This window comes from Bufo bufo, chromosome 1 (genome assembly GCF_905171765.1).
Source record: "Bufo bufo chromosome 1, aBufBuf1.1, whole genome shotgun sequence".
NCBI lineage: Eukaryota > Metazoa > Chordata > Amphibia > Anura > Bufonidae > Bufo > Bufo bufo.
In genome coordinates this window covers 784,799,619-784,921,514 of record NC_053389.1, presented here as the reverse complement: position 1 = coordinate 784,921,514, position 121,896 = coordinate 784,799,619, and the positions used below count along the sequence as shown (strand labels likewise).

At 47.4% G+C, this 121,896-nt stretch overlaps 2 protein-coding genes and 4 non-coding genes across 10 annotated transcripts; 3 read left to right on the top strand and 3 right to left on the bottom strand.

The window, feature by feature from the left end:
• The first annotated feature begins 4,931 nt into the window (after positions 1-4,931).
• Positions 4,932-5,004, top strand: TRNAK-CUU. The gene has a single exon. It is a non-coding gene; the product is annotated as a tRNA-Lys (tRNA).
• Positions 5,005-13,110: 8,106 nt separating this feature from the next.
• On the top strand, positions 13,111-13,183 carry TRNAK-CUU. The gene has a single exon. It is a non-coding gene; the product is annotated as a tRNA-Lys (tRNA).
• Positions 13,184-15,630: 2,447 nt separating this feature from the next.
• On the bottom strand, positions 15,631-58,456 carry ATP13A1 (ATPase 13A1). Its single transcript, XM_040414898.1, has 26 exons — positions 58,114-58,456; positions 57,593-57,682; positions 57,184-57,374; positions 57,035-57,107; positions 55,308-55,463; positions 55,091-55,160; positions 54,878-54,984; positions 51,617-51,746; positions 50,188-50,243; positions 47,704-47,830; positions 45,479-45,616; positions 45,275-45,395; positions 44,096-44,253; positions 43,832-44,007; positions 42,612-42,722; positions 39,861-39,986; positions 38,313-38,424; positions 37,881-38,080; positions 35,778-35,874; positions 28,918-29,099; positions 25,981-26,095; positions 24,766-24,962; positions 24,535-24,677; positions 19,234-19,345; positions 18,475-18,618; positions 15,631-16,004 (listed from the first exon to the last, which is right to left on the bottom strand). Exons 1-26 carry the CDS (start codon positions 58,390-58,392, stop codon positions 15,894-15,896), a joined length of 3,522 nt encoding a protein of 1,173 aa, XP_040270832.1. The 5' UTR covers positions 58,393-58,456; the 3' UTR covers positions 15,631-15,893.
• Positions 47,013-47,085, bottom strand: TRNAK-CUU. The gene has a single exon. It is a non-coding gene; the product is annotated as a tRNA-Lys (tRNA).
• On the bottom strand, positions 47,546-47,618 carry TRNAK-CUU. The gene has a single exon. It is a non-coding gene; the product is annotated as a tRNA-Lys (tRNA).
• Positions 58,457-58,477: 21 nt separating the features above from the next.
• CHCHD5 (coiled-coil-helix-coiled-coil-helix domain containing 5) lies at positions 58,478-74,055 on the top strand. Of its 5 annotated transcripts, XM_040414900.1 has the most exons (5): positions 58,486-58,581; positions 62,317-62,463; positions 64,018-64,158; positions 73,575-73,725; positions 73,805-74,055. In XM_040414900.1, coding segments are annotated over exons 2-5 (306 nt in total). In that variant the 5' UTR covers positions 58,486-58,581; positions 62,317-62,461; the 3' UTR covers positions 73,817-74,055. The 5 variants fall into 5 exon arrangements, with proteins under 5 accessions (XP_040270836.1, XP_040270834.1, XP_040270833.1 ...); XM_040414902.1 differs by lacking the exon at positions 62,317-62,463 and having other exon boundaries at positions 58,478-58,581; XM_040414899.1 differs by lacking the exons at positions 58,486-58,581; positions 62,317-62,463 and adding an exon at positions 58,605-58,621.
• Positions 74,056-121,896: the final 47,841 nt, after the last annotated feature.

The following is a 121,896-nucleotide window of genomic DNA, read 5'->3' as shown; positions in this document are numbered from 1 at the left end:
GTGATATTTTTATAGAGCCGGTCGATACGGACGCGGCGATACCCAATATGTATACTTTTTTATTTATTTATGTAAGTTTTACACAATTACAAAAACAAAATGGCTGCACACCATTATATATACCAGGGATCAGCAACCTTCGGCACTCCAGCTGTGGTGAAACTACAATTCCCAGCATGCGCCATTCATTTCTATGTGAGTTCTTAGAAAAGCAGAGCAAGTATGCATGCTGGGAGTTGTAGTTTTACAACAGCTGGAGTGCCGGAGGTTGCCTACCCCTGATATATACAGGGCCGGTGCAAGGATTTTTGCCGCCCTAGGCAAGATAAAAATTGCTGCCCCCCCCCCCCCCCTTATCAGATGATCTGCCCATATAATGACATCACATATGTTCCACCCCTTTCTCAGCTTTTAAATTAAAAGAACTGCTATGTTTCCCTTAGGTTTAATCCAGCTTCTTGTAGCTGTCTCTTTTTGCGGAACGGAATTGCGGACCCATACATTTCTATGGGATCCGCAATTCCGATCCTGAAAAAAAATAGAACATGTCCTATTCTTGTCCGCAATAGCGGACAAGAATAGGCATATTCTCTTAGTGCCCGCAAAATGCGGAACGCACATTGCTGCTGTCCGTGTTTTGTGGATCCGCAAAACACACATGGATGTGTGAATGGACCCTAAATGTGAGGTAAATTAGTCTCCAATGTAGTATTAATAACTAAACAATTACATAATAAACATATTGCATTGTCTACTTACCACCAGGACAATAAGATGATCTGGTCTCTGGCTGCAGTATGGCTCTTGGTCTGGCTCTGGGGACTCCCTTGTCACTCTCTTCTCCCCCCTCCCTTGTCACACTCATTTTACCCCCCCCTCCCTTGTCACTCTCATTTTACCCACCCCCCTCCCTTGTCACTCTCATTTTACCCTCCCCTCCCTTGTCACACTCATTCCAGCCCCCCTCCCTTGTCACACTCATTGCAGCCCCCCCTCCCTTGTCACTCTCAATGCAGCCCCCCCCCTCCCTTGTCACTCTCATTGCAGCCCCCCCCTTGTCACTCTCATTGCAGCCCACCCCTTGTCACTCTCATTGCAGCCCCCCCCTTGTCACTCTCATTGCAGCCCCCCCTTGTCACTCTCATTGCAGCCCCCCCCCTTGTCACTCTCATTGCAGCCCCCCCTTGTCACTCTCATTGCAGCAGCCCCCCCCCTTGTCACTCTCATTGCAGCCCCCCCCTTTCACTCTCATTGCAGCCCCCCCCTTGTCACTCTCATTGCAGCCCCCCCCTTGTCACTCTCATTGCAGCCAGCCCCCCCCCTTGTCACTCTCATTGCAGCCAGCCCCCCCCCTTGTCACTCTCATTGCAGCCAGACCCCCCTTGTCACTCTCATTGCAGCCAGCCCCCCCCCCTTTGTCACTCTCATTGCAGCCAGCCCCCCCCTTGTCACTCTCATTGCAGCCAGCCACCCCCTTGTCACTCTCATTGCAGCCAGCCCCCCCCTCGTCACTCTCATTGCAGCCAGCCCCCCCCCCTTGTCACTCTCATTGCAGCCAGCCCCCCCCCTTGTCACTCTCATTGCAGCCAGCCCCCCCTTGTCACTCTCATTGCAGCCAGCCCCCCCCCCCTTGTCACTCTCATTGCAGCCAGCCCCCCCTTGTCACTCTCATTGCAGCCAGCCCCCCCCCCTTGTCACTCTCATTGCAGCCAGCCCCCCCCCTTGTCACTCTCATTGCAGCCAGCCCCCCCCCCTTGTCACTCTCATTGCAGCCAGCCCCCCCTTGTCACTCTCATTGCAGCCAGCCCCCCCCCACCTTGTCACTCTCATTGCAGCCAGCCCCCCCCACCTTGTCACTCTCATTGCAGCCAGCCCCCCCCTTGTCACTCTCATTGCAGCCAGCCCCCCCCCCCCCCTTGTCACTCTCATTGCAGCCAGCCAGCCCCCCTCCCCCCGTCACCTCTAGTGTAGCGTGGCCGAGCTCTGTTCGGTCCACGGTACAGGAGCATTTGTTTCCTGTACCCGGCCGGACTAACAGGAAGTGCACACTAAGTGAGCACTTCCTGTCAGTCCGGCCGGGTACAGGAAACAAAAGCTCCTGTACCGCGGACCCAACAGAGCTCGGCCACGCCCACGGCACAGACACAGCACAGAGCAGACACAGAATGACAGCAGGCGCAGGCTGGCTGTGCAGCACTGAGCCGGCGGCCGGAGATTCTTTAGAGCGGCAAGCGCTCAGCCGCTCAGGAGGCGCAGCATGAGGGGCGCCGCCGGCCAAACTTATATAACCAACTTTTTTTTTTTTTTTTTACACTGCAACGGGCGCCCCCTGCTAAATGGCGCCCTAGGCGACTGCCTAAGTCGCCTTACTGGTGGCGCCGGCCCTGAATATATACAAACAATACACTGCGTGCAGAATTATTAGGCAAATGAGTATTTTGACCACATCATCCTCTTTATGCATGTTGTCTTACTCCAAGCTGTATAGGCTCGAAAGCCTACTACCAATTAAGCATATTAGGTGATGTGCATCTCTGTAATGAGAAGGGATGTGGTCTAATGACATCAACACCCTATATCAGGTGTGCATAATTAGTAGGCAACTTCCTTTGCTTTGGCAAAATGGGTCAAAAGAAGGACTTGACAGGCTCAGAAAAGTCAAAAATAGTGAGATATCTTGCAGAGGGATGCAGCACTCTTAAAATTGCAAAGCTTCTGAAGCGTTATCATCGAACAATCAAGCGTTTCATTCAAAATAGTCAACAGGGTCGCAAGAAGCGTGTAGAAAAACCAAGGCGCAAAATAACTGCCCATGAACTGAGAAAAGTCAAGCGTGCAGCTGCCAAGATGCCACTTGCCACCAGTTTGGCCATATTTCAGAGCTGCAACATCACTGGAGTGCCCAAAAGCACAAGGTGTGCAATACTCAGAGACATGGCCAAGGTAAGAAAGGCTGAAAGACGACCACCACTGAACAAGACACACAAGCTGAAACGTCAAGACTGGGCCAAGAAATATCTCAAGACTGATTTTTCTAAGGTTTTATGGACTGATGAAATGAGAGTGAGTCTTGATGGGCCAGATGGATGGGCCCGTGGCTGGATTGGTAAAGGGCAGAGAGCTCCAGTCTGACTCAGACGCCAGCAAGGTGGAGGTGGAGTACTGGTTTGGGCTGGTATCATCAAAGATGAGCTTGTGGGGCCTTTTCGGGTTGAGGATGGAGTCAAGCTCAACTCCCAGTCCTACTGCCAGTTTCTGGAAGACACCTTCTTCAAGCAGTGGTACAGGAAGAAGTCTGCATCCTTCAAGAAAAACATGATTTTCATGCAGGACAATGCTCCATCACACGCGTCCAAGTACTCCACAGCGTGGCTGGCAAGAAAGGGTATAAAAGAAGAAAATCTAATGACATGGCCTCCTTGTTCACCTGATCTGAACCCCATTGAGAACCTGTGGTCCATCATCAAATGTGAGATTTACAAGGAGGGAAAACAGTACACCTCTCTGAACAGTGTCTGGGAGGCTGTGGTTGCTGCTGCACGCAATGTTGATGGTGAACAGATCAAAACACTGACAGAATCCATGGATGGCAGGCTTTTGAGTGTCCTTGCAAAGAAAGGTGACTATATTGGTCACTGATTTGTTTTTGTTTTGTTTTTGAATGTCAGAAATGTATATTTGTGAATGTTGAGATGTTATATTGGTTTCACTGGTAAAAATAAATAATTGAAATGGGTATATATTTGTTTTTTGTTAATTTGCCTAATAATTATGCACAGTAATAGTCACCTGCACACACAGATATCCCCCTAAAATAGCTAAAACTAAAAACAAACTAAAAACTACTTCCAAAAATATTCAGCTTTGATATTAATGAGTTTTTTGGGTTCATTGAGAACATGGTTGTTGTTCAATAATAAAATTAATCCTCAAAAATACAACTTGCCTAATAATTCTGCACTCCCTGTAGAGCTAGGAAATAGGGGTCATTCTAGATAAAAGTGGTACAATACCGACTATAAATGAGTATACCAATATTGTACCACTTTTATCTAGAATGACCCCCATTTCCTAGCTCTATTGTTTGTATATATAATGGTGTGCAGCCGTTTTACACAATAATATTTTTGAAACCAAAAAAATCATGTTTTAGTCTCCATATTCTGAGCCATATATATATATTTTTTTGGGCGATTGTCTCAGGTAGGGGCTCATCTTTTGCGGGATGCGGTGACGGTTAGATTGGTACTATTTTGGTGGGCAAACGCCTTTTTGATCGCTTGCTGTTGTACTTTTTGTGATGTAAGGTGACCAAAAAATGGTTTATTTAGCACAGTTTTTATTTTTTACGGTGTTCATCTGAGGGGTTAGGTCCTGTGATATGTTTATAGATACCTAATATGTATACTTCCCCCCCCCCCCCCCCCTATTTTTTTTTACTTTTTTTTTCCCCATTTTTTTCCCACTTTGGGACTTGAACTTTGGGGGGTATATTCCTTTACAATGCATTCCAATACTTCTGTATTGGAATGCATTGGCTGTATGAGTAATACTGTGTGTATTACTCATACAGCTTCAGGCTCCTCACCGGACGGCAGCGCAATGCCTTCCTTAGACATCGCGCTGCCTTTCATGCCATCGGGTCCCCCCTACAGCTGTATGGGGACTCGATGGCACCGCCACACGCCACCACCGCAATAGGTAAAAGCCGCAAACCGCAGGTCTGAATTGACCTGCGGTTTGCGGCGATCACCGACACGGGGGAAGGGGGGGGGGGGTCACGGAACCCCCCCCCGGCGTTGTGACAGGATGCCCGCTGAATGATTTCAGCAGACATCATGTTGCGATTAACCCTCACCGGGCGGCAATCGCGATTTAGACTTAGGAAGTACCGGTACGCCCTAAGTCCTTAAGGGGTTAAAGGAACAGCAGCCCGGCTAGCTCAGTCGGTAGAGCATGAGACTCTTAATCTCAGGGTCGTGGGTTCGAGCCCCACGTTGGGCGACTCATTTTTTCCCCCCCTCCATCTGCTATAGGATGAGGATGGTAAAACAGGATTACAGAAATGATAACAGGGTCTAGATTATTTTTTTTTTTTGGGGGTGGATGTTCTCTATAGGCAAAAACACATTTGTTCCAACTGGTTTTATTTCCCACACTTGCAGATGACACCTCTATTGCATTGAACAGAATGCCTGACCTCTGTTGGCAGAACTAGGTATTGCATTATTTTTTACTTGCTGTACACTGCTGTATATGCGACATGTGGTAGTAGTTGAAGCAGCCGTGCAGTGTGGATGTGGGAAGGGTAGGTGGGAGTAGTAGTAGTAGCAGTGCAGTGTAGATAGGGTGCAGATATAGTGGTAGCAGCAGTATAGCATGGAAAATACATGGCTGTCTATGGGAAGTAGGAGTAATAGTAGAAGTAGTGAAGTAGTGGTGGTAGTAGTAGTGGTGGTGGTATTAGTAGTAGTAATAGTAGTAATGGTGGTAGTTGCAGTGGTAGTAGTTGTAGTGGTGGTAGTTGTAGTGGTGGCAGTAGTAGTGGTGGCAGTTGCAGTAGTGGTAGTAGTAGTGGTGGCAGTAGTGGTGGTGGTGGTGGTAGTTGTAGTGGTGGTAGTTGTAGTGGTGGCAGTTGTAGTAGTGGTAGTAGTAGTGGTGGTGGTAGTAGTGGAGGTAATTGTAGTAGTGGTAGTAGTTGTAGTAGTGGTAGTAGTATTAGTGGTGGTAGTAGTAGTAGTGGTGGTAGTTGTAGTAGTGGTGGTGGTAGTTGTAGTAGTGGTATTAGTAGTGGTGGTAGCAGTAGTGGTGGTAGCAGTAGTGGTGGTAGTTGTAGTGGTGGTAGTAGTAGTAGTGCTGGTGGTAGTAGTGGTGGCAGTTGTAGTAGTGGTAGTAGTAGTGGTGGTAGCAGTAGTGGTAGTAGTGGTGGTAGTTGTAGTAGTCGTATTAGTAGTGGTGGTAGTTGTAGTAGTGGTGGTAGTGGTAGTAGTTGTAGTAGTAGCAGTAGTGGTGGTAGCAGTAGTGGTGGTGGTAGTAGTGGTGGTGGTAGCAGTAGTGGTGGTGGTGGTAGTATTAATGGTAGTAGTAGTGGTGGTAGTTGTAGTAGTGGTGGTAGTTGTAGTAGTAGTATTAATGGTGGTGGTAGTAGTAGCCGCAGGTGTTTTGTGTTAATGATGGTGGCAGTAGGGGATTAGCAGTGAGGAGGAGCAGCAGCCGCTTTATGGTGCATGTTGGTAAAAAGGCAGCAGCATGATGGAGGCAGCAGCGGCCTTACGGAAGATGATGGTCGGCAGGGTGAAGCAGTGACATGATGATGGATGTGTGGAAGCAGCAGCTGCACAGAATGTGATGGGAGTTAGGCAGACAGACACCAACTGTGGCAAGATGGGGCACCAGCAGCAAGGCAACGTGTATTCATCGGAATCAGCCTGACGAGTGAGAAAATGTCGGGAGTAATCATGTACATTTATGCTGCCTCATGGTGACATTTAACCCCCACCAAAAACTTTTGTTAATTTCAGTGTGGAAACTGAATACATATAAACTGATGATTGTGGCATGATGGAGGCCACAGCAGCCGTACAGAACGTGATGGTAGGCAGACAGACAGCAACAGTAGTAAGACGGGCACCACGATGTGTATTCATCAAAATCAGCCTGAGCTGTGAGAAAATGGCGGTATTGCTGCAGTAATCACATGTACCGTATATATATATATATATATATATACACACTGCTTAATTAAATGGAACTCCCCCCCAAATTTTTAATTGCGACCGTGTGGAAACTGAATACATGTAAATGGACGATTGAGGCATGACGCTCCATTCCACCTTAATATACACAGGTCGACTGCAGCCACGCCATGTGCATTAGTGCAGTAATCATCAGTAATTGAACCCCACAAAAAAAAAGGATTTCTATGAATCCTTTTGGAAAATACATGGCTGTCTATGGGAAGTAGGAGTAATAGTAGAAGTAGTGAAGTACCACCTGGTCAAGTTAAAGAACTAGATCTACTAGTTGAAGAAATAGCTAAAATGACAATGAAAGGAGAAGTTATCATTATGGGAGATTTCAATCTTCCCGATATAAACTGGAAAACCAAAATAGCAAGTTCTACCAGGAGTACAGATATTCTAAATTCCCTACTGGGGTTATCTCTACAACAAGTGGTTGAGGAGCCAACCCGGAGGGAGGCCATTTTGGATTTGGTATTCACAAATGGGGATTCGGTATATGATGTCATTGTAGGCGAAACCTTGGGATCTAGTGATCACCAGTCAGTGTGGTTTAATATAAGAACTGTGAAAGAGTCCCACCACACAAAAACAAAAGTTTTAGATTTTAGAAAAACAGACTTTTCAAAAATGAAATTAGTCCTAAATGAGTCCTTATCAGACTGGAACGGATTACATGGAGTCCAGGAGAAATGGGACTACTTAAAAGGTGCATTATTGAAGGCAACAGAAAATTGCATTAGGCTTGTCAGTAAAAGCAAAAAAAGGAAGAGACCACTGTGGTACTCAGCAGAAGTGGCCCAAATCATTAAAAATAAAAAGCTAGCATTTTGTAATTATAAAAAAAACCAGAGCAATGAAGATAAGGAAATCTACAAGATTAGGCAGAGAGAGGCCAAGCAAGTTATAAGAACTTCTAAAGCGCAGGCAGAAGAAAAACTAGCTCAGTCTATGAAAAAAGGGGATAAGACATTCTTCAGATATATAAATGAAAAAAGGAAATTAAAACAAGGAATAACTAAATTAAAAACAAAGGACGGAAGGTATGTAGAAGAGAATAAAGGGCTAGCCGACTGCCTTAATGAATACTTCTGTTCAGTTTTTACAAAAGAAAAAGGAGAAGGACCTCCACTAGAAAGGATGACTAATTAATCGTTTGATGCATGTATCTTTACAGAGGAAGATGTTCTACAGTCTTGTGAAAAAATTAGGACACCCTTTGAAAGCATGTGGTTTTTTGTAACATTTTTAATAAATGGTTATTTCATCTCCGTTTCAACAATACAGAGAGATTAAAGTAATCCGACTAAACAAAGAAAACTGAAGAAAAGTCTTTTCAAGATCTTCTGTAAATGTCATTCTACAAAAATGCCTATTCTAACTGAGGAAAAAGATAGGACACGCTTGCCCCTAATAGCGAGTGTTACCTCCTTTGGCTGAAATAACTGCAGTGAGACGGTTCTTGTAGCCATCTACCAGTCTTCGACATCGGTCTGAGGAAATTTTACCCCACTCCTCAATGCAGAACTTTTTCAGCTGTGAGATGTTTGAGGGGTTTCTTGCACGTACAGCCCTTTTCAAGTCACCCCACAGCATCTCAATGGGATTCAAATCTGGACTTTGACTTGGCCATTCCAGGACTCTCCATTTCTTCTTTTTCAGCCAATCTTTGGTTGATTTACTAGTATGTTTTGGGTCATTGTCATGTTGCATGGTCCAGTTCCGCTTCAGCTTTAATTTTCTAACTGATGGTCTCACATGTTCTTCAAGCACCTTCTGATACACAGTAGAATTCATCGTGGATTCTATGATGGTGAGCTGACCAGGTCCTGCTGCAGCAAAGCAGCCCCAAACCATGACACTTCCACCTCCATGCTTCACAGTTGGTATGAGGTTCTTTTCTTGGAATGCTGTGTTTGGTTTACGCCAAACATGTCCTCTGCTGTTGTGTCCAAATAATTCAATTTTGGACTCATCTGTCCAAAGAACATTATTCCAGAAGTCCTGGTCTTTGTCAACTTTATCGCTGGCAAATGTCAGTCTGGCCTCGATGTTTCTCTTGGAAAGCAAAGGTTTCCTCCTTGCACACCTCCCATGCAAGTTAAACTTGTACAGTCTCTTTCTGATTGTAGAGGCATGTACTTCTACATCAACAGTAGCCAGAGCCTGCTGTAGTTCTCGAGATGACACTTTAGGGTTTTTGGATACCTCTTTTAGCATCTTGCGGTCTGCTCTTGGGGTGAACTTGCTGGGGCGACCAGTCCTGGGCATGTTGGCAGTTGTTTTGAAAGCCCTCCACTTGTAGACTATCTTCCGGACAGTGGAATGGCTGATTTCAAAATCTTTTGAGATCTTTTTAAATCCCTTCCCAGACTCATAGGCTGCTACAATCTTTTTTCTGAAGTCCTCTGACAGCTCTTTTGCTCTCACCATGGTGCTCACTCTCACTTCAACAGTCAGGAGCACACCAAACTAAATGTCTGAGGTTTAAATAGGGCAAGCCTCATTCAACATGCAGAGTAACGATCTACTAATTATGTGCACCTGGTGTGATATACCTGTGTGAGATCTGAGCCAATTTAAGAGGGAATACATGTGAGGGTGTCCTATCTTTTTCCTCAGTTAGAATAGGCATTTTTGTAGAATGACATTTACAGAAGATCTTGAAAAGACTTTTCTTCAGTTTTCTTTGTTTAGTTGGATTACTTTAATCTCTCTGTATTGTTGAAACGGAGATGAAATAACCATTTATTAAAAATGTTACAAAAAACCACATGCTTTCAAAGGGTGTCCTAATTTTTTCACATGACTGTAAGTTTGCTGTCTAAAGTGAAGACAAATAAGTCACAGGGGCCTGATGAGATACACCCAAAATTATTAAAAGAGCTTAGTGGTGAGCTGGCAAAACCGTTAACAGATTTATTTAACCAATCATTAGTAACAGGAGTCGTCCCGGAAGATTGGAAATTGGCAAATGTCGTGCCCATTCACAAGAAAGGTAGTAGGGAGGAATCGAGCAACTATAGACCAGTGAGTCTGACATCAATAGTAGGCAAATTAATGGAAACCCTATTAAAGGATAGGATTGTGGAACATCTAAAATCCCATGGATTGCAAGATGAAAAACAACATGGGTTTACTTCAGGGAGATCATGTCAAACAAATCTTATAGATTTTTTTGACTGGGTGACTAAAATAATAGACGGTTGAGGTGCAGTAGACATCGCATATCTAGATTTTAGTAAGGCTTTTGACACTGTCCCACATAGAAGACTTATCAATAAACTGCAGTCATTGAGCATGGACTCCCATATTGTTGAGTGGATTAGGCAGTGGCTGAGTGACAGACAGCAGAGGGTTGTAGTCAATGGAGAACATTCAAAACAAGGTCATGTTACCAGTGGGGTTCCACAGGGATCTGTACTGGGACCAATTTTGTTTAATATCTTCATAAGTGATATTGCAAAAGGCCTCGATGGTAAGGTTTGTCTTTTTGCTGATGACACGAAGATATGTAACAGGGTTGATGTTCCTGGAGGGAAACGCCAAATGGAAAAGGATTTAGGAAAACTAGAAGAATGGTCAGAACTCTGGAAACTGAAATTTAATGTGGATAAGTGCAAGATAATGCACCTGGGGCGTAAAAACCCAAGGGCAGAATATAGAATATTTGACACAGTCCTGACCTCAGTATCTGAGGAAAGGGATTTAGGAGTAATTATTTCAGAAGACTTAACGGTGGGAAGACAATGTAATAGAGCAGCACGAAATGCCAGCAGAATGCTTGGATGTATAGGGAGAGGTATAAGCAGTAGAAAGAGTGAAGTGCTTATGCCGCTGTACAGAACACTGGTGAGACCTCACTTGGAGTATTGTGCGCAGTACTGGAGGCCATATCTCCAGAAGGATATAGATACTCTAGAGAGAGTTCAGAGAAGAGCTACTAAACTAGTACATGGATTGCAGGATAAAACTTACCAGGAAAGGTTAAAGGACCTTAACATGTATAGCTTGGAAGAAAGAAGAGACAGAGGGGATATGATAGAAACTTTTAAATACATAAAGGGAATCAACTCGGTAAAGGAGGAGAGCATATTTAAAAGAAGAAAAACTACCACAAGAGGACACAGTTTTAAATTTGAGGGGCAAAGGTTTAAAAGTAATATAAGGAAGTATTACTTTACTGAGAGAGTAGTGGATGCATGGAATAGCCTTCCTGCAGAAGTGGTAGCTGCAAATACAGTGAAGGGGTTTAAGCATGCATGGGATAGGCATAAGGCTATCCTTCATATAAGATAGGGCCAGGGACTATTCATAGGATTCAGATATATTGGGCAGACTAGATGGGCCAAATGGTTCTTATCTGCCGACACATTCTATGTTTCTATGTAAAATGGGGGGGCAAATGAAAGGATTTCCCTGCAGGTCGCTGCTTTTGAGGTTCTGCAGCAGCTGCAGTTCTGCTAGGAGACACAGTGATCTCAGCGCCTCACTTCTCATTCCCTGGCTGACAGCTTTTCCTGCCTCCCTATTCTACACACACACACACACACACACACACACTTCTTCTTTGAAATCCTAGCTTTTCCCTTCACTCTCCCTGGCAAAAAGATTGATTGATTCCTGACTCTATTTGGTTGATTCCTGACTCTCCCTGATTGATTCCTGACTAGAGTTGAGCGAACACCTGGATGTTCGGGTTCGAGAAGTTCGGCCGAACTTCCCGGAAATGTTCGGGTTCGGGATCCGAACCCGACCCGAACTTCGTCCCGAACCCGAACCCCATTGAAGTCAATGGGGATCCGAACTTTTTGGCACTAAAAAGGCTGTAAAACAGCCCAGGAAAGAGCTAGAGGGCTGCAAAAGGCAGCAACATGTAGGTAAATCCCCTGCAAACAAATGTGGATAGGGAAATGAATTTAAATAAAAATAAAATATATAAAAATAAACCAATATCAATTGGAGAGAGGTGGTATTATTTAACCATACAAAAAATGCATGATAAAACCTGTATTTGCTTTACAAGCTTGTGTTTAATAGGAACCGCTATGGGCCAAACCTGCCCCCACTGACAACACAGGAACCTATATTAGTGATATTTTTTAAATGGCTGTCAAGATAACATTCAAAGTTAAATTTTTCCTTCTATGGAACTAGAATTATTATTTCAAACGAATTTGAGGAACAATAAAACCTACAATAAAAGATCACATTACTTATCCCGTACTAAGGATATCGTAAAAAATGCAAAAAAACAAAAAAAAAAAAACACAAAATATTCACTAAAATGGAACCAAGGAAAAACTACAACTCATCCTACAATAAAAGAAAAACAAGCAATTATACAGATCTGTTGATAAAGAAATATTTTTTTTTTATGTGTTACAGAATTTATTTGCAAAAATTTAATTTTTATTTGGCAAAAATAGAAAAATGTAAAAAAAAGTGATATCAATTTGGAATCACAGATATAATACTGACCCACAGAATAACATTAGCCCCCTCATAAATTAAGAAGATATACTATACATTACATTTAGCCCAAAATAGAAAAATAAAAAGTTACGGCTTTTCAAAAGTGGAGATTGTTATGAGTGCCGATGCCACCTCCTCACGGATGAGAACTTTTTATATACAGGATGTTGTAGACTGGATTGGCAATTAAAAAAAGGCCAACTGTACTGCTTGCGAGTTACCACAGAGGCGCCAATGGAATTAATGCAGGCCACAGATGGAATATCTCCTGTCCATCCAATGTTGGAACTAGGGCTGTATGTACACATAAGCCAAAAGCATAGAAACATAGAATGTGTCGGCCGATAAGAACCATTTGGCCCATCTAGTCTGCCCAATATACTGAGTACTATGGATAGCCCCTGGCCCTATCTTATATGAAGGATGGCCTTATGCCTATCTCATGCATGCTTAAACTCCTTCACTGTATTTGCAGCTACCACTTCTGCAGGAAGGCTATTCCATGCATCCACTACTCTCTCAGTAAAGTAATACTTCCTGATATTACTTTTAAACCTTTGCCCCTCAAATTTAAAACTGTGTCCTCTTGTGGTAGTTTTTCTTCTTTTAAATATTCTCTCCTCTTTTACCTTGTTGATTCCCTTTATGTATTTAAAAGTTTCTATCATATCCCCTCTGTCTCGTCTTTCTTCCAAGCCATACATGTTAAGGTCCTTTAATCTTAACACTTCAAAAGCAGCCTTGTCATAATTTGTGTTCCTATGACTTGGGAGCTTCTTTAGTTTCAAGCTCAAGGATTTTCCCCAAAACACTGGCACTGGGGGGGGGGGGGGGGGGGGGAACTGAATGAAACATCCCAAAACCACAGGGTATCTTAAGTGTTCAAACTACAACAGCCCGGCTAGCTCAGTCGGTAGAGCATGAGACTCTTAATCTCAGGGTCGTGGGTTCGAGCCCCACGTTGGGCGACTATGTTTTTTTGTATTTGATACTTATAGGAATTAAAGGGGAACAAAAAAGCGATACAGGGAATAGGATTACAGCAATTATAAAAGTTTTTTTTTTGGAGGGGGTGGGCGGCTTGGGGGTTAGGCTGCATTTAAAAAAATAAAAATAAAATTGTAAAGAACACTTATTCCAACTGGTTTTATTTCCCACACTTGAAGATGACACCTCTTTTCCATTGAACAGAACGCCTCTGTTGGCAGCACTAGGTATTGCATTATTTTTTTTACTTACTATTCTCTGCTGTATATGTAACATGTTCTCTATAATGTGTGCATTTAAAAAAAATAAAAAACACATGCAAAATGCAGATTTCAGGCTGTCAGTGGTAACACCTTCATGACAGAGCCTGTATTCACTTTATAAGTTTGTCTAGTCATTGTCTAAAAAAAATAAAAATAGTAATGGGAACCGCGATGGGCCTACCCTGCCCCCATGATGACACAAAAACCTATATTAGTGATGTTATTAGTTTGTAAATGGCCATCAACATAACATTCAGTGTCATTGTCTTTTTTATGGAACTAAAATGATTATGTCCAACTAATTCGAGCCTCATTTGGATCTCAAACAAATCTGCATAGCGAAGGCAAAGGGGGTTTACTACCAACTCCTTCCTAATGACTAGATCCTGCAAAAGGCAGTCAATATGCACTGTGTAGACAATACAGTAAGCTGCGCCAACGCATGAGACGTGGGGGTCGTGACAAATCATAAATTCATCTGGTTATAGCTCAGATCCTTATAAGACCCTGTTCAGCTCTACATTGTAAAGAAACGGGACTGAAGATTCCCACATGAATGGGACCGCTATGCTAGCAACACGTGAATGGGAGCAGCGCTGTAGTAACCAGGCACGGCCACTGCCACGAGGATGGCGCAATGGTGTTCTGCGGCATGATTCCACCGCACAGCAGCGGGGGTGGCGAGAGCCAGACTCCCACCAATCTGATAGGTCATCAATATTAAACTCCTGTTGTCCGTGGAAATTAATTAATTAGCATAAGGGCCACGATGGGTTACTCACCTCATCAATCCCCCACGGTAAAGTCAGATCACCGAGGCGGCCAGTGACTGGAAGGGGTTACTGCATTTTATTTTACCGTATTCACAGTGTGATACAAGCAACATTTTAAACAAATTATTAAAGCTTGAGCGAATGGACATTCGGATCGTAGATACAAAGTCGATTCGTTCAAATACTTAGATTTTAATGCTGTTTCCGTACAGCATTAAAATGTATTGGCTCCGTGGAGCCGAAGTTCCTTCTTGGCCGAAGTCATGCAAGACTTCATTGGATTACTACTGTATTCCTATCTGCGTATTTAAAATAGCAATGTGAAGTGGGCTTTGGTACGAAGGTACCAGCCAGTATCTAAGCCCACTTTGGATTGTCATTTTTAAATTCAGTAGGAATTCACTGAAGTCTTGCATGACTTCGTCCGAGACAAATTTCAGATCCACGGAGCCAATACATTTTAATGCTGCACGGAAGCAGCTTTAACATCTATAATCCGACGGTTGATTTGCTCAAGCCTACTTATTATACATGTTATGATTGAAGTAATACTAAATATATGCATTTTTAAAGGGGTTTTCCAAGATTTTGATATTGAGGGCCTATCCTCAGGATAGGTCATCAATATCTGATTGGTGGGGGTCCAGCTCCCAGCACCCCCAACAATCAGCTGTTTGAAGAGACCACGACGCTCTTCAAACAGGTGGTCGGCGGCGGTGCTGGGAGTCGACCCCCCTCACTGATCTGATATTGATGACCTATCCAGAGGTTGTGTACTCCTTATGATATGAGGTGCAGTTGAAATAGGGGTGCTAGATTCTCACAATGTATTGGTACAGAAGATTCCACTCAAAATTTCATCCTGAGGATAGGTCATCAATATGGAATGCCACTTTAATGGAAAAAATATATTAAAAAAATTATATATATATATATTGAGTTGAAAATGCCTCTGTCAATCCCCTTATATGCCATGATCAGAGTCATCTCCGATCCTAGCCATTGCTGCAGTGCGTCAGCAGTATGTGCCATGGACTCAGCACCTAAGCCGAGTGGCTGTATGAGAAGTCACTACAAACCATGACGTACAGTTATGTCAGTGTGAAAACGGTTAGTTACACTGGTTTGGATTACAGGGCTTCTGCATTGCATGCCCTTTTGCCTTCTTAGGTTGCCAAGGAGAGAAATACTACGTATAAAAAATACCCTATAAAAAGAGACCCCACCTTTTCGGGGATGCACCAGTGTCCAGCCACCGGCTTCCCGTATGTATAGAGCCTTGGCACTAGACATGTCCATATCCCTGTCTAAGAGACGCATTGACAGTTCAGCATTTAAGGTGGAGCATGGAAATTTGGCAGCATGAGTGATAGATCCAAAAGAGAAACCTGGTAAAATTCATCAATGATGTTTATTTTACAAATCGTTTGCGCTTTCCAAAAGCGATTTCGAGTAGAAAAACAAAAAAAGATCAGTTTGTCACGTCCCGAGCATGTGGTGACTTCTTCAAGTGTTGAGTTTTCTTCATCTTGTCACAGAATGCAGTTTCCAGAAATTCCTCTTGTCGAGGGGCCGCCGTACGTGCTTTGGGAAATGAAGACTGACCTATGGATGGAGCCATGTTGTGGGCAGTGTTAACTCCTTGCTGTCTGGGTTCATGAAGGCACTTTGAGGTTACAGCTCCCCAAGAAATACTGGAGGATTCGGTCCACCATCCAGGCCAAGCAGAAATCCACAGACAGAACTGTGGCAATAACCAGCTTGAACTGCAAGAAATAAAAAGTAAAATAAAACCGCCTGTAAGATGTACATTCCTGCAAAGTAAAGACTCTCAGACTTACATATTGAGAGCAGCACAAGCCCAGCGGCAAAACAGAAGATCATGCAATCTGAACACCAAGACCAAACCCTGCATCCCCCTACAGAGGTCCCACTGACATGCTCATATCAGGACCGTAAAGAGTTCGCAATCAGGCACCCTGGAAACACGGACACCAATATGGCACCTCTTGACAACACTCCCTGCATGAGCGCAGGTCCACTGACAGTGGCAAGCAACCACTCCTTGCATGGTCCCTAAATCTCCAAGACCACCCAGGCAGATGGCTAGGACCCCACCAGTGAATCAAAAATACAGTTTAGCCAGGTGGCACAACGTAGAACTGCCATGCCCATTGGTAAGTATGCTTCATGCTAAACCCATGCACAGGACTCCTAGAAGGGCTAGCGGAAAGCCTTCTGTATACAAGGAGAGCTGCTGGTCACAATGTGTGAGCAGGGTTACCAGGACTCTCACTGTACCTCCAAGGAGTCCTGTCAGGATTTACCCTGCTCCATACACTGTAAACCTGGCTATCAGAGCTTGGCTTCTCTCGCTTTAACAAATCATCTAAAGGGCTATTCCCATCTTGGACATTTGGAGCATATTGCTAGGGTATACTCCTAATGTCTAATAGGTGCGAGTCCCACCTGTGGGACTTGCACCTATACTTAAAACAGAGCCTGTAAAGTGACGGAGGGGGCTCAGCGCATTTGCGGCTGCCCTCTATTAAAATCTATGGAAGCCCGATAGAAGTGAAGGGAGCGGTGGCTCTTCCCATTCATTTTACCTAAGCCACGTGACCTCCCCCCTCCTCTCAGATCTGATGTGGGGAGGGGGGGGGGGTGTCTGATCTGAGGTATGCTGAAGATCAGGGGTCTGATCTGAGGTGGGGGGGGGGGGGGGTGTCTGATCTGAGGTATGCTGAAGATCAGGGGTCTGATCTGAGGGGGGGGGTGTCTGATCTGAGGTATGCTGAAGATCAGGGGTCTGATCTGAGGGGGGGGGTGTCTGATCTGAGGTATGCTGCAGATCAGGGGTCTGATCTGAGGGGGGGGGTGTCTGATCTGAGGTATGCTGAAGATCAGGGGTCTGATCTGAGGGGGGGGGGGGGTGTCTGATCTGAGGTATGCTGCAGATCAGGGGTCTGATCTGAGGGGGGGGGGGGGGGGGTGTCTGATCTGAGGTATGCTGAAGATCAGGGGTCTGATCTGAGGGGGGGGGGGGGTGTCTGATCTGAGGTATGCTGAAGATCAGGGGTCTGATCTGAGGGGGGGGGGGGTGTCTGATCTGAGGGGGGGGGGGGGTGTCTGATCTGAGGTATGCTGAAGATCAGGGATCTGATCTGAGGGGGGGGGGGTGTCTGATCTGAGGTATGCTGAAGATCAGGGGTCTGATCTGAGGGGGGGGGGGTGTCTGATCTGAGAGGGGGGGGGGTGTCTGATCTGAGGTATGCTGAAGATCAGGGGTCTGATCTGAGGGGGGGGTGTCTGATCTGAGGTATGCTGAAGATCAGGGGTCTGATCTGAGGGGGGGGGGGGTGTCTGATCTGAGGTATGCTGAAGATCAGGGGTCTGATCTGAGGGGGGGGTGTCTGATCTGAGGGGGGGGGGGTATCTGATCTGAGGTATGCTGAAGATCAGGGGTCTGATCTGAGGGGGGGGGTGTGTCTGATCTGAGGTATGCTGAAGATCAGGGGTCTGATCTGAGGGGGGGGGCAATCTGAGGTATGCTGAAGATCAGGGGTCTGATCTGAGGGGGGGGGGTGTCTGATCTGAGGGGGGTGGTGTCTGATCAGAGGTATGCTGAAGAACAGGGGTCTGATCTGAGGGGGGGGGGGGGTGTCTGATCTGAGGGGGGTGGTGTCTGATCAGAGGTATGCTGAAGAACAGGGGTCTGATCTGAGGGGGGGGGGTGTCTGATCTGAGGGGGGTGGTGTCTGATCAGAGGTATGCTGAAGAACAGGGGTCTGATCTGAGGTATGCTGAAGATCGGGGGTCTGATGAAAAATATTTTTTCTTATTTTCCTCCTCTAAAACCTCGGTGCATCTTATTAAGTGGAAAATACAGTATATTATGAAAAGCAACCAGATTCATTTTTTTTTATTGCATATAATAGCCACACATTGCTTGTTAATAGGCGGAAAAAACAGACTAATGACCAACATCACGATGGGTTTACACAGCCATAATACAGCCACGTTCAAAGTGAGTCTGTCACTAATATATGGGGTGTAACCAATATTCACTATAGTCACTTCAGAACGGTGACAATTGAAGTTACTGGATGAAAATCCCAGCCACATACAGCAGAATAGAATATAGGATCTGGTAAGGACTGTTCCACAGGCATAGCAAAGCCGCATTATGAATAACTATGTACGACACAGACAGCAAATCTCATTGCAGGTTGTTACCTCCACAGGGATGTCCACCAGGCCAAACTGATCATTGAACTCTGGAGATGTTCCAGACAGGAGGCAGACAATAGCCATCCCGGACAGCACAATGCTCCACAGCAACGGCTTGTTCTCTCTTAGGCTTTCCATGAAAGGATGACCCTAAAAAACAAACAAACAAAAAAAAAAAAAATAGAAAATTCTGTGATTTTTACAAGCTTGTAGGAGAACGCTAGTTGTGTGAACCCTCGCCCTGCCAGCCACCTACTTCTGGTGTATTCCCCCTATATTCCAGCAGATAGAAGCATTTACCATCTAAAAAATTGCTTCCTGCTAAGAAGCATCAGGTTCTTAGGGATTGGAGAGTCCAGAACCAGGCATGGACATAAATGGTGGCCGTACATGTTAGATGAATGTCAGCCAAAGCTGCTGGAGACACTTGAGGACCATCTCAAAAAGGTATAGTGGCATCCAAAAGGGGGGTTGAAATCCAACATGCACAATCCTCTGGCCTACAAGTGTTGCACAGTGAGGCTTTAGCGAGCACATAAGCAGATTTGTCAGCAGGTGATTACATTATGATCGTACATACGGTCACCCAGGGTCCTATTCATTATACGTGGCCCAAGTATCTCTGATACGCAGTATGGGGGCAATAAATGAATGAATAATCTACTAGTTCATTAGTCATCTAGAACACATAGAGAGCTGGTCGTACAGACGTCACAGAGGGGTCCTGTCTACCAGGAGTCCCTCGCAAGTGCTGATCTCACATACCTTATAGTTGATGGCAAATGTGGCCATCTGCATGGCCATGGACATTATGTACACGGTGCTGTTCACCAGGCTCGGCTCAAACTCCTTATACAAGTCCACAAACTCGCCCTTCCTGAATGAGAGAAGATCAAAAATTAAACACAGATCACAAGGCTCCTCAAGAACGCCTTCATACAGTCCTTGTCATTTGTCACCGGGACCTTATATGTGATGGATTAATCAAATATTCCAGAATTTGGAGCAGACATAGAAGCAAAGAAAGACATTTAGCCTGAAAGCGCACAGGAAGCCCAAAAAAGTATGATCCGGACCCTCAATCACTGACATAAGTCACTGAGTAACGATCATGAATTAAGGGGGTTGCGAGGGATTAGTAAAAGCAGGGGCGAACACAGACAGCAGAGGGCCCCTGTGCAAAGAATGTGCCCCCCTTCCCTCCCAAAATCAGACATACAGACGTAAACGTATACAATACATGCATAACCCTGGAAGACCAAGCAGCATATAAGATATATACAGTGACCCATAGATACAGTGACCCATATAATGCTGCACAGTGCTTTTGCACAGCAGCACCACGCTGCGATGCAAACGAAATGGGGTCGCATTGTGACCTTGAGGTTTTTTTAAAATCACAATTGAAAAGTTGCAAGAAATTCAGCAGGTTGGATTTTTTGTGACCGTCAGATCTCGACCCCATTTAGACGGCTGTACTTTACAGTCCGCAAATTGCGGATCCACAAAACACGGAGACTGGCCTTGTGCGTCCTAGGATAGAAAATGCCTATTCTTGTCTGCAATTGCGGACAAAAATAGGACATGTTCTATAGTTTTTGCGGGGCTGCGGAAAGGACATGGATGTGGACAACACACGATGTGCTGCCCGCATCTTCTGCGTACCTGTTGAAAGGAATGGATCCACACCCATTGTGCAAAATTGCAGAACAGATGCGGACTCCTTAATACGGCCGTCTGAATGAGCCCCAACACACATACTGGACTGTCATACATGCAAATGCTCTTTTTCATACATCCTCACACGTGCAGTCACTATTTTACACTACATTATATACAGATCCCTTCCTCACCTCCTGGCTCTGTATTGCTGGTTCTTGTGTCCTCAGCAGCAGGCTTCCCCCCCCCCCCCCCTCTCAGCAGCAGCAGGCTTCCCCCCCCCCATTTCAGCAGCAACAGGCTTCCCCCCCCCTCTCAGCAGCAGCAGCAGCAGGCTTCCCCCCCTCAGCAGCAGCAGCAGGCTTTCCCCCCCCGCAGCAGCAGCAGGCTTCCCCCCCCCCCCCTCAGCAGCAGCAGGCCTCCCCCCCCTCTCAGCAGCAGCAGGCCTCCCCCCCCCCTCTCAGCAGCAGCAGGCCTCCCCCCCCCCTCTCAGCAGCAGCAGGCCTCCCCCCCCCCTCTCAGCAGCAGCAGGCCTCCCCCCCCCTCTCAGCAGCAGCAGGCCTCCCCCCCCCCCCCTCAGCAGCAGCAGGCCCCCCCCCCCCCCCTCCGCAGCAGCAGGCCCCCCCCCCCCCCTCTCAGCAGCAGCAGGCCTCCCCCCCCCCCCTCTCAGCAGCAGGCTCTTCCTTTCTTCCTCACTGATTAGCAGTGCTGGCCCATTGGAGGAGAGCCTGCCAGGGCTTTTGAGTGACTTTTTTTTTTGGACCAATCAGCTCTCCTGGTCAGTAACATTGGGTCAACCAGGTCCTATTTGCAAGAAAATCGCAGCCAAATGTGGTGTTTTTGGCTGCGATTTTGTAAAGATCAGACCCTGTGGACACAGCCTTACTGACCAGGAGTGCCGATTACACTAAAACCTGTCAGCCTCCTATGAATCAGCCCCTGAGCAGCACTTTATCTTTCAGTCCAGTTCAGGAAGGGGGCCCCACTCACCAGTGGACTAGTCCAAGTGTATGGGCCCCCTCGTATGCTGGGCCCCTGTGCAGCTGCACAGGCGGTATGTCCGTCCCTGAGGAGAACATGGCTGCTTCTTTCCAGAATCAGCACCATGCTACTATTCCTGTACATTATGGATTACTGGGAAGTGGATTTCTGGATTGCTGCATGACTGCAGAAAAGTTAAACCGACAGTACAATAATAAAGCAGACACTAGTGCTTGTCAACTGAGGGTTTGCCGTCTAGTGGTCATAAATGTACAAGCTAAATGATGACATCACAGTAGAGCGAGATGATGTCATTACGAGGTCATGAGAACTCAGAGCTGCAGTCACACTTACTGGCCAAATATCCAGTATATACACTGCACAAAAAAATAAATGGAACACAAATATAACACATCCTAGATCCGAGTTAATTAAATATTCTTCTGAAATACTTTGTTCTTTACATAGTTGAATGTGCTGACAACAAAATCACACAAAAATAAAAAAATGGAAATAAAATTTTTCAACCCATGGAGGTCTGGATTTGGAGTCACACTCAAAATTAAAGTAAAAAAATCACACTACAGGCTGATCCAACTTTGATGTAATGTCCTTAAAACAAGTCAAAATGAGGCTCAGTAGTGTGTGTGGCCTCCACGTGCCTGTATGACCTCCCTACAACGCCTGTGCATGCTCCCGATGAGGTGGCGGACGGTCTCCTGAGGGATCTCCTCCCAGACCTGGACTAAAGCATCTGCCAACTGTATTGTGAGAAGTGGGTCAACTGTATTGTGAGAAGTGTTTTGGCTGAGGTGTAGGACATCAGACCATCCTACCATATTTTCACCGGTGTCTTTATTTCCTGCAGTCTGCCACGTTATCAAGCAGGGCCACCCAATGCAAAATCGGTCATGCTGGAGGATGTTGCAGGCAGCAGAACGTTCTCCACGGCGTCTCAAGACTCTGTCACGTCTGTCACATGTGCTCAGTGTGAACCTGCTTTCATCTGTGAAGAGCACAGGGCGCCAGTGGCGAATTTGCCAATCTTGGTGTTCTCTGGCAAATGGTGTTGGGCTGTAAGCACAACCCCCACCTGTGGACGTCGGGCCCTCATATCACCCTCATGGAGTCTGTTTCTGACCGTTTGAGCAGACACATGCACATTTGTGGCCTGCTGGAGGTCATTTTGCAGGGCTCTGGCAGTGCTCCTCCTGTTCCTCCTTGCACAAAGGCGGAGGTAGCGGTCCTGCTGCTGGGTTGTTGCCCTCCTACAGCCTCCTCCACGTCTCCTGATGTACTGGCCTGTCTCCTGGTAGCGCCTCCATGCTCTGGACACTATGCTGACAGACACAGCAAACCTTCTTGCCACAGCTCGCATTGATGTGCCATCCTGGATAAGCTGCACTACCTGAGCCACTTGTGTGGGTTGTAGACTCCGTCTCATGCTACCACTAGAGTGAAAGCACCGCCAGCATTCAAAAGTGACCAAAACATCAGCCAGGAAGCATAGGAACTGAGAAGTGGTCTGTGGTGACCACCTGCAGAAACACTCCTTTATTGGGGGTGTCTTGCTAATTGCCTATAATTTCCACCTGTTGTCTATCCCATTTGCACAACAGCATGTGAAATTGATTGTCACTCAGTGTTGCTTCCTAAGTGGACAGTTTGATTTCACAGAAGTGTGATTGACTTGGAGTTACATTGTGTTGTTTAAGTGTTCCCTTTATTTTTTTGAGCAGTGTATATAGCTTAGCGGTGCACAAGGGACAGTTCCGTGACAAATCCTACAACTTAGGCCTCTTTCACACGAGCCTGACGGATTAGGTCTGGATGCGTTCAGTGAAACTCGCACCAATTTGCAAGCCAGTTCAGTCAAGATTTGTCTTTGATTGTGTTCAGTTTTTATCACGCGGGTGCAATGCGTTTTGATAAAAAACTGAAGGTTTACAAACAACATCTCTTAGCAACCATCAGTGAAAAACGCATCGGATCCGCACTTGCTTGCGTTTTTCACTGAAGCCCCATTCACTTCTATGCAGCCAGGGCTGCGTGAAAAACGCAGAATATAGAACATGCTGCGTTTTTCACACAACGCAGAACTGATGCGTGAAAAACATCGCTCATGTACACAGACCCATTGATATAAATGGGTCAGGATTCAGGGCGGGTGCTGTGCGTTTACGTCACGCATTGCACCCGCTCGGAAAACTGGCTCGTGTGAAAGGGGCCTTACTGATAGCAATTTTCCAGATCTTTCCTTGAAGTCAGGGAATGGAACATTTTCTTGCTTACGCTTAGGGCTTATGCGCACGAACGTATTTTTTTTTCCATTTCCGTTCTGTTTATTTACAGGTCCATATACGGAACCATTCACTTCAATGGGTCTGCAAAAAAAAAAAACGGAAATGACTCTCTGTGCATTCCGTTTCAGTATGTCCGCTTCGGACAAGGACAGGTATTGTTACAATTGATCCACCCAAAAAAAAAACCCGGATGCAATACAGATGTCGTGTTATTTTAGTGGATCTGTCTTTTGCGGAAAGCAAAATACATACGGCCGTGTGCATGAGCCCTTAAAGGGAACCTGTCACCGGGATTTTGTGTATAGAGCTGAGGACATAGGTTGCTAGATGGCCTCTAGCACATCCACAATATCCAGTCCCCATAGCTCTGTGTGCTTTTATTGTGTAAAAAAACGATTTAATCCATATGCAAATAAACCTGAGATGAGTCCTGTCCCTGACTCATCTCACATACAGGACTCATCTCAGGTTAATTTGCATATGTATCAAATTTTTTTTTTTTTTTACACAATAAAAGCACACAGAGCTATGGGGACTGGGTATTGCGGATGTGCTAGCGGCCATCTAGCAGCCCATGTCCTCAGCTCTATACACAAAATCCCGGTGGACAGGTTCCCTTTAAGAGGCTGAAAACCTGTGCAGACCTGATATTTTGTTACAGTTGAGGGTTTCTTCTAAATACGTCTGATACCTTTAGGGTGGAGTCACACAGGCGGGCTCGGTCAGGGAAACACGGTCCATGTTTTGGCTGCATCTCCTGACCCGAACTCACTGGTGATCTATGACACCGTCAGTTCCCATCTGATCACGGCTCCATTGTACTCCTAACTAACTGTCTATGGGACTACCGAGAATCACTTGGCTATGTCTAGAAGTGAATGGAGCAGTGTTCACAACTAGTGTTCCATTCTGTTCTCAGAGATCATACATTTATCGCCAACCTTGCGGATAGGCAATAAACGGCGCCTATGGGCCAACCCCTTTAATTAGTTGTGCAGCCAGTACTTATTGATGACCTAGCCTAAGGATAGGTCATCAGTATCTGATCGGTGGGGGTCACCTGAAGCACAATCCCTTTAAGCTCCTAACAAGTCAGTGAGAGGTTGCGAGGTCTGCATCTTACCTGGGTTCAGTTCTATCGAGTGCCTCTCGGTATAAATATATAAGACTGCCAAAATGGACAAGGAACTGCAAAATCACCGTCAGGATGGTGTACAAGTTGAAGATGTTAGGCAAAGGACGCTCACTGGAGAGGTATTTGAGAGGCTGAAAAAAATGGAGGAAGAGAGTCAAACACGGGAAAAGAAACATTGCCACCTCTAGCGGTGCCGTGTATACAAATCAGAAAACCCACCTTAGATCGGGAGATGAAGAGGAAGCAGCCGGCCAGAAGTAGCCCTTGTAATGTAGCTTGGAAGTCGCTAAACTTTACCCCCTCCAGATACAAAACGCTCTGTCCGTAGGCCAGGATGAGAGCGTTCAGGGCCAGTATTTTAAACATCTGCAGCGTTGTAACCAGAGTACAGCGGCCCTGCTTGATAACGTGGCAGACTGCAGGAAATAAAGACACCGGTGACAATATGGTAGGAGGGTCTGATGTCCTACACCTCAGCCAAAACACTTCACACAATACAGTTCGTCCCTAAAAGGTAAACCTGCCTCCGAGGAGTACCTCAGATCACCCTTCCCCACAATGAAACACCCCACAGAAAATGACCCCAGCGCCTACACCACAGTATGTTAAGGGCCTGAGGTAGTCACTGTGCCAATGTGGGCATAGTGCCTCTAAAGCTGGATTTATTTGGTAAGATAATCGGGCAGATTATACAAATGCTTGTTCCCGACAATCTGCCAGTGTAAAAATGCAGCCGATCACCCAATGAATTAGCGATCTGCTCGTTCATCGGGTGAAATGATAAGTTAGTGAAGGCACATAAATTATGCAGATATATGAGGATGAGCGTTCATAATAGCCACAGCTCGTCCTCATATTGTGGAGATGATCGCTTCACCTCCACTTAACGAGCAGCCAGTTGGTCCCTTTGGATCAGGGATGCCCAACCTGCGGCCCTCCAGCTGGTGCAAAACTACAACTGCCAGCATGCCTGGCCACCCTACAACTATTAGGGCATGCTAGGAGTTGTAGTTTTGCAACAGCTGGAGGGCCGCAGGTTGAGCATCCCTGCTTTAGATTGTCGGGAAGGAAGCGCTCCTTCCCAACAAGTGCCTGCTCATCTATGGAGGTGACCGCTCCAAGGTACGGGGAGCAGCGATCGCTAATGCCATTACTCGTCCCCATACAGATGAGGTTTTTTTTGCCAGCAGCAGATCCATGTTTACACAGAAAAATCTGCTGCCGACAAGAGACGATTTTTGTGTCCGCACAAATGATTTAATATACGATGAACAAGCATTTCCCTCGTTCATCGGCGGCACCTTTAAACCGCCTATGAGCGTTCATATGAATGCACATCCCTTTACGAGATTATGGGGATTCCGGATTATCGAAGCTGCCATAGTGAGGAACCTTGTAAAATAACGTGCTCCTATATACAGTGTATAGACTCACTGCATTGTATGGACGACAGCTTAGAAGTAAATGGAGCAGCAATACTGGCATCTCCCAGCTTCACCACCTGCGCCTGATCCTCCTCCAACTCCTTCAGGACCTGGCTGATCCGCTCCTGCAAAATAAGCACAGCGCTAATGACAAGAACATCCAGTACAATGGAGGTGACAAAGGACGCCGCTTTTCTGTACAACTACTCTTAGCAGCACTTTCTATGCAAAGACGTCTCTCTCAAGGTAAGAGAACCATCTCGCTAGCACCACCTTGTGGAAGTGGCTCCCCTATGAGTCGAAATCCAAGCCTTGGAATACGACAATGGAAAATGCCAAGCCAGAAATCCATCCGTAGTATACACACATCTGGCTTGGCATTTCCCCCTGTCCTATCCCAACCCTTCTTAAAAAGTCAGATTTTGACTCATAGGGAGCCACATCCACAAGGTGGCGCTAGAGAGATGGTTCTCTTTCCTTGGGAGGTGCCTCGGCTAGTAAATTCCCCTGCAGCACTTCCACTAAGTCTCCATACAGGGCTGGTCTCTTTAAGGAGAGCCAGTACTCTGCCTGAGCAGCACTTTTTATATAATACAACAAAGAAAAGGCAAAGGACTCTAAACATAGGGGACAACTTAAAGGGGTATTCCCATCTCAACCACTGATGGCTAAGAGTGGACTACCATCTATATAGAATCCACATATGGTGGGGCTCAGCCCACTTGCATAAGGATATTATGTACAACCACGACAGGAACGAGCCTCCCTAGCGTCACCCACGATACTGGTCACTATCGCAGCCTGCTATTGGCTGCCCCCCCCCCCCCCGAGCTGCCGTTACCTGTCTCCTAGCGCTTGTTCCGTGACTGCTCTCTCCTGTGGGCTGTAGTTTGAAGTGGTACTGGGTACTTGGTTGGGGTTGTTTGTTTTACGGTCCGCGCTCCAGGCCGGAGGCGCGACGCCGTTTCTACAAATAGTACTTAGCGTTCTCACGAGTGAATAGTGACGTCACTGTTCCAGCTACGGATCGTACAGGAATTTGTTTTATGAGATTAATAAAAATGAGGTTGTTTTTTTTTTTAGAATTTACACCGACTTTTAGTAAGAGAGAGATTAATTTTCTAGACCTGACAGTTTTCATTGAGGGGAACAAGATACATACAAAGACCTTCAATAAACCTACTGACGCCAACAGCTTTATCTCCAAGGAGAGTTGCCACCTGCCGCGGTGGTTAGAAAACATACCAAGAAGTCAGTTTCTACGTATCAAAAGAAATTGTACGGAACTAGTAGAATACGAAAGGGAAGCTGAAGCCCTGCAGAGAAAATTTGAAAACAAAAAAGGATACAACGTGGCCAAACTGATAACTCAAAAGAAAGAAGTAGGACAGCTAGATAGACAAGCTTTAGGCTAGGTCTATACGACGACATTTGTCACGCGACATTTTGTTGCAACATGCGACGCAACAGTCGCAGAAAATCCATTTGAGATGAATTTTGCAGTATGTTGCGGTGCGACACCATAGACTGCCATCATAAAAATTGTCGCGCGACATTGGTGCAACCAAATGTTGCAGTGTAGTCGTGCCCTCTCTGTCGCGCGACAAATGTCGTCGTGTAGACCTAGCCTTACTGGAGAGAAGAGAGAAGTCCAAAATGAAGGAGGAAGAGGACATAATAATCCCACCTCTTATTTTACCGTACAATGGCCAAGTGAGTCTCTTTAAAAAAAAAATTGTGAGCAAACATTGGGACGCTCTGAGGGAAGACAAAATAGTGGGGGAATTGATCCCCAAGGAGCCGAGATTTAACTATCGGAAAGCTAAAAACCTATTCAATAGGTTACCAAACAAGAGAAAAATAAAAATAGAAATAAAAAACAAAAATAAAAATGATGATAATAAAGCTCACTATAAAAAGGCATAATGGATGCTTCCAGAGTAAGAAATGTGTAGGGAGCAGAACGTCCGGCAACAGCAAAACACAGATGAACATAAAAAACATCAATAGCACCAATGAAGAAGACATTAATGGGTTCATTACATGCAATAGTTGGGGGGTAATATGTGCCATCACATGCCCCTGCAACAAGATGTATATTGGCCGTACCAAAAGACAATTAAGAAAAAGGGTGGGAGAACAGAGAGATAGAGAGATTATTATATATCTATATCTATCTCATCAATAGAAAGTTTGAAGGACATCCACTGTCTAGACATTACAAGGAAAAGCATGAAGGGAAATTTAACGGGTCCACTTTTGCGGAATAGAATTAGTGAGATTACCAAAAAGAGGGGGAGATCTGATAAAAAGTATGTCTCGAGTGGAAACTAAATGGATTTTTAATATGGATACCTTGGCACCCGGAGATAGAGCCGTTTGCATTTGAATGAGAAAAGCATCATTGCGGGCGGTAGATAAATACACTTAAGCAGTAGATGTCACTGCCGGCAAATCGGAACATAAGACAGGATAGAAACAGTTAAGGTGGGTCCGCTAGAGGGTATAAGTACTGAGCACTCAGGAGCATCACCATATTCCTCTTTACCCGATGAAGGACAGCGTACTGTCCGAAACGCGTTGTTAGGAATTTTGGTACTAGCTACGATCCGTAGCTGGAACAGTGACATCACTATCCACTTGTGAGAAAGCCAAGTAATATTTGTAGAAACTGCGTCGCGCCACCAGGACCATAAAACAAACAACCCCAACCAAGTACCCAGTACTACTTCAAACTACAGCCCACAGGGGATAGTCACGGAAGTCACAGAACAAGCGCTAGGAGACAGGTCACGGCAGCTCCAGCGCCAAGTTAAATAGTCTGTGACAATCCTATTGCGTAGTAGTGTACTGTAGAAGGTTGAGGCAAGCGCGGTGTCATTGATACTGATGTATGTATACTCCACAGAGTCTGCTGGGCTGACACTGCCTTCATGATTAATCTTACCCTCTGCTGAGCCTGTTGTTCCTCTCGCTGGATCATGATCCGGTTCCTTGCCGCCCTGGAAGTGGGCTTGATGGAGTTGCTCGAGAATGGTCCAGCAGGTCTGCCCTCTGTCACGGTTTCCCGGGGCTTCTTCTTCCTCTCCTCAGGTAGGCGTTCTGGAGCATTGGCGAGTAGGGCTACCCCTGAGAGAATAGAGGTGACCAGCGCCACAAGCCTGACATTTACTAGAGGTCTGCAGAACTAATCAGCAAAATCTTAGATGAACTGACACATAACATTTCAACTGAATTTTTTTTTTTGAAAAACAAAACTCCTCTTGGTGCTGCTTGCCAAATCGAAGGAAATACACCCAAAGCAATGTACGAATTGAAGATAAGGAGACTTTTGTATTACTTACCAGTAAAGTCTCTTTCTCGCTCTTCCTTGGGGGACACAGGAAACCATGGGTATAGCTCTGCTCCCTAGGAGGCGTGACACTAAGTGAAAGCTGTAAGCCCCTCCTCCATCAGCTATACCCTTCAGCCTGGAGAAGAGACTGCCAGTTGCGTGTCCAAGTAGTGAAAGATAACCACCAACCGGAAAAAAGAACCGTCAAGCCCCAACGGGGGCAACCAAGCCGGAACCACAACTGTAAACCCAAATGAAGGGCGGGTGCTGTGTCCCCCAAGGAAGAGCGAGAAAGAGACTTTACTGGTAAGTAATACAAAAGTCTCCTTTTCTCGCCCATATTCCTTGGGGGACACAGGAAACCATGGGACGTTCCAGAGCAGTCCCAGAAGGGAGGGACCAGAACAAACTAGACCAACACCGGAGGCATCAATCAACTGCCGCCTGCAACACCAGACGGCCTAAAGCAGCGTCAGCCGACGCATGAGTATGCACCCTGTAGAACTTGGTGAAGGTGTGCAAGGAGGACCAAGTGGCCGCCTTGCAAATCTGCTCCGTAGAAGCCCGATTTCTCTGAGCCCAGGAAGCCCCGACCGCTCTAGTGGAATGAGCGGTAACACCGAGGGGCGGAACCTTGCCCTTGGCGAGATAAGCCTCAGTAACAGCCATCTTGACAAAACGGGCGATAGCAACCTTGGATGCCGCCAACCCTCTGCGCGACCCCTCCGGAACCACAAAGAGCGAGTCAGTACGCCTGAAAGAGCTGGTTACCTCCAGGTAAACCTTGAGCGCCCTGACAACGTCCAGGCGATGAAGTTCCCTCTCCCTAGGGTGGGAAGGGGAAGGACACAAAGAGGGGAGAACGATGTCCTCGTTCAGATGAAAAGCGGAGACCACCTTAGGAAGGAAGGAAGGGACCGAACGAAGAACTACCTTGTCCTGGTGGAACACTAGGAAAGGTTCCAGACAGGAGAGTGCAGCCAATTCGGACACCCTCCGAAGAGAGGTGACGGCTACAAGGAAAATAACCTTGCAGGACAGAAGTCGCAAGGAAACCGTCCGCAGAGGCTCGAAAGGAGAAGCCTGGAGCGCTGAGAGAACCAGGTTCAGGTCCCAGGGCGGTACCGGAGGCCGGTACGGGGGAACCGCGTGAGCCACGCCCTGAAGGAAGGTCTTGACAGGACCAAGGGGGGCCAGTGGGCGCTGAAACAAAATGGACAGCGCAGACACCTGACCCTTCAAAGAACTAAGACCCAGACCTTGGGCAAGTCCGCTCTGCAGGAAGGACAAAACGGTGGGGAGAGAAAAGCGGAGCGGAGGAATCCCCAGATCGGCACAGAACCCCAAATAGGTCCTCCAGGTCCTATAATAGATCCTAGAAGAGGACGGCTTACGGGCGCGGATCATGGTGCGGACGACGTCCGCAGAAAAACCCCTACGTGTCAGGACGGTGGTCTCAACAACCACGCCGTCAAACGTAGGGACCTTAAACGCGGGTGGAAGATCGGTCCCTGAGAGAGAAGATCTTCCCTGGCGGGCAGCGGCCAGGGCGCGTCTGCCAGGAGCAGCATGAGGTCGGCATACCAAGACCGGCGGGGCCAGTCCGGAGCGACCAGAATTACCGAGACGCCTTCCGCCGCGATCTTCCGAAGGACCTTGGGCAGGAGTGGGATGGGAGGGAATATGTATGGACGCGCGAAGCCTCGCCAAGGAAGAACGAGGGCGTCGGCTCCGCAAGCTCCCGGATCCCTGGCCCTGGACAGATAGGCGGGGACCTTGTGATTGAACTTGGAGGCCATGAGGTCCACGTCCGGTATGCCCCAACGAAGGCAAATGGCCTCGAATACCTCCGGGTGAAGAGACCACTCGCCGGGGTCGACAGTGGTGCGACTGAGGAAGTCCGCCGCCCAATTGTCCACCCCTGGAATAAAAATTGCCGATAGGGCCGGGACGTGGGCTTCCGCCCAACGGAGAATGCTGGAGACCTCCCTCATTGCAGCAGCGCTGCGAGTGCCCCCCTGGTGGTTTATGTACGCCACAGCCGTGGCGTTGTCCGACTGTACACGAACTGGATGACCTTTCAACAGATGAGTCCAGTGTCGTAGAGACAAAAAGGCCGCTCTCAGCTCCAGGACATTGATCGAGAGTTTGGACTCCAACGGAGACCAAATGCCCTGGACGGATCGGGGAGGAAACACGCCTCCCCAGGCAAAGAGACTGGCATCGGTTGTAACCACCAACCAGTTGAGTGGCAGAAAAGACCTGCCCAGAAGAGGGGACTGTAACCACCAGCGGAGAGATGACCTCACCGGAGGCGATAGATGGAAGGGATGATCCAGAGACTGCGGCGATTTGTCCCAGGAGGAGAGGATCGCCCGTTGGAGAGGGCGGGAGTGAAACTGCGCAAACGGGATCGCCTCGAAGCAGGCAACCATCTGCCCCAAGACCCGCATGCAGAAGCGGAAGGACGGTCGACGGTGGAGAAGGAGACCCCGAACCGCCCCACGGAGGATCAGACGTTTTCCCGAGGGAAGACGTACTTCCGCCGCTCCCGTGTCTAAAAGCATTCCCAGGAAGACCAGTTGTCTGGAGGGGGGAAGGGAGGACTTGGGGAAGTTGATGACCCAACCGAACCTCGTCAGAGTCTCTAGAGTGAGATCCACGCTGGCAACCGCTTGAGAAAGGGACGGAGCCTTGATGAGGATATCGTCCAAGTACGGTAGCAGAAAAACACCCCTGGAACGGAGTAAGGCCAAAACCGGGGCCAGGACCTTGGTGAACACCCGGGGGGCTGTTGCCAGCCCAAAGGGAAGGGCGACAAACTGGAAGTGGAGGTCCCCCACGGCGAATCGGAGGAAGCGATGGTGACACCGGGCTACCGGAACATGGAGGTAGGCATCCTGTATATCGATGGAAGACATGAAATCTCCCTGCTCCAGGGAAGCTACCGCGGAACGGAGGGACTCCATCCGAAACCGTCGAAGGAGGAGAAAACGGTTGAGCTTTTTGAGGTCCAAAATGGGCCGCATGGAACCTCCCTTCTTGGGAACTACAAAGAGGTTCGAGTAGAACCCTTGGAACCTTTCCTCTAGAGGAACGGGGGTAATCACCCCCCTGTCCAGTAAGGCTTGAACGGCCGCGGAGAACGCAACCGCGCGTTTCGGGTCCCGTGGCGGGCGGGAGCGAAAGAACCGATCTGGAGGGAAGGATGCAAATTCGATTTTGTATCCGGAGCACACAATTTCGAGGGCCCAGGCGTCGGAGACGTGAGCCAACCAGACGTCCCTGAAAAGGAGGAGCCGGCCCCCCACCCGGGTGGGTGGGGGCGCGCCTTCAGGCAGAGGATTGCTTTGCTGCGGGTGTGCGGGCAGCCTGCGGCTTGCGCCAGGAGGGCTGCGCCCGAAAAAACGGCTTCCTATGTTTGTCCTGGGGAGGAGCCGAAGCGGCAGCTGTGGTGGGAGCCCCAGAGGCCCTGCGGGAGGACCGAAAACGAGACGCACCAGGGCGTCCGCGGGGGGCGCCCCTGGCTTGGGGTTGAGGAAGATGGGTGCTTTTACCACCCGTGGCCTCCGAAATAAGTTCGTCTAGGCGGACCCCGAAAAGGCGGGAACCCGCAAACGGTAGCCCCGCCAAGGAACGTTTGGAGGCAGCGTCCGCTTTCCAAACCTTCAGCCAGAGCTCCCTCCTGACGGAAACTGCCAGGGCGGAGGAGCGTGCAATAAGGGCTCCCGCATCAAGGGAGGCCTCACAAACAAAATTCCCGGCCCGAACAATAAGCTGGGCCAAGGAACGCAGGTCCTGGATAGGGACGTCCGAGTCCAACTCCTGTTCCAGCTGCGCACCCCAAGCGGAAATTGCTTTCCCTGCCCAAGCAGAGGCAAAAACCGGTCTGAGAGCAGAACCGGAGGCAGCAAAAATGCCCTTAGAAAGGGTCTCCATGCGACGGTCCTCCGCTGACTGAAGAGAGGACCCGTCGGGAACAGGGATGGCCGTGTTCTTTGACAGCCGGGCCACAGGGGGGTCCACCTTGGGTGGGGAAGACCATGTGGCCACGACATCTGCTGGAAAAGGATAGCAAATGTCCAGCTTCTTGGGGTTGACAAAACGGGCGTCCGGGCGAGCCCAAGCCTTAGACACCACAGAGGAGAAATCAGAGTGGATTGGAAAGACTTTTGAGACCTGCCTGGGTCTGATAAATGAGACGCTAGCTGCGTCCGAGCTAGGGGGATCATCCTGCACCTTAAAGGTGTCACGAATATCAGAGATGAGTTGACCCATCGCTGAGGCTAGCTTGGACGGCAGGGCCGAGTCCATTTCCAAATCTGAAACCGCCAATTCACCTTCAGAGAGCGAATCCTTTGGAGAGGAGAGGCTCGTCTGGGTGCGCACGCGTGGCGGGGAGAGGGAGGCATCCGAGGAGGAGGCTCGCTCTACTCTAATACGCTTCTGAGAGTGCCTAGCTCGGGAGGGGTCACTAAAAGAGAGTGAACCCGCTGCAGCGGCAGAAGCGGTGGACCCGGAGGGCGCGACAGTAAGAGTGGCGTCCTGCGGGGTAGGCGGCCTGTCTATTAGGCGGCCCACGACATGAGTGAGGCTTTCCACGGCCTGGGACAGGGATCTAGCCCAGTCAGGCGGGTCAGAGGCAGCAGGGAGCGACACAGCGGGCGACTGAGGCTGCGGTGGAGCCCGGCATGCAGTACAGTGCGGATCAGACTGCCCCCGGGGAAAGGGTTCCCTACAAGCAGTACAGGCATGGTACCAAGGCTTGGCGGCTGCAGAAGGGTCTGACATGGTGGAACAAAGATGTTGCACTTAAAGTGGGAGACCCCAAGGAAAGAAACGGGGATAACACCCAAGCGACAGTACTGTGGCACGGAGGGGGTTAAAAGTCCTACCAGACCCGGATGATGCAAGCGGCAGCGGTAAGGGGAACAGACTGAGGAGGCTGTGGAGGAGAGGCAGCAGCACCGGCTTCGGATCGCACTGCAGAGAGGATTCCACGCAGCACTGTGCGATGAACCCGGAAGTAGCGGAGCGCATGTAGGAAGCTCCGCCCCCTCTCTGCCGCTCTGAAGCAGAGCCGCGCGCGCGCGGCAAAATGATTTTAACCCCCAAGGATCATGAAGTGCCGGCCTGAAATGGCGCCGTTCACGCCAAGAAAGCGGCCCCCTCCGCGCCTGGATGTGGCAGACGGCTTGCTTTTTTTTTTTTCCTGCAGCCGTCCCCTGAAGGTAGCGTCCCTGCCAAGGACCTGCCCAGATAAACTCCCCTGCCCGATAACGGTCCCGATATATGCCCGGGGGGGGGGGGGGGGGGGTGGCGCACGATGTAGCAGTGGCCATGTAGTAACAGTGGCCATGGGAGCCCAGGAGGCCTGTAGCAGCGGTGGGAGAGGAAGGGGAGGCTGGAGCAGCCTGTCTCACCATACGCTGTCTTCACCCTCAAATCCATCCAGCGGGGTCGCCCCTTCAGCTCCTGGCACCGCAGTGGCAGGAAGCCGGGGGAGGGACTTGGCGTGCGGGCGACCCTGAGCTGGCGGGACGCAGGGGAGCGAGGCTGCCCTGGTCCACCTTGTCTTCTGTGGGGGAGGCGGCAGTGCGGAATTACCGGCACTGGCGCAACTCAACCCCGGGAGAAACAGAGGGGTCTAATGCGCCTCTGTTGTCCCTGTAAGTAGAAAAAAACCGAATTAAAAACAACAAATAACGCAAAAATAAAAAATCATAGGAAAAACAACCCTGCATAAGCAGGGGGTGTCTTGCCTCCTTGGACACTAAGCAAAAACTGGCAGTCTCTTCTCCAGGCTGAAGGGTATAGCTGATGGAGGAGGGGCTTACAGCTTTCACTTAGTGTCACGCCTCCTAGGGAGCAGAGCTATACCCATGGTTTCCTGTGTCCCCCAAGGAATATGGGCGAGAAACTTTATTTGGTGTGCAGTGCAACAAGGCTGGCCCAGAAAAAGGGTCTTCATCAAGTGTTGTGCCTGTGTCACTGACATTGTACTGGGTGAAGACCCTTGTTCAGGGTCAAAATGCGTCATACTGAACGTCCCAAAAATATATACACACATGCAGCTTTACTCTGGATATATTTCTACTGATTTGGGAGGTCACCAAGCAGCGGCAAGAGGTGCTTCTACGAGGCAAATCAGGCAAAGCATCGACTGTTTTCCTGTTGCCTACAATGTGACTTCTGGCTTGATGACCCTTTCCGCTGGTCCTAGGACAGAGCTGTACCGACTGCTTGCACAACTCACCGAGGTGAGAAGACATCCAACCAGCATCATCAGGTATGGATTACCGACTCCCGATAGGTCCTGACAGGCTCTGGCTTTTCATAGCCTTGAAGGGGACAAAATACTTCTCTACATTCACGCTTGGGATACCATGTCTTCAGGAACACTGCTGGCCTTCACATTTCAGAGATCACATTTGTAAAGCTGTATTTTCTTTGTGTACTGCCTTTTTACTTACCCACATTAGCATGTTTTAACGCCCCAACGTCATTAGTCCCATCTCCGCACATCAATGTGATGTAGCCCAGCTCTTTCAGACTCGTAATCACAAATTCCTGTTGACAGAGATCATCTGATCATGAACCAGAACTCGGAAATGTGACCAGTGTATAGAGTTTCCGGTCATCACATGATCTTTTACCATGGTAATGGATCATGTGACGGACCATGTGATGACCGGAGTGACGTCACCACAGGTCCTTTTCCTGCACACAGCAAAAAAGAAGACAGAAGGAGATGCCGGCTGCGCGATCAAGTGGATTAAGGTGAGTTAAATATATATATTTGTTTTTAACCCCTCCAGCGCTATTGTACTATGCATTCTGTATTCAGAATGCTATTATTTTCCCTTATAACCATGTTATAAGGGAAAATAATAGCAATCTACAGAACACCGATCCCAAGCCCGAACTTCTGGTTTGGGTACCAAACATGCGATTTTTCTCACGCGAGTGCAAAACGTATTACAATGTTTTGCACTCGCGCGAAAAAAATCGCGCATGTTCCCACAACGCACCCGCACCTTTCCCCGCAACGCCCGTGTGAAAGAGGCCTTAAGGGGTTGTCTCATTTTGCCATTACAAAGCAGAGATGGGAGCAAGCCCCCACACCGCCAGGTGGCCGGGAAACAGAAGAGCGGGCCAACGCTCCACTGCTTCAGTAGCTCCTATTGCAGTGCAAAACAGAGGAGCAAATCAAGTTGTGCAGTTTCCATAATTCCTTAGTAACGGCGAGATGAGACAACCCCTTTAAATAAAACCATCAGGCAGCAGCAGTTAATGGAATGGAAGAGATACTTTTCTCCCCTGCCGCTACCACCAGCGTCATGCTTCGGTCCTCCCTGGCTGAAGTGGTTCCATACACTCCTCGTCACCGTTGCAACCAATCACATCCCATATACTGCTAATAAGGCTACTTTAACACTAGCGGCACGGACATCCGGCAGGCTGTTCCGTCGGGTGAACAGCCTTTCGGATCCGTCCTGCCGCTAGTGAACGTGTGCCTCCGGACTGCCGCTCAGTCCCCATTGACTATAATGGGGGTGGGGCGGAGTTCCGGCGGAGGCGCGGCGAGAGGCTTCTGGAATAAATGTCGGACATGTCGTAGTTTTATTCTGGCAGCCTCTCGCCGTGCCTCCGCCCCCACCACCATTATACTCAATAGGGACGGAGCGGCAGTCCGGGGGCACACGTTCACTAGCTGCAGAACAAATACGACAGGATGTTCACACGATGGAAGCGCCTGCCGCAGGACCGTGCCGCTAGTGTGAAAGTAGCCTAAGGCCACCGATTGGCTGCAGGGTGACCTGTGTGAATGGTATGCCATTGCCAAAGCCAGGAAGATGACCTGAGTGGTGCAGGACTGGAAGCTGAAGGGGAGAAAAGGGGCGAGGATCATTTCTTATTATTTTAGACCTTTTACAGGGGCTGCCCGAGTTTTTCTATAACTCTGACAATCCCAAACAAAGGTACTATTAAATGCTTTCACCAGCATGTTCTAAAGGCTTTGGACTCCTTTGGGGCATGTTTTAATAATTGCATTTTACTTATTTTGGGGCTAAAAATCTTTTTTTTCAGTTGGTCTGGTATTTTCAACCATTTTTGAGACACGGGGGTTATAAACACCAGTCTATTTGCAGAGGATCACTTCTAAGTCCTGTCAGCTGAGTGCTTATGTGAAGCCTTATCTCTGATCTCCTGACCTCAAACATTCATTATAGCTCTTTTCAAACTGAAAAGAACATGGCCTAAATGAGTGTTTATGGGATAAGGCTTCACATGAGCCTTCAGCTGACAGGACTGAGAAGTGATACTTTGCAAACAGACTGATTTTTAAACCCTGTATCTCAAAAACAGGTAAAAGTTTTTTTTTTAAATAAACAACAACTGAAAGGTGTCCATAGCCTTTAATTCCGGGATCTGCTGGGGTCGTCAGTTCAAGTATCCCAAATACTGAATTTAGGCAGCATTTTCCTTTAATCTGAACATGAGCAAAAATAAAACCTCACTTGGCCCATGCATTGTAAATGGCAGGATTTACTTCTGTGCTACTTGTTTCCTACCTTTTGTTTGGGGGACACTCGTGCAAACACCTGAGTGTGTGGGATGAGAGCAGACAACATGTCCGCTCTGGTGGCCTGCAAGTAGGACAGGCCCTCCCCCGTCAGGCATAGGTAGTACTTATCGGTGAAGGCTTGCACAGAGTCTGGGAAAGCAGGCAGAGATACTGTGCCATCAATGGACTGCCATATCCAACGGGCACCTTTACAGAAGGAAAAAGAAAGAAATTAGGATAAATAACCTAGGTCAGTAGAGAAGTAAATCTACCGCGTATGGAATGCCCTTGCAATTATTATGGCTGCCAGTAGGCATTCTGAGAATATACAAAGACATTTCTACACTAAGCCTACATGCACACAGAGACTAAGAGTGCAATCTAAGGAGCAGTCACATCTGAAACATGATAGACAGTGTCCTCATACCATCGTACTGACCTTTCGCATTGTTAGTAGGTTGGAGGATTAATGTGTCCTCCTTTTCAATGAAGCTGAGCTCCTGCGCTACATGGCAGGCAGTGAGAGGGTTGTCTCCGGTGATCATCACAACCTGCAAAACAGAAGAGTCCCGAGTTATAGCATTTACTAATCCAGAGAATCTGATCATCAGCATCCTAATCTGTCTGAATTCTTCTATGGGGCATTCACTGTCTATCTGTGTAGTCCCACCTAATACCTCTTTCTTGCGGAGGTCTCTGGAGTGCCCACTGATCCGGAGAATGAAGTGGCTGCAGCGCTGATTTAGCTCTGCCTCCCCTCCCACTTTACCCCGTACAGCAGCCCACCCAATTGTGCAGGGAACTGCAGCACAACTCCATACAAGTGAATGGAGCCTCAGACGGGGACGCAGCACTAAATCATCTCTAGGACCCCTCTATTCACAGAATTGGTTGGGCAGGCAGCACTGATCATAAAGTGATGGTGCATCCTAATGATAGGACATCACTTTACAAGACGGGATACCGCTTTTGATGGTATTTGAATTGAAAGGTTTTTCCCAGAAAAAGGCACTTATATATGATCTATGGATCGTGAGGATGGAGCCTCCATAGAACAGGGGTGCAGAGTCTCCAATTCCTCCTCACATGACTGCGGTGAGGAGAGACTGGATTGGCGCTGCCGTCTTGACCTCTGCTCCACTCAAATCCCTCCTCACCGCAGTCAAGTGGTGAGGAGGAACGGGAGACTTAAGACCCCCTCTGTGCAGAAGTGATGAATGTATTTTCTGGAAAAACCTTTAAAGTGTATCTGTCAGCAGATTTGTACCAATGACACTGGCTGACCTGCACACTTGGCAGCTGAAGACATCGGTGTTGGTCGCATGTACATAATTTGCCTGCACTGCTGAGAAAAATGAAGTTTTAATATATGCAAATGAGCCTCTGGAGCAATAGGGGCGTTGCCATTACACCTAGAGGCTCTGCTCCTTCTGCAGCTGCCTCGCCCTCTCCAGTTTGATTGACAGGGCCAAGTGTGATCACATTTACACTGACTGGCCCGGTCAGAGTGCAGTGGGTGCGGCAGAGGGAGCAGGGCCTCTAGGAGTAACGGCAACGCCCCTGTTGCTCCTAGAGGCTCATTTCCATATATCAAAACATTTTTCTCAGCATTGAGGGCACATATGAACATGGGACCAACAGGTCAGCCAGTTTCACAGGTACAAACCTGCTTACAGATGCCCTTTAAGAGCACCAGGACAAATTCCCTTTAACCTGGCCATGTACATAACTAAGCTGTACATTGAATAAATGTTTGGCAGATATTCCTTTAAACAGACGCTGGTTCACACTGCCAAAACGGGCATTGTGTTCCAATAGTGGAGAGAAATAAGCAGCTGCCGGAGCCTATTAGCTTCCACAAGAAACAAAAGACCCCCACACGAGACAATGTGAATAGTAAGGGAGACCCCATACAAACAACATCTCTCGTTTGCATGGTCGGCACTTGTGAGGTTTCCTCTTAACCCCCCCCCAGACGGTAACTTACATGGTGCGATGCTTTTTGTATCTCTTTGATGACGGCTTTGGAGTCTGCTTTCAGGGGGCAGGAAACCACAATGAAGCCTGCAAACTTTAGATCACACTCCAGGGTCTCCCTCTTGATTTCACGGATCTAAATGAAGCAATAGATAAAGCAGTTGTACAGGATTTGTCATATTCATCAAGGATTCGGTCATGATGTCAGTAGCACAAACCAGTAAAAGAAAATATTGTAATTCTTCATTGAGCAATTGCCAATGGATTACATGGACAGCAGCCGCCTGAATGTGTGCGGACATGAGTGTTGGGCGACAAGACTGGATTCTCAACGCGTCCGGCTTTTCCCTGGAGACGGAAGAGGACATGTTGCACAGAACGATGGATAGTGCATTACAGGCAATGGTCATGGAGGGTCATTTATTCCCCTGCCTTTTTTTTTTTTTTTTTTTTTTTAAAAGCTATAATTTTTTCCCGTTCAGTTCTGCATCTTTTTCTGGTGATACTTGGGCCTTTATTTTTGGCACTTTTTTGGTAGCATTTTAGTTTTTTTTACACAGGAAAACATTTTTTTTATGGTATAATGAGCAACTTCTTTCTGTAACAGTCATTTTGATATAGGGGAGGCATGGGTTATGTTTGCCAAAGACGGGGCTAGAGGTTGTAGTGTGGCATGTAAATGCTTTTATTTTTTTATTATTTTACTTTGTCGTAATATAAATAAATAAATTATTTTACACTTTATGTACCTCATAAGGTCATACAAGACCTGTGTGGGGTGCTGATTTCTCCTGTAACTGGGGTTGAAATATTAGCCCCAATTACAAGGCAACCACATACCCCAGGGAGGTTGGACAGGGTTGTACTGTTTCACTGCAGTGATGATCTTGGTCTGCTAAGACCCAGCATCTCCCACAGACTCCCAGTGATCAGATGATTGCTCGCACCAGAGCTGGGAGCAGCCGCATTGCAGCTTCTTGATCGGTATATGTACAACACTCATTGAGAGCTGGTCATACAGTGAGGGGAAAGACAAGGACGGTGAAAAAACAAAACACCCCTATCTTCTCTATAGAAACATAGAATGTGTCGGCAGATGAGAACCATTTGGCCCATCTAGTAGGGAGGTCCTACTGTCACTCACTGCTGTCTAACCACTCCCCCAGCGAAATCTGCAAGGACATTTCTAAGATAAGTGCCAACTGCCCAAATGTATATAGTCCACTGGAAGACGGCAAGCGGTTAGGCTAGTTTCACACTTGCGGCAGTGTGATCTGGCAAGCAGTTCCGTTGTCGGAACTGCCCGCCGGATCCGCCGATCTGGATGTAACTGAAAGCATTTGTGAGACGCATCCGGATGCGGATCCATCTCACAAATGCATTGCAAGAACGGATCAGTCTCTCCGCTTGTCATGCGGACAGACGGATCCGTCTTGTATAGTTTTTCACAGACCGCAAGGACGGATCCGGCACTAATACATTCCTATGGGGAAAAATGCCGGATCTGGCATTCAGCCAAGTCTTCCGTTTTTTCGCCGGAGATAAAACCGTAGCATGCTACGGTTTTCTCTTTTGCCTGAACAGTCAAAATGACTGAACTGAAGACGTCCTGAACGGATTACTCTCCATTCAGAATGCATGGGGATATATCTGATCAGTTCTTTTCCGGTATAGAGCCCCTAGGATGGAACTCCGTGCCGGAAAAGAAAAATGCTAGTGTGAAAGTACCCTTAGGCTGGTTTCACACGGGCATTGCGGGAAAATGTGCAGGTGCGTTGCAGGAACACACACAATTTTTCAGCGCGAGTGCAAAACATTGTAATGCGTTTTGCACTCGCGTGAGAAAAATCGCGCATGTTTGGTACCCAAACCCGAACTTCTTCACAGAAGTTCGGGCTTGGGATTGGTGTTCTGTAGATTGTATTATTTTCCCTTATAACATGGTTCTAGTCATCACATGATCGATGGATCATGTGATGGATCATGTGATGGATCATGTGATGGATCATGTGATGGATCATGTGATGGATCATGTGATGGATCATGTGATGGATCATGTGATGGATCATGTGATGGATCATGTGATGGATCATGTGATGGATCATGTGATGGATCATGTGATGGATCATGTGATGGATCATGTGATGGATCATGTGATGGATCATGTGATGGATCATGTGATGGATCATGTGATGGCCGGAGTGACGGATCATGTGATGGATCATGTGATGGATCATGTGATGGCCGGAGTGACATCACCACAGGTCCTGTTCCTACAATCAGCAAAGAAGAAGACAGAAGGAGTTGCCGGCTGCGCCATCAAGTGGATTAAGGAGAGTTAAATTATTATTATTATTTTTTTTAACCCCTCCAGCGCTATTTTGTATTCAGAATGCTATTATTTTCCCTTATAACCATGTTATAAGGGGAAATAATAATGATCGGGTCCCCATCCTGATGGTCTAGCAACCGCGCGTGAAAATCGCACCGCATCCGCACTTGCTTGCGATTTTCACGCAACCCCATTCACTTCTATGGGGCCTGCGTTGCGTGAAAAACGCAGAATATAGAGCATGCTGCGATTTTCACGCAACGCACAAGTGATGTGTGAAAATCACCGCTCGTGTGCACAGAATTCTCGCTCGTGTGAAAGGGGCCTTAAATATACATTTAATTTGCTATGTCTGGGTATGTAATAAATTGTCTGGTTAGATTCATATGCAGATTGTGGAACTCTGTCTCAGCGAGTCAGTCCTGTTACCTGCTGATGAGAGAGGTGCCCAAGTTCTTTGTATCCCAGGGCAAGAACCCGAGCCCCTTCTCTGGAGATTTCAGTGTGCACTTGGTTATAAAACTCTGGACAATGAGAGAACTGAAAGACACAGTAATAAAGTCAAATTTACATGGCATCAAGTGACTGCAACCAATATAAAAGGAAAAACAAGCTGCATCCCACAAGGACCCTTCTATTAGATTTCATGTCCTAAAATACGGCAATCTAATGGCGACTCGCCAGCTGCCCCCCTGAATGCTCCCGGCCTGCCGTAAAAGTGTCCTAGCTATTCTCTAGGTCTACTGGCAGGACCACTGGTAATACAATTTAGTACAGGGTATAAAGGAATGTGTCACCAGGATCGGTTCCCTTTTGATTAGAAGTCAGCGCAACTTTCCCAACTGTGTTCACACTTGAAGGGTCCCTGAGTTTTAGTAAAACTTTTGATATGTCGTAGACATATATCAAAGGTTTTGATTGGTGTAGGTCTGAGTGCAGAGACCCCCCACGATCACTAGAACGAGGAGACAGAAAAGAGCGCATATCGTGCTCTCACTCCCCTGCAGGAGACAGGCTCGTAGACTTCTACTGAGCCAGTCTCGATTCCGCCCTCTGCAGTAAGGAGAGAGAGAGCTTCTCTCTCTTCATTCTAGTGATCGTGGAGGTCTCAGCACTCAGACCCCCACCAAAAGTTTTGATATGTCTCTATGCCATATCAAAAGTCTTACCAAAACCTTGTGACCCTTTAAAGTAGATCCATAAGCCGCCCTTCCACCCAATGGCAGTCAAAAGAGTGCAAATTTGGCCTCCGCCGGGGAAGTATGTGTCGGTATACCTTTTTTTCTTACTGGATAGAATACCGCAGTAGACGAGGCTATCCTATCCAGAGAGATTCTGCAAATATATAATGTGCAGCATGTGGTTTTTAACATGGGACACAATGGGAGGGATGTCTTCTGGCATCTGTAGGACGCACATGTCGGGAAATCCTCCCAATGTAAATGGTACCACAGACGTACACTACAAACCCTAAAATGTCGAATGGGAAATGGAAAAGGTTTTGGCTCTGACCCTGCACAAACTCAAACAGTTGCTCAAGTTTAGGCAGGAGAAGGGACAGATTCAAAGTCTGAGTGATGGTGACCTACAACTGAAAGCCATAATAATATCTAGTCACTAGGAGCGCTATGATTGTGCTCATCACTCACCATCTTGTGTAGCGTCTCCGGCGCTCCTTTAACCGTGGCCACGCAACACAGATCAGTGGAGCCGGGCCGCTCGTACGAGGCCAGGACAGACATCCGCTTGAGGGAGCTGGCAAAATGGAATCTCTGGTGGATTTTCAGGCCCTGGGTTTTAATGCTTCGAGGAAACACTTTCTCATCTGTTAACGAATGGAGCAATGAAAGCTAGTAATGTACAGGATAGTGACGCAGTCCCATAGCTCTAGTGATGTAAGGGATGGCTCTTACCTTTGGTGAGGGCCCAGTCCACAGCAGTGAGCATGGCTTTCTCTAGGGGATCTCCTACCAATGTGCCATCATCCAGCTGCACAAGAGAGTGACAGGTGGCCACTACTCGGTGAGTGTCGATGGGGATGTCAGAGGTAGGTGTTATATCCTTTCCATCTCTAGAGGAAGAGAAGACTGTCTGAAATTCCCATAGCTTAGTGTCCACTAATAAGGAGGCAATAAGTCCCTTGCTGGTCTCCCTCCTACTGAGGAACTTAATAATGGGAAACTATATTAGCAGGGATTTTCTTGAAATCGGGTTGTTCCTCCCTGAGGATGTTTTCTACAGACCCCCCCCTTCCCCAGCATGGCCAGACCCATGGTGGTAATCATGCGTTCCTGATCCTTGCCACTAGGTTCTGCCCTGCCAACTCTGCAGGTCCTGGGTCTCACCACACCAACATCTAATTTGGTCTGAGTCAAGTGACTGCTGCAGCTAATGACTGGCCACAACGGTCCCGTGCCACCCATGCGTCATGTGACCTGATGCATGGGTGACATATCACCGCTGTAACCAGACATTGGATGGAGCAGTCGCATCACCAGCGGACATGTGGGACCTGCAGAGCCAGCGACAATCTCTAACAGCAGGCATCAGACATTTAGCTGGCCAGCTGCAGCTCTGAACCCGGACATACCTCCATTTTCACCCAGGCAGCCCCCCTGACTTGAGCATAGGAGCAGTTCATGCTCAGATGCTCTTGTTTACAATCACACACACTGCCGGCTGGAAGCTTCCGCCCGGCAGTGTGTTTAGTGACGTCACCGGCTCTGATGGGCAAGCTTTAGCGCTGCCCTAGCTGTTTTAATAGCTAGGGCAGCGCTAAAGCCCGCCCATCAGTGCCGATGACGTCACCGGGCTTCCTGGCAGCCCCGTGGAGAGCCCAGTACATCACCAGATCTCCAAAAAAATTATGAGGTTGGGGGGGCTGCCTGGAGGTATGTCCGGGTTCAGCTCTGAACCTGGACAACCCCTTTAAATCTGAGCCATGCATACGGTGAGCAGGTATCAAACAATTAATGTCAAGATGGTGGTGCTACTAGAATCAAGATGCAACCACCACACAAACATAAAATCCAAACCTTAAATACTTTGATTAGCTTCCTTGATATCTCACAGACCACACACTGAGAACTTACTTTAGCCCGGCCACACCGCGGACAACAAGGCTGTCGCTGGTTAACGTCCCGGTCTTGTCAAAGCAGCAGATGTCCACCTTGCCAGCAAAGGGGATTCGGAATGGCTCAGTACAGTACACGTCTGAAAAAAAACTTGTGGTTACGTCAATCAATGGGAGGATTAACTATGAGTATTAATATGGCATGCCTGCGCCGTGCACTTACAGAGCTTGGCCAGAGCGATCAGCGAGGTGTTCACTGCCAGGGAGAGCTCAATCGGAAGCTCTGGCGGGACAACGGAGGTCAGGATTAGCGTGCACTCCAAAAATAGCTTGTAGCGGTTCCTACTGAGATCTTTAGTGCCTGGAGACAGAAATCCATCACAGCGGTCAACATCCAGATTCCCAAGCGACTCAAGCACAAAACACACATTCAAAGACCACAAATGAGTCTATCGAGCACAAGCACATTTCTGAAAAAACTTTGAGACCTTTTCCCCATTTTGTGCTTTTCTCATCACAAGTTTGGGTAACATCTGGGGAGGGCGGGAGGAGAGGAGCTTGTACAAGTGAAGGCTGGCCATACACATGGGCTACCTGTGGGATGATCCCTCCCGTACACGTGCATGCTCGGCAGCAATGAAATCCAACAGACCGATGCTCCTATTTCCGGACATCTACCGCTGGGATAGATCTTATACATTAGATTGATGGATTTCTCAGATGGACATCTAATGTGTTTGGTTCGATTAAGTTGCACCTGGTTTTCATCTTCTCCTCCTTATAAAAAGGTTACACGTTTACCTCGCCACAATGCAAACTACTCCCAAGTTTCTTACGGTTTTAACAAAAGAAAAAAGGAATATATAAAAACGGACTGTTCCTTGCATGTTGCTCTTCTTTATGTGAGAAGTAGCTCCCCCCTTGTCCACGGGCAGTGTCTGGTATTGCAGCTCAGCCCCATTCAAGTGAGATCCTATTGTTTTCTGACCTCCTAACTCCTAATTTGTCGTTTTTTACCTAGCTTCAAATATAACACAAAAAACTTCCAATTTCCAATCATTCAGTAATATAAGGCTCAATATTAATCCTCATCTTGCCCACTGCCAACTTCATCCTATCTAGTTCTCCATTTTAACATTTGTAAATGTAACCCACTCCAGAAGCCCCCCGCCCCAAACAAAACCTAGTAACCCAACAACAAAATGGTTACAAGGTGGTAGGGCAGCTGCCCCCCCAAAAAATCATTACTGCAATGTTAGCCCACCAATCTCTGTTTTACCACTTATTAGCCCTGCTTGGAGAAGAAAAAAAAAATATATATTTATAATATATATATATATATATATATATATTATATATATATATATATATATATATATAATTTTTTTTTTATTCCAATTAGGCTACTTTCACACTTGCGGCAGAGTGATCCGGCATTTGTAAGACTGATCAGGACCCTTATCAGTCAGAAAAATGCATTGAAATGCTGGTATTTTGAATGCCATTCCTACGGAAAAAAATAATGCTGTATCCGGCATTCAGGCAAGTCTTCATTTTTTTTGGCCGGAGATAAAACCGTAGCAACTGAAGACGTCCTGATGCATCCTGAACGGATTTCTCTGCATTCAGAACGCATGGGGATAAAACTGATCAGTTCTTTTCCAGAATAGAGCCCCTAGGACGGAACGCTATGCCGGAAAAGAACATCGCAAGTGTGAAAGTAGCCTTACAACTGAAGAAAAAGAAAGAAAAGAATTCGCCCAACGTGGGGCTCGAACCCACGACCCTGAGATTAAGAGTCTCATGCTCTACCGACTGAGCTAGCCGGGCAGGTGACAAGTGCTGCGTCAGAAGGCTTCTTCCTAACACCCGTCCTGTAACTCATTCTCTTAGTGCACAAAAGGGATTTGCATAATAAAGTAGCGATAAGCAAAGCCGCAGGACAGTAACCTTTTTTTACACGTCATTATTCAGTAGCAATACATAAAAAGTCACCCTTTTTAAAATCAATTTTTTCAGTTATTTATGTAGCCACCTAAAGAAAAAAAATCCACTTTGGTGAAACCAATATAGGACAGCACGTGCGGGTGGTCAGAGGAGGAGGAGGAGGAAGAAGAAAAATAACCCTGCTTTACAGCCTGCAGTAAAACGTATCACCAACGTCATACTGAAAGTCGTAAATGGAAGAGCTCAAGTGGAGTGGGGGGAATAAGAATTGCATTAGGCTCAAATCACAACAAAATAAAAACCTATATAATAATAATCTGCATGATATCCTTAAAAACATAGTCGCCCAACGTGGGGCTCGAACCCACGACCCTGAGATTAAGAGTCTCATGCTCTACCGACTGAGCTAGCCGGGCTGCTGATCAATACCACCAACAGCGCCCTACTCCAAACACAGGAGGAGGGAAAGACATGCTGGTCAGATAATTGTGCAATCGTCACCTTCTATCCATACGTAAGCTGCAGCAGCAATGGCAAACACCAAGAGGAAGAGGATAAAGATGAAGGTCTCCAGATTGTTGGCGGTGACACGTTTCACTCCAAACAGGATAGTGCGCAGGAGCTTCCCCTGTTAATGAATTGGAAACGCAATGGTTAAATTATGCCATCAACTGAATAAAACCATCAACCACAGTGGAGAGAAATCTCGCAGGGAGATCGGAGGCCCCCTGTGAAGGGATTTTCCCCATCGCCTGATGAACAGGATCCTCTACGGTATATATATATTTACATAAAGCGTTTAATTCCAGCGAAACACTGAAAGGGTTAAACTTCCTAAACAGTTTTGAAGATGGAGGGGTGTAGTTTTTAAAATGGGGTAAATATAAGGCTACTTTCACACTGGCGTTTTGGCTTTCCATTTGCGAGATCCATTCAGGGCTCTCACAAGCGGCCCAAAACGGATCAGTTTTGGCCTTAATGCATTCTGAATGGAAAAGGATCCGCTCAGAATACATCAGTTTGCCTCCGTTCCGCTTGCAGCGTTTTGGTGTCCGTTTGACGAAACTGAGCCAAACGGCACACAATGCAAGTCAATTGTCCTGGCACACAATGCAAGTCAATTGTCCTGGCACACAATGCAAGTCAATTGTCCTGGCACACAATGCAAGTCAATTGTCCTGGCACACAATGCAAGTCAATTGTCCTGGCACACAATGCAAGTCAATGGGGATGGATCCGTTTTCTCTGACACAATAGAAAACGGATCCGTCCTCCACTGACTTTCAATGGTGTTCAGGACGGATCCGTCTTGGCTATGTTACAGATAATACAAACGGATCCGCTCTGAACGGATGCATGCGGTTGTATTATCTGAACGGATCCGTCTGTGCAGGTAAATGACGGATCCGCACCAAACTCGAGTGTGAAAGTAGCCTAATATACTGGCCCCTGCAAAGCCGCTTCAGAATAAAATGGGTCCCTTGGGAAAAAAACATATGGGGTTATTTATCTAATTGGTGTAAAGTAGAACCGGCCTAGTTGCCCACATCAACCAGATTCCACCTTTCATTTTCCAAAGGAGCTGTCAAAAATGAAAGGAGGAATCTTTGGAAATTTTCTTGAGAATTTTAACAAAATGACCGCTAAACTTCTAAGCTTTCTGAAGACCTAAAAAAAATAAAAAATATTCAGTGTGATTTGACCGTTTGTCTAAAAGAGGTTGTTTCATCTCACCATTACCAAGCGAAATGAGACACAGTTCCAAACACCTCCCGGAAGGGAAACGGCGCACCGCTCCGGCACCTTGCTGTTTCCGTAGTTCTCATTGTCCGTGGCACAACACGCTCGGCTGTTTCCCTAACTCAGATACAGCAGAGTTTGTTGTGCTACACTGTTTCCGTAACTCTAATGAGAACTACAGCAAGGTGCCGGAGCCGTGCGCCGTCTCCTCACGGCTTAGAAACGGCGAGATGAGACAACTCCTTTAAAACAGCAGAGAAATTATAATTTGGAATACTGCTAATTTTTCCAAATTTTCTGTAATTCTTCATTTAGAAATAAACAGCTCGACGTCAAGTCCAACGTGTCCCCAACAAACCCCAGAATTCACTGGATAAGTACATGCTTTTCAGAGATTGATGGCAATTTAAGAGGTTCCAAATTTGAGAAATGGGGCGGCATCCTGAAGCTAAATCATACACACAGACTTTGTATATCTGCTAAAGTATAAGGGCTGTTCCACACGAGCGAGTCCACAGCGGGAATCGCGCTCCGTGTATGAGCGCGTGTTCCTCCGCTCCGGACTTGCAGGAGCGCACGGCATTATCATGATTTAGAATGCAGTGCGTTTCTGCCTGACCTTACCGATACAGGATCATAGCCACATAAAGCTGTCAGTGGGATCCTGTAGAAGTAAGGTCATGCAGAGACGCACAGTATTATAAATCATAATGCCGTGCGCTCCTGCAAGTCCAGAACGGACGATCACGCTCACACGCGGAGCGCGACTCCTGCAATGGACTCGCTAGTGTGAAACAGCCCTAACACTTAGATTTCGGGGCCTGCTGGACTATTGGACAACGGAGTCCCCGGTGCCTGTCCTAGCAAATACTTGTATTCCCTGTAATAATTCTGGAGTATCTCTTCTTAGGACTATGTTATACTCTTCCACTATTATTCCTGCTGTAAGTTTAGGAATGAATTGCCAGGAGTCTGCAGTCCTTGCACGGTCACCGAAAGCTCTGACTGGTTAATGTCAGACTGCACAGGGGAACACCCAAAACTGGTGCCACCCCAACGGACCATTATTGCAGGCTGCTGGCAACTCATAAGTAAACTTCTAGCAGGAATAATAGAGGAATAGATTCATTAGAACAGATGCCCCAGATTACTAGAATTTTACTGTAGTTCAGGACTGAGAAATATAGAACGCTGTTCCAGTAAATGGAGGCAGCCAGTTAGAATGTGCGAGGGGATCTAACTCACCTGTGAAGTATTGAATCCCGTCCTTAGGACATAGGCCACACATCCGTTATCCAGTGCTGAGGACAAAGTACAGGAAGGGGTAAGTAACGTCATTCATAGAGGCTTTATAGACAGTCTCACAAAAATAGCCCCCAACAGATCAAAATAGGAGAATGCCCCATAGAGAGACCCTGTGGCACTTGATACCTCCCCAGTGATTCCTCTACACTTTTGTAGGTGGCGAGTGGTGCAATTTTGTGATTTGGATGAATCAGCCCTCCACCAGATAGACATTGCTGAACAGTGCCTTAGCCACGGTGTCCAGAAAAGTCAGGGTAGCCTATCAATTCTGAGGTCCTGACAAGATAAAATGGCTGCCAAACGGTCTATGCGGGCAACAACGCTGACAGTTTACCAAAACCCCAAGTGAAAGAAAATCCCTAGTACAGGGCGGCGGAGGAGGGCCCCTAGCAGTACAGGGGCGGCGGAGGAGGGCCCCTAGCAGTACGGGGGCGGCGGAGGGGGGGCCCTAGCAGTACAGGGCGGCGGAGGAGGGCCCCTAGTGGTACAGGGCGGTGGAGGAGAACCCCTAGTGGTACAGAGCAGTGTATTTATCCAGTACATTGGCAGGCCATGCCTGTCAGGGTGGAAGACACTTTTAGTTAGCATCTCCCTGCTCTGGTTCAAACTTGGTCCCAGGCAGAGAATTCACCTTGACGTCCTAATGCAACATCTTATAAAAATATATATATATATATATATATATATATATATATATATATATATAATAAATATTATAATAATAATAAAAAATCTATGATGGCCTAGGGTGGCTGATGGGTGAATACCTGCTAATCAGTGGTTTAGGCTCTGTTCCAATCTTATAACAGAAAACATAGCACTGCACAATAGAGTCTAAGACGGGGGCTCCTGAAAAAGCCACTGAGGCAGATGTGAAGAGAGTTATGTGCCCCCTGTGATCCGTGCAGGCCAGCCTACAGCGAGGGCTGATCAGTTGCATAGTCCTCTATGATCACACCAAAATTGCTCTGCTGATCACTAAGTAAACCTGAGCAGGCACAGATATTCCTCAAGCGAGAGCTATGCAGCTTAGCAAGAACAGAAACCCCATACATATGGGGACCAGGGGATTATAGCTGGTGGACCTGTTGTTTCCGTTATAAACGGGGTTAAACGTCACAATATTAAAGGGGTTGCCCCTGTCGCTGTTTCAACAGTGCGAGATGGGACTAGGAACCAGCCCATAGTGGGGTGGGCACTCCACTGTTTCCGTAACTGCCCTTGTAGTGAATGGGAGCTATGTAAAGAGCTCCCGGAGCCCTCCTCGGCTGTCCGGGGGCTTCTCATCCAATCTACCCCTACATCGCATCATTTTCTGACTTAGATCAAGTTCGATGTGTGTATATCCTTCATTCTATCCGGTACTCACACTTGAGGCCACTGGTCGCCTTTTGAGGAGGGGTGTGCTGCACAACCTTCGTGCCCCCAAATATGACATGTAGTCTAGAGTCAGCGTTCAGATCTAGAACATGTTCCGGGTCCAAATCTTCTATAGGCTCCTGCAAAACAAACAAACCGTGTGATATCATTTCTGTATACAAGTAAGACAAGGTAACACTTAGAGGTCTTCTTCTATCAAGAGCTTAAACCCCTATTCAGCCGTTTCTCATATATATCCGTCACTGGCGGCGATGAGGTCTTCAGCTGTGATGCAACCCACCAACAATCTATGGAGCTCCACAGTTTTTCAGAGATGAGTGGTTCTACAAACAATATGGCTGCCTGCTGTTCCACTGAATCAGGCCAGTTTGCTAGAGGTTCACTTGCATCTTATAAGCTTAAGAGGAGAACCTCCATCCATATGCTCCCTTAGGAGGAGGAAGTTCTTGCTATGGCAGATTTTAGTGGACCACCATAGGTCATGCATGGGTCTCATTTTTGTATGTCGGTCTGCAGCTTACCTCTGTAAAACCGGCAACTTCTCTAGTGAGCCGCTCATGTTGATTTCAAATGTCTAAAGGATTTGTAGGAGACTACAGTCTGCTTTTTACCTGGAAACGGCGCCACTCTTGCCCATGGCTGGTATTGCAGATGAGCCCCCAAGTCTTAGACAACCCATGCAATTTCCCACAGTGAATGTGAGGCTCCTTGCAACTTTACAGCTAATGCAATGGCGATACACATATGAGCGAGTTCAAAGTGATAAAGCTGCAGCGTCTACACTGACATAATGCGGTCATTGTAATACAATAGATTCCAGGACCCTAAGAGTTACACAGCATTATAAATCAGCATAAATGCTGGGCGATCCTGTCAGAGGAGCAGAGGTTAAAACAGGACCTCTAAGGCCCCTTTCACACGGGCAAGATTTCCGCGCGGATGCGTGAGGTGAACGCATTGCACCCGCACTGAATCCGGACCCATTCATTTCTATGGGGCTGTTCACATGAGCGGTTATTTTCACACATCACTTGTGCGTTGCGTGAAAAATGGCAGCATCCTCTATATTGTGTGTTTTTCATGCAACGCAGGCCCCATAGAAGTGAATGGGGCTGCGCGAAAATCGCAAGCAAGTGCGGATGCGGTGCGAGTTTCACGCATGGTTGCTAGGTGACGATCGGGATGGGGACCCGATCTTTATTATTTTCCCTTATAACATGGTTATAAGGGAAAATAATAGCATTCCATTATTGGTGAGGGACCATGTGATGAGCGCAGTGATGTCACCAAAGCTCCTTTTCCTTCCAGGTCCTCAAAGAAGAAGAGAAGAGAAGCCTAGCTGCGCGAACAAGTGGATAAGGTGAGTTTAATTAATGGTTTGTTTTTTTTAACCCCTCCAGCCCTATTGTACTAGGCATTCTGTATTCAGAATACTATTATTTTCCCTTGTAACCATGTTATAAGGGGAAATAATAAAATCTACACAACACCGAACCCAAACCTGAACTTCTGTGAAGAACTCCGGGTTCAGGTGTGGGTACCAAACATGTTGATTTTTCTCACGTGCATGCAAAACGCAATAAAACGCTTTGCACTCGCGCGGAAAAAAAATCACGCATTTTCCTGCAACGCACCCGCGTCTTGTCCGTTCCTCACACGCGACGCCCATGTGAAAGAGGCCTAAGAGTTTATCACACTGAACTTGCTTATTTGTGTCATGTCTTCAAAAGGTTGAAACACCCCTGGGGCCCTTTTCTAGATGCGCCCCCCCCCCCGCAAACCCCCTCGCCCCAGCGTGGCGAGACCGACAATGGAAATCATACGTGATCCCCGCCGCTGCATTCTGGTTTCATCATTCCCCAACTGGCTCTGCAGGTCCCAGGTCTCCCTACCACGACCTGTGCAGCTGGAGAAGGAGCCTGAACGCAGCGACAAGGTCAGCTAAATCTGATTCCCACTGAGGGTCCAGCCACAATGAGGCGGTCTGCATAATAATAATAATAATAATAATAATAATAATAATAATAAAAAAAAAAAAAAGTCCCTCCAGGGGTGAACAACCCCTTTAAAGTGCAACTGTCATATATATATATATATATTTTTTATTTGCTAGTTTATTAGAGCTAGGCATGTATACCGGAGTTAGTCTGTCAATGATTGCCAAAAGATCTGTAATTACCTTATAATAACAGCTTTCATTAAAGGGAACCTGTCACCTCCAAAAACCATCCCAAGCCGCCAGCAGTGCGTTTCCAACGATAATTTTCTTCCTGAAGGCCGATGCGGCTAAAGCTCATAAAACGTTCTTTAATCCCCTGCCCGGCACACTTCTCTAGTCATACTTGAAGTCAATGGGGCAGCGGCCTCCTTGCTTCAAGCCACGGTAACCACGCCTCCTTCCCTCCCCCTTCGCTGTGACTGACAGCGCTTATGCAGAGAGTTCGGCAAAGCCAGCTGAACTGCCGGCTGTCAGTCACCGCGAAGGGGGAGGGAAGGAGGCGTGGTTACCGTGGCTTGAAGCAAGGAGGCCGCTGCCCCATTGACTTCAAGTATGACTAGAGAAGCGTGCCGGGCAGGGGATTAAAGAACGTTTTATGAGCTTTAGCCGCATCGGCCTTCAGGAAGAAAACTATCGTCGGAAACACGCTGCTGGCTACTGTCACAGGTACTGCTGGGCAGCCTGGGATGGTTTTTGGAGGTGACAGGTTCCCTTTAATGTCTCCTGCCCCTGTCCACTGGTCCCTTAAAAGACCATTGCTAGGGCTTGTCTGTCTTCCCTTAAGTGTAAACAGAAGACAAAGGGGCGGTCCTCCAGATTGCATGCCTGCATTAGGCTTCAGAGTGAGGAGGCGTGTCTCTCAGTAATCCAATCTGATTGGCTACAGCAAGTGTGTATGTGAAGTGAGGGGAAAGCAGTTTTGGCCTCAGAGAACTGGCAGAGGAGCCATCTTGAGAAGATGCTCTTATTGTAGGGTCCAAAACAGCTGAAACTAAAGGAAAACCTCAAGGAAAACAGTGGTAAGTGAATAAACTAAAGATTGCTTTATGCATAATGCTGCTGCAGCAGGAACATATGCTAAAATTTATTTTTGATGAAAACATGACAGTTAAACTTTAATAGGGTTGTCCAATCTAGACAAAACTTATTTTTTTCAGGGGGGGCACTCCATTCACAAGCGCATCACTGCTGGGACACCCCCCTGGAGAGAGCCACAGCTGTGCACGGTGCATACAGCAATAATCTCCTCACCTTCATCTGAGGCACAGACTCCCCGGTCAGCATCGCTTCATCCACAATACATCGCCCCCGCAGAAGCAGCACATCACAGGGAACCAAGTTCTCATTGGCCGATCTGCCTGGTGTGTAAGAAGAACATGGCTGTCTATGGAGACTGATTGAGCAACATACCCGCATCCACCTACAGCCCCATCACTATGGCAATTTTCTGGAGAGTGACCTTACCTATGGACACAATGTCTCCCGAAATAATCTCATCGCTGGAGATCGGCCTCCACTTCCGATTTCTGTAGACCTTAAAAAGAGCAGATGCGCTCGTTGAAAAGTCAGCTCTGTATAGTAGGGCTCCATCGTCCTTGTGGTAGAGGAGGAGAGTGGGCGCAGTAGATAGGGACACCCCCTCTCCAAAATAGCAGTCGCTGTGATGAGGCCCTCTGCTCACCTGAATCATATAAGGCTTGTTCCCCATCTTCCTGATCTCCGACAGGTTCCTCATCTGCTGCTGGACCAGCGAGGCCTCGAACGCCACCAACATAAAGAGGGTGAAGACACTGTAATACCAGTACTCATCCAAACACCAGAGCCCCACACAGAACACCTGTCATAGTAAGAACATAAAGTCACTGATCCGCCAGGTAACCGGCGCCTGGGCGCTGACCATACTGTCCAGGGGTATGTATACATGCACTCCTGGCCAATCCATCAGAACGTAAATGCTTATGGTCATTTTAGCTGGATCTGCTGACAACTCACGTAGCCTTTAAGGGGTTGTCCAGCTTTTTTCACAGTTGCTAGCAATCGGACTGTTGAAGAAAACTCCCACGCTGCTGCTCGAAGCTGCTCCAGTCCATCTGCCTTCAGGTCCCCTCCCAATAAACTTCAGCGTCATGGCTAGTCTCAGCAGTGACCCCCCCCCCCCCCCAAGCTGCACGTCACATGCTGCTTTGGGGGACACGTGACCGATGAGGCCGGCCATTGGCTGCATCGTCAGACTTGACTCAAGATGGAGGACCAGAAGACAGCTGGAGGGAGGTGGGGAACTGCCACAGACCCAAAGGGAGCAGGTGAGTGAGGCCGCTAGACGGTGAGAGTCAAGAAAGCCGGACAACCCATTTAAAGGAGTTGTGCCAAGTTTTTAACTTATCCCCCCAAAGCACAAAATATGGGAAAAGTATTGGATCCAACCCAACGATTCCCAGAACAGGGGTCCCGTCCCTCCACATGAGTGGACAGACAAAAAAATAATAATATGAAGCAACTCGGGTACTTTCACACTAGTGTTTTTCTTTTCCGGCATTGAGTTCCGTCCTAGGGGCTCAATACCAGAAAAGAACTGATCACTTTTATCCCCATGCATTCTGAATGGAGAGCAATCCGTTCAGGAGGTCTTCAGTTCAGCCCCTCTTATGTTTTTTTTTTGGCCGGAGAAAATACTGCAGCATGCTGCAGTTTTCTCTCCGGCCAAAAATACAGATCACTTGCCGGAATGCCGAATCCGGCATTAATTTACATTGAAGTGTATTAGTGCCGGATCCGGCATTAAGTGTTCCGGCAAAACGGATGTGGCTTTCCGGTCTACGCAGACCTTTAAAAATGCAAAAAAAATTAATACTGGATCAGTTTTTCCGGTGAGACGGATCCAGTATTTCAAATGCATCCGGGTCCGTCTGACAAATGCCATCAGCTTGCGTCCGGATTGCCGGATCCTCTGCCGCCAGTGTGAAGGTACCCTTAGCAAATAGTCCTCATTACGGAGGTTGTATGTCTACCGCCCCATGGTTACCGACTATAAACCTCCCCTCTTACAGTCTAGAGCAGTGATGGCTAACCTCCGGCACTCCCAGCATACTCCATTCATTTTTATAGAATTCTGAGAACGGTCAAGCAAGAGGGCATCTTGGGAGCCGTCGTTTTCCCACAGCTGGAGTGCCGAAGGCTAGCCATCACAGGTCTAGAGGTAGCTCCTGGTGCACAGACATCTCCATGAAGGACGACGGATGCCTACAGAGGAGACATCCATTGGGAAGTCCTCTCTCTATATACCTCCACGGTAAATAGGGAGGGCAGGAGGGACAGGCAGTAAAACACTAGCGCAAAAATCAGACTACACACAGGGTTTGTTTGTAGTCTGTAACCATGGAGACGTGCGTGGAAATGCAGCGGTTTTACCTGAAAGACAAAGAAGGGGGCAATGGCTCTCTCCTTGAACAGGTGTAAGAAATCGGGCACCACCATCTCAGCCCTGAGAAAAGAAACAAGACGTTCTATAGAAATCCTCCAGAGCATCGGCCTCGTTATCGCGCACGCCCCGCACTTACTTGTTAGCGCCATAGGTTTTCTCGGCAACTTTGATGTCGGCCTCTTCCATGTAACCCTTTGCACTCTGATAGTAGGACAGAGGGCGTTCCACACAAAATACAACCGGGAAGAACTCCTTTCTCTCCCCCGAGTCATAAGAATACTTGATTTTTTGGAATTCAAAGCTAAGCGTCTCCTGCCCATCTTCACTCTAGTCAAAGAAGAGGCGAACCGTTAAAGGGGGACTCCAGCCCGGTGACCGGACACAGGGAATCCTCCGCCTCTCATCCCTTCCCATCAACAAGCGTGCCCGGGCAGCCTCCCTAGGCTGTGTATGGCCCGGCGGTATAACTGGTAGGACAGGTTCAGGGCGCCACATGTTTACCCCTAAATAATTCCGCCCCCTCCACCCGGTCCAGGCCTCCTCACCTTTTCTCTAATGAGTGGCACTAGTTCGGCGGATCCGTTGTTGGGCGTGGGTACCACTTTAGCCAAGGTGGCAGTTTTTGTGTTTGGTTCCTGTGGGAGGTAAAAATAACGCAATGAGTAATACAAATAACTCGTGGTCATACAGCCGCAGGAGCCCCTGAGGGGCCCCTCCAGGAAGCAGACATTACTAGTTGCTTGTCATCGGACTACGTTTACAAGGTCCACGTCATCTGCCATATGTTATGCCACCGGCTGCGTAGTCATCAGGACTGGCACACCCTCGGGGAGGAGGTCCTGTCCGTCCATGCGGATGTCCTCTATACACAAGGACATGTTCTGCAGACAGGTCCAGAGGCATGAAACATATGGCTGGGTGCAGAACGAGGAGGACATGACGTCAGATTTGAGATACAGTGACGTCAGTAATTAGGAGCGCCCCCCCCCAGAAGCTGTGATGTCAGGAGACCACCGCACCTGTCACACTCGCCGGTGACGTCACCCGCCCCCTCCCATCCACTGACCTTTGTGCAGGACAGAGCACAGTGGGCGTGCACCGACCACAGCCCCGACAACATGGTGAGGACATGGATGACCCCCAGCGCCGCCAGACAGATGAGCCCGGCCTCCGGGTACTCGGCCACCCCGTACACCGCCACCCACAGGTACAGCCAGGCCGGGTACAGCACGGAGAACGGCAGCACCGTGCCCCTGAGCAGCCGGGGCCGGCGGCGGTACAGGGTGACCGAGCGGACCAGCTCGTCTTGTGCCGGTACACCGCTCACACCAGCCGCCGCCGCCATTCCCTTTTTTCCCCTGACGCTTCCGCCTGCGTCAGCGCTGGCCCTGGCAACACCGACTTCCGCTTCCGCCGGCAAACACAACTTCCGGTGTGTACGTGACGTCACTGCGCAGGCAGGGTCTGGAAATGTGGTGTAAATCGCTTGTTTGCCTTGTCATAGGGGGTTGTGTGGTACTACAAGTCCCATCATGTAAATATATACTGCTGTGTGGTACTACAAGTCCCATCATGTAAATATATACTGCTGTGTGGTACTACAAGTCCCATCATGTAAATATATACTGCTGTGTGGTACTACAAGTCCCATCATGTAAATATATACTGCTGTGTGGTACTACAAGGCTCATCATGTAAATATATACTGCTGTGTGGTACTACAAGTCTCACCGTGTAAATATATACTGCTGTGTGGTACTACAAGTCCCATCATGTAAATATATACTGCTGTGTGGTACTACAAGTCTCATCATGTAAATATATACTGCTGTGTGGTACTACAAGTCTCATCATGTAAACATATACTGCTGTGTGGTACTACAAGTCTCATCATGTAAATATATACTGCTGTGTGGTACTACAAGGCTCATCGTGTAAATATATACTGCTGTGTGGTACTACAAGTCTCATCATGTAAACATATACTGCTGTGTGGTACTACAAGTCTCATCATGTAAATATATACTGCTGTGTGGTACTACAAGTCTCATCGTGTAAATATATACTGCTGTGTGGTACTACAAGTCTCATCGTGTAAATATATACTGCTGTGTGGTACTACAAGTCTCATCGTGTAAATATATACTGCTGTGTGGTACTACAAGTCTCATTGTGTAAATATATACTGCTGTGTGGTACTACAAGTCTCATCATGTAAACATATACTGCTGTGTGGTACTACAAGTCTCATCATGTAAACATATACTGCTGTGTGGTACTACAAGTCTCATCATGTAAACATATACTGCTGTGTGGTACTACAAGTCTCATCGTGTAAATATATACTGCTGTGTGGTACTACAAGTCTCATCATGTAAACATATACTGCTGTGTGGTACTACAAGTCCCATCGTGTAAATATATACTGCTGTGTGGTACTACAAGGCTCATCATGTAAATATATACTGCTGTGTGGTACTACAAGGCTCATCATGTAAATATATACTGCTGTGTGGTACTACAAGTCTCATCATGTAAATATATACTGCTGTGTGGTACTACAAGTCTCATCGTGTAAACATATACTGCTGTGTGGTACTACAAGTCTCATCGTGTAAATATATACTGCTGTGTGGTACTACAAGTCTCATCGTGTAAATATATACTGCTGTGTGGTACTACAAGTCTCATCGTGTAAATATATACTGCTGTGTGGTACTACAAGGCTCATCGTGTAAATATATACTGCTGTGTGGTACTACAAGTCTCATCATGTAAATATATAAGTGTGTACACGTAGCTTGCTCTGTAGTACTACAAGTCCCAGCATGTACACGTAGCTTGCTCTGTAGTACTACAAGTCCCAGCGTGTACACGTAGCTTGCTCTGTAGTACTACAAGTCCCAGCGTGTACACGTAGCTTTCTGTGTAGTACTACAAGTCCCAGCATGTACACGTAGCTTTCTCTGTAGTACTACAAGTCCCAGCATGTACACGTAGCTTTCTCTGTAGTACTACAAGTCCCAGCATGTACACGTAGCTTTCTGTGTAGTACTACAAGTCCCAGCATGTACATGTAGCTTGCTCTGTAGTACTACCAGTCCCAGCATGTACACGTAGCTTTCTGTGTAGTACTACAAGTCCCAGCGTGTACACGTAGCTTTCTGTGTAGTACTACAAGTCCCAGCATTTACACGTAGCTTTCTCTGTAGTACTACAAGTCCCAGCATGTACACGTAGCTTTCTGTGTAGTACTACAAGTCCCAGCGTGTACACGTAGCTTTCTGTGTAGTACTACAAGTCCCAGCATTTACACGTAGCTTTCTCTGTAGTACTACAAGTCCCAGCATGTACACGTAGCTTGCTCTGTAGTACTACAAGTCCCAGCGTGTACACGTAGCTTGCTCTGTAGTACTACAAGTCCCAGCGTGTACACGTAGCTTGCTCTGTAGTACTACAAGTCCCAGCGTGTACACGTAGCTTGCTCTGTAGTACTACAAGTCCCAGGATGTACACGTAGCTTTCTGTGTAGTACTACAAGTCCCAGCGTGTACACGTAGCTTGCTCTGTAGTACTACAAGTCCCAGCGTGTACACGTAGCTTGCTCTGTAGTACTACAAGTCCCAGCGTGTACACGTAGCTTGCTCTGTAGTACTACAAGTCCCAGCGTGTACACGTAGCTTGCTCTGTAGTACTACAAGTCCCAGCGTGTACACGTAGCTTGCTCTGTAGTACTACAAGTCCCAGCATGTACACGTAGCTTGCTCTGTAGTACTACAAGTCCCAGGATGTACACGTAGCTTTCTGTGTAGTACTACAAGTCCCAGCATGTACATGTAGCTTGCTCTGTAGTACTACAAGTCCCAGCATGTACACGTAGCTTTCTGTGTAGTACTACAAGTCCCAGCGTGTACACGTAGCTTTCTGTGTAGTACTACAAGTCCCAGCGTGTACACGTAGCTTGCTCTGTAGTACTACAAGTCCCAGCGTGTACACGTAGCTTTCTGTGTAGTACTACAAGTCCCAGCGTGTACACGTAGCTTTCTGTGTAGTACTACAAGTCCCAGCGTGTACACGTAGCTTGCTCTGTAGTACTACAAGTCCCAGCGTGTACACGTAGCTTGCTCTGTAGTACTACAAGTCCCAGCGTGTACACGTAGCTTGCTCTGTAGTACTACAATTCCCAGCGTGTACACGTAGCTTTCTGTGTAGTACTACAAGTCCCAGCGTGTACACGTAGCTTTCTGTGTAGTACTACAAGTCCCAGCATGTACACGTAGCTTTCTCTGTAGTACTACAAGTCCCAGCATGTACACGTAGCTTTCTGTGTAGTACTACAAGTCCCAGCATGTACATGTAGCTTGCTCTGTAGTACTACCAGTCCCAGCATGTACACGTAGCTTTCTGTGTAGTACTACAAGTCCCAGCGTGTACACGTAGCTTTCTGTGTAGTACTACAAGTCCCAGCGTGTACACGTAGCTTGCTCTGTAGTACTACAAGTCCCAGCGTGTACACGTAGCTTTCTGTGTAGTACTACAAGTCCCAGCGTGTACACGTAGCTTGCTCTGTAGTACTACAAGTCCCAGCGTGTACACGTAGCTTTCTGTGTAGTACTACAAGTCCCAGCGTGTACACGTAGCTTGCTCTGTAGTACTACAAGTCCCAGCGTGTACACGTAGCTTTCTGTGTAGTACTACAAGTCCCAGCATGTACACGTAGCTTTCTGTGTAGTACTACAAGTCCCAGCGTGTACACGTAGATTGCTCTGTAGTACTACAAGTCCCAGCGTGTACACGTAGCTTTCTGTGTAGTACTACAAGTCCCAGCATGTACATGTAGCTTGCTCTGTAGTACTACAAGTCCCAGCATGTACACGTAGCTTGCTCTGTAGTACTACAAGTCCCAGCGTGTACACGTAGCTTGCTCTGTAGTACTACAAGTCCCAGCGTGTACACGTAGCTTGCTCTGTAGTACTACAAGTCCCAGCGTGTACACGTAGCTTTCTCTGCAGTACTACAAGTCCCAGCATGTACACGTAGCTTTCTGTGTAGTACTACAAGTCCCAGCGTGTACACGTAGATTGCTCTGTAGTACTACAAGTCCCAGCATGTACACGTAGCTTTCTGTGTAGTACTACAAGTCCCAGCATGTACATGTAGCTTGCTCTGTAGTACTACAAGTCCCAGCATGTACACGTAGCTTTCTGGGGCAGGTCTCTGTGCAGACGGTGACTGAGGACTCCTCTATTTCCTTCTCTCTGTGTTACAGCAGTGTAATGGTTAACAGACACAACAGTCCAACCAATCAGACGGCCCTCTGCTCCAGATCAGCCAATCGCAGGCTTCCCCTCCCCCAGCCTGGAAGTGGAGTAAGACCATGTGCACTTGAAGGGTGACCCGGTGTCAGGCTGAAGATGTAAGTGCTGTCCTCCTGAGGCTTTCTATTACAGACCGGGCACTGCCAGCTCCAGGGCGCGGTGGTAACAGTCGCAGCCAGGACCCGCGGCAGGTTGTGCCCAAAAGCTTCTCTGCAACATAGGAAGACTCCAGTGTAGAGATGGGGGAGGGGTCTGATTAAAGCCCAGGAGCTTCATGTTAGGCTACTTTCACACTGGAGTTTTGGGCGGATCCGTCATGGATCTGCAAAAACGCTTCCGTTACAATAATACAACCGCACGCGTCCGTCATGAACGGATCCGGTTGTATTATGTCTTCTATAGCCGTGACAGATCCGTCATGAACACCATTGAAAGTCAATGAAGGACGGATCCGTTTTCTATTGTGCCAGATTGTGTCAGAGAAAACGGATCCGTCCCCATTGACTTACATTGTCCGCCAGGACGGATCCGCTTGACTCCGCTTCGTCAGGCGGACAGAAAAATACTGCAAGCAGCGTTTTGGTGTCTGCATCCAGAGCGGAATGGTGACTGATCGGAGGCAAACTGATGCATTCTGAGCGGATCCTTATCCATTCAGAATGCATTAGGGCAAAACTGATCCGTTGTGGACCGCGTGTGAGAGCCCTGAACGGACCTCAGAAACGGAAACCAAAACGCCAGTGTGAACGAGCCCTTAGGATGCGGTCTGTGGCTGGGAGACTGTTATGGGACAGCCATACTAGCCTGAGAGGCGCCTGGCATACTGTTCTCATGATAGCACCTAGGAAATTATAGGGGGGATGTGGTTATGGAGACTCCTACAGAAGGCACGTGGTTATGGAGGCACCTGTGGCTGGCACGCTGTTTTGTAGATACCTACTGAGGGCACACTGTTATGGAGGAACCTGTAGCAGGTACGCTTTTATGAAAACACCTGTTGCTGGAACTCTATTATGGAGATACCTACAGGGGAACACTGTTATGGAGGCACCTGAGGTGGGAACACTGTTATGGAGGCACCTGAGGCGGGAACACTGTTATGGAGGCACCTGAGGCGGGAACACTGTTATGGAGGCACCTGAGGCGGGAACACTGTTATGGAGGCACCTGAGGCGGGAACACTGTTATGGAGGCACCTGAGGCAGGAACACTGTTATGGAGGCACCTGAGGCGGGAACACTGTTATGGAGGCACCTGAGGCAGGAACACTGTTATGGAGGCACCTGAGGCAGGAACACTGTTATGGAGGCACCTGACGCGGGAACACTGTTATGGAGGCACCTGAGGCGGGAACACTGTTATGGAGGCACCTGAGGCAGGAACACTGTTATGGAGGCACCTGACGTGGGAACACTGTTATGGAGGCACCTGAGGCGGGAACACTGTTATGGGGGCACCTGAGGTGGACACGCTGTTGTGGAGGGACCGCCAGACCTTATAGCAGTCACTCATAGCTCCAGTGAGCTGGGCCTCTACTTCTAGATGTCCCATAAAAGAACAGCAGTTCTGTTGATGGGGAAATATTGACCCAACTTCAGATATCGTCTTCCTTGACTTTGTGACCTTTGATCTCTGGTTTTCCTCCTTCCCAGGCAGGCCGCTCTGGAGGTCACAGCTAAGTATTGCCGCACTGAGCTGGAAGAGTATGGCACGTGCGTCAGCAGCAAACCGGGGAGCTGGCAACAAGACTGTCATGAGCAGAAAGTGAAGGTGGCCCAGTGTACTTCATCTCAGTGAGTAGCACTCGTCATGCCGTGTTACTGGATCCAGTCATCAGCAGTCCACGTGCCCCAATTTACCGGGTCATTCTCTGTCGCCATAGGCAACTTCTCCAGTGCTTAGGTGCTGTTGGTCACCCATAAAGCTGGGTGCATGCCACGTGCCAAGTGTTTGATGCCTTTTAGCCTCTTTCTACATCTCGTTTAACAGTTTTGAAAATGGTCTAGAACAGAGGGGCCATACGGTGGGCCAAAAGAGGTTTTTGCATAAGGGAACGTCAGCCATGAGGTGACGTTAGAAAGGCAAATGTGTCTGCCATGTCTAGACTTAGCCCCTAATATTTTATGCCATCTTGCCATTTTCAATAAAAGATCACTGAACTTTCAAAAAACTTTGATAGTGACATATCAGAGATTTGATCATTCGGGGTCTGATCGCTGAGACCCTCACCCATCATTAGAGCCAGGAGTGAGAAGCGCTCACATAAAGCACTCTCTTCTCGCTGCAGGGGTATCGAGACGGGTCCATAGACGTTCTGCTGATCGGTCAGGGTCTCGGCACTCACACCTCCACCGATCCAAACCTTGGCCATTTTGCTATGACACATCAAAAGTTTTTTGAATGTTAAAGGGGTTATCCGACCCCTGAAATGCTGCATCATACACCCGGGCCCCTCACACACATTATACTTAAAGGGCTTTTGTCACCCCACTAAAGTCATATTTTTTTTTTGGGCTAGTTAAATTCCTTATCCTGCGATATATGAAAATATAATTGTGTTACTTACTTTCCTTCAGCAGTTTCTTATAAAAATGAACTTTTATAATATGTAAATCCGCCCTACTTGCTGGTAGCTGCTGCAGAAATCCGCCCCCTCGTCGTGTTGATTGACAGGGCCAGGGAGCGCTCTCCTCCTCCGGCCAGCCCTGTCAGCATTTCAAAAATCGCGCGCCTGTGTTGATTCGGTGCAGGCGCTCTGAGATGAGGAGGCTCGTCTTCTCAGAACTCCCTCAGTGCGCCTGCGCCGATGACATCACCGAAAGAGAAGACGTCATCGGCGCAGGCGCACTGAGGGAGTGCTGAGGAGACGAGCCTTCTTATCTCAGAGCGCCTGCGCCGAATCAACACAGGCGCGCGATTTTTGAAATGCTGACAGGGCTGGCCGGAGGAGGAGATCGCGGCTGGCCCTGTCAATCAACACGACGAGGGGGCGGTTTTTTTGCGGCGGCTACCAGCAAGTAGACGCCCTACTTGCTGGTAGAGCCCTGATTTACATATTATAAAAGTTTGTTTTTATAAGAAACTGCTGAAGGAAAGTAAGTAAGACCATTATATTTTCATATATCGCAGGATAAGGAATTTAACTAGCCCAAAAAAAAAATAATGACTTTAGTGGGGTGACAGAAGCTCTTTAACCACCTCCGGACCGCTGTACGCACAGACGCGTCCTGGAGGTGGTTGATTCATTCCGAGTGGACGCATATACGCGTCATCTCGCGAGACGCGAGATTTCCTGTGAACGCGCGCACACAGGCGCGCGCGCTCACAGGAACGGAAGGTAAGAGAGTTGATCTCCAGCCTGCCAGCGGCGATCGTTCGCTGGCAGGCTGGAGATGTGTTTTTTTTAACCCCTAACAGGTATATTAGACGCTGTTTTGATAACAGCGTCTAATATACCTGCTACCTGGTCCTCTGGTGGTCCCATTTGTTTGGATCGACCACCAGAGGACACAGGTAGCTCAGTAAAGTCCCACCAAGCACCACTACACTACACTACACCCCCCCCCCGTCACTTATTAACCCCTTATTAGCCCCTGATCACCCCTAATCACCCCTGATCACCCCATATAGACTCCCTGATCACCCCCCTGTCATTGATTACCCCCCTGTCATTGATCAACCCCCTGTAAAGCTCCATTCAGATGTCCGCATGATTTTTACGGATCCACTGATAGATGGATCGGATCCGTAAAAATCATACGGACGTCTGAATGCAGCCTTACAGGGGCGTGATCAATGACTGTGGTTATCACCCCATATAGACTCCCTGATCACCCCCCTGTCATTGATCACCCCCCTGTCATTGATTACCCCCCTGTAAAGCTCCATTCAGACGTCCGCATGATTTTTACGGATCCACTGATAGATGGATCGGATCCGCAAAACGCATCCGGACGTCTGAATGAAGCCTTACAGGGGCGTGATCAATGACTGTGGTGATCACCCCATATAGACTCCCTGATCACCCCCCTGTCATTGATTACCCCCCTGTCATTGATTACCCCCCTGTAAAGCTCCATTCAGACGTCCGCATGATTTTTACGGATCCACTGATAGATGGATCGGATCCGCAAAACGCATCCGGACGTCTGAATGAAGCCTTACAGGGGCATGATCAATGACTGTGGTGATCACCCCATATAGACTCCCTGATCACCCCCCTGTAAAGCTCCATTCAGATGTCCGCATGATTTTTACGGATCCACTGATAGATGGATTGGATCCGCAAAACGCATCCGGACGTCTGAATGAAGCCTTACAGGGGCATGATCAATGACTGTGGTGATCACCCCATATAGACTCCCTGATCACCCCCCTGTCATTGATCACCCCCCTGTCATTGATTACCCCCCTGTAAAGCTCCATTCAGACGTCCGCATGATTTTTACGGATCCACTGATAGATGGATCGGATCCGCAAAACGCATCCGGACGTCTGAATGAAGCCTTACAGGGGCATGATCAATGACTGTGGTTATCACCCCATATAGACTCCCTGATCACCCCCCTGTCATTGATCACCCCCCTGTCATTGATTACCCCCCTGTCATTGATCACCCCCCTGTCATTGATCACCCCCCTGTAAGGCTCCATTCAGACATTTTTTTGGCCCAAGTTAGCGGAATTATTATTTTTTTTTCTTACAAAGTCTCATATTCCACTAACTTGTGACAAAAAATTAAATCTCACATGAACTCACCATACCCCTCACGGAATCCAAATGCGTAAAATTTTTTAGACATTTATATTCCAGACTTCTTCTCACGCTTTAGGGCCCCTAGAATGCCAGGGCAGTATAAATACCCCACATGTGACCCCATTTCGGAAAGAAGACACCCCCAGGTATTCCGTGAGGGGCATATTGAGTCCATGAAAGATTGAAATTTTTGTCCCAAGTTAGCGGAACGGGAGACTTTGTGAGAAAAAAATAAAAAATATCAATTTCCGCTAACTTGTGCCAAAAAAAAAAAATTTCTATGAACTCGCCATGCCCCTCATTGAATACCTTGGGGTGTCTTCTTTCCAAAATGGGGTCACATGTGGGGTATTTATACTGCCCTGGCATTCTAGGGGCCCCAAAGCGTGAGAAGAAGTCTGGTATCCAAATGTCTAAAAATGCCCTCCTAAAAGGAATTTGGGCCCCTTTGCGCATCTAGGCTGCAAAAAAGTGTCACACATCTGGTATCGCCGTACTCAGGAGAAGTTGGGGAATGTGTTTTGGGGTGTCATTTTACATATACCCATGCTGGGTGAGATAAATATCTTGGTCAAATGCCAACTTTGTATAAAAAAATGGGAAAAGTTGTCTTTTGCCAAGATATTTCTCTCACCCAGCATGGGTATATGTAAAAAGACACCCCAAAACACATTCCCCAACTTCTCCCGAGTACGGAGATACCAGATGTGTGACACTTTTTTGCAGCCTAGGTGGGCAAAGGGGCCCATATTCCAAAGAGCACCTTTCGGATTTCACTGGTCATTTACCTACTTACCACACATTAGGGCCCCTGGAAAATGCCAGGGCAGTATAACTACCCCACAAGTGACCCCATTTTGGAAAGAAGACACCCCAAGGTATTCCGTGAGGGGCATGGCGAGTTCCTAGAATTTTTTATTTTTTGTCACAAGTTAGTGGAAAATGATGATTTTTTTTTTTTTTTTTTTTTTTCATACAAAGTCTCATATTCCACTAACTTGTGACAAAAAATAAAAACTTCCATGAACTCACTATGCCCATCAGCGAATACCTTGGGGTCTCTTCTTTCCAAAATGGGGTCACTTGTGGGGTAGTTATACTGCCCTGGCATTCTAGGGGCCCAAATGTGTGGTAAGGAGTTTGAAATCAAATTCTGTAAAAAATGACGAGTGAAATCCGAAAGGTGCTCTTTGGAATATGGGCCCCTTTGCCCACCTAGGCTGCAAAAAAGTGTCACACATCTGGTATCTCCGTACTCAGGAGAAGGTGGGGAATGTGTTTTGGGGTGTCATTTTACATATACCCATGCTGGGTGAGATAAATATCTTGGTCAAATGCCAACTTTGTATAAAAAAATGGGAAAAGTTGTCTTTTGCCAAGATATTTCTCTCACCCAGCATGGGTATATGTAAAAAGACACCCCAAAACACATTCCCCAACTTCTCCCGAGTACGGAGATACCAGATGTGTGACACTTTTTTGCAGCCTAGGTGGGCAAAGGGGCCCATATTCCAAAGAGCACCTTTCGGATTTCACTGGTCATTTACCTACTTACCACACATTAGGGCCCCTGGAAAATGCCAGGGCAGTATAACTACCCCACAAGTGACCCCATTTTGGAAAGAAGACACCCCAAGGTATTCCGTGAGGGGCATGGCGAGTTCCTAGAATTTTTTATTTTTTGTCACAAGTTAGTGGAAAATGATGATTTTTTTTTTTTTTTTTTTTTTTTTCATACAAAGTCTCATATTCCACTAACTTGTGACAAAAAATAAAAACTTCCATGAACTCACTATGCCCATCAGCGAATACCTTGGGGTCTCTTCTTTCCAAAATGGGGTCACTTGTGGGGTAGTTATACTGCCCTGGCATTCTAGGGGCCCAAATGTGTGGTAAGGAGTTTGAAATCAAATTCTGTAAAAAATGACGAGTGAAATCCGAAAGGTGCTCTTTGGAATATGGGCCCCTTTGCCCACCTAGGCTGCAAAAAAGTGTCACACATCTGGTATCTCCGTACTCGGGAGAAGTTGGGGAATGTGTTTTGGGGTGTCTTTTTACATATACCCATGCTGGGTGAGAGAAATATCTTGGCAAAAGACAACTTTTCCCATTTTTTTATACAAAGTTGGCATTTGACCAAGATATTTATCTCACCCAGCATGGGTATATGTAAAATGACACCCCAAAACACATTCCCCAACTTCTACTGAATACGGAGATACCAGATGTGTGACACTTTTTTGCAGCCTAGGTGGGCAAAGGGGCCCATATTCCAAAGAGCACCTTTCGGATTTCACTCGTCATTTTTTACAGAATTTGATTTCAAACTCCTTACCACACATTTGGGCCCCTAGAATGCCAGGGCAGTATAACTACCCCACAAGTGACCCCATTTTGGAAAGAAGAGACCCCAAGGTATTTCGTGATGGGCATAGTGAGTTCATGGAAGTTTTTATTTTTTGTCACAAGTTAGTGGAATATGAGACTTTGTAAGAAAAAAAAAATCAAAAAAAAAAATCATCATTTTCCGCTAACTTGTGACAAAAAATAAAAAGTTCTATGAACTCACTATGCCCATCAGCGAATACCTTAGGGTGTGTACTTTCCGAAATGGGGTCATTTGTGGGGTGTTTGTACTGTCTGGGCATTGTAGAACCTCAGGAAACATGACAGGTGCTCAGAAAGTCAGAGCTGCTTCAAAAAGCGGAAATTCACATTTTTGTACCATAGTTTGTAAACGCTATAACTTTTACCCAAAGCATTTTTTTTTTACCCAAACATTTTTTTTTTATCAAAGACATGTAGAACAATAAATTTAGAGCTAAATTTATATATGGATGTCGTTTTTTTTTGCAAAATTTTACAACTGAAAGTGAAAAATGTCATTTTTTTGCAAAAAAATCGTTAAATTTCGATTAATAACAAAAAAAGTAAAAATGTCAGCAGCAATGAAATACCACCAAATGAAAACTCTATTAGTGAGAAGAAAAGGAGGTAAAATTCATTTGGGTGGTAAGTTGCATGACCGAGCAATAAACGGTGAAAGTAGTGTAGGTCAGAAGTGTAAAAACTGGCCTGGTCATTAAGGGTGTTTAAGCACTGGGGGCTGAAGTGGTTAAAGAGGACCTTTCACCGATTCTTACCCTATGAACTAACTATACAGACATGTAGAGCGGCGCCCGGGGATCTCTCTGCACTTACTATTATCCCTGGGCGCGGCTCCGTTCTCCTGCTATGTCCTCCGGTATCTCCGTTCACTAAGTATGGTAGGCGGAGTCTGCCCTTGTTCTTCTGTAGCGCTGGCCAATCATATTGCAGAGCTGACAGCCTGGGAGAAAATAACCTCCCAGGCTGTGAGCTCTGCGCTGCGATTGGCCAGCGCTACAGCAGAACAAGGGCAGACTCCGCCTACCATAACTTAGTGACTGGAATCTCCGCCTACTATAACTTAGTGAGCGGAGATACCGGAGGGCATAGCAGGAGAACGGAGCGGCGCCCGGGGATAATAGTAAGTGCAGTGAGATCCCCGGGCGCCGCTCTACATATCTGTATAGTTAGTTCATAGTGTAAGAATCGGTGAAAGTACAGCCAATGGGGTGATGCCATTGCGGGTGATGCTAGGGAAGATCGTCCCCGTAGCTGCCTGCCATTGGCTGCTCCCCCCCCCCCCCCCACCAGACACCGGATGTTTTCATCCGCGCACAGGGAGAAGCAGCGGTGGCCGTGCGGGTGACAGGGAGCAAGGTAAGTATATTGTGTGTGAGGGGCCCGGGCGTATGGTGCAGCATTTCAGGGGTCGGATAACCCCTTTAAGTGATGCTTTAATGTCTCCTGCACACAACCGTGTCCGTGTTTCAGTTGGAAAATCACGGATTTGCAAAATTACGATACCTGAATAATAATATTTTTTTATATAGCGCCACCATATTCTACAGCGCTTTACAAATTCTGAGGGTTCATGTACAAAACAAAGGAGATCACAACGTAACTGGCTAATATACAACTGAAACACCAGGAGAAAGGGCTTGCAACCTAGGACCTTCCCATACATTCCACATATTTCACACTCCCATCCATAGAACGGACTATCCTCGTCTGCAGTGCGGACCAGACTTGGACATGCTCTCTAATTTGCGGAACGGCCAAACAGATCTATAGAAATACAAATGTATGCATGGCTCCATAAAAGCTGCATCTTCCAAACTGACCGCGGCTCCCCTCACCCGAAGTGAAGGTGTCATGGTGATTTATGATAAAGTCAGCTCCTATCTGTTCATGGGTCTATTGCACTGTACTCGCATGAGTGAGGAACCACAGGGGTCCGTACTGGAGGTGTCACTGTCACTAGTGGGGTACCACAGGGGTCAGTATTGGAGGGGTCACTGTCACTAGAGGGGTACCTCAGGGGGTCAGTACTGGAGGGGTCACTGTCACTAGAGGGGTACCACAGGGGTCAGTATTGGAGGGGTCACTGTCACTAGTGGGGTACCTCAGGGGTCAGTATTGGAGGGGTCACTGTCACTAGAGGGGTACCTCAGGGGGTCAGTACTGGAGGGGTCACTGTCACTAGAGGGGTACCACAGGGGTCAGTATTGGAGGGGTCACTGTCACTAGTGGGGTACCACAGGGGTCAGTACGTACTGGAGGGGTCACTGTCACTAGTGGGGTACCACAGGGGTCAGTATTGGAGGGGTCACTGTCACTAGTGAGGAACCACAGGGGTCAGTACTGGAGGGGTCACTGTCACTAGTGAGGAACCACAGGGGTCAGTATTGGAGGGGTCACTGTCACTAGTGAGGAACCACAGGGGTCAGTATTGGAGGGGTCACTGTCACTAGTGGGGTACCTCAGGGGTCAGTATTGGAGGGGTCACTGTCACTAGTGGGGTACCACAGGGGTCAGTATTGTAGGGGTCACTGTCACTAGTGGGGTACCACAGGGGTCAGTATTGGAGGGGTCACTGTCACTAGTGGGGTACCTCAGGGGTCAGTATTGGAGGGGTCACTGTCACTAGTGGGGTACCACAGGGGTCAGTATTGGAGGGGTCACTGTCACTAGTGGGGTACCACAGGGGTCAGTATTGGAGGGGTCACTGTCACTAGTGGGGTACCTCAGGGGTCAGTATTGGAGGGGTCACTGTCACTAGTGGGGTACCACAGGGGTCAGTATTGGAGGGGTCACTGTCACTAGTGGGGTACCACAGGGGTCAGTATTGGAGGGGTCACTGTCACTAGAGGGGTACCTCAGGGGTCAGTACTGGAGGGGTCACTGTCACTAGTGGGGTACCACAGGGGTCAGTATTGGAGGGGTCACTGTCACTAGAGGGGTACCTGAGGGGTCACTGTCACTAGTGGGGTACCACAGGGGTCAGTACTGGAGGGGTCACTGTCACTAGTGGGGTACCACAGGGGTCAGTATTGGAGGGGTCACTGTCACTAGAGGGGTACCACAGGGGTCAGTATTGGAGGTGTCACTGTCACTAGTGGGGTACCACAGGGGTCAGTATTGGAGGGGTCACTGTCACTAGAGGGGTACCTGAGGGGTCACTGTCACTAGTGGGGTACCACAGGGGTCAGTACTGGAGGGGTCACTGTCACTAGAGGGGTACCTCAGGGGTCAGTATTGGAGGGGTCACTGTCACTAGTGGGGTACCACAGGGGTCAGTATTGGAGGGGTCACTGTCACTAGTGGGGTACCTCGGGTCAGTACTGGAGGGGTCGCTGTCACTAGTGGGGTACCTCAGGGGTCAGTACTGGAGGGGTCACTGTCACTAGTGGGGTACCACAGGGGTCAGTACTGGAGGGGTCACTGTCACTAGTGGGGTACCACAGGGGTCAGTATTGGAGGGGTCACTGTCACTAGAGGGGTACCTGAGGGGTCACTAGTGGGGTACCACAGGGGTCAGTACTGGAGGGGTCACTGTCACTAGTGGGGTACCACAGGGGTCAGTACTGGAGGGGTCACTGTCACTAGTGGGGTACCACAGGGGTCAGTACTGGAGGGGTCACTGTCACTAGTGGGGTACCACAGGGGTCAGTATTGGAGGGGTCACTGTCACTAGTGGGGTACCTCAGGGGTCAGTACTGGAGGGGTCACTGTCACTAGTGGGGTACCTCAGGGGTCAGTACTGGAGGGGTCACTGTCACTAGTGGGGTACCACAGGGGTCAGTATTGGGCTCTATCCTCTTCAATATATTTATTAATGATCTTGTAGAAGGCTTGCACAGTAAAGTATCCATTTTTGCTGATGACACGAAGGCTGCTTTCACATCTGAATTCTGGTTTTGACATCCGGCAGAGGATCTCAAATCCGGAATTAAACGGAACGGTGCCATATAATACATCTGGATGCGTCCGTTTCGGCTTCTACCTCATGGGGTTTTTTGCCTTCCTTTGCAGTTTAATGCCTTTTTTTTCAGCCTTACAAACTATGTCACACTTTCCTCTGCTTTAGTCCTATAATACGGAAGATTCGTACGCAGTGCGCCGAACCCTTTGCGGCTTTCGAGCAATGTCTGAAACAGAACCAGGCCGCAGTGGAAAACTGCTCCAAACACGTGACTGAATTTCTTCACTGTGCCGAGAGCGTCAAGGTATCCGAGCAGGTAATATGTTACCGTGTTGCGTGACCGTGTCACTGGGAAGATACTTATGATGGTCACCCCCATATTTCTGTCTTTACAGACACAGAACTGACCAAGAACACTGTGGACCCAGCGAAGACATACTTCAGAAGACTCCTAAGGCCACCAACCGCTCCACTGTGTCCTAGTCAGCCTAAACGTGTACAGCAGCTTCTGACATTGAATAGATAGAGGTGTTTGTTTTGTACTTTGTGGTATTTGTATGAATTTTATATTCTATTCCTCCTTTCTATAACGTGAAAATCACGTTCCTATCCCTGAGCCTTGACTAGAGGACCTTTACCTGGTGAAAGATCCTCTATAACAAGTCCTCCGAACCTGATTTTAGGGATCATGGCTAAGGGATAATCTGGCCTTTTTACCCCCTTAGCGACCAATCATAGCTCAGCTTTTATTTCTTAAACTGCGGTGGAGATATGAAAGCTGTGCTGTGATTGGTTGTAGGGGCAACAAGGGCAGCTTTTCTCTTAGATAATACAGGCCTCATATTCCATAACAATAACGGGGGAAGATTTCCTTTTAAAGTGTCAATGTACTTTTAGAGACACATCAAAAGTTTTGATCAGTGGGGATCTGGGGGCTGAGAACCTCACAATCTCTAGAACGAGGCAAGATTAGCACTCGCTTAGCACGCGCTCGCTGCAGGACAGAAAGAGAGACAGACTCAGTCTGCAGTGAGGAGAGAGAACGCGCTAAGCGAGCGCTTCTGTTCCCCCATCTAGAGATCGGTGGGGGGCTCGGCGCTCAGACCCCCACTGATCAGAGCTCTGATTGGTTGCTATGCCAGGTCTCCTTTGGCACAGTTGAGGCCTATGTGTCTTATTTATGGGATTTTTGGGGACAACACTGATGTTCTACAGTGACCCCATAACTGACAGATCTGCACACCCCTAGGAAGTATGACCCCTATTTAATGATCTCACTCTTTCAGTGAGGTATTAAAGTGAAACTCTGACAGCAGGTATTCTTCTTCCGCCAGTTAGAATACTTCAGTATGGCGAGTGCAGTCACCATGCTCTGTGTAATGCCGCCTCCCGTTCTGTTCCCCATTTGGACAGATGACCGGCACCCCCGATTCATGCAGCGTCTGTTGTGTGGACAGGAAGTCTCCTTGTATATGCAGATCTATGAGAGCGCCGCCCAGGCTCCCATAGAAAAGAAGACTTGTATCTCAGACGCTGTGAACCGGCCGGTAGTGCGCCGGTCACCCGACCAAATGGCTGCATGACTAAGAGCAGGGATCAGCAACCTTTGGCATTCCAGCTACAACTCCCAGCATACTTACTTCCTCGGCTGTTCTTTTAACTCGCACAAAAGTGAAAGGAGGATTCTGGGAGTTGTAGTTTCAGCTGGCGTGCCAGAGGTTTCCCATTCCTGACATAGAAGATGCTTCAAGTGATTAAACTCACAGTATTGAAATATTTGTGATGCCCCTGTGTCGTTGTTCCCCCCCCCCCAGACACCACGATTCTTTTGCATCTGCAACCTATTAACGGGATTAACCCAGAGACAACATTTTCCACAGGATGGGTGATAATTGTGTGAACCCTGGGGGTCTGACTGGAGAGGGCGCCGCTGATGAATGAGCAGTAATGTGTCCCCACCATTCCCACTGCTATCATTCATTGACACGGAGCACTCGGGAGCCCTGTTCTCATGGCCAGTGATTAATGTTGTGGGCCATCCCTTTAACCCCCTATAGTTCTGCATACAGTGCCTTGTGAAATTATTCACCCCCTTGATGTTCCTCCTGTTTTGTTTCATCACAACTTGCAATGACAGTGGATTTTTTTAGGGGTTTCCACGTCTGATTTACACAGCAAGCCGACCACTTTGAAGGTGCAAAATATATTTTCTAACTGTGACACAAACTATGATTAAAGGGGTATTTCAGTTGTTACAAGTAGTCCCCTATCTACAGGGTAGGAGATAACATTAGACCAGTGGGGGTCCTATCTCTTGGACCCCCACCGATCAAAAGGGCCCCTTGTTCCTCGCAGCGCCCCAGAAATGAGCGGCAGGTCAAGCGGAGACAGCTGCGTACTGCTATTTCCAGAACAGCCAACAGATTAATATTCCTGACCTGCCAGTCTGTGAATTTTGGGGGCTCCAAGGAGTAGGGGATCCTGGTTCTTGTGATCAGTGGGGGGTCCTAGCGGTCTAATTTTTATCCCCTATCCTGTGTCCTGGGGCACAGTCATGCTGGAACAGAAAAGAGCCTTCCTGAAAACTGGTCGCATAAAACTGTCCAAAATGTATTGGTGTGCTGAAGTATTAGGATTGTCCTTTAATGGAACGAAGGGGTCTAGGGTGACCCCTGAACCCCATAGCATTATCCCTCCTCCACCTTCTTTACAGTTGGCACAATGAAGTCAGGCAGGTAACGTTCTCCTGGCATTCACCAAACCCAGACTCATCTATTAGACCTCCAGATAGAGAAGTGTGATTCATCATTCCACAGAAGATGTGTCCACTGCTCCTGAGTCCGGTGGTGACGTGCTTTACACCACTCCGTCTGACGCCTGGCATTGTTCTTGGTGATGCAGCTGCTCCTCCATGTCATGAAGCTCCCGGCACAGCACCGAGTTTGTGTTGATGTTAATGTCAATGTTTAGACTCTGCAGTTATGGAACACAACCCCGAATGGAGTGCAAAAACACCTTAATGAATAAAAATCAACTTTATTAAATACAAAGTTAAAAAGTAATAATCACAGCAATACCATGATGGTAGGGAAAAACCACCGCACACAATCTCAAATGTTCCCTCAGAATATTGGTAAAATCGGCAGAGATAGGCAACTCGTAGTAATATAAATGACCCTATACGAAACTGACCTACAGCAAAATCATGTGATGCATACTGCAATCCTTAATATGCTGTGGGGTCACCTATCACCTGAATACCGATCTATGCCTAATTATAATGGGAGGGTGTAGAGGTGGTGGCGCTCCTCGACGCGCGTTTCGCGTATTATGGCTTTCTCAGGAGGACTCCTGAGGACAGATGTTTACCTCACGTTTGCACTTGGGATATATAGGAATATAGATAGGTATTGGTGACGTCCTCAGCACTGGGTGACCCCGCTGTGTATTTTATGTGGTCTCCAGGTTCCTAAACACTTCCGCTTTGCAATAATACCACTCACAGTTGATCGTATCTAGGAGGGACAACATTTTAGGAACTGACTTGTTGCAGAGATGGAATCTTATTACAGGACCACTACTCGAATTCAGGGAGATCTGTAAAGGCAAACTGCATGCCTAGGGGATGGATTTTATACACCTGTGTTAATGGGACTGAATGAAACACCTGAATTAAATTATTAACGGCTCATGCACACGAATGTGCCTTCTTTTGCGGTCCGCAAAAAAAACGGATGCCGCCCGTGTGCCTTCCGCAATTTGCGGAACGGATCAGGAGGTCCATTATAGAGATGCCTATTCTTGTCCGCAAAACGGACAAGAATAGGACATGTCTCATAATTTTTGCTGGGTCACGGAACGGAGCAACGGATGCGGACAGCACACAGAGTGCTGTCCGTATCTTTTGCCGGCCCATTGAAATGAATTGTTCCGTATACGGACCGTATATGGAATCAAAATACGGTCCGTTTACGGAACGCAAAAAACGTTTGTGTGCATGAGCCCTAAGGTGTATGTGTCAATACTTTTTTCTCCATATGGGTCCATTCACACGTCTGCAAAATGCGTCCGCATCCGTTCCGCAATTTTGCAGAACAGGTGCAGACCCATTCATTTTCAATGGGGCCGGAATGTGCTATCCGCATTTGCAGATCCGCACTTCTGTTCCGCCAAAAAATTGAACATGTCCTATTCTTGTCCGCAAATTGCTGACAAGAAAAGGCAATTTCTATGAGAGTTCCGGCGACGTGTGAATAGACCCTTAAGTGTATAACAGACCTGAAAACGCACATATGTATATCCTTACTGCATACCGTACATTCACACACACTACACACATACATGTGTTAAACACGCCCACACGTTTAAAAGTGGTCCCTTAATCTGGAGGATTGGGGCAGTGCAGATGTTGAGCTGCTGCTGTGTATAGCATAGTTTAAAGCTAGCCATACACATTAATCTTTTGATGGCCAAAATTTAGTCAACACTCTTGGGGCTGTTTCACACGAGTGAGTTCATTGCGGGAGTAATGCTCCATGTGTGAGTGTGATCCTCCGTTCTGGACTTGCAGAAGTGCACAGCATTATCATGATTTATAATACTGTATGCCTCTGCTTTAACTTAGGCCTCATGCACACGGCCATTCCCCGGCCGTGCCTGTATTGCGGCCTGCAAACAGCGGGTCCGGGATATACGGGCACCAGCACTTCAATCCGCACCGCCAAAAAATTTGATTTTTTGTACTCGCCGTAAAATGCTTTTCTCGTAGTAGGCATTGGGGGACACAGCACCATGAGTATACGTCCAACTACCACTAGGAGGCACTAGACACAAAAAGTGTTGGCTCCTCGCCGTTGGGCTATACCCTCTCCACAGGCATGAGGCTATTCAGTTTGTACCAAAAGCAGTAGGAGAGAGAAGAAAGGCAAGGAACCAACAACTCCCGTACCGGGAAAGATCAAGAGACCAGCCCAGAGAAGCGGAAGTAAAAACATAGGGTGGGATCTGTGTCCCCCAATGCCTACTACGAGAAAAGGATTTTACGGTGAGTATAAAAAAATAAAATTTTCACGTGCATGGCATTGGGGGACACAGCACCATGGGACGTCCCAAAGCAGTCCCCGAGGGTGGGAAAAGAACAGCCATGCCACCGGTTGGGCATACAGGTGCAGGAGAACCATGTGACCCAACAGGAAAATACACGGAATGGGCAAGAGGTTCCATAACAAGGAAGAAACCTCAAGGAAGAAGCAGTGAAGACTGTCAGAACCCCAGGACAAATGTCTGGAAAATCCCAAATGCAAGAAGAAGGCAAAAGGGAACACCGAGCTCAGCCAAGGGCTGGAGAAAAAAATTAGGACAGCACCGCGTGTTGGAACTACCTAACGCTCTAAATTGTCTCAGACCCAAAGAGCAAAAAAACCTGTGGCCAACCCCTGACAGGCCAGGGGAGAAAGGAAACAGGGAAGCACTGGAAGCCAAACGAGTGAGGGAAGCCATAGCAAGGCTCACATGTGAAGGGAGCAAGTCTCCGCTCACCGCAAGGCAGGTGATGAAGTTAAGCGCCCTATTGAAAGGTGAAAACCCAAGGCTGCTGGAGGAAACCTAAAAACAGGAGACGAGGCTCGAGCCTCTGAAAACAAGATATCACTGTGAAGCGTAAGACCAGAGGAAACTGGGCATATGAAGTATCAGGGAAAGAAGGAACCAGATACAGGTCCAGGAAATCTTAGCAGGGACACACTGGACTGAGAGACATGGGAGTAGAAGGAGAGTATTCCAAACAGCCTAAGGAGGAAAGGTTCTACAACAGGAGGAGGTCCCTCCCGAAGTAGACCATACGGCGGAATTGCAAACCGTAGCACCAAACCACTCAATACCAGGTACTTGACATGGGAGGATGGGAAAAGAGACACGAATCCCAAGAGGACCACAAGGCTATTGGAACCCATAAAGGAAACAATCAACCCGCCCCCCCCCCCCCCCCCACAAAAAAGTACCCGGTATGGGCTCACAAGGAACCAGGAGCTGAACCACCACAAGACAACACAAGCCAGAATATCCAGGAAAGGTGAAATAAAACTACCATAGGGGAAGGGACATTGGCCATGGACAACTAGCCATTCTAAGAATAGTGACTAGCAAACTGTATACATTGTCCCAGAGAGGGCAAGTACAGCAGCTCGGGATGTACCACTAAATCGACAGACATCCATATGCAGAAGTCGCCATGAAAAAGCCGGGTGAGACTACACAGAAATGTAGAAACCAGCTGCGACCGGCATACTGAAAACTCCCAGGGGGGAGAAAGTACCTGACAGGTGCAGATGACGGCAAGGTCCAAGGGGACTGCTCCTCTGTCATGTAGTACAACTAAGCAGAGAATATAAGGGAATACCAAGAACACCTGGACCCAGAAGAAACTACGGGACCCTGTCCGATGCCAGAGCAATCAGCTGAAAATTCACCTACCAGGCAGGTGTGTGGCGCTCAGTGGTTCTGTCCCTGAGCCGTCAGGGAGGACGTCCACCGACGATAAATGCCATTGACCCCAGAAGGATTCGGTGTGGCGGAGGACATCCAGCGATGACCGAAAACTGCTGCAGCGGCCGGTGCTCACCAAGCTACGTGCCCCAACAAGGTAGAAGATCCAGTGGAGATCACTGTACTCCACCAGGAATGGGCCGCTCTGTAATAGGAAACAGCGCAAGTACTCCTGTAACATCCCAGAGTTATGTTACTAAACTCTTTTACCCCGCTACAACCTGTTAAGTGTATCTGCATTGTCATCCTGTGTAATTTAACATTACATCCCATCCCTCACAAATGTGCATTTTCTAAGCCTGTTACATGTATTTGCTGTAATTTTCAAGTACACCAGCAGGTGGCAGCAATGTTTAGCAGGACCTTAGTTCAGTTTAGCATTTCTAAACTGGAATAGTACATTCCAGTTTAGCTCCCCCTCTATGAGCAGAGTGGGCTGTCCCATGTCCTGCCTCATGGGGAGGGAAGGAAGTTACAGTTAGTGTGCCAGCCACCCCGGCTAGGGGAAGGCTGTGCTGGTAGGAGCTCCCCCAGTTCTAGGGATCCCAACCCAGGATCGTGTCTCGGCTGAGACCAAAGATCTTCATCCCCAGTCTGAGCCCTTCAGCCTCAGCTGGTAGAAAGCAAGCAGCCATCTCCAGGAAGAGCCATTCCCTGTGAGTAACTATCCAGAGACCAAGAGAAGCCAAATTCCTCCTCAGCTAGTCAGTCCCATACACAGCAAAAGATAGACAGAGCAGAAGATAGAGATCCCTGCCATATTCTCTAGGCACATGATAGAAGCAGAAGAGATATTGATCCCTGCCATATTCTCTAGGCACATGATAGAAGCAGAAGAGATATTGATCCCTGCCATACATTGCCAATACCTGCTGGGACCTAAGACTATTGCTGTATCTCATATGGAGTAATGCTGCCTCCAGTAAAGACAAGTTGAATTATATTACAAGTCTGGATCTCATTTACTGCTACTAAAACCCTCAATTACTCCTACTAGCAACACACTCATTTATTGCAAGTGAGCCAGGATCCAGGAGTCCAGCCGTACCAAGGTAGGAGACACCGTTGACACTATACCTACTACTACACAGAGACATTACCCCACTCTGGCATTCCTAACCTGGTACGTGAGTTGCAACACCTTAAAGGGCCTTGAGACTGTACCCTGCGCACGCTGCAATTGGCGTCACGAGCAAAAACAATAGACTTCTATATCCATATCCGGACCCACTGCATTATTTTGGCGTCCGCCTAACCGTACCACGGTCCTGCTCATTGCACTCCTCTATAGCATGGAGTAACGCAGAGCGCAGCATACCGTAGTACCTTATAGAGATGGCAAGAGCAACCCTAGCACAAAGGCCAACAACCACCTGGCCATGGTGTAGGGAGCGTGGTTGTATGTGGACCACCCGCCGGATCAGAACAGATCAGCCATATACTGGAGCTACCAGAAGTAGCACTAGATCAACAAGGTGGGGGTTGGGCTGGCCCACCCCTGCCAGATATGGTAACCATGCACATGCTGAACCAGGATGGCCTGTTGTGGACAGTGCCTTGAGAAGTACAAGGAGACCATTGAGCACGACAGTAACGGAGTGGCAGATGTATGGAAGAACCAAAAGGATGGAACCAACATCCGCAGCACAGATTAGAACCCGGGGGCAGAAAGCACCCAGTAATACAGAAACTGTATGGGCCACAGATTGCACCATAGGGCCCAGCACTTGGGGTACTACAAACACACGCCTAAAATATAGATAAAGTGGCTGCATGTTGCCTTCTAAGGAGAGTGGAAACATAGCCACAGCATCTGGGAATGCGACAGCATTTGGAGGGTACAGGTACTCAACCTGTAAAGTAGAAATACAGCTGTATAGTGCAGAGATACAACCAGACAGGTGTAATGGGTACAGCATCTGGAGATGGTAGAGGTACTACATTTAAGATCGGAGCAATGTGGCCGCATGGTGCACCCTAGAACCAGAAAGGTGCAACAGCTACCGCGTTAGCAATGGTACCTATATTCCGCCCGGGAAGGGGAAAATAGGGCCGCGCGGTACCACAAAGAACAAGACAGGTGCACACTACAATCAGGTAGGTGCAATGGCAACTGAAGGAGGCCCTCTATTTCGCCTGAAAAAAAGGGAAACAGGGCCGCATAGTACTCCATAGAGCCAGACAGGTGTAACGGTTGCAGGTCGGAGACGGTGCAGGAATCTACCTAAGAAGAGAGTAAGATGGCTGTTTGGTGCACACTATGATGAGGTAGGTGCAATGGCCACGGCAATTGGAGGAGGCCTCAATATCTCGTCCGGTAAGGGTCCATTCACACGTCCGTAAGTGTTTTGCGGATCCGCAAATTGCGGATCCGCAAAACACGGACACCTGCAATGTGTGATCCGCAATTTGCGGATCCGCACATCACAGACACTATAATAGAAAATGCCTTTTCTGGTCCGCAATTGCGGACAAGAATAGGACATGTTCTATTTTTTCCAGGAACTAATTTGCGGATCCCGAAAAAATGGATCCCGAAAAAACGGATGCGGATCCAGGAAATGTGGATTTGCGGACCCAAATTACGGACGTGTGAATGTAGCCTTAGGGAGAGAAAATGCCACATGGTACACCATAAAGCCAGACAGGAGTAACGGCTACAGCATCCGGAGATGGTGTAGGTACTCTACCTATGAAGGGATCAAGGTGGCAACTTGGTGCCCACTAGAACCAGACAGGGGCAATTCTACAGCCTCTATATCTCGCCTGTAGGGAGAAATGTTGCCGCATGGAACACAATAGAGCCCGCCAGGGGTATTGGCTACAGCATCAGGAGATGGTGTAGGTACTCTACCTATGAAGGGAGCAAAGTGGCTGGGAACAGAGAGGTGCAATTGCTACGGCAATTGAAGGCGGCCTGTATATCTCGTCCGGAAGGGAGAAATAGTGCCGCATGGAACACCATAGAGCCAGCCAGGAGTAATGGCTTCAGCATCTGGAGTAGGTGTAGGTACTCTACCTATGAAAGGAGCAAGGCGGCTGGAAACAGACAGATATAATAGCTTTTTAGTCACCAACCTACAGGAGGCATTTGCCTGAGCTAACAGCTTGCCTAGAACAGGGACCCCCTGTAATGAGGTAGAGTGGCGAACACCAGCACCAGGATGGGGACCCGGTGGAAACACTCTCAAATGTGTAGAGCATAGCCCCTGGTATAGGGGAACCAGGAAGGCTTGTCAGGTACAGCCTATGGCAGTGGTGCAGGTACCCCCCTGTTAAGGAGAAGGCGTACGTACCAGAGACACCACGTAGGTGACTCAGTATGCTAAACACGGAGACGGCTGCCTTACCTGTGCGGTTGAATACCTGTGCAGTCGGGAGCGCCATCCGAAAATCCACTAGAGGGGATACCAACCCTGGGTAGGAGAGGTTCCTCCGTGCACATAAGTCTTGACCTCCCAGAGGGCTTCTGTATGGAGGAAGACCGCCTGATTCTCTGTTCCGAGGGAATCGGGAAAGAGGTGTCCCTAGAGGCAACGGATGGGGTGACAGGAAAGGATTCATCCTGGGGAGGACCCGAGGATGCCGAGGAGGGGTGGAACCCTGTTAAGACCACCCGAGGTTGTACTGTGAGCTACCCCTTGCCGGACTCAGTATCTGAGCGTGCCCCATCTGCAGGGAGGACCCTGGGAGGGCAGAGGTGGCCGCAATTTGAGGTAGCGGTCCAGCGACTCCGCCAGGGATTGGGAGAGTCGGACAAGGTTCCCATGACTTTGACAGGGAGGGAGCCCATTCAGGGGGGACCTACACAAAAGGATTGGTCAGGGGACACAATGGGGTCTGGGAAGAGGTACACAAGCAGGGATAGGCTGACCACATTGAAGCCTTCGTAGACAGCTGACGCACGTGAAAACACGTGGCGATCCGAGGAGAGGCTGGGAGAGGAGACCCTCATAAAGCAGCCAGCAGAGGCTGTCTTATCTGGACCCGGATGCCATGTTCCCCAAAGAGGTGCTGCAGCATCTATAGAGGTGGTCAGGAGGGCTGCAGGAGAAATTAAGCAATTGAGGGGGGGGGGGGTAGCCACCCCCTCCAACAGAAAACCCACGTTAGACCAGGAAAGGGTGGAGGAGATAGCCGGGCGGGGTCAGAAAAGCCTGGGAAGCAAGGAGGAGGGGCCGGGAAGATCGCGGCCTAGCAGGCTCAAAAGCCGGGGCCTCGATTTATGAGGCGGCCGGGAATGGAGCGAGGGGGGCGGGGCGAATAGAACATGTTCTATTTTTTTGCGGTGCGGCCGGATCACGGACCCATCCATCTGAGTCAACCGCACGGAGGGTGCCCGTGCATTGGGGACCGCAATTGATGGCCGGCACTTGTTTGTGTGCATGAAACCTTACTTCTACAAGATCATACTGGAGGATCATATTCACACGTGGAGCGTGATTCCCACAATAGACTCGCTCATGTGCTACAGCCCTAAGATCTCCTGCACACAACAGTGTCCGTATTGCAGTTAGAAAATCACGGACACCACCTGTGGGCAATACGCACATTTCTCACTCCCATTACTAGACATGACTATTCTTGGACGCAGTATTGACAAGAATAGGACATTTTCTATGATTTGCGTAAAGGAAACATGAGTGTTGTTGTTTTTTTTGTGCACAAAATACCGTATGCGCCTAGGGAAGAGATGCAAAATACGGTCATGTTCATGAAGCCTAATGTCTGTAGGGAGCTCCCAACTCTCACTCAACATCGTTTGAAAGATCAGGCAAAGTTAATATATTTGCCCATTTCCCAGGAGATAAGCCAGCAGAACTGTCTGGCAGCGGCTTACCTCGCTCTCCCCTTAGAATACACACAAGCCGAGCAGAACGGGCATAGGGAAGCCAGGACAGATTTGGGAGAGTTAGCTGAATAGTTTGGTCGACAGCTATTGAATGTGTATAGACGCCCTTAGGCCAAACACACTAGCGAGTTCAATGCGAGAAGCCCTCTGAGACATACGGTCCGTGAGCAGGCCATATGTCCCGAAGCGGCATTGATCGTGCCGTATGTCTCGCAGGGCAACATACGGTCATGTGCAAGGGCCCTTTGATGATTTATAAGCCTGTGTGACCCTGTGAGACCTGGAATCTATTAAGTTAGGCCTCATGCGCACCACCGTATCCGTTTTGCAGTCTGCAAATTGTGGATCTGGAAAACACGGATCCTGGCCATGTGTATGCCACAACTTTTTTTTCAAACTCCTGTAGAAATGTTCTATAATTGTGCAAAAAACGGGAAAGAAAAGGACATGTTCTACCTTTGTGCGGGGCCGCGGAACGGAAAACATCTTTTGCGGCCCCATTGAAATGAATGGGTCCACATCTGATCCGCAAAAAATGTGGATCGAAACGGTTGTGTGAATGAGGCCTTACACTGACCTAATGCTGTCAGTGTAATTCAGTAGATTCCAGGTCTAGCAGGGACACACAGCCTTAGAAATCATTCTGAGGCCTCATGCACACGACCTTGTTGTGTTTTGCGTTCCGCAAATTGCAGATCCTGGCCTTGAGTGTTCTGCAATTTGAAGAACAGAATGGGCACCCATAATAGAAATGCATATTTTTGTCTGCAAAACAGACAAGAATAGGACATGTTAAAAAAAAATTGCGAGCCCACGGAATGGAGCAATGGATGTGAGTGGGTCCGCATCTGTGCTGCAAAAAAAAAAAAAAGTGGCTTGGATGCAGACCAAAACAATGGTCGTGTGCATGAGGCCTTTTTTTAATGAAATATTGTATAGTAGATACATTAGGCCACATTTACTGTAATATTACTACTGGAAAGGTGCCTGTTTTGGAGGCTTTTGCGCCTCGTTCTCATATTTACATTTTTTACACTTATTCAGAAGTTTTCAAACTTTTGCACCTATTTTCCGACCTATTTATGTAGATGTGCCTGATTTAGTTGTAAAAACAGTCTAATTTCTACTCCATGGCAGACATACTTTTTTCATTTGTTTTGAGTGGTGAGTTGCGCCACATTTTGACTCAAAAACATGGAATAGTGCAGCACCTAATTACATATTAATCCCTTAAGGACCGGGCTCATTTTCACCTTAAGGACCAGGCCATTTTTTGCAAATCTGACCAGTGTCACTTTATGTGTGAATAACTTTAAAACGCTTTGACTTATCCAGGCCATTCTGAGATTTTTTTTCCGTCACATATTGTACTTCATGACACTGGTAAAATGGAGTCCAAAAAATTAATTTTTATTTATAAAAAATACCAAATTTACCCCAAATTTTGAAAAATTAGCAAATTTCCAAGTTTACATTTCTCTACTTCTATAATACATAGTAATACCTCCAAAAATAGTTATTAATTTACATTCCCCATATGTCTACTTCATGTTTGGATCATTTTGGGAATGACATTTTATTTTTTGGGGACGTTACAAGGCTTAGAAGTTTAGAAGCAAATCTTGAAATTTTCCAGAAATTTTCCAAAACCCACTTTTTAAGGACCAGTTCAGTTCTGAAGTCACTTTGTGAGGCTTACATAATATAAATCACCCAAAAATTACCCCATTTTAGAAACTACACCCCTCAAGGTATTTAAAACTGATTTTACAAACTTTGTTAACCCTTTAGGTGTTCCACAAGAGTTATTGGCAAATGGAGATGAAATTTATGAATTTCAATTGTTTGGCAAATTTTCCATTTTAATCCATTTTTTCCAGTAACAGAGCAAGGGTTAACAGCCAAACAAAACTCAATATTTATTGCCCTGATTCTGTAGTTTATAGAAACACCCCATATGTGTTCGTAAACTACTGTACAGGCACACGGCAGGGCGCAGAAGGAAAGGAACACCATATGGTTTCTGGAAGGCAGATTTTGCTGGACTTATTTATTTGCTTGTTTATTTACACCATGTCCCATTTGAAGCCCCCCTGATGCACCCCTAGAGTAGAAACTCCAAAAAAGTGACCCCATTTTGGAAACTACACCCCTCAAGGTATTAAAAACTGATTTTACAAACTTTGTTAACCCTTTAGGTGTTCCACAAGAGTTATTGGCAAATGGAGATGACATTTAGACCAACCTATAAGAAAAAACCTCAAATTGGGTATATAGATACACTGGGGTCTAGTATGATATACTGAGCCAACCAAAAAAAAAAAAACAATAACCCCATATAGAATAAGAGAGCACACATATAAAATATATGTAGTTTATGAAAGACACATTAAATGACAAATATAACATAAAGGCACAAAGTAAAGGGGGTGGTAGTGCGCCCCATGTGGTGGGGCCAAAATCAACCTCCCTCACATATACCGGTCTAACAGGGAAAAGGGGGTCACAGACATTGGGTATAAAGCTGCATACTAATAGGAGAGCTGTAAGTTCACCCAAAGTAACCTATAACCATGTGTATGTGCAGCACGCCAGACCTGCAGGGTATGCGAAGTGAGGTCACAGTTATGGGCAATCGAGGGTTACTCACTATTTGGAGGAGAACCCTGGGCAGGCATGCGGCAGTGAAGGAGAGGTAGACACAAGTTCCTCTGGGGCACACTCTGTATGTAGAGACCTGGCCTGATGTTGTGTGAGGTGCCCTGGATGTTGCAGGTGTTTAGAGTGCCTGAAGCAAGGTCCCTTTTGAGATTCGTGACGCCAGTGCCTGTAATGGTGGCACACCGGTTTATAGGAGTAGTAATTGAGTACGCAGTTGATAAACCAAACGTTTCTTTACTTGGTGAAAACAGTCCAACTTTGTACAGGCAGTTACAGTTGATAATGATAATGCAGTCCCTTGAACAATACTTCACAAGCAGGTTGTCTTTCAATATAATGGCAGGTATTAATCATGCAAGATAGTTGGAGGGCAAACAATTAATGCTTTGCAGTGCAATGCTGCTCTATCCCCTTCAGCTATTCTAGCTGGCTGGATCCCAAGGCCCGGATGCCTAATTGCTGGCTTAAATCCTTGGTATAAATAATCTTCCTCCAGTATTAGCACTTGCTTTACTTTATAGATCCTCTGCCCCTCAAGGTACTTATCTGACTTGTAATGTCCTTGCTTGGTAGGGAAGCTGCAGGTTTCTCCCAGGAGGTCCTGTCCTACTACTGGGGTATCTCGACTGAGCTAATCCTAGCCTCAGGAGCTTCAGGTAGACAAAGTGACTCCTCTAGTCCCCTGGAATGCACTGCCTCTCCCCTGTCTGGGCCTACCTATATATAAATAGGGCTCTCTAGCTCCCTCTAACGTCTGGGAGGCTAAACTTCACCCTGACAGGCCTGACACCCAGATAACACAGGGAAATGCATACACATGACATTAAATGCAATAAACACATTAACCCTTGTGTAGTGCCCACCTTTACCTAGTGGGACACTACATACACCCCACGCTATGACGTTGCCCGTCCTCGGCGCAACATGGAGGGTCCGCCCATCTGGAAGCGGCAGCCTGAAAGACAAAGGAAGAACATGCATACACAACAATCACCACAATAACAATATAAACAATGGCGAACAGTGTCTCTGAGAGGTGTGGTGAAAAGGGGCGTCATTCTCTTCTTTCAGGATAATGTAAGGGAACAGGGGCGCTGACCTGGTGCAGCGTATCAATAAACCAGGATAGTCCATTATAAGCAATTCGTCCATAATAAATATAAACAAACAAAAGTCCTGGGAGGCTCAAAGGATCCTGAGTCGGTACCCAGGCTTGGAGAAGGTTAAACAGGGGTTTCCCGTGAGGGGCTACCTGGGCCCATAATGTAGGGGCTACCTGGGTCCTGGTAGAACGGGTGGACCTCCTTAGTGGCAGGGGTTCTTCCTGCCCGGACTTAGGAAGGTCAGAGGAGCCCACTGCCTCTGGAGCTACGTCAGGAGCTCTCTGGGGTAAGGTGTCCTGAGGGCTGACAGGAACGGGAGCAGGAACCATTAAATTCAACCAGGGCGTGAGGGCCCAGTGGAGCGGCTCTTTGTCATGGATCAAGTTCTCCACAGCCCGCATAGGGTCCAAAGGTGGAGCCGTCAACTCTTCTTCAGCAGGCTCAGGCTCCATATCCTCCGCCACTGGTTCTCCTTCTATACAAGGCTTGAGACGGTTCCTGTGAACGATTTGGGAACCTTTTCCTTCCCTGGAAACTTGGTAAATGTGGGCTGCAGCATTGGGTATGGCAGTGATAATATAGGGAATCCTTTCCCATTTACTGTCCAACTTGCTGGTCCGGTGGTTGTTTTTTAACCACACCTTGTCTCCAAGAGCCAGGGGTTCCGCATGGGCAGTCTGGTCATAGTCCTTCTGCTGCCTTTCTCGAACAATCTCCATCCGTTCCTGGACAATCTCCTTAGCATTGAGGAGACGCCTCTGATGTTCCACTACCCAATCGGTCCTGGGCAGTGGGTTGATTACATCCGGTACTTGTACACCCAGGGAGTGATCCGCAGGCAATCTCCCTTGTCGGCCAAACATCAAATAGAACGGGGTGTAACCGGTGGAACAATGGATGGTGTTGTTGTAAGTGTACATGAGCTGTGGCAACAGAGTAGGCCAATCACCCCTCGTCTCAGGGGGTACTGCTCTCAACATTTCAATGAGAGTCTTATTCATTTTTTCACAGTCCGTTACCTTGCGGATGATAGGCGATGGTCCGGACTTTCTGGCAGTTATGTAGCAGGCACATCTCATGGAACAGCTGCGACTCAAACGCAGACCCTTGATCGGTGAGGATCCTTTCTGGGCAGCCGTAGGGCAGCAGGAAATGCTTCCAGAACGCCTCCGCTGTAGTCTTGGCCGTCAGATCTCTCACAGGCACTGCTACGACAAACTTGGTGAAGTGGTCAAAAATAGTCATGGCATACGTATACCCTGAGCGACTCGGCTCCAACTTCACATGGTCAATAGCGACAAGTTCTAAAGGAGCTGTACTTACAATAGGATGGAGAGGTGCCCTCTGGTCATGGCGTTCTGTTCGCCCCACAACACAGGCAGTGCATTCTCGGCACCATTTCTCAATATCTTCTCTCATCCCAATCCAATAGAATCTTCTGCGAATGGTAGCCTCAGTCTTCTGCACACCAAAGTGTCCGGACTGGTCGTGATACATATCCAGCACCAGGCTGGCATCCCGACGTGGCAGGAGATTTTGACATACTCTATCACAGGACACTGGATCCAGACTCCTTCTGAGCAACAGGCCTCGCTGAAGGAACAGTTGGTGGCGATGTCTCCACAGTCTCGCTAGTTCTGGGTCTGCACTCTTCCTGCGGATTCTCTCAGGGATTTTCCCACTGGTAAGGAAGTCGAGCAGTTCACCGAGGACTCTACTTTCGGACTGGAGCTTAATCCATCTTTCTTGCTCACCTCTGGACTCAGGACCATCTGATGAGGGAGGATCAGCAGCAGGAAGATCTTCAGTACGGATATTATCCTGCTGGGCAAATTTATGGTAGAACGCTGGCATTTCCACTTCTTCCCAGGCATCTTTTGGTTCATCTGGGGCCTCTGTAGTGGGAAGCCGCGACAGAGCATCAGCGTTATCATTGGAGCGGCTTGCCTGGTACTTCACAGTAAAGTCATAGTTGGCAAGGCGGGAGGCCCATCTTTGCTCCAGTGCCCCTAATTTGGCTGTATTCAGATGCGCCAGGGGATTATTGTCCGTGAAGGCAACAAATGGTGTGGCAGCGAGATAGTCTTTGAACTTTTCGGTCACAGCCCACACTAAGGCAAGAAATTCCAGCTTGAAAGAACTGTAGTTCTGGTCGTTCTTCTCAGCTCCCTTCAGGGATCTGCTGGCGTAGGCAATTACCCTTTCTTTGTTATCTTGCACTTGAGCCAACACGGCCCCCAGACCTCTTTTACTAGCATCTGTGTAGAGGTGGAATGGTTTCTGATAATCTGGGTAACCCAGAACAGGGGGTTCAGTCAACTTCTTCTTTAGGAGTTGAAAGGCAATTTCCCGTTCTTCGTTCCATTCAACAGGAATAGGAGTTTTTGGGCTCTTCTTTGGATGCCCCCTCAGGAGTTCCTGGATGGGATCCGCAATTTGTGCGAAATGCGGGATGAAACGCCTGTAATACCCTGCAAAACTGAGAAAGCTTCTCACCTCTTTCACGGTCGTAGGAGTAGGCCAGTTGCGGACAGCAGCAAGTTTATCAGGATCAGGCTGTACTCCTTCAGCACTGACAACGTGCCCGAGGTATTTGACCGCTGGTTTCAGCAGGTGGCCTTTGGATGGCTTGATTTTGAGGCCATATTTAGTAAGAACTTGGAACACCTCACCCAGGTGCTTTACATGGTCCTCATACGTCTTGGAGTATACAATGACGTCATCCAGGTATAAGAGTACAGTCTCAAAATTCCTATGGCCTAAACAACGTTCCATCAGCCTCTGGAACGTTCCCGGAGCGTTACACAGTCCAAACGGCATATAGTTGAATTCGAACAGGCCCATAGGTGTAGTGAAAGCAGTCTTTTCTCGATCTTCTGGGGCCATGGGTACTTGCCAGTACCCACTGGTTAAGTCCAAGGTGGAGAAATAGGCTGATGACCCCAGGGCAGTCAAGGACTCTTCAATGCGTGGCAATGGATATGCATCTTTATGGGTGATTTGATTAATTTTCCTGTAATCCACACAGAACCTTATGCTGCCATCTTTTTTCCGGACAAGGACTAGGGGCGCAGCCCAGGGACTATGACTGTCCCGGATTATATTAGAGTCCTTCATCTCTTTTATCATCTCTTTCACGGACTGATAGGTAGTAGGTGGTATGGGTCGGTGTCTCTCCTTAATAGGAGGATGAGAGCCAGTGGGTATGGTGTGTTTGATTACACTGACCTCTCCGTAGTCCGTGGAGTGTTTGCTGAAAGCCTGGTGGTGCTCCTTCACCAGCTTCAGGACTCCCTCTCTTTGCTCTTTTGGGGTGGATTCGTTCCCCACATGTAGTTCTTCCCACCAGGATGTCGTAGGGAGGCTGCTGCTCTGTGTGGTCTGGAACGCCTCCGTGGCAGGCAGACGGATCACATCCTGGAAAGACACTTGAAAAAGCTGAGCAATGGGGCAGTGTTTAAGGAGAGTAATGGGATGATCACCAAAGTTAATTAAACGGACAGGCACTTTACCTTGAGACACGGTCACCAGGCTCTTGGCTGTCCGTATGAAGGGATGATTTTCAATGGGAACAGGTTCCACTAGGGCTTGATAGTCCTGGCCCTGGATCCCTAACACAGCACGGCACCAAAGGATGATCTGGGAATTTGGAGGCAGAATTACCGGCCGGTTATCCCGGATCCGGACAGTACAGATTTCTCCTTTTTTGTTGGCGAACCTTTGTTGAGCACACAGCACACTAATAGTCTTTTGAAAAACTCTTCTTGAAGCAGGTGAGGCTGAAGATATAGTTTGATTTAATGCGTCAAGCACTTCGGAGTAACAATTTTTTAGAACGTTAGTCCCTAAGATCACAGGGTGTCCTCCTTTATCTCCTGCTTGTACCACAATCACGCCTTGCTGTGGCAGGGTGGCTTCTCCCACCTGCAGGGTAGGTTCCCAATACCCATGCACTTTCACTGGCTTACCGTTGCTGGCAATGATATCTAGCCAGGACTCTGGTGGCTGGGTGAGGAGACTCTGGTGGCTGGGTGAGGAGACTTGGATCCCAGAACTTGTCAAAGGCAGGCCTTTGAATGGTGGTGACCTGTGACCCAGTGTCCAAGAGGGCTTCAAAGGGTATCCCGTTGATACATATATTAATTTTTAGACGGGATCCTACATACTTAGGCATCCAGCTTGGATCCTTTGGACCTACTGTTCTACCTCCCGAGGGGTGGTCCTCTGCCTCAGGGGTTGCCCGTTGTAACTGCCAGCACATGGATTCAGTATGTCCATATTTCTTACAATGGTGGCAGACAGGCTGTTTTCTACTTCTGGGCCGGTAACTCGGTCGCCCATCAGGTTCTTTTGGATATACATCCCTATAGGCAGGTGGGAGCCTCGGAGGAAAAGGGCCTTCATCCTCCAGTAACAGTGGTCTCTCCCACTCCTCTATCTTCTTACACACCTTCTCTAAGCTTATAGTAAGATAGTTCACTTGCTCCATCAATGCTGCCACTACATCTGTGACTGGAGCTTGAGTGGCCTGACTGACTCCCGCAGGCCCCACATTAACAGTCTTTGGCTGACAAGCCTGAGGTTCAGGGAAGGCTGCTGGCCCTGGAGCAGGGTTCTGGCCTAGTATACTGATGGCCAATTCCTTAAAATCCAAAAATGTACAGTGGGGGTGTTGAGCTGACAACATCCGTAGCTGGCCCTTTAAATGCTCAGTACTTATGTCCGCAATAAACTGCTCTCTAAGAGTCCGGTCCTGATCCTCAGCTTCTTTGGGATCCACTTGGACTACAGCTCTCAGTGTCTCTTGTAAGGACAGGGCAAAATCGCGGAGCGACTCTCCAGGCTGCTGCTTTCTGCTGAAGAAACGCATTTTAACTTCTGACACCGTTCTGGCCTCAAATGTGGTGCCCAAGCGATCAAAAATCTGTTCCAGGCTACTCTTCTCAGAGCGGGGCCACGACATGACTTCCCTGCGGGCGGCCCCTTCTAACTGAGCTAAAAGGATCTCCATTTGCTGTTCGGCAGTTATGGGATAAAGCCGGAACAAGGCCAGTAACTGTTCCCTAAAGTCCTTTAACTTGTGGGCTTCCCCTGCATAACGTGGAAACCAGGGGGCCCCAAAATAATACGGCATGGTTAACGGCATCAGGCTTGGCGGTGCCGCGGCGGCAGGGGCCCTAGAGTCGGCTGTGGGTACTTCAGAAGGCACGACTGGGGCCGCCTGCCCGATTTCCTCAGGTGCGGACATGGCGTTAATAGGTGGGTATGGCCCTTTAAATGTAGCGGAGCGGACCGGAGCGGCAATGGTAATAATTTTTCTAAGTAAAGTCTTTGGTCACTAAAAGGATCCTCTCCGGTGCCCTGGCAGGGTTCGGGAATGTTCCGGTAAGGTAAACAGAAGAGCCGGCAACAGTTCAAAGTCTGTACTTACTCCGGTGATGCTCGCTCCAGGTCTCGCGAGATGCGTGGCTACGGGCGTTGAGCGTCCTGCGTACAGCGTCAGCAGGTGGGCGCGGCCTCTCGTAGCTCTGGGACTCAGGTAGGCGGCACCTTTTCTTCCAGACAGGGCGGCGTTCTTCCTCCTTGTTGGTCGGGCCATGACTCCGCCTGGTTCTTTTCGCGCCAAAGTCCTCTTTTTCGCGCCAAACGGTTCCACAAGGCGCACTTGTAATCCACTTCAGGTAAAGTGGGCAAAATCGCTGTCTATTCACTGACAGCAAGCGGTGGCTTAAAAAATCAGCAAACAGTCCATGCAATATAATCTTCACACCGCAAATTATTACAGTTCTTTGGCCCAGCAATTTTTAATAAAGCAATTAGGGCTTGGTCACTTTAAGGCATATAATAGCACTCAGTTCTTGTATCCGCAATGGCGCAGGAATGTTCGTGATCCTGTTCGTGACGCCAATTTATGCAGCACGCCAGACCTGCAGGGTATGCGAAGTGAGGTCACAGTTATGGGCAATCGAGGGTTACTCACTATTTGGAGGAGAACCCTGGGCAGGCATGCGGCAATGAAGGAGAGGTAGACACAAGTTCCTCTGGGGCACACTCTGTATGTAGAGACCTGGCCTGATGTTGTGTGAGGTGCCCTGGATGGTGCAGGTGTTTAGCGTGCCTGAAGCAAGGTCCCTTTTAGGATTCGTGACGCCAGTGCCTGTAACGGTGGCACACCGGTTTATAGGAGTAGTAATTGAGTACGCAGTTGATAAACCAAACGTTTCTTTACTTGGTGGAAAAACTGTCCAACTTTGTATAGGCAGTTACAGTTGATAATGATAATGCAGTCCCTTGAACAATACTTCACAAGCAGGTTGTCTTTCAATATAATGGCAGGTATTAATCATGCAAGATAGTTGGAGGGCAAACAATTAATGCTTTGCAGTGCAATGCTGCTCTATCCCTTTCAGCTATTCTAGCTGGCTGGATCCCAAGGCCCGGATGCCTAATTGCTGGCTTAAATCCTTGGTATAAATAATCTTCCTCCAGTATTGGCACTTGCTTTACTTTATAGATCCTCTGCCTCTCAAGGTACTTATCTGACTGGTAATGTCCTTGCTTGGTAGGGAAGCTGCAGGTTCCTCCCAGGAGGTCCTGTCCTACTACTGGGGTATCTCGACTGAGCTAATCCTAGCCTCAGGAGCTTCAGGTAGACTAAGTGACTCCTCTAGTCCCTTGGAATGCACTGCCTCTCCCCTGTCTGGGCCTACCTATATATAACTAGGGCTCTCTAGCTCCCTCTAACGTCTGGGAGGCTAAACTTCACCCTGACAGGCCTGACACCCAGATAACACAGGGAAATGCATACACATGACATTAAATGCAATAAACACATTAACCCTTGTGTAGTGCCCACCTTTACCTAGTGGGACACTACATATGCTACACAGGGGAGGGCTGGCAGCCTTAGTCCTGGGGGGCAAATCCAGTCAAGTGGCCCATTTTAGCCCCGCCCATTATTAAAAGCCCCTCCTACATATAACAGGCCACTCCCAACAAACACTGTACAGCTGACATTCTATTGTTGAGGCCTGTCTCTACACATCATACGGAGAGGGGGGGCCCGTCCTGGCTGCACTGCCTGCTTCACATTATACAATAGACAGCAGCAGGCTACAGCCAGGAAGCTCCTCCGCTCTCCTCCCTCCCCAGATCCTGCTCATTGCCTGTGGTTCCCCCCACCATCTGCCACCCGCCCGTGGCCTGCTGCCCCCTTTGCCGTCCTCACCCAGCTCTGAATCCTCCTTCTGCAAATGGCAGGAAGAGGAGCCGGAGCATCTCCTCTCCTACATAGCGCCCCATACCTCTTACATCCAGTGATGTCACCTTTGTTGTAGACGTTCTCTTTCCTCATCTTCTCCATTCAGACCAGACCGCCATGATGATTTTTCTGCCACCTCCCGTCTCTGCAGATATTGAGAAACAGACATTAGTTTCCCACATTTCCATCATCTTCACATCTTCTGAACACCCTTTCCTGCCACCCCCAATACTATACTGCAGAAACAGTCCCCCTGGAAATACTACTACCACACAGATAGTGCCCCCAATACTGTGCCTGCTGTGCCCCCAATACTATACTGCAGATACAGTCCCCCTGGAAATACTACTACCACACAGATAGTGCCCCCAATACTGTGCCTGCTGTGCCCCCAATACTATACTGCAGAAACAGTCCCCCTGGAAATATTACTACCACACAGATAGTGCCCCCTTCAACAATTATTGGCACACAGTGCTCTAAAAAATAACTGCGCCCAGACACTAATAGTATAAAGATAATGTCCCCCCAAAATAATTGTGCTAAGCTGATACTGTGGCAGGGTGCCCCCCAAAGTAACAGTGCTCCCCAGATTCCCACCAATAGAAATAATTCTCTGCCAGAGCACACTTAGTAGTAATAATGCCCCTATAGTGCCCATACTAGTAATCATGTTCCTCATAGCACCCAGTAGTAGTAAAGCTCCCCATAATACCCCCTAGTAGTAATAATTCTCCCTATAATATGACAGTACATGAATAGTGCTCCTCTCCCCCACAATGTGCCAGTAAAAAATGCCCCTGCTTTGTGCCACCATATGCCCCAATAGTGCTCCACTCCCCCATGGTGCCCCCAAATAATGCCCCATAGTGCCGCTCTCCCCTATAGTGCCTCCCATAATGTGCCAGTAAAAAATGCCCCCTTAGTGCCACCAAATGCTATAGTGCCCCCCATAATGTGCCAATAAAAAAGGCCCCTTTAGAGTCCCCACTTCCCCATAGTGCCCCCAAATAATGCCCTATAGTGACACCAGATGCCCCATAGTGCCACTCTTCCCTATAGTGCCCCCCATAATGTGCCAATAATTACAAAAAGCCCCTTTAGAGCCCCCAGATACCCCCATAGTGCTCCTCTCCCCCATGGTGCCCCCCATAATGTGCCAGTAAGAAATGCCCCCATAGTGCCCCCCCATAGTGACAGCTCCTCCCATAGTGTCAGCCCCCCCCATAGTGCCAACTCCCCCCATAGTGCCAGCTCCCCCCATAGTGCCAGCTTCCCCCATAGTGCCAGCTTCCCCCATAGTGCCAGCCCCCCCATAGTGCCAGCTCCCCCCATGGTGCCAGCACCCCCCCAATAGTGCCAGCTCCCCCATAGTGCCAGTTCTCCCCCCCCCCATAGTGCCAGCTCCCCCATAGTGCCAGTTCTCCCCCCCATAGTGCCAGCCCCCACTAATACTTACCTCCATCAGCAGGCCCTGCTGTGTGCTGCCCGGCTCAGGCGGCGCAATGATAATGACATCATCGTGCTGCCTGAGCCGGCCTCTGATAGGCTGCAGGCATTAGTGCCTGCGGCCTATCAGAAGAACAGGGGAGGGACACGCCTCTCCCTCCCCTGCCCCACAGCACAGCCATCTGTATCGCTGTCCTGAGGACGGCGATACAGATGAATATGGAGATGAGCTCTTCCACAATGGAAGCGCTCATCTCCTACTGCCCGCCGCCACTGCTGCCCGCAGCAATTACATCCAAGGCCGCGCCACCTGTGGTGATCGGCGGTGCGGCCCTGAGGTATATATACTTGTTAAAGACGGCCCAGCGGCCGTTTTTTTAAGGCGGCCTGGGGGGCAATTGCCTCCCTGCCCCCCGGCCCAGCCCGCCCCTGATGCTACATACAATAATACAAAAAAGTCAATGTGGTCACATACAGCACACCTACCCCTCAATGGTAACATAGATGGCAATCCGATAAATGCGGATTACCAAATAGTAACACAATCAAGGGCAGAGCAGGAATGCTGTGTGTAAGCAATAAATCATACTGAATTAACAAAGTAACAATGCATGAAACAAAAACACAAATTACCCATGGTATGCCGGAACCCAAGGTCTGTGACCAGAGCTGCACCTTGACGCGCGTTTCGCCGAGAAATGGAGATGACATTTCAGAATTGAAGCCCGGTTTTATTGGCACTATTTTGGGGTGCATATGACTTTTTGATCGCTTGTTATTACAAAAATTGCTTTTTTTACACCGTTTGTATTTTATTTTTTTGACTGTGTTCATCTGAGGGGTTAGGTCATGTGGTATTTTTTATAGTTCAGGTTCTTATGGACGCGGCAATACCTAATATGTATACTTTATTTATTTATTTTTGTTTTACAAAATAATTTTATTGTTTTAGTGTCTCCAAAGTCTGAGAGCCATAGTTTTTTTGTTTTTGTTTTTTTTTCTGTGCGATTGTCTGTGGCCAAATAGAATTAAAATTGGGGAAGGGGATTATAAATTTAGTACTCCATGGAAGTGTGGTACTCCCTGAAGCAACCGTCAATGCAGAGGCCCGGATGATCGGGGCATGTGTCACATGCCCGGATGATCGGGGCATGTGTCACATGCCCGGATGATCGGGGTCAAGAAGCCGCAGCGGGTGTCTGCGCGTTCGATGTACAAAGACAGTGCTGTTTCGCAATGGTAGCTTTCTGGGTTTGCCTTGCAATCCTTTTTGGCTCACTCAGGGATCCGTAGCTTCTCTTCCTCAGCTGTTTCTTGTCCAGCAATCCCAACCTCCTTATATTCCCATCTCCCACTTCTCTGGTTGCCAGATATAGAGCTTCCTGCCTGGACTTCTATACTGACCCACTGGAGCTAAGTAGCTGAGATCCCTGGTTGTTGTTCCAGAGTGTTACCCTCCGGATCCCTGTTGGGCCTTGGTGGTCTGCTGTTGTCGCCCACCTGGGATTATATGTTTGTCTGTATTGTCTGTCCTCTCCTTGGTGTTTTCCTCTTAGTGTCAGTGGTGCGGACTAGTGATCCCACCGCCCTGTTCACTACACAGGGCTCATCTTAAGGAAAGCCAGGGTTTAGGCACGTGATCGGCGTACGGGTGAGGAACCCGTCTAGGGACGTCAGGGCAGTCAGGTGCCAGCCGCAAGGTGAGTCAGGGGTCACCACCTTTCCCTCTCCCTTGGACAGGGCCTTCCCATTTCCCTCCCTTTGCGTGACGCCGGTCATTACATTATATCTGGCCCTTATTTTGTGTAGGTAAAAAAAATAATAATAATTTTCTTTCTACCTACTTAGAATCCAGTATGGATCCAATTGGTGCTTTGTCAAAGCAACTTCAAGGCCTGTCTTTGGAGGTGGCAGGATTGAAGGCGTCGGTCCTCCAGCAACAGCAGCAATTGCAACAGACCGCAAGCCCAGCGGTTGCTACAGGTAACCAGGTTGTTGCGGAAACCAAGGTTGTTCTTCCTGACAGATTTTCTGGGGGAAGGGACAAATTTGTGGGGGTTGTTATTTCCCTGCTGCAGGGGGACCTGCAATCCTGGGCGTTCTCTTTACCCACTGATTCCCAGGCTCTCCGGTCAGTGGATGAATTTTTTGGGGCCTTGGGTCTCATATATGACGACCCTGACCGAGTCGCACTGGCTGAATCAAAATTACGGAGACTCCTACAGGGAGAGCGGCCAGTAGAGGAGTATTGCGCAGGGTTCCGTAGGTGGGCTACGGATACCCAGTGGAACGACCCGGCTCTCAGGAGTCAGTTCTGCTCTGGGTTATCCGAAAGGATAAGGATGCGCTTGCGCTGTATGAGACTCCCTTTTCCCTTGATGCGGTGATGTCCCTTTCTATCAGAATAGATAGACGTCTTAGGGACAGATTGAAAAATCCAGAGCCATTGGTAACCCCTCCCAAGCAGCAGTTAGTCTGTACGGACTTAGACGAGCCTATGCAGCTAGGAGGAACTACTCTTCAGGTCCATCCTCCTGAGGCTCGCCGTAGGCGTGGGGTTTGTTTTTTCTGTGGGGAGAGGGGTCATTTTATTAATGTCTGTCCTTCCTTCCTCTAAAACAAAAGACCGTCGGAAAACTACTAACCCCAGGCTGTGTGGAGGATGTCAGCCGGGGGGTATACGTTTCCTCCATACGAACATCGCAATTTGTGTTGCCAGCGGTTGTTGTTTTTGGTGATAAGACGGAGACTATTTCTTTATCTAGACAGTGGAGCAGGAGTAAATTTGATAGATGCCCATTTTGCCCACACTATGGGTTTGTCTCTCTGTACGCTACAGAGACCTATTCCCATATTCGCTATTGATTCTGCTCCTCTGTCTCAGAGAAACCTCACTCACATTGTCCATAACTTACACCTTCGGGTAGGGGACCACCATAACGAGTTGCTTTCATGTTATGTTCTGGAGGGGCTTCCCACTCCGGTGGTGTAGGGTCTTCCCTGGTTGGTAGCGCACAATCCAGTGGTGGATTGGCAGGCCAGGGAGATATTGGAGTGGAGTGAGCAGTGCAGAGAAAATTGCTTAAATAGCAATTGCTTAGTCGCCTCCATAGCTACCCTACCCACATTTGTTTCGGACTTTGAGGACGTTTTTTCTGAAAAGGGTTGTCAGAAGTTACCACCTCACCGTCCTTGCCCGGTTAACCTGATTCCCGGTGCAAAATTACCCAAGACCAGGTTATATAATCTTTCGGGTCCAGAGAGACAAGCCATGAAAGATTATATCTCCGAGAGCTTGGCTAAGGGACACATCAGACCCTCTTCTTCACCCGTGGCTGCAGGGTTTTTCTTCGTTAAAAAGAAAGATGGGGGCCTGCGTCCTTGCCTAGATTTTCGCGAATTAAACCAGATAACCATCCGAGACCCATACCCTCTTCCTCTCATTCCTGACCTGTTTAATCAGATTGCGGGTGCTAGGTGGTTCTCCAAACTTGATCTTAGGGGGGCCTACAATCTGATTCGTATCAAGGAAGGGGATGAGTGGAAGACAGCCTTTAACACCTCTGAGGGGCATTATGAAAATCTAGTCATGCCTTTCGGTCTGACCAATGCTCCTGCTGTCTTCCAACATTTCGTTAATGACATTTTTAGTCATCTTATCGGCAGGTTTGTGGTGATATACCTAGATGATATTTTAATTTATTCGTCGGATCTGAAAACACATGAGGTGCATGTCAGACAGGTACTGCAGGTCCTACGGACGAATAAATTATATGCTAAAATTGAAAAGTGTGTTTTCGCCGTTCAGGAAATACAGTTCCTAGGGTATTTATTATCTGCTTCAGGTTTCCGTATGGATCCTAGGAAGGTCCAGGCAATTTTAGATTGGGATCTTCCTGAGAACCTCAAAGCACTGCAACGGTTCTTGGGCTTCGCAAATTTCTATAGAAAATTCGTTGAAAATTATTCGGTGATTGTAAAACCCCTTACTGACATGACTAGGAAGGGGACTGATTTTTCTAAATGGTCTGACGCCGCTAAAATTGCTTTTTCCTCTCTAAAAGAGAGGTTTACCTCGGCACCTGTACTAATCCAACCTGATGTCTCCCAGCCTTTTATTGTTGAAGTAGATGTGTCAGAGGTGGGAGTGGGGGCTGTGCTGTCTCAGGGTCCGTCTCCTGGCAAATGGCGTCCTTGTGCTTTCTTTTCTAAAAAACTATCTGCAGCAGAGAAGAACTATGATATTGGCAATAGGGAACTATTAGCTATTAAACTAGCGTTTGAAGAATGGCGTCACTTTTTAGAGGGGGCAATCCACCCCGTCACTGTGATTACGGACCACAAAAACCTTCTGTACCTCGAATCAGCTAAGCGTCTCACCCCTAGACAAGCTAGGTGGTCGCTATTTTTTACCAGGTTTAACTTTGTTATTACCTATCGTCCTGGGGCAAAAAATACCAAGGCAGATGCATTATCGCCTTGTTTCCCTGGAGGGGGTAATGTGAGTGATCCGGTACCCATTCTACAAAGAGGAGTGGTTGTCTCTGCGGTACACTCTGTTCTGGAGGGGATGGTGTTAGAGGCCCAGGGGGACGCCCCGGTCTCTTGCCCCTCAGAGAAATAGTTTGTACCGTTAAACCTGCGTCTCGAATTATTAAAGGAACATCATAATTCGGCACTTGCTGGGCACCCGGGTAGTAAAGCAACCTTGGAGCTATTGTCTCGTTGTTTTTGGTGGCCAAGGTTGCGTCAGGATGTAATGGATTTTGTGTCTTCTTGTTCTACTTGTGCGCGCGCGAAAGTCTCTCATACACGTCCTGCAGGGTCTTTATTGCCACTTGTCATTCCCAATAGGCCATGGACACATCTGTCAATGGATTTTATCACTGACTTACCTTTGTCTGCGGGTAAAACAGTTATCTTGGTAGTAGTGGACAGGTTTAGCAAAATGGTACACTTCATTGCGTTACCCACACTACCTAATGCTAAGACTCTTGCTCAGGTATTCATCAGTGAAATCGTGAAGCTTCACGGGGTCCCTTCCGATGTTGTTTCGGATCGGGGAACCCAGTTTATTTCTAAGTTTTGGAAAGCTTTTTGTTCCCGTTTGGGGGTACACTTGTCCTTTTCCTCAGCTTTCCATCCTCAGTCGAATGGACAGACTGAGCGTACCAACCAAAACCTTGAGACATATCTAAGATGTTTTGTGTCTGAAAACCAAGAGGTGTGGTCATCATATTTACCGTTAGCCGAGTTTGCCATAAATAATCGCCGTCAGGAATCTACTGGCAAGTCACCATTTCTTGGTGCATATGGTTTTCATCCCCAATTCTGTACTTTCAAAGAGGGGGGGTCTTCTGGGGTTCCCGAAGAGGAACGGTTTTCGTCGTCTCTTTCATCTGTATGGCAGAAAGTGCAAGCTAATTTGAAAAATATGGGAGGTAAATATAAATGCATGGCTGATAAGAAACGGTCGCCAGGTCCGGGCCTAGGAGTGAATGACTATGTGTGGTTATCTACTAGGAATATTAAATTAAAGGTTCCCTCTTGGAAACTGGGTCCTAGGTTTATTGGTCCTTACAAAATAGTAGCCATCATTAACCCCGTGGCTTTTCGCCTGGAGCTACCTCAGACTTTTAAAATTCATAACGTCTTCCATAAATCGTTACTCAAAAAGTATGTTCCACCTCTAGAACCATCACCGCTGCCACCCCCTCCTGTTATTGTGGATGGCAATCTAGAGTTTCAAATATCCAAAATTGTTGATTCTCGTCGGGTCCGCCGTTCTCTTCAATATCTGGTGCGTTGGAGGGGTTACGGTCCCGAGGAAAGAATGTGGGTTCCAGCGTCTGAGGTAAACGCCGACAGGTTAGTTCGGGTTTTTCATGCCTCTCATCCTAAGAGACCTAGTCCTGAGGGTCCGGAGGCCCCTCGTGGAAGGGGGGTACTGTCACGAGGGTGTCAAGAGCCACGTCTGACTCCGTTATACCCGGGGTCAGGAAGTCGCAGCGGGTGGCTGTGCGTTCGATGTACAAAGACAGTGCTGTTTCGTAATAGTAGCTTTCTGGGTTTGCCTTGCAATCCTTTTTGGCTCACTCAGGGATCCGTAGCTTCTCCTCCTCAGCTGTTTCTTGTCCAGTAATCCCAACCTCCTTATATTCCCATCTCCCACTTCTCTGGTTGCCAGATATAGAGCTTCCTGCCTGGACTTCTATACTGACCCACTGGAGCTGAGTAGCTGAGATCCCTGGTTGTTGTTCCAGAGTGTTACCCTCCGGATCCCTGTTGGGCCTTGGTGGTCTGCTGTTGTCGCCCACCTGGGATTATATGTTTGTCTCCTTGGTGTTTTCCTCTTAGTGTCAGTGGTGCGGACTAGTGATCCCACCGCCCTGTTCACTACACAGGGCTCATCTTAGGGAAAGCCAGGGTTTAGGCACGTGATCGGCGTACGGGTGAGGAACCCGTCTAGGGACGTCAGGGCAGTCAGGTGCCAGCCGCAAGGTGAGTCAGGGGTCACCACCTTTCCCTCTCCCTTGGACAGGGCCTTCCCATTTCCCTCCCTTTGCGTGACGCCGGTCATTACACACACTGAGTGGTGGTGTCCTTCCATATCGCCCTCCTGTGACACACTCTGCACTTTTTTTGGCACCGTCCCTTCTTTCCAGTATGGGGGACCACACCTGGAAAGTGTTGGCCAGGGACGATCCGGGCGCCTCCAGTTCCTGAGGTACTCCGGCCTGCTCTTTCCCGGTCAGAAAAGATCAGGGCCTTGAGAACTGCCTCATAGAACTGCAGGAATTTCCCTGTGTTGCCAGTGCTCCGGGACAGCACAAAAGAGTTGTACAAGGCAACCTGTACCAAGTAGACCGCAACTTTTTTGTACCATGCCCGGGTTTTGCGCATGGCGTTATATGACTTGAGGACTTGATCAGAGATATCAACTCCTCCCATATACCGATTATAGTCCACGATACAATCGGGCTTGAGGACTGTTGCCGCGGTACCTCGCACAGGGACAGGGGTGATGCCGTTACCGTGAATTGTGGACAGTACAAGGACATCCCTCTTGTCCTTATATCTGACCAGCAACAGGTTTCCACTGGTAAGGGCATGGGTCTCACCCCTGGGGATAGGTACCTGGAGGTGGTCTAGTAGAAAAGTTATCCATGTACAGGTGGTAACCCTTATCTAGCAGTGGGCGCATAAGGTCCCACACAAGTTTCCCGCTAACACCCAGAGTGGGGGGACATTCTGGGGGTTCAATATGGGAGTCTTGCCCCCTGGTACACACGAAACTTGTAAGTGTACCCTGAGGTACTTTCCCAAATTTTGTACAGCTTCACGCCATACCTCGCCCGCTTAGAGGGAACATACTGGCGGAAAATGAGTGCAATGAGAGACTCATCAACAGCGACCTCCCTTCCAGGTACATAGGCCTCCAAAAATTTGGCCCCGAAGTGACCGATGACCGGCCTGTTTTTGTACAGGCAGTCATAGGCAGGATCACCTCGGGGGGGACATGCTACATTATCTGCATAATGCAGGCATTTCCGAATGGCCTCAAAACGGGAATGTGTCATGGCCATACAGTACAGTGGGGTCTGGTAGAGGACGTCCCCACTCCAGTACTGCCTGACACAGTTTTTTTTTTTTTACTAGGCCCATGTGCAGCACTAGGTCCCAAAACGTCCTCATTTCGGCTGCACTGACCAGAGTCCAGCCACCGGACCTAGCCAAAAAGGAGCCCAGGTGTTGAGCAATGAACTGTTGGGCGAACAAGTTTGTTTGCTCCACCATCAGATTCACAAAGTGGTCACTGAAAAAAAAACTAAAAAAGTCATATTCAGTGAAGCCCACTGTGGGAATCTGGATTCCTGGTTGGCCAACAAAGTCAGGAATCACGGGCTTAAAATCCTCTGGGGGTACACCAGACAAGTACACCAGTAGGGAGCTCAGGTGGACTTATCTGGTGGGCCGGAAAACTAATACGAGCCCCAGGGCGGCTCATACTAGTGTGGGCCACAGGGTACCCGGCATGGGGGTCCCCTGGCTCCGCCTGGTGGTGTCTCCGCCGCCTTGGGGCCTAATCATCATCACTAGATGATGAGGAGGACGTAGATGACAAGAGGAAAGTGGGGTCATCTTCATCCTCACTGGGGCTCTCGGAGTCGGAGAGCAGCTGGGCGTATGCCTCCTCGGCCGAGAACATCCGGCGGGCCATAGGGGAGTGTGTGTGTGGGTGTGTAAAACTTTATTTAGTGTGCGTGTGTGTGATTCAAACTTGCTGATCAGCGGTCCAAAGCTGATCAGCGGTGGGGTGGGCGATGCGCTAACAGTGGCCGGACGCTAAGAGTGTGTGTGTGTGTGGGGGGGGGGGGGGCAAGCTGCAGCACCCCTGGGTGGTCTAGGGTCGCACAGCTGAGTGTGCTGTGGACCCTAGACACCCGATCAGGGTGAAGCCCCAAAAACTATCCCTCAGTCTCCCTGCCTAATCTAACCTTTCCCTAAACCTGTCCCTGCAAACTATTGAGTACCAGATGGCACTATGGTGGCTCACGTGGGGGTGCTGGGCTCAGAGGTGGACGGACGGGCCCCTCTCTCCTGGCTCCACGGAAGCAATGTGGAGGAGGAGAGCAGAGCTGGGGGAAGTTAACCCTCGCCCGTCCATCCAATAGGATGCGATCCTGAGAGGTGATGTCACCGCCACCTCTCAGGATCTAAGGATGGTGATTGGTGGTGTATTATCACACCACCGATCACCATCCTATTCCGGATCACCGGAGACCCGAATGACCCGGAAACACAGCAAACCGCAGGTCTGAATTGACCTGCGGTTTGCTGCGATCACCGATATGGGGGGGGGGGGGTCACAGGACCCTCCTCGGCATTGTCACAGAGTGCCTGCTGAATGATTTCACCAGGCACTCTGTTCCAATCACTGCCCGCTGCGTGGCAGTGATCGGAAATACACAGGGCGTACCTGTACACCCTGTGTCCTTAAGGACTCGGACATCAGGGCGTACCTGTACACCCTGTGTCCTTAAGAAGTTTAAAGGATTCTGTCGCCAGGATTATGCCTGTAGAGGCGTTTATACGTTCTGATAGTTCTACCAGAGCATGTCCGCAATGTACCTTTGTTATTGACATGAATGATTTTGTTGATTCAGAAAATCTATTTTATATATGCAAATTACCTCCGAAAATAGCCCAAGGGACCGTCCTCTATGTCTTTGTAGCCCAACCACGCCCATTCTGAAGGAACCCAGCACTGCCCCGCATCCCAAACTGCCCTTCTTCCAACCCTGATGTCATTGAGAAGAAGCGCTGTAATCTTGTGCATGCACACAGATGCTGCACGTAAGCGTCCACAGTGAACGGACTGCGCATGCGCCGGCTGTCTGCGCACTCCGCTTATGTGCGACATCCGTGCACATGCGCAATATTAAGGCGCTTCTCAGTGATGTCAGGGCTGCAAGGAAGGCAGTTTGTGATGCGGGGCGGTGCTGGGCTCCAAAGACGTAGAGCACGCTTTGGGCTCTTTTCTGAGAAAATTTGCATATACATAAAATCGCTTTTCTGAATCTACAAAATCATTCATGTCAGTAACAAAGGTACATTGCGGGTAAACTCCTCCATAGGCATAATCCTGGTGACAGAATCACTTTAACCACCTCAGCCCCCAGTGCTTAAACACCCTGAAAGACCAGGCCACTTTTTACACTTCTGACCTACACTACTTTCACCGTTTATTGCTCGGTCATGCAACTTACCACCCAAATGAATTTTACCTCCTTTTCTTCTCACTAATAGAGCTTTCATTTGGTGGTATTTCATTGCTGCTGACATTTTTACTTTTTTTGTTATTAATCGAAATTTAACGATTTTTTTTGCAAAAAAAATGACATTTTTCACTTTCAGTTGTAAAATTTTGCAAAAAAGACGAGATCCATATATAAATTTTGCTCTAAATTTATTGTTATACATGTCTTTGATAAAAAAAAAATGTTTGGGTAAAAAAAAAATGGTTTGGGTAAAAGTTATAGCGTTTACAAACTATGGTACAAAAATGTGAATTTCCGCTTTTTGAAGCAGCTCTGACTTTCTGAGCACCTGTCATGTTTCCTGAGGTTCTACAATGGCCAGACAGTACAAACACCCCACAAATGACCCCATTTCGGAAAGTACACACCCTAAGGTATTCGCTGATGGGCATAGTGAGTTCATAGAACTTTTTATTTTTTGTCACAAGTTAGCGGAAAATGATGATTTTTTTCTTTTTTTTTTCTTACAAAGTCTCATATTCCACTAACTTGTGACAAAAAATAAAAAGTTCTATGAACTCACTATGCCCATCACGAAATACCTTGGGGTCTCTTCTTTCCAAAATGGGGTCACTTGTGGGGTAGTTATACTGCCCTGGCATTCTAGGGGCCCAAATGTGTGGTAAGGAGTTTGAAATCAAATTCTGTAAAAAATGACCAGTGAAATCCGAAAGGTGCTCTTTGGAATATGGGCCCCTTTGCCCACCTAGGCTGCAAAAAAGTGTCACACATCTGGTATCTCTGTATTCAGGAGAAGTTGAGGAATGTGTTTTGGGGTGTCTTTTTACATATACCCATGCTGGGTGAGAGAAATATCTTGGTCAAATGCCAACTTTGTATAAAAAAATGGGAAAAGTTGTCTTTTGCCAAGATATTTCTCTCACCCAGCATGGGTATATGTAAAATGACACCCCAAAACACATTCCGTACTCAGGAGAAGTTGGGGAATGTGTTTTGGGGTGTCATTTTACATATACCCATGCTGGGTGAGAGAAATATCTTGGCAAAAGACAACTTTTCCCATTTTTTTATACAAAGTTGGCATTTGACCAGATGTGTGACACTTTTTTGCAGCCTAGGTGGGCAAAGGTGCCCAAATTCCTTTTAGGAGGGTATTTTTAGACATTTGGATACCAGACTTCTTCTCACGCTTTGGGGCCCCTAGAATGCCAGGGCAGTATAAATACCCCACATGTGACCCCATTTTGGAAAGAAGACACCCCAAGGTATTCAATGAGGGGCATGGCGAGTTCATAGAATTTTTTTTTTTTTGGCACAAGTTAGCGGAAATTGATATTTTTTATTTTTTTCTCACAAAGTCTCCCTTTCCGCTAACTTGGGACAAAAATTTCAATCTTTCATGGACTCAATATGCCCCTCACGGAATACCTGGGGGTGTCTTCTTTCCGAAATGGGGTCACATGTGGGGTATTTATACTGCCCTGGCATTCTAGGGGCCCTAAAGCGTGAGAAGAAGTCTGGAATATAAATGTCTAAAAAATTTGGATTCCGTGAGGGGTATGGTGAGTTCATGTGAGATTTTATTTTTTGACACAAGTTAGTGGAATATGAGACTTTGTAAGAAAAAAAATATATAATTCCGCTAACTTGGGCCAAAAAAATGTCTGAATGGAGCCTTACAGAGGGTGATCAATGACAGGGGGGGTGATCAATGACAGGGGTGGTGATCAGAGAGTCTATATGGGGTGATCACCCCCCTGTCATTGATCACCCCCCTGTAAGGCTCCATTCAGATGTCCGTATGTGTTTTGCGGATCCGATCCATGTATCCGTGGATCCGTAAAAACCATACGGACATCTGAATGCAGCATGACAGGGGGGGGTGATCAATGACAGGGGGGGGGGGTGATCAATGACAGGGGGGTGATCAGGGAGTCTATATGGGGTGATCACCCCCCCTGGAAGGCTCCAGGGAGACGCCTGTATGTGTTTTGCGGATCCGATCCATCTATCAGTGGATCCGTAAAAATCATGCGGACATCTGAATGGAGCTTTACAGGGGGTTGATCAATGACAGGGGTGTAATCAATGACAGGGGGGTGATCAGGGAGTCTATATGGGGTGATCAGGGGTGATCAGGGGCTAATAAGGGGTTAATAAGTGACGGGGGGGGGTGTAGTGTAGTGTAGTGGTGCTTGGTGCAACATATTACTGAGCTACCTGTGTCCTCTGGTGGTCGATCCAAACAAAGGGGACCACCAGAGGACCAGGTAGCAGGTATATTAGACGCTGTTATCAAAACAGCGTCTAATATACCTGTTAGGGGTTAAAAAAAAACACATCTCCAGCCTGCCAGCGAACGATCGCCGCTGGCAGGCTGGAGATCCACTCTCTTACCTTCCGTTCCTGTGAGCGCGCGCGCCTGTGTGCGCGCGTTCACAGGAAATCTCGCGTCTCGCGAGATGACGCGTAGATGCGTGATTGTGCGCAGCGCTGCCACCTCCGGAACGCGAATCTGCGTTAGGCGGTCCGGAGGTGGTTAATTAGACCAGTCTTAGTGAATATGAACCTGTCCTACTGATAAAGAACCACTAGAGGTCAGACTAATGCCAGTAAGCCTAGTCTAATTTATGAAGTGCTTGATAAATAATCAGCAAAAGACAGACAGGTGAAGCAAATATGCCTGTCTAATTGAAAGCCTAAAAATCGGTGAGATAAATGTTCCCCATTGTGTAGAAACAAGTAGTTCAGGGTGATAGAAGGAAGAGTGCACTCGTTAGTGCTTATTCACACAGCTGTTTTTCTCTTCCGTTTTAAAAATTAAATTGTGCTGTTGTCACGAGGGTATCAAGAGCCACGTCTGACTCCGTTATACCCGGGGTCAGGAAGTCGCAGCGGGTGGCTGCGCGCTCTATATCTAAAGATCATGGTGTTTCTTAGTTTTTGTTTTCTGTGTTTGCCTTGCTATCCTTTTTGTCTCTCTCAGGGATCCGTAGCTTCTCCTCCTCAGCTGTTTCGTGTCTGCCACTCCCTACCTCCTTATATTCTCCCCTCACACTTCTTTAGTTGCCAGTTAAAGAGCTTCCTGCCTGGACATCTATACTGACCCACTGGAGTGGTTAATCCTGGTTGTTGTTCCTGTGTGCTACCCTCCGGATCCCTGTTGGGCTTATTGTTGTCTCCTGTTGTCGCCCACCTGGGAATATATGTTGAGTCTGTGTTGTCTGTCCTCCCCTTGGTGTTTTCCCTTAGAGTTAGTGGTGCGGACTAGTGTTCCCATCGCCCTGTTCACTACCTAGGGCTCAGCTCAGGGAAAGCCAGGGCTTTAGGCACGTGATCGGCGTACGGGTGAGGAACCCGTCTAGGGACGTCAGGGCAGCCAGGTGCCAGCCGCCAGGTGAGTCAGGGGTCACCATCTTCCCTCTCACTTGGGCAGGGCCTTCCTCGTTCCCTCCCTCTGTGTCACGTATGTGATAGCCACGCCGACCATGATAGCTGTATTGTAATAATATATTGCTTTTAAATCTGAGATTATATACAATTTTATAGTTGAAGTATTTTGGTCCATATATAGATAAGACAATATGTTCCTTTATAACATCTGAGATCCCAAGAAATCCATGTCACATTTTCAATACAGCACAATTTAATTAACCTAGATTACACCTGGTAAGGTGCATATAAATCGATCATTTTCATGGGAAAAATTTGCCACTGAGGAAGGAGTCTTAGTTCACTCCGAAACGCGCATGGTGATCAACAGCCCCATGAAACAAAGTACAGGATTGGAACATTGAAGCGCTTCAAGCCAAGCAAGAGGAGAGGGATCGGTAACAAAATTTTTAAAGGAAAAGCCGAAAATCCACAATTCTAGTGAGACCTGACCTTGCGCTCGATCAACCACCTGCGCAGGAATAACACCAGGAAACCACTAGTACGGCACGCCTACAAACGACTGCCGAGGATCCCCAAACTCACAGACAAGCCTCCGATAAGTCTCTTGGAAACCAGATTACTGCCTGCAGCAATTATACTGCACGTGGGACGCCACGAGAGACGCAACATAACCGGTATAACTCAACAAAATAGTGAGTAAAACAGTACCGAATTATTGTAGATGCAGGCAGCGATATCTGAGGTACTATATTGAATATACAAAACGATCAAACTCAGCAATACAAGCGACTATACCGAGGAGTCTACTTGATTATTTGATTGTCCTATATAATTTCAAATACCGCCGACTGTGTTATCAGTTGGGTTAGTGAACTCACCGGAGGAACAATATCATTTATTTGTACAGACTGACTCTATAGAAAGTGCTGACCAAATATAGGGATTTACTATTCCCTGTAATGTTCTTATGTTTTCATTTTATTTTCTATATCAATTAATTTTATGATCACAATTTTATGAGTACAATTTAGTATGTGAATATATTTTAACAAGTTTTGTATATAACAATTTAATTTGAATATACTTATCGTTTTCACAAACTCTCCATGTGTAGCTGAATGAAGGTGTGCCCTACTATTTTTCTTTTTTCTTTTTTCTTTTAGAATTCTGAATCATGACAGGAATTATCCCTTTCCATTGTCCCCTGTTACGGTATGTGGGATTAGGGAAACAGCTGAGTGAAATTCTTAGGATATCTGTAATTAACTATTATCTTCTCTCATCACTACAGAATATGTTGTTAGGATAGAGTAGCAGCATGGCTCCAGCGGTTTCACAGCAGTAGCCGTATCATTTCTCACTTTCCCTAGCTCTACTGACGATGACCGTATAAAAGGTATGAAAGTGCGTCTTTTGCGTCATGTAATTTATGTTTCGTTCTGAAGCAGCAATCGAGTCAAGAATCTCGCTGTGTGGAGAGATATCGATCATTTCTGGAGGTGTGGTAAATTAGACATCCCCACTAGAGATGGGCAAATTTCCTGAAATTCCATCAACTCAGCCATCAGGTTCGATTCGGCCAAAATACAGTAAAGACCAAAAGTTTGGACACACCTTCTCATTCAAAGATATTTTTTTATTTTCAGGACTATGAAGGCATCAAAACTATGAATTAACACATGTGGAATTATATACATAACAAACAAGTGTGAAACAACTGAAAATATGTCATATTCTAGGTTCTTCAAAGTAGCCACCTTTTGCTTTGATTATTGCTTTGCACACACTTGGCATTTTCTTGATGAGCTTCAAGAGGTAGTCCCCTGAAATGGTCTTCCAACAGTCTTGAAGAAGTTCCCAGAGATGCTTAGCACTTGTTGGCCATTTTGCCTTCACTCTGCAGTCCAGCTCACCCCAAACCATCTCGATTGGGTTCAGGTCCGGTGACTGTGGAGGCCAGGTCATCTGGCGCAGCACCCCGTCACTCTCCTTCATGGTCAAATAGCCCTTACTTTCAAAGTTTTTCCATTTTTTTGGCTGACTGACTGACCTTCATTTCTTAAAGTAATGATGGCCACTCGTTCTTTTCTTTTCTTGCCATAATACAAATTCTAACAGTCTATTCAGTAGGACTATCAGCTGTGTATCCACCTAACTTCTCCTCAATGCAACTGATGGTCCCAACCCCATTTATTAGGCAAGAAATCCCACTTATTAAACCTGACAGGGCACACCTGTGAAGTGAAAACCATTTCAGGGGACTACCTCTTGAAGCTGATCAAGAGAATGCCAAGAGTGTGCAAAGCAGTAATCAAAGCAAAAGGTGAACCTAGAACCTAGAATATGACATATTTTCAGTTGGTTCACACTTGTTTGTTATGTATATAATTCCACATGTGTTAATTCATAGTTTTGATGCCATCAGTGTGAATCTACAATTTTCATAGTCATGAAAATAAAGAAAACTCTTTGAATGAGAAGGTGTGTCCAAACTTTTGGTCTGTACTGTAAATTCAACCCGAGTTGACATGTCCTCCAAGTAGGATATGTTGGCTAATCTCTCAATTGTACACCAGTATGAGGGCTAGTAAGACCGCTGAGTGAACCTGTCTTTGTTATTGTTATATTATTTTTACTGTTTATCACATCCACACATTTTCTATCCTGTGTAGGATGTCCATTGTGGTACTCATGGTCTGCTGCAGGCATCCTCCATTGTATGCATTTTTTCTGGGGATTGCCATTAGCAGCGGACCACAAGTGCAGGATCTGCCCCCCCCTGTATAGATGCACCACTCCATTTGGGGTTGAGCACTTCCTGCTTTTTAATACCATGCCAATCTGTAGTTTGTATACCGAGTTGAAAGTGCTCACGTTAACCTGAAAAGTCATGTATGACACTAAGATCTCCCAAGACTGTATCCAACCCCTTTAAAGCTCTTTAACGCCAGGACAGCATTAGTAATGTCAAAATGACAGTGACATATCGGTCTATGGGTAAACGCATGGTTGATGGTGATAACAACCAGCATGTTTAATAACGCACTGCACTGTCCGACTTATTATACGTTTTAAGATTGTCCAAAAATGATTCCTTTTTTGTGGGTTTTATACACATGGTAGTGTCAGGAGTGGCACGGTGGCTCGGTGGTTAGACTGGTGCTTTGCAGCGTTGGGTTATGAATCCAACCAAGGACAACATCTGCATGGAGTTTGTATGTTCTTCCCATGTTTGTGCGGGCGTCCTCAAGTCATATGGAATTTAGATTGTAAACTCCATTGGGGATTGCAAGAGATGATAATATCTAGGGTTCAGCGAATCGGGTTCAGATTGCTGTATCTGAAAGCAATCCTTTTGTTGAAGCTGATTTTTAATTAAAGCATTTAAGATACACTCTGGTGCTCCAAATCAAGGTACCCCAGGGGGTTAATATCCACGCATGGCAGAGACATACGCTGACACAAAGGCAGGTCAAAGACAGTCTCTCCATTTATTACAATGAGCAAGGCAGTTTATACATCTTCAGGGGGAAGTGCGTCCCCCTCTGAGGCTCATGCCTTTATTTCATTGGCTAAGAAGGAAAAGAAGATAAGATAACACTTGGCTTCTGTGCAGTATGCACTGTCTTACAAACTTTGGTATGTGAACTTAAATGGTTTCTACCATCAGTCAGCTACATAACAGAAATTCTGATGGTAGAAACCCTTTAATGTAAACATCTGTGTGTTAGCGCCATCTTGTAATGGCGTCTTACTAACATTAATACTACATACAGTAGTGTTCAAAATAATAGCAGTCAGACATCACTAACCTGATCAATCACTGTTTTTGGTAGAAATGATATTTCTACATGGCAAATAATTTACTAGCAGGTGTAGTAGAGTAATAGAAATCCAACAGACCCAACAGTCATGACATGCATGCTGCTGATTCTCTGTAATTCAATCACTTATTGAAAGGGGCATGTTCAAAATAATAGCAGTGTGGAGTTCAATGAGTGAGATTATTCATTCTTTGAAAACCAGGTGGCAATTATTGCCCTTATTTAAGGAAGGAAGGCAGCAAATGTACATGCTGGTTACAGTGCATTTCTCTCTGAAATTCCGAGGAAAATGGGTCGTTCCAGAACAGCGTACCTTGATTAAAAAGTTGATTGGAAACATATAAAGAAGTGCAGAAAATGATAGGCTGCTCAGCTAAAATGATTGCAAATGCTTTAAAATGGCAACCAAAACCTGAAAGACGTGGAAGAAAGCGAAAAACTACCATTCGAATGGATAGAAGAATAGCCAAAATGGCAAGGACTCAATCAGCTCCAGGAGGATCAAAGAAGGTCTAAAGTTACCTGGGAGTACTGTTACAATTAGAAGACGCCTATGTGAAGCCAAGCTATCTGCAAGAAGCCCTCGTAAAGTCCCACTGTTGAAAAAAATATATGTGCTTAGGAGGTTACAATTTGCCAAAGAGCACATTGACTGGCCTAAAAAGACATTTTGTGGACTAATGAAAGTAACATTGTTGTTTTTGGGTCTGGTGGCCTGAGACAGTTTGTCAAATGACCCCAAACACTGAATTCAAGCCACAGTACACTGTGAAGACAGTGAAGCATGGTGGCGCAAGCATCATGATATGGGGATGTTGATCCTATTTATTGCATACCAGGGATCATGGATCAGTTTGAACACATCAGAATACTTGAATAGGTCATGCTGCCTTATGCTGAAGAGGAAATGCCCTTGAAATGGGTGTTCCAACAAGACGACCCCAAACACACCAGTAAACGTGCAACATCTTGGTTCCAGACCAACAAGATTGACGTTATGGAGTGGCCAGCTCAATCCCCGGATCTTAATCCAATAGAAAACTTGTGGGGTGACATCAAAAATGCAGTTTCTGAGGCAAAACCAAGAAATAGAGAAAACAAAAACAAAAATGAATATGACGGCTCTCACCTGCCCCCTTTATCTGCTGTGAGCACGGAAATAACCGCACTTGGATGCGGAAAGAATTGGTAGTCCAAATGAAAAGCGAAGATCCAGCTCACTCTCGCAGAGATTCACAGGTACTTTATTAGTGCTGTTAAAATTACATCCAGTACAAAAACGTTCTCAGTCTACGTGTTTCGGGCTACCCAGTATGCAGGCCCTTACTCATGACCATAGAGAAGAACTGTGGAATGTAGTCCAATCATCCTGGGCTGGAATACCTGTTCACATGTGCCAGAATTTGGTTGACTCCATGCAACACAAATGTACAGCAGTTCTCAGAAACAGTGGTTATACAACTAAATATTAGTTAAGTGATTCAAAGGAAAGCAAAATCTTCAAACATTTTTCAGTTTATATTGTGAATGTTTGAGTTTGTAAAGAATACAAACACTGCTATTTTTTTGAACATTCTAATATTCACTTTTCTTCAATTTTTTTTGAGGAACAACACAAATTTTATATATTTTTCTTCATGTGTTAATTTGGAATAGAATGTGTAGTGTTCCCAATGCATTTGTGTGTATGGAAATAAAAGCTATTAGACGGATTTTGAACTTTATAAAAAATTTTAAGCACACTGGTATTATTTTGAACACAACTGTACGTCATATATGACACCTCAAAGAGGTGCTTTTTTATAGGTACTGGATATATATGTGAATCATCTAACTAAGTAATTGGCTTAAGCATTCTTCTACAGTCCATACATCATTCTTGACATATCTGTGGGAGAAGTGTGGGGCCTCTTGCAGCTTCGATCCCCCTTGAGTGTAGAATAAACAGACAGTAAGAAGCAAAGGGGGAGGGGAGGCAGATTCAAGCAGATACATAGAAACCATCTCTGGTTACGTAGTCCTTGGAACGAAATAGAATGATATCCACATATCTCTATCAGTTCCCACTTGAATCTCATTCTTTCCCTAAACCTAAACATCTGTCCCAATGCTCAGACTCCTCTTCACCAGCTTCCAAGACAACCTATTCCTACTGAATAGCCGCTCATGACACTGGATTTGAGCACTGGGAAGACAGATGATCTTTCCATAATCACCGCTCATGTGCACAGCCCCATTGGAGTGAATGGGTCCGGATTCAGTGCGGGTGCAATGCGTTCACCTCACACATTGCACCCGCGCGGAAATCTCGCCCGTGTGAAAGGGGCCTAACTGTCACCGCCAGCTCTGTGAGAAGATCTGGCAGACGCTCGGATGAAGATGATTTCACGCGGCTGACTTCTTTTCAAAGGATATTGGTCTATTATGGCTGGGCTAAAACGATTGCTCCTTGTTACATTTCAACGGACAAACGTTTCCACAGTTGTTCAGTCACCTCACATGGTTTGTGTCTTTTTTCTCTTTGCAGAGGCATCTGGCTAGAAAGTGGCAGAGGCTTCTGTCATCCATGCATCTTGAAAAAACAAACAAAAGCAGGTTTAGTATGTTTCTGCCCGGTTTCAAACCGGGAACCTTTTGCGTGTTAGGCGAACATAATAAACCACTGCACTACAGAAACAGCCATGCGCTTGGTACGTTGGGTATGTAAGTGGGCATAACGGTCAAACATGTTTGAATAAACTAGCTATAATGTTCCTGGAGACCAGCATTTACAGCTATAGGTAAGTCTAAGTTTATGCACTATAATTCTACAAAAATCTGACTATTATTATGATCTTTGATCTGAATTATTTGGATGAGATAAAAGATCAGGGTGTAAGCCCCGACCAAAGTCTCCATTCCCACTAAGTGTTTATGAAAGCTAAGCTTTGCATTCTTTTGTTTTACCCCCAATAGCCCCTAAAAAGTGTAAATTTAATTTAAAATTGGAAGTAAGCAGAGATGCCGTCACTTGTTGTGGGGGTTAGATATTATGTATCATGAGCTCTTTCAACGCTTTTGAAAAGGTACATGTTTCTGCCCCGTTTCGAACCGGGGACCTTTCGCGTGTGAGGCGAACTTGATAGCCACTACACTACAGAAACTTGCTTCATGTCAAAGTTGGCTGCACTACCTCAGAAGGATAGCAGTTAGAAGGGTTTTCGGGCAGAAAAGACTGATGGTCTAAACTGCTGAGTGTGATGTCCAAGCATAAGAAAATGTAGTATTCGCCTTATGGATCCCCTGTCGCTGCCCGGTCCCCCTCCGCTGCTTTTCTACCGACGGTGTTCCCACACAGGGGCCTACGTACTCATCATCCAATGTGTTTTTGGCTCTGCGTCTCCCTGTCCAATCGGTTATCGGTGTGATGCTATGACATCATACATGTCCCAAGACCAGCACATTACGTCACAGCCGGTGTTTGCATTGGATGCAGCATTTGAAGAGGGATGAGCGGAGGCAGAATAGTAATGTGGATAACATAACTAAGTAGCAGCTTTTTTTCTGTTTGAAGTGGCTTATGGAGCCAAAGAATTCAGTTTGGCAGTGTACCTCTCAGGAACTTACCCTGCCACGTTCTTGTGCATGGTTGTTCCAGGAGGGTTGCCACGTCGACCAGCCAAGACCCGGATGATCGACTTATCGGTGAGTCTGGACGCTGGGCCAATTGGTTCCCTGGTTGGATATCCAATCCCAGAACTAGGTGGGTTATTTAAGTCAAGCACGTACTGTTTGTCAGGGCCTGTGCTTTTTGTTTTCCAGGCTCCTGTTTGTTGTGTGTGTTGAGAAGAGTGCTGCATTTCTGTTGGACCTTCCAGTGAATAGACCTCAACCTGTTTCAAGATTTACCCCTTGTCTACTGATTAGGTTTCTAGTGAATCTGCTGGCTTTTACTCTTTGGCTTGTTATTGGATTAACACCCGTATTGTGTTTTGACTTATGCTAACTCTCCTGGCTTAGACTCTGGCTTGTTTTACTCTTCTGCTACTCCTTGGCTTCTGATAGGTGTGTTGCCTGTGAGCTTGCACCTGTTTTCTGCCTGCGTACTCGGCAGACTTAGCCTGGGTCCCTAGTAGCCAAGTCAAACCGGCCTTTTGGCGTTCTCTGGTAAACACCTAGTGGTAGCCTTAAGGTGGCCAGACACTTTAGATAGACGTTACTTGAACAGCAGATGAACAAACAAACACCTGGTGAGCATTGGTTTCACAGACACAGCCATACAGGGAGTGCAGAATTATTAGGCAAATGAGTATTTTGACCACATCATCCTCTTTATGCATGTTGTCTTACTCCAAGCTGTATAGGCTCGAAAGCCTACTACCAATTAAGCATATTAGGTGATGTGCATCTCTGTAATGAGAAGGGGTGTGGTCTAATGACATCAACACCCTATATCAGGTGTGCATAATTATTAGGCAACTTCCTTTCCTTTGGCAAAATGGGTCAAAAGACGGACTTGACAGGCTCAGAAAAGTCAAAAATAGTGAGATATCTTGCAGAGGGATGCAGCACTCTTAAAATTGCAAAGCTTCTGAAGCGTGATCATCGAACAATCAAGCGTTTTATTCAAAATAGTCAACAGGGTCGCAAGAAGCGTGTCGAAAAACCAAGGCGCAAAATAACTGCCCATGAACTGAGAAAAGTCAAGCGTGCAGCTGCCAAGATGCCACTTGCCACCAGTTTGCAACATCACTGGAGTGCCCAAAAGCACAAGGTGTGCAATACTCAGAGACATGGCCAAGGTAAGAAAGGCTGAAAGACGACCACCACCTAACAAGACACACAAACAAGACTGGGCCAAGAAATATCTCAAGACTGATTTTTCTAAGGTTTTATGGACTGATGAAATGAGAGTGAGTCTTGATGGGCCAGATGGATGGGCCCGTGGCTGGATTGGTAAAGGGCAGAGAGCTCCAGTCCGACTCAGACGCCAGCAAGGTGGAGGTGGAGTACTGGTTTGGGCTGGTATCATCAAAGATGAGCTTGTGGGGCCTTTTCGGGTTGAGGATGGAGTCAAGCTCAACTCCCAGTCCTACTGCCAGTTTCTGGAAGACACCTTCTTCAAGCAGTGGTACAGGAAGAAGTCTGCATCCTTCAAGAAAAACATGATTTTCATGCAGGACAATGCTCCATCACACGCGTCCAAGTACTCCACAGCGTGGCTGGCAAGAAAGGGTATAAAAGAAGAAAATCTAATGATATGGCCTCCTTGTTCACCTGATCTGAACCCCATTGAGAACCTGTGGTCCATCATCAAATGTGAGATTTACAAGGAGGGAAAACAGTACACCTCTCTGAACAGTGTCTGGGAGGCTGTGGTTGCTGCTGCACGCAATGTTGATGGTGAACAGATCAAAACACTGACAGAATCCATGGATGGCAGGCTTTAGAGTGTCCTTGCAAAGAAAGGTGGCTATATTGGTCACTGATTTGTTTTTGTTTTGTTTTTGAATGTCAGAAATGTATATTTGTGAATGTTGAGATGTTATATTGGTTTCACTGGTAAAAATAAATAATTGAAATGGGCATATATTTGTTTTTTGTTAAGTTGCCTAATAATTATGCACAGTAATAGTCACCTGCACACACAGATATCCCCCTAAAATAGCTAAAACTAAAAACAAAACTAAAAACTACTTCCAAAAATATTCAGCTTTGATATTAATGAGTTTTTTGGGTTCATTGAGAACATGGTTGTTGTTCAATAATAAAATTAATCCTCAAAAATACAACTTGCCTAATAATTCTGCACTCCCTGTACATATCTTAGTCCGTAATGGCCATTACACTTGTTCAAACTGCCCGTACACGTTCAATGAAACCGGGGCGACGAACGAAAGCTCTTTCTGGGAACGTTGTTTCAAAGAAAGATTGTCACGAGTTGGAGGTCCCAGGAGAGACCTCTGCGTTGTCAAGCAAAACATACAGCAATACGGTACAGTCACAACAAAGTTTATTGCACAAACAGAATCCAAGGAGGGAAACACAGGGAAATTGAGAGCTCTATGTACCGTCCGCACAGTGGGAGAAAAACCCCCACTGCGCCACTGTCTAGTAATACTTCAGAGGGGCGTGACTAAGCAACTCCTGGTATTCACTAGGGCCCCAGATGGTAGGGTTAGGCTTTGCCGCAGGGAGATGCCAGGGTCCACTCTGGAGCGCGAACTAGACAGTGACAACAGGAGCAAACGGTCAACAGGTACCAGAAGGTACCGACGGTACATAGGCAAACTTAACAAATAGGCAACTAAAAATACAAGCAGGAGTTCATGCAAGGGAACAGGAGTGGCAATGAGCAGAGAAGGACTAGCTCCACCAGTGGTATACTGCGTGGCCTTGCCCATAGCACTCTGCAGCAAGGCACGCTGCAACAAGGGCTTGCTGAACAGAGACATGAATACACACAAGGTGACTAAAACATAACTGGCAGAACAGATAACAGAAACACAGGAAAGAAAACGAGAATGAACAAGTAGGAAACCCACAGAGCACAGACAGACATGGATCCCATGGGTCAGCAGCATGGGAAAGTGATTACAAACAAGGAGCAGGACAAGACAACACACACCAGGAGAGCTGACACAGAACTGAGGAAACCTCAGCCTTAAATACAGGTTCCATGGGTGTAGCAGAGAGGCCACACCCATGGAGCAGACAGAGAGGATTAACTCCTAATAGGCACACAGGGGAGTTAACCCATAAAGAACCACAAATAACACACAGGAACAGAGCTGCAGCGAGAGCATAGACAGAAGGTCACAGCCAGAGGTAACGACTGTGACAAAGATCTTTTGCCCACGCACGATCTTATTTTGAACAAAATATCTTTTGTCTGACTATCGGATGAAGATGATTACACGCGGCTGACTTCTTTTCAAAGGATAACGGTCTATCATGTCTGGGCTAAAACGATCGTTCCTTGTTACATTTTAACGGACGAACGTTTCCACAGTTGTTCAGTCACCTGAAATGGTTTGTGTCTTTTTTCTCTTTGTAGAGGCATCTGGCTTGATAGTGACCACCCAATAATTACCGGACAGGGACAAATCACGAAAAAAATGACCCACAAGGAGCCATAAAGGTCGCCCAAAAATATAACCATAATCTTCACAAAGTGAAAATCAAAAAGCTTTATTGATAATATATATTAAATACATAATAATAAAAAAAGGCAGCACAAAGGTGGAACACAAAGATGAGAAACAGGACCCAAGGGGGGGGAGGGGGGCGAGAGGTCAGCACACCAGAGAGCAGGGAAAAGAATGTAAGATGAAAATCACCAAGGCACGTCTGGACAATAAGCCCCAAACAAACTGCAAAGACTTGGTGATTAAAAAGAATAACCATACCCTGAATGGTGTGTCGATCTCTCAGCCACCTCCTGACCCAACGCCGTTTCGCCAGTGATCTGGCTTCTTCCGGGGATATGAAACAATAGACGAAAACCTCCCCTATTATAGTGCCCACACAGGTGTGTATGGAAATTATTAAAAGCCTAATGGAACCTCCACCAATGGAAATGGAGCTACAAGTGCTGTGGACCAATCAGCGGGATCGCATAGACATGGTGGGGACGG

Coding starts and splice junctions, on each gene's coding strand:
- ATP13A1 (XM_040414898.1), bottom strand. CDS start 58,392: ATGGCGGCGGCGGCTGGTGTGAGCGGTGTACCGGCACAAGACGAGCTG. Junction 47,831..50,187: donor CGGGATTCAATACTTCACAG/GTGAGTTAGATC, acceptor ATTCATTAACAG/GGGAAGCTCCTGCGCACTAT. Junction 45,396..45,478: donor GATCGCTCTGGCCAAGCTCT/GTAAGTGCACGG, acceptor GTTTTTTTTCAG/ACGTGTACTGTACTGAGCCA.
- CHCHD5 (XM_040414902.1), top strand. Junction 64,159..73,574: donor GCCCAGTGTACTTCATCTCA/GTGAGTAGCACT, acceptor CCTCTGCTTTAG/TCCTATAATACGGAAGATTC.